Genomic DNA, 144179 nt, shown 5'->3' with positions numbered 1-144179 from the left:
ATGGCAGGTTGGAAATTGGTCTATAATTTGCATATACTTAATGATTTGGTGGTGGAAACATAGAATTCAGCAGAGAGTGGGGATCCAAATGCAGTTTATAATCAGTAAAGTAGTATAATCCAAAGTCATAGTCCATACCAGTCTGTCACGATTACCTGTGAGAGTGCCCATCATTACCACCAGAGGGCTCTCCACCCCGGACTATTGTCATTCCCTGATGAAACTACATTTCCCATAACTCTCTGCCTGGACTTATTATCTCTGATTGCATCCAAAGGTTGAGAATCCAAATGCAGTTTTTAATGGGAAAATCCAAGATCATAATCCGTATAACAGGCAGTGGTCAAAAGCACAGGGTAATCAGTCCAAACAATGACATGGCACAGGAACACAGAGAACAGGGAGATGATGCATTTAAATAGACAGGGTTATGATATGATTAACAAGACTGAAACCAGTAAACTAATATTGAGCATTGTCTATGGAGACAGTGAGGGATGAGGCCGCATCTGCTGGAGCAGAAGGGCACCGCAGCTGATGTATGTTTTACAGCTTACAACCATATATTTAATAAAAGTGATATTATGCAAATGCACCTATTTAGAACTACAAGACACCAAAATAGTACAGGTGGTAAATTAGAGAGTGAGATGGTAAATCATTGTAAGTGTTGAGTGCCTCATGCGGCTCTGCGTAATGTTCAGAGCGACTGAAGCTTATTTTAAACAAGATCCTGGATCATTTCAGCTAGCAGCAGATTTCAGCTCATGCTGCTGCTTTATGAATCTGTCACGTGTGATACAGCTTCAGTTTTATTTTTTAAGTAAATGCAACAGAAGTAAACTCTTGAAACATCCTCTATTTCACCATATTAGAATATAGATATATTTTTAAAAAACGCAAAAAATGCATACACAATAAAACAAATACATACCAACAAAAGTATTACTTACAAATGTTGTTTAATTTGTGTAGTTAAATACAAATACACACAGTTGTCAAAAAATGAAGGCTGGAATACACTGACTTTTGACCCGAGTTACAATTTTATGTTTAACAATTGTGTGCCATTTCCCAGCATGCATTGCAGCATGAAAAAAATTATATGTGGTAACTCTTATTATAAAATTATTATTGCTTTGCATTTAACAGCTTAATGCTGTGGCTACTGTGGTTATCACTGTGGTAATGTTCATTTCATGTAGTTTGCTTTGGAAATCAGACATGGAGATGAAAGAATAAGGATTGCAGCTGTTTGCAGCTAAATGAAAAATAATCTGTAGTTGCCTTGAAAATACATTTTAAGTCCACAAGACTACCTGTTATTTATTAGATGAACAAAATTATTTAAGTTGACTTTAATTGGAGCAGATTAGTTGAGTTAACTTAAGTAGTTCAATGTGATCGTTTGTCTTATTTGTTTTTAAGTTAGGTAAAAAATTAAAAAACTTGACACAATGTAGTCGTTGCTGAAGTCCGAGCCAGACTGCAGGATTGAGCTGAGAGGTCTCACAGAAAATCTCATAGTGTATTATTGACAGATTTTATTAGCTTAATCAGGGAATAATTATACCCAGTTGGAGGAGATCAAACGTGTTTTATATTTTGAGATAATTTTAGAACGCATTGTTTTCATCTGTCGTGTGTCTAGTAACGAGGGATGTGTTTCTGCCTGAGTGTGTTGAGCTCGGAACAATGTACAAAGTCTAGTGTGTGATGTCCAGTTTTTATCCTTTAAGGCAGCAAGTGTATGATTCATAGTGTTTTTAAATATGTATAGTCGTGTTGTGGATTCCAACCTTCCTCAATCCATAGTCAAGTCACATATTTCTAGAGCTTTTGACAGTACAGATTGTTTCAAAGCAGTCACATCAATAATATTGTTGAATATTAAGCAGCTTCACAGTGATAAACAGGGAAATAAAGATCAGATAGAAATTTAAGTATATATTAAGAAAATCTTAAAAAGAGTTCTACATTTTTTATATATGTTAAAAATAAATATATAAATATAAATATATATATATATATATAAATGCTTTCAGTTGTGTTTTTACTATTAATACTTTATAACTCTTTTTCTACTAAAAAACTATATTTCTGAGTTCAAGAACTAGGAATGGTAAGCTTTCAGTTACTATCTTTTCAGGGTCTGAAAAGTAAATCCTGACAGTAGTTTTTTAAAGCCAAAAGAGAGTTGCGCTGGAGTAAGCTGTTAGTAAATCTGGCCCAGAATCTTGGTGTGTATATATATATATATATGTTGACAGAATCTGTTTGCCGCTCAAGAAAAATACCTCATCAGTACTGTCCAGCAAACCTCAACACAATTTGAAGTGCCATAATCACTATATACCCAATAAATATAGTAGTCACAATACACACTAACAGATTCTCTGACCAACTCCAACTTTCAGGATGGGGTGAAGCTGGGAAGAGAGCACACATTTTACATTTTTAAATTCACTGTATAAAATACAAACTCTAAAACAATCTCTTACTTTACTGTTCTTCTGTGTTACCTTTGAGTTCTCCTGTTGAGACGGATTCTGTACAAGATATGAAAAGATTAGTCATACAGTTTAGCTTCAGTATGAATGAGAAAAGATCCAAACTCATGATGTATTATAAATAATATCTCTCCTCATCCACTGATCTTCTCTCACCTGAGACTGAGACTGTGATCAAGATTTCTCCTTTAGAGTCCAGACATCTGTATGTTCCAGTGTCATTGGCTGTAAACTCATTAATGGTCAGATTTCCATCATGATCAGTCAGTCGATCACTGTTGACCCCGTGACCTCTCGTCCACACCTCTGTCCAGCCTTCACTAGAGTTTCTCTCCACTTTATAGGCGTTGATCAACAGAACATCCAACTTCAGATCCTCTCCTTTCTTCACAGAGATCTCATCTGAGGAGGAACAGAAAGACATTCATAATTATAATAATGGTGTCAATCAATGCCATATGCACAATTTACTAAGGAGACCAAATGTAATCATTTTAAAAATAAGCTACTGAAAAGCATACTGTAATCAATTAATCTGGATATTTGATGGGATGTATGACATTTACTATCTTTGCTGGTTTGCATTGCTATCATTATCAGGAAATCCAGAAAGCACACGCTGATGGTGTGATCAGTTTTACCATGGATATGAAGATGATACTCCAGGGTTTGTCGCTTCTCTTCTGCCTGAGGATTATTGTAATAAACTCTCAGAATGTATTTCCCAGAGTCACTGAATCTCAGATCCTTGATGATGATGTCACACAATCCTTTTTTAAATACTCGGCTGTTTTCACTCTCACATTTTTCACTCTCACAGACAAGGATGATTTTTGACTGACTGCTTAAAACAATACGAGTAATCTCTCTGGCCTCAGATTCACATGTCAGTGAGACGCTGCCTCCTTTTCCCCCCGTCACAGATACAGGAGTGGTTCCTGCAAATATAGACAGAATAAAATTCTTTCTACCTAGAATTCCTAACATCGAAATTAATTTTAGAAATCAAGAATTGTTACAATTTACAAAGAAAAATGATACTGACCGCAATGATTGATAAAGCAAAACAGCAACAACAGAAGATTCAAAAACCTGTTGAGAAAACAGAAGAGCTGGTTTATGTCACAGACACAAACACATTCATACAGGGATAAAACGCTTTCCTGAGCGGTAAAATATTACTAAACATTCATTTTCAGTTAGTCTAAATATGTGGATCTTACATGATAAAAATGTCCAAAATGAAACATCAAACTTTAATCTGAATCGAATAACCACACTAATAAAAAACATCATAACCATCATAATTATAATCACAATAATGTACACATTGACCCAGCTTAAAACTTACATGGTAAAAATTCGGTACGAGTCTAGTTTTCATGCCTCAAAACTTTGTAAACATGTTTAGCGATACGAGTAAAAACAAAACCAAAAGCGTCACACAGCTGAGCTCCAACAAGCATCATTCTGCGCCTCCTACTCAGGAAGAGTGTTATGACAGAGCTGCCAACTCTCACGCATTCACCGCGAGACTTTTCACACGCCACACATTTTCCCACGCTCAGAAAAATCACGAAGCAAAGAGGACACGGAGACCGACAGACCAGACAGAGCAGGTTAGTTATGATATAAAAAAAAATCTCAGCTCTCAGATTCTGTCTATTCTATTACGAAATTCAAACAATAAATACCGTTTTAGCGCTTGTAAATGTGACGTGACAGATAGCGGCACGTGAACCGATCATCTCTACTAATAGGCTAGTAAATAAACACGAATGAACACTGTTGAAAGATACAGTACAACTTACCGAAATGTACATTATACATAATATCGACCAATCAATCAAACAAAGGGGTCAATAAAACATCTGGAGAACAATCATGTCACATAACATTTACCTCAGGAAAGCCATTTAATGACCATAATAGGCTATAGTTGGCTAGAAAAAAAAAGAGCTATAGAGAGTATTTTGTTAAATATGTGTACTATATTACATATTTATTATATTTTTACTTATATCATTAAATAAAGTTGTTATTATAATCAAAAAACCGCATTATATTTATAATTATATTAATATGAATTACATTATATTTATAATTATATTAATATTAATTACATTATATTCCAGCTGATATGGCTCTCTGTATGTTTACAGCATTAGGTGAGTTGTTTTTTTCTTGAGAAAAATTAACGCCTATCTTGTGTACCTAATATGTATCCAAATGAGTCAATAATAAATCAAATCACAATAATTTAATTGAACTGAAATAATAAAAAAGTGTAGCTTACCAGAAATTGTACCATGTAAACATTGTAACATGTTGTCACTAAACCTAATCAAATTCAGTTTAGTTACTAAAATGTTAGTGACAATCACAATACACTTATTGTGATGCAATTATTTTTTTGTTTACATCCCCCCAATCCCCCCTAACCACTGAATATGCAATAACTGCTATGCGATTTCATATCTGTTTCTCATGCTGCAGTTCAGAATGATGTTTTCTCCCATCAGAAGATCCTCCAACAGACAAATCTGGAGAGACATTGATAAACACATTATTTTAGGCTACTTTTAATAATTGTAACGGTCACCAGCTGTAGTGCCCTTGAGAGCCACCAGAGGGCACTCCACATCAGACACTCACGTTCACTCTCAGACTACAATTCCCATACTCACTGACCGGACTCATTATCTCTGAACACTCATCACATTCACCTGTACCTCATTATCACTGATTGCATTCACCTGTGTCCCATCACCCTGTTAGTCTCAGTCTATTTATACCTTGTTCATTCATTCACTCACGGCAAAGTCTTGTTAAGTGTTACACTGCATTTCTGAGCGTTTCCCTGGTTTTCTTGTTTCTTGGTTTTTGATATCTTGCCCTGTTCCCTGGATTACTCTCTTGCCTCTGGTCCCTGGATTACTCTCTTGCCTCTGGTCCCTGCCTGTTTTGTTTGTTTTGTTTGTTTCTTTGTTTTGACTACCTGCCTGTGTATGACCCTAGCCTGTACTTTGGATTACGCCTCTGGATTGCCCCAGCCAATAAAGCTGCATTTGGATCTCCTACTTTGTGTCTCTGAGCAGTTCGTAACAGAAGACTTCGCCACACAAAGATCCAGCAGCCATGCCAACCATGGACACAGGTGCACAAATCCTGCGTCTCCGTCAGGGGAATCGTTCGATTGAGAGGTATGTCGAAGAGTTTATTGAACTGGCACATCTTACCTCAATGACCACAGAGTGCCTAATGATATTTTTTCGTGGAGGACTATCTGAACCGCTCAGTTCATTCATGCCCTGGCATGATCCTCATGGGACTTTAGAGCAGTATATCAACCTGGCCCTTTTGTTGAGTGGCTCATCGTTTACTGTGGGCGGGGTAGAGGAAGAGCTCCGTGAACCCACAGTATCTCCTGAGCCAAAGCTTCACGTCACGTCTGCCGAGCCAGAGCTTCACGTCACGTCTGCCGAGCCAGAGCTTCACGTCACGTCTGCCGAGCCCGCACTTCACGCCAGATCTGCCGAAGCCAAGGCATTATGCGTCATGCCCGCCGCCCCTGAGACAGCAAGCGACATGCCCGCCAAGCTAGAGTCTTCACCGCTGGTCCCGTCCAGCACAGAGCCCTCTTCAGCGCTGGTCCCGTCCAGCACAGAGCCTTCACCGCTGGTTCCGTCCAGCACAGAGCCCTCTTCACCGCTGGTCCCGTCCAGCACAGAGCCCTCTTCACCGCTGGTCCCATCCAGCTCAGATCCCTCTTCATCGCTGGTTCCGTCCAGCACAGAGCCCTCTTCACCGCTGGTCCCGTCCAGCTCAGAGCCCTCTTCATCGCTGGTTCCGTCCAGCTCAGAGCCCTCTTCGCCGCTGGTCCTGCCCAGCTCAGAGCCCTCTTCATCGCTGGTTCCGTCCAGCTCAGAGCCCTCTTCGCCGCTGGTCCTGCCCAGCTCAGAGCCCTCTTCGCCGCTGGTCCTGCCCAGCTCAGAGCCCTCTTCGCCGCTGGTCCTGCCCAGCTCAGAGCCCTCTTCGCCGCTGGTTCCGTTCAGTTCAGAGCCCTCTTCATCGCTGGTCCTGTCCAGCTCAAAGTCCTCTTCGCCGCTGGTCCTATCCAGCTCAAAGCCCTCGCTGACGCTGGTCCCGTCAAGCTCAGAGCGCGCTGATCCTGATCCAGAGACTGAGCTTCACGTCACTTCTGCCGATCCAGAGACTGAGCTTCACGTCACTTCTGCCGATCCAGAGACTGAGCTTCACGTCACGTCAGCCGATCCAGAGACTGAGCTTCACGTCACGTCAGCCGATCCAGAGACTGAGCTTCACGTCACGTTCGCCCGTCAAGAGTCTCGTCCCGCCGAGACTGAATCTGATCCGGATACTGAGCCTGAATCTGTTCCTCTTCCTCTTTCTGCGCCTGTGTCTTCGGACAAGATGGCCGACTCTACGCCTGTGTCTTCGGACAAGATGGCCGAATCCTCGCCTGTGTCTTCGGACAAGATGGCCGACTCCACGCCTGTGTCTTCGGACAAGATGGCCGACTCCACGCCTGTGTCTTCGGACAAGATGGCCGACTCCACGCCTGTGTCTTCGGACAAGATGGCCGACTCCACGCCTGTGTCTTCGGACAAGATGGCCGACTCCACGCCTGTGTCTTCGGACAAGATGGCCGACTCCACGCCTGTGTCTTCGGACAAGATGGCCGACTCCACGCCTGTGTCTTCGGACAAGATGGCCGACTCCACGCCTGTGTCTTCGGACAAGATGGCCGACTCCACGCCTGTGTCTTCGGACAAGATGGCCGACTCCACGCCTGTGTCTTCGGACAAGATGGCTGAAACCACGCCTGTGTCTTCGGACAAGATGGCCACCGCCGAGCCAGTGTCTCGGGACAAGATGGTCTCCACCGAGCCAGTGTCTTCGGAAAAGATGGCCGCCGCTGAGCCGGTGTCTGTTCCTGAGCCGGTGTCTGTTCCTGAGCCGGTGTCTGTTCCTGTCCCTGAGCCGGTGTCTGTTCCTGTCCCTGAGCCGGTGTCTGTTCCTGTCCCTGAGCCGGTGTCTGTTCCTGTCCCTGAGCCGGTGTCTGTTCCTGTCCCTGAGCCGGTGTCTGTTCCTGTCCCTGAGTCGGTGTCTGTTCCTGTTCCTGAGCCGGTGTCTGTTCCTGTTCTAGAGCCCGTTCATGTTCCTGAACCGTTGGATCCGCCTGCTCAGCCTGCTCCGCCCCGGCCGCCTGCACAGCCTGCTCCGCCCCGGCCGCCTGCACTGCCTGCTCCGCCCTGGCCGCCTGCACTGCCTGCTCCGCCCTGGCCGCCTGCACAGCCTGCTCCGCCCTGGCCGCCTGCACAGCCTGCTCCGCCCTGGCCGCCTGCACAGCCTGCTCCGCCCTGGCCGCCTGCACAGCCTGCTCCGCCCTGGCCGCCTGCACAGCCTGCTCCGCCCTGGCCGCCTGCACAGCCTGATCCGCCCTGGTCGCCTGCACAGCCTGCTCCGCCCTGGCCTTCCGCCCTGCCGGAGTCTTCAGGTCCTCTTCCGCTGCACGGGCCTGGCCCTCCATCCCGCCCCCGGGTCCGCCTCCGCTCCACCACCCTCCTGGACAAGTTAGGAGCGTCTGGAATCCGCTCCTTAAAGGGGGGGCTATGTAACGGTCACCAGCTGTAGTGCCCTTGAGAGCCACCAGAGGGCACTCCACATCAGACACTCACGTTCACTCTCAGACTACAATTCCCATACTCACTGACCGGACTCATTATCTCTGAACACTCATCACATTCACCTGTACCTCATTATCACTGATTGCATTCACCTGTGTCCCATCACCCTGTTAGTCTCAGTCTATTTATACCTTGTTCATTCATTCACTCACGGCGAAGTCTTGTTAAGTGTTACACTGCATTTCTGAGCGTTTCCCTGGTTTTCTTGTTTCTTGGTTTTTGATATCTTGCCCTGTTCCCTGGATTACTCTCTTGCCTCTGGTCCCTGGATTACTCTCTTGCCTCTGGTCCCTGCCTGTTTTGTTTGTTTTGTTTGTTTCTTTGTTTTGACTACCTGCCTGTGTATGACCCTAGCCTGTACTTTGGATTACGCCTCTGGATTGCCCCAGCCAATAAAGCTGCATTTGGATCTCCTACTTTGTGTCTCTGAGCAGTTCGTAACAATAATATTGTATTTGAGGTTGAAATGTTAATTTCATGAATGCTTGAAATATAATATATTTACCACTGGACGTCAAAAATGTACAAACACAAATAAATGTAAGTGCAAGAGTGGAATACAACTGAAAGAAAACAAAGACCATAAACCTAAAACTATCCCAACAATACTCAACATGACCTCTTCCACTATGTTGTAGGCAGTATTGTAACAAAGCCAATAACAATAAGGGTGATTTACAGGTTCTCTACTGGACCAAATATTTAATATGGGCTCAATAACCAAGGAAACACTCAAGTACCCAAAATTAGTCAGATACAAATGTAACAATTTTATTTTTGTACAATCATAGTATTAAAACCTAGGGGGACAGCAGGTTAATGCAATCATGACAGGTACAATTATTGATAATTAAAAAGAATAAGGCATCAACGAACATGATAATATATTCAGCACAGGGTTTCAAAAAGTTGTTAAATAAATACATTGAATCAGTTCATGTGATCACCAAACATGCATAATTTCATTGCACAGCAAACCTCAAAGCCATATAAATATCCATTAATACATCACTTAAATACCACACATCACAAATATCAGTCAGGACATACCATCGATACCACTCACGCTAAATAAATATACAAGAGACATTATGAGAAATAATAACCTGCTCTCCTACCCCTTTACTCACACACACACGCTCACTTACACAAATAGTGCCGGGACAGTAGTTGCACACATGAAATAAAGCCTCCCCGGCGAACATACATGTCAACAACCCATACAACGGTAAAAATAAGAGTGTACTGCTGGCTACCGAACGTGGGTTACAGCGTTCAGGGAAATCAAAGGCAGACGCCAAACTTAATAGGGAAAAACCATAGACTGTAAAAGAAAAAGAAAAAAACATGGGGAAAACTCCAGCAAAATATCCCTTCCAGTCTCTGTACGTACAATCTGACCATTAATGACCATTAGAGCAGCTAAAGTTGATTTTTATACCTGCAAATTAGTTTTTTCCAAAATATGAATATTCGGTAACACTTTACTTGAAGGGGTGTGCATAAGACTGACATGACACCTTCATAATCATGACATAACACACGTCATGAATATGAAGGAGGTTTTATGCATGTTTATGACAACTGTCATTAAGTGTCATTCACACAATTATGACATTTTTAATGCAAAGATGACATTGTTTGAGATGTCTTTGTCATGACAGCTTGACATAAACCAAAACATCATGACCTGTCATAAATATGTCATAAACATGACATTACAGATTAATCATCAAACTTAAGAAACTACTTAGCTTTATGGGTTAACATTACATTATATTTCTGACCACTTTTTTTTCAGTGGTACAAATTGAATTTGTCATTAAAATCTCATTTAGTGTCAATACTGTCAAATTATATTATAACTAATACTGGAATACTGAAAAAAAAGTGGAAATATATTCATGACACAGTTATAATGGCCTCATGACAGCCAATGTCAAAACCAACCACATGACAGTTTAATGAAATGTTAACCCATAAAGCTAAGTCGTTTATTAAGTTTGATGATTAACAAAACTGTTAAATCATTCAAAATATTCATTCAGGAATGAAACAGCAACGGTTCTGCTGTGGAATGGTTTTGAACTATTTTAATTTGTGAAATAGAGTAAAAACACCTTGTTTGTTGACATTATATAAACTCAACATCACACTTGCATTTGTGCTGATATTTCCTATATATGATGATGTCAGCTTCACATTAATAGATTATACATATTTTCACCTGCGGCTGCAAATATTCAGTGTGTTGACAGAATCCTGGGCTGTGTTTCCCGAAAGCATCGTTAGCAAACTATGTTCGCAAGTTCTGTCATTATCACCGAGTCTGTGTTTCCTGAAACCATCGTTCCAACGAGCATTCACAAACAGCATCGCAGAGTTGTGTTTGGAGCGACAGCTCTCGACTTGACATGTGGACTCAATAAATCCTTATCTTGAGCAAAATAAGCAAGCTGACATTCAGTGCAACCTGTGTCTTTAATTTAGAATATATACAAATGTCATTTACGTCTTTTAGTTTGTCAAGAGATTTAAAGCGTAGTTTTTGAAGAGTGCATGTGTGAACGAGCTCTAGTGTAAGAACGAGTCTATGATTGAATCTGGAAATAAAGCAAAATAACTGAGAAAAATGAGAATTAGTCCTCAGATGCATGTCTGTAATTTACTGCAAAACATCTAGCGTTAATTCGATCTCAAACGGAGTCATTAAAAGAAGTTATTACTCCACCAGGTGTTTGAACGACAGTATGGTTTCGTGAAACAGTCGTGACTCGCTAGTTGATTTCTTCAACGATGCATCGCTACAGTAGTTCAGCAGCGAGTTACAGCGTTGTTCTGGAAACACACCCCAGTGTAGTTCTGGTGGATCTGAAGATGATTTAAAAGTAACCTGTGTTGTCGCTAGATGTTCTGGGCCACGTTTACTGTTTAATTAAGCTCTGCATGGGCCCTCAGGAGAGATTATAATAGGCCCTCAAGAGAGATTATTATAGGCCCTCAGGTGCTCCTCTTCCCCAAAGGACCGACCAGAAACCTTCAATCAGATGCTGGTGTTTCTTGATGACAACAAAGACAATCACACCCACCACCAAAACCAGCACAGGCAGTCCAACACACAAAATCCAAAACGTTGCAGCTGGAAGGAGGAAGGTGGGAAGAGAACGCATTTTTAATGTTTTTTTCTTTATTAAACTCACTGTTTAAAGGAACACTCCACCGTTTTTTGAAATAGGGCTTATTCACCATCTTTCCTACATTTAGATAGGTGGGCAAACGCATTTTTGTCTCAGTGCATGCACTGTTTTAGTTTGACAGTGCCGCCGATAGCTTAGCTTAGCATAATGAATAGAATCCTTTGTTGCCAGCTAGCATGTCATGAGTAAAATTGATTAAAAAAACCCACACACCTAATTACTTCTTGTGGCCTGCGTATTCACAACGAGTACAAATTGCAATGCAGATTAAGACTAGGTGATTTCCTAGGCAGATATTGACTTGGGACTATATTAGGGGGAAGCACAGGCGAAGCACTGCTACTTGGGCGCAGAGATATCACACAACACCTGAAATCCCCCAACTTCCATCAACATACCAGCGTAAATAGTAGCCGGCTATTTTTCCTACAGTAGACATAGTGAATGGCGATGCACATGGGGGATTTTGTGAGAGACGAAGATGGTGACTTCTCAGATAGTCAAGATCCAGAACCATACCTCTATGAACCAGAGTTTTCAGAAGAGGAGCTGCGTGCTTTGGAAATAGAACGACAGGAGGAGGAGGTTGCGATCGCTCAACAGCCTGAGGACGTGAGGATGAGAGCCAACACGAACTGGTGGTGAGTGTGATATCTCTGCGCCCAAGTAGCAGTGCTTAGCCTGTGCTTCCCCCCCCCCCCCCCCCCCAATATAGTCCCAAGTCAATATCTGCCTAAGAAATCACCAAGTCTTCATCTGCATCGCTATTTGTACTCATTGTGAATACGCAGGCCACAAGAAGTAATTCGTTTTTTTTATTTTTTATCACTTTTACTCATGACATGCTAGCTGGCAACAAAGGATTCCATTCATTATGCTAAGCTAACCTAGCGGCGACGCTTCCAAACTAAAACAGTGCATGCACTGAGACAAAAATGTGTTTGCCCACCTATCTAAATGTAGGAAAGAAGGTGAATAAGCCCTATTTCAAAAAACGGTGGCGTGTTCCTTTAAAGATTTAGTAAAGCTCTCAATGTCTCCTGTTTTACTTACTATGTCCATTGTCTTTAGGTTTGTGATCATCTGTCTTCTTTGTTTCTGTACCAGATTCTGTAGAGAATATCAAAGGTTACTCAAACAGTTTAGCATTTGCTGTTTAAATTGTGATGAATAAACCTCAGCTGTACCTCATCAACTGATCTTCTCTCACCTGTGACTGAGACTGTGATCAACGTTTCATTATTAGAGTCCAGAACTCTGTATGTTCCAGTGTCATTGGCTGTAAACTCATTAATGGTCAGATTTCCATCTCGATCAGTCAGTCGATCACTGTTGACCCCGTGACCTCTCGTCCACACCTCTGTCCAGCCTTCACTAGAGTTTCTCTCCACTTTATCAGCATTGATCAACAGAACATCCAACTTCAGATCCTCTCCTTTCTGCACAGAGATCTCATCTGAGGAGGAACAGAAAGACACTTTATTCTCAATCAATGTTATAATGGTGTCAATCAGGCAAGGGCATAAACATTTATTTAAAGTGGAACAAATGCAATCTATGGTATAATATTCTAATATTCCAATGCAAGACATTTGAAAACCCCATATTGAAGATGAATAATCTGAGGTTGTTATTGTTATGAATAATCTGAGACACATTCAGTGTCTCTGATTACAGGAATTCATGGAATACCAACACAATCACTGAAAGAAAGCTGATGGTTTGATCAGTTTTGACTTTACCATGAATTTGAAGATGGTATTCCCTGATTTGTCGCTCCAGCTTTGACTGATCATTATTGTAATAGACTTTTAAAATGTATTTCCCAGCATCACTGTAGATCAGATCCTTGATGATGATGTCACATGATCCTTTTTTAAATACTCTGCTATTTTCAGTCTTACATTCTTCATTCTCACAGACAGGGATGTTTTTTGACTGACTGTTGAAAATAACATGAAAAATGTCTCTGGCCTCAATATCACAGGGCAGGGTGGCGTTTTCTCCTTTTTGTCCTGTCACATGTATAATGATATTTCCTACAGTGGTGGTTTCTGCAAATACAGACAGTATAAATTAATTCAATACAAACTGAAAAAATACATGCGTTTTTGTCTATTCTCAGTAATAAAGGTCATCATGAAATATTTTAGTAGAGTTATTTTAGTCACTTGTTTACGTATTCAAGTGGATTCAACAGTTGTGAACTGATGATGGTGGAGTTTCTGCAATATTTAGCATCAGAAATGCCAGGAAAGATTAAGGTTGTTGATTAAAGCCATGATTTAAAATAAACAATTAAACAATCATCTCACTTTCTTCAGAGTTAGCTTGTTCAACTATTAATGAGGACCTATTATGCAAAATTCACTTTATAAGGTGTTTGAACACTGAGGTGTGTCTGCAGTGTGTGAGAACAAACAGCCTATAGTTGTAAAAATCCACTCACTTGTTTTTTTAATAATCCCCATTAATAAAAAGCAGTCTTGTCTACTGATTTCCCCTTTATTGCAATACAGTACGTAACACAAATGCAATAGCATGTTGTAGCAAGGTTAGTTGATAAGGGAAGGGATAAGGGAATAAGATAAGGGAATCTGCAAACATTTAAACACTTTAATTATAAAATAAACAAACACAAAACGAACGTAAAGCGACAGCCTCCCACGAACGACTGCCGCACACATAAACAAAACACAACGTAAAGTCCAGGCCTTATCCTCTCTCATCCTTCACTGTCGTCGCTCCAGAACACCTGAACTCCTCCGTGAGAAACTCAGAACGTAGGTGACACTCATTAACAAAGCATTCAGCGCTAATTTTATTTCTCCTCTCAACATAAGTTGTTTTCTCGTGAAGACATTAATAATTGATAAATAGTTGTGATCATGAGAAAACTAACTATCATGAGTAACACTATAGCTGCATCCGAAATCGCATACTTCCCTACTATATAGTAGGCGAAAAAACAGTATGTGACGAGAATTATATCCGAATTCACAGTTTTAATAAAAGAGTATAGGCAAAAAGTACCCGGATGATCTACTTCTTCTGGGGAGATTCTGAAGGGTGTATTTGATGGACACTTTATTATCCTATGAGGTCATGGGAGAGGATTTGTGAATGGAGCTGAAGGGACGTTACTGACGCTGGTCACATGATAATGACAACATGGCGGATGCAGTGGGATACATAGATATCATATATAAACGCTAGATGTCTTATGGCACAGTCACTTCTGGCATCACCGTTCGGCCATCTAGTCACAGTGAAGCTGTGAATTAAGGTGAGTGATCAGCACGCACACAAATCCTCTTATCTCACTGAAATCTTGACAGATTTACAAACGGTTTGGTTTCTTACAAACGTTATTAACGTGGCTATAATTCCGAATGCTTGAACATGTATGTTATAATTATTCATATGTATGCAGTGTATGTATGCAGTGTCATAACTACATCTCTGACGTTTATAACAAACCAAACCGTTTGAAAATCGGTAGAAAATTGAGCAAGTTATGGTTATTTAAAAGTACATGCACCATTAAACGAGTGAGCGAGCACACTGTGGCAAGATGGCCTCCACGTGCGGACGTCGACCTCCATTGGCCAGCAGCGCGCACGAGACATCTAGCGTTTATATATGATATCTATGATGAGATACGTCCAGATTATATTCATACTACATAGAACATACTTTTAGTTGTCGTCAAGTAATTACTTATTCAAAATAAGTACGGACTCGTGATGCAGAGCATGTATATTTGTGTAATTTACGGTGGGCTTACCAAACCATGTGTAGCCTATATTGTTCAATTCAATTCACGTTTATTTGTTTAGCACTTTTCACAATACACATCGTTTCAAACCAGCTTTACAGAAATGCATGAGTGATCTGTTATCATAGGAAACTGTCTAAGTTATGTATTTCAGAAATGTACATATACAAAATCACAGTTAGATAAAAATGTATTAATTTAAACAATGTAGTAATGGCAAGGCAATGTAGTATTTAAAGCATATGTGACCCTGGACCACAAAACCAGTCACATTGGTCAATTTTCTGAAATTGAGATTTTGAGAAATTGAAAGCTGAATAAATAATCTTTCCATTGATGTATGGTTTGTTATGATAGGACAATATTTGACCGAGATACAACTATTGAAATTCTGGAATCTGAGGTTGTGAAAAAATCGAAACATTGAGAAAATCTCCTTTAAAGGAGAAGTTCACTTTTAAAAAAACTTTTGCTGATAATTTACTCACCCCAAGATGCCCATGTCTTTCTTTCTTCAGTTGAAAAGAAATTAAGGTTTTTGATGAAAACATTCCAGGATTTCCCCCCATATTATGGAGTCCAATGGGACCCAAACGGTTCAAGGTCCAAATGACAGTTTCAGTGCAGCTTCAAAGGGCTTTAAACGATACCAGACGATGAATAAGGGTCTTATCTAGCGAAACGATCGGTCATTTCAAAAATAAATAAAAAAGTTTAAGTTTTATAAGCACAAATGTTCGCCTTGCTCTGTTCTGTGATGCGCGTTCGTGACGTCACGTAATACGCAATTACGTTGAAAAGGTCACGCTTGAAAAATTTCTGTCCTGAAGAAAATGTTCTTTTTGGCTTTTTAATATTAAAACACCCAGGATACGCACACAAAATTGGCATTTTAAACGATAAACTGACACAAATACATTTGAAAATGTGTATATGGTCCTCCTTCCGCACATTTGTAAACACGTCAAGCGTGACCTTTTCAACGTAATTGCGTATTACGTGACGTCACGAACGCGCATCACAGAACAGAGCAAGGCGAACATTTGTGCTTATAAAACTTAAACTTTTTTATTTATTTTTGAAATGACCGATCGTTTCGCTAGATAAGACCCTTATTCATCGTCTGGTATCGTTTAAAGCCCTTTGAAACTGCACTGAAACTGTCATTTGGACCTTGAACCGTTTGGGTCCCATTGGAGTCCATAATATGGGGGGAAATCCTGGAATGTTTTCATCAAAAACCTTAATTTCTTTTCGACTGAAGAAAGAAAGACATGGACATCTTGGATGACATGGGGGTGAGTAAATTATCAGCAAAAGTTTTTTTAAAAGTGAACTTCTCCTTTAAAGTTGTGCATTTATGTTCGCGATTGTGCAGCATTCACTCACAGAAATACATGTTTTATATATTTACGGTAGGAAACTTACAAAATATCTTCATGGAAGATGATCTTTACTTAATATCCTAATGATTTTTGGCATTAAAGAAAAATTTATAATTTTGGCCCATACAATGTATTGTTGGCTATTGCCACAAATAAACCCGTGCGACTCGTGACTCGTGACTGGTGACGTGATCCAGGGTCACATATATTGTGTTGCTTGTAATGGTAGTTTGCAACATGCATTTGTGGAAGCTCTGATGCTTTTAATGAGAGTGAAATAAAACAGAAACAGAAGTCTGAATCAGAAGCTTTTGCTGTGTCATCGGTGTCCCCTTGTCCTCCTCCACTCCTCAGCTCAACACACACACTTTTGTAGGATTTTTCAGAACTGTATTAAATCTGAGAAAACTGAGAAATCACTGCTGCTGAAACGGGGTTTCATGAACAGCAACTTGACTGAGATGCTGCAAGGGAGGCCATTTCACTTCTTGCTAGTTCAGCACAACTATTTAAAAAGATGAGTGAATCATTGTGCCATCATTACCCTGGTGAAAAAAACATGCTAAGTATACTTGCAGCCAGACAGTATACTTTGTGTTAATGATTAGTTAACTTGAATGTGTGCTATTTTGAAACAACTAATTATATTTTAGTTGTAATTAAATTGTTTTAAAGCATAACTTTAAGTGTATTTAGTGTACTTGTGTATAAATTTGTGTAACATTTTTAAGTGCAAATAAATAAACAGAATTTTCACTTCAAGTATATTTTTCTAAAATATATTTAAAAAATACCTAAAGTAGGCCTACCATTATTTTAAAGTGTGTTAAAAGTTGCATTGTGAAAATAGGTAAAAGCATGATGCTAATATACTTTAATATATTTAAAGATAGTAAGAAAACATTGTTAGTATATTTGCAATGTACTATTGAAAAAGGGAATATAGGCTATTTTAAATACTTTTTTTCACTGGGGCAGGTTTACTTGTGTTGGAAAATCTTGTTTCAGATTTGTTCAGTGAACATTAAAATGTATTCAGATTTGATGGTAATGAACGGGATGCTGTTGTTTTAGTTGATAAATGTAAGCATTATAAACCTTATGCAATTTAGAGTACAAATGGACCAAATAAGAATACAGTATAATGTTGCAAGTGGGGCGTAGTTTAGCGAGGTCCGCAACGGCGAACCGTTTAGGGCCCCGACAAATACCAAGAAGCCTATATAAATCATAAATTACTTATTCGTTTTCTATCATTTATTGTATGGCCTGTCTATAACCATTAAGATTCATCGGCCCATCATGAATAGTGGAACTTTCCTATGGTACTGCACATGTGCGAGCAGTTCAGTGATGGCACTTTCAGTTTAGGTTTTCAATCCAATCATGTGTTTACCTGTGCTCTCGATCGTATTAGAAAAGGAATAAACCACCCCTTTCAATCCAGTCGAAATTTCATTCGGATCGAGCTCAACTGGATCGATGTGTGCCGGTGAGTGTAGCCCGCGAACACGAACAGCACACAGACGCGAATAGCACACAGGTTCTCTTACGAGAGTCTTCTTTTCTCGAGATACTGAAGCCAAAAATTATCCTTAATTTCATATTTTGTCAACGCAGTGCAGCTGCGGGCAGCTGAGCTAGAGCGGCATACTGCACGCTCATTGGCTGCCGCGCGGCAACTGCTTAAGCCTACCAGTGAGCCTGGCGTGACGTCACGCCCAATGAGGGCGCGTGCGCCCTCGCGCGTCACAGCCCGCCAGAATGGGCGGCGTCAGAGCGTATATAAGGAAGGCTCGTAGGCTATATTCTCTGATTTCTGTCTTTTCAGCGAAGCACTCGCATCGCTGAACTCTGAGAGGAAGCCGTCGCCGTTGTCCTGCAAGGAACAGCTAACGAGCCAGCTTAGGACAGCCTGAGGAAGCCGGACGAATCTTCGCCGCCTTCAGCCTGCCGTGCCAGCTCAGCTATCCGGCGATATCCTTTCATTGCAAAAGCTCTTTGTGTGTGTGTTTTGCTTCCGCAGCACTATCTAAAAGAGCAGAGGCGTTGTTGCAAATGCCTCGCACCACGTGCGGCTCATGCCGCTCTACGCTCAGCGACAGAGACCGCCATCTTATCTGCGCTCTCTGCCTGGGCCGGGACCACGCAGCCGTCGTGCTTTCCACGGGCGGCTGCACCTTCTGTGAAGAGCTGCCGATGTCGACCCTGCGGGCTCGACTCGCCCTCTTCACGGAGCCTGCTCCAACCGTCGTCGGGCCGCGAAAGAAGAAACGCCGCTCTCAACGACCACCGGAGCCCGAGACTCGAGCCAGGGCCTCGCCGGAGCCTCTCCCGCGAGCCTCGCTCTCTCCTTCTCCGCCCCCGCTTCCCGACGCGTAGCCGACGGCTCTCGCCCGCGATGCCGTCGCCTCAGGGGATGAAGCGGATGACAACGCACTACTGGACACGTGCTCGTTAATGCCGTCGGACTGCGAGGGATGGTCTGGTTCTGTCCGCTCCGCCTCCTCCACCAGAGCGTCCAGCAGGACTCACGCCAGTGCGGACGCCGAGCTTCTCCGCCTCCTCACTGTGGCAGTCGAGCACCTGGGCCTCGAATGGTCTCCGCCAGCGGTGCTCCCGCCCAACAGGCTCGACGGATACTTCCTGCCCACCAGTCGACAAGCTCCAGCGTCCAGACCAGCGCCTTTTCTACCGGAGCTTCACGAGGAGCTTGCTAAATCGTGGAACGCTCCAGTTTCGGCCAGACTCCGCTCTCCGGCCTCATCAGCTCTCTCCCGCGTGGACGGAGCCACGGAGAAAGGGTATGACCGGATCCCACCGGTCGAACAGGCGGTTGCAGCGCATCTTTGCCCCCCATCCGCGAGATGGCGCTCAAAGACTGCCCTCCCGTCTAAGGCCTGCAGGACTACTTCGGCGTTTGCCAGCCGCGCTTTCTCCGCCGCTGGGCAAGCCGCCTCAGCCCTGCACACAATGGCGGTCCTCCAAGTTCTCCAAGCCGACCTCCTCCGCCAGCTCGACGAGGGAGAACTGGATAAGTCTGCCTTGACCGACCTGCGCAGTGTGACGGACCTCTCCCTTCGCACGACGAAGACAGCGGCCCAAGCTATCGGACGTTCCATGGCTTCGCTGACCGTCTTAGAGAGCCACCTCTGGCTAACGCTAGCCGACATGGGGGAACAAGAGCGGTCCGTTTTTCTCAACGCCCCGCTCTCACCCACCGGTCTCTTCGGCCCTGCGGTGAGTGGCCTCGTGGACCGCTTCTCTGAAGTACAGAAGACGTCACAGGCCATGAACCTCTTTCTGCCCCGCCGCTCGAGCTCCGCTGCAGGCCGCTCTAACACTCAGCCTCCTGCACGCAGCTCCACGCAGCGCCTGTCTCGACCTCCAGCTTCGCAGCAGCGCCAGCGCGGCCGACCCAGGTCCCGCTCCACCAGCCAGCACAGGCCGCCACCCCCGCGGGGTCCCCGGCCTAGAGTTTCGCTGAAACCCGAGCCTGCGAAGTCCTCCTAGCACTCGTCGAGAGGAAAAGACGGTTGAGTCCCGCCGCGGCCGGACCGCCGTCAAAGCTAACTTGTATCCCTCTGCCAGTCCCCTTGATAAAGGCTACTGCAGTAGTGTCCACCGCAGCCAACGAGCCAGTTTCTCAACTCTCTCGCCTGCACACAAACGCCGTTTTTACGGCGACCCAGATAAATCAAATAAAGAGTGTAAAATCTGGTCATTCGGCTCACGCCGTCAGTGTTATGAGTGTAGTAAACATGCCCACGTCCCAGTGTTCATTGCTACACACAAGCACAATCTCCCCTGTGTACCCCACAGAGTGCACTCACATAAAGCGCGCTACGGCCGCTCGAGTGTTAGTTGTAGATCACGTGCCCACGCCCCAGTGCTCACACCTACACAGTGCTCGCTCTGTCTCACACATTCGGGGACCAGAGCACTCCGCCACAGGCTGTGTGTTAATAAAGAGCCCTGTGCCCGCTACACAGCACGCACACTCTCATGTAAACACTCACGAGCCCGCCCCGCTCCCGCGCCGCGAGCCGTCACACACAACGCTCTCTCACAGCGTCACTCAGCCGGCTGCCGCTATCAGCGAGCCCCCGTCTCCCCTCACTGCCACTGCGCGACTCGCGCACATACCGGCTGTGCGGCGGGCGGGACCCGGAGGCGATTCGACCCCTAGCTATGAGTGCGAATGCATGGAAAGCTATTCCGGGAGTGTCGAAGTGGGTACTAAACACAGTGATAAAGGGCTATTCGCTTCAATTCGCTCGCCGCCCCCCCGCGCTTTCGCGCCCGGGTCGAGACTCAAGTGAAGGCGGATGCAGCTCATCTGCTTCACGCAGAAATAGCGAATTTGCTGCACAAAGGGGCGATAGAACGAGTTCACCCTCCGGTTACCGAGGCAGGCTTATACAGCCGTTATTTCCTCGTACCCAAGAAGGGCGGAGCGCTCAGACCTATATTAGATCTGAGATATTTGAACAAAGCGCTCGTGAAACGACCGTTCAAAATGCTCACGACCAGTCAAATCCTTGCGCAGATTCGCCCGGGGGACTGGTTCATCTCTCTCGATCTGAAAGACGCGTATTTTCAGATTCAGATTATACCCCGTCACAGGCCATTCTTGAGATTCGCCTTCGACGGTCAGGTATATCAGTACACCGTCCTGCCGTTCGGCCTGTCCCTGGCACCCCGTACATTTACGAAGTGCATGGATGCGGCTCTCGCACCCCTGAGATCGAAGGGAATGTGAATTCTGAACTATCTGGACGATTGGCTCATTATAGCGCACTCAACAGAGGAACTAGTTTCTCACAAGAAAGCGCTTCTCGGTCATTTGGAAAGCCTGGGTCTTTCCGTGAACTGGGACAAGAGCTCTCTAACCCCCAGCCAGTCTATCACTTTTCTGGGTATAGATCTGGATTCGGCGGCGATGACGGCCAGATTGTCAACGCAGCGTTTCGCACCTCGCCGTTTCCATTCAAGTGGGAAAAGTTTTTCCCCTGAAAACCTTTCAGAGGCTTTTGGGCCATATGGCGTCAGCCGCAGCGGTCCTGCAGCTGGGTTTACTTCGAATGCGCCCGCTTCAATGCTGGCTAAAGTCGGAAGTGCCCCGCAAAGCATGGATTTCGGGCCGTGCACCAGTCAGAGTGACTCAGCGCTGTGTTTCAGCCCTGCAGCCCTGGCTGGCGGCCGAATGGTATCAGCGGGGAGTGACGATGGGGGTCATCGCACACCGCAAAGTGGTCTCGACAGACGCATCCAACATGGGTTGGGGAGCGACTCACGAGGGCAGTCCGATTTGCAGCCCATGGTCGAATACGGAGAAAAGGCTTCACATAAACTGTCTAGAGATGCTGGCGGTCGAGAAAGCGCTGAAGCACTTTCTACCGCTTCTACGGGGACACCATGTGCTAGTTCGCTCGGACAACATGTCAGTGGTGTCTTACGTGAACCGCCAGGGCGGAATCAGATCCAGAACCCTGCGCGCTCTCACAGAGCGCCTCCTATCCTGGGCTCAGGGCCCGCTGCGCTCCCTAAGGGCAGCTCATGTACCCGGTCGTCTGAACGACGGCCCGGACAGACTGTCCAGGGACAACGTTCCCCCAGGGGAATGGTCTCTACACCGCCAGACGGTCCAAACGCTTTGGCGTCGTTTCGGCGAAGCGGAGATCGACCTCTTCGCCGCGAGCGAGAACGCTCAGTGCCAGAGGTTTTTCTCAAAACACGAGGACGCGCTGGCCCAGACCTGGCCCAGCGTTCCGCTGTATGCGTTCCCCCCGATCTCGATGCTGCCTCAAGTGCTAGCGAGGATCAGGAAGGCAGACTGCGCAGTGCTCCTCATAGCGCCGCGCTGGGAAAACCAACCGTGGTTCCCCGAGCTAATGAGACTGGCAGACACAGCCCCATGGCCGATTCCGGTGAGGAGAGATCTTCTCTCTCAAGCCAGAGGATCGATTCGGCATCCCCATCCAGAGCACTGGTCTCTGCATGCGTGGGAAATCAACGGATATTCGTTGATCTGCCAGAAGGGGTAATTAACACGATCACGCAGTCCAGAGCCCCCTCGACGAGGCGGCTCTATGCGTCTAAATGGTCGGTGTTTAGCAAATGGTGTGTGGAAAAGGGTTCTAATGCTCAGTCCTGTGGAGTCCCACAGGTATTAAACTTTCTCCAAGAGATGTTGGACGCGGGCAGGTCCCCCTCCACGCTCAAGGTTTACGTCGCGGCCATAGCAGCGTTCGCCGATTCGGCGCGCGGCCGCTCACTGGGCAGGAACGAACTCATTACCCGCTTTCTGCGCGGGGCTAGGAGGATGAACCCTCCTCGGCCCCCGTCAGTCCCTATTTGGGACCTGTCTCTGGTCCTAGAGTCCCTAAAAGTGCATCCCTTCGAGCCTTTGGACTTGAGTTGAAGTACTTGACGCTTAAAACCGTTTTTCTGCTAGCTCTGGCTTCAGTCAAACGAGTGGGTGATTTGCATGCGCTGTCCGTCAGCGCGTCGTGCCTCGAGTTTGGACCTAACGACTTAGCCATTCTCAAACCGAAGCACGGTTATGTCCCCAAAGTGTTAGGTACTCCCTTTAGGGCTCAAGTCATTACCCTATCGGCCCTGCCGTCATCCGGCAGTGAGGAGGGTGTTAACCGCCTTTGCCCGGTCAGGGCGTTAAGGTATTATGTCATGCGCTCTGCAGCCTTCAGGCTCTCAGAGCAGCTTTTCGTCTCGTTTGGAGGGCGCGCTAAGGGTCGCGCCGCCTCGAAACAGACGCTATCCAGATGGATAGTGGATGCTATTGCAGCAGCATATGCGTCAAAAGACCTGCAATGTCCGTTGGGCATATGGGCTCATTCCACCAGAGGCATGGCCTCATCGTGGGCATGGTCCAGCGGGATTTCCATTCATGACATTTGTATGGCGGCGGGCTGGGCGTCCCCCTCTACATTTGTTAGGTTTTATAACCTGGAAGTTCCCGCCCTGCAGGCTAAACTTCTGTCAGTCTAGTCGTGTTCATGTCCTGCTCATGTGCGCAGGCTGTATTATCGATTAGCTTGTCTGTTGAGCTGCACGCTCAGGGTATCAGAATGCATAGACCGGCCGTGCCGTTCTTGTGTTCCCTAGGTGTGCTTATGAACATGTGTTGGCCCGCACCGCTGGCCACCTGTCATTTCACCTCTATGCTTTTCATAAAGAGTCATATGTGATCGTTAGGCACGCACGGCGTGGACAAGGGGTTCCCGCAGCGTAAGCAAGCTTACGCAATACGAGAGAACCTCTCGTAAGAGAACGATACTTGGTTACTCACGTAACCTCGGTTCTCTCTAGAGAGGGAACGAGTATTGCGTTCCCTGCCGTGCTTAAAGCCTATAGCTCGTGTCGCTTCATTCGACAGAAAACAGAGAATATAGCCTACGAGCCTTCCTTATATACGCTCTGACGCCGCCCATTCTGGCGGGCTGTGACGCGCGAGGGCGCGCGCGCCCTCATTGGGCGTGACGTCACGCCAGGCTCACTGGTAGGCTTAAGCAGTTGCCGCGCGGCAGCCAATGAGCGTGCAGTATGCCGCTCTAGCTCAGCTGCCCGCAGCTGCACTGCGTTGACAAAATATGAAATTAAGGATAATTTTTGGCTTCAGTATCTTGAGAAAAGAAGACTTTTCCCGCAGCGTAAGCAAGCTTACGCAATACTCGTTCCCTCTCTAGAGAGAACCGAGGTTACGTGAGTAACCAGGTTAATTTTATCGTTTTAATGAGTGACGATCCTGCTTTCTGGCCGAAACACCTGTCAGATAATGAGCTTTGACTTGTGATTTTTTTTTTTTTTTTTTTTTGTGAATACATTTTTATTTTATTTTACATTGAGAAAATGCAACAGTTCCAGGTTACAGACATTTTTACGCATTAATATTGAAGTGTAACCACAAATATGGTTAATTAACTGCAAATAGTTTGTTTGTGCATTTTTTTTTTTTTTTTGTGAATTCAGTTGTATTTAATTTTACATTGAGAAAATAAAAGTTTGAGGTTACAGATTATTTTTTTATTTTTTTTTACAGAATAGAAAAAAAGTATATAGAAAAAGAGTGTTTTGAGTTCAAAGTTTGACTGTTGGCTGTTTTGACCCAAATCACTGGGCTAAGTCCACCCCTGGACAAGTGCCAAAATATCTGTTGTTGTTGCAGTAATTGTGGAGAGACCGGCTGGGAAAGAGGAAGTTAGAGAGAGAGGGACGTGACTAGACTGAACTGTGTTTATGGACTGAACTGTGTTAATGGACTGAGGCTAGGTCTACATTAGCCTAATCCAGATACATATGTACATGTGTTACCATTTATAAAAATATTTACAATTTATATAAAATAAATGATACTGACCACTATAATTTATAAAGCAGAACAGCACAGGCAGCAGACTCCACCATCTGAACCTGAAAAAACAGAAGAACTGGTTTTCAGTGAACAGAAACACAACTATAGCTATAGGTCTACTAAATAACACAAAAACACAGGCGGTAATCATATTTTTAAACATGAAAACTTACATGATAAAAGTTCTGCATGAGTCTTTTCCTCAGGCGTCAAAATAGACAATAATAAGCTCCAGACGAAAATAATACACAACTGAAACAGATAATTTCTGAACGGTTCGCCTGACCAATCTGAAAACCCCAATGCTCAGAAATATCACTTCTTTATTTGGTTTCTGTATACTCTATTCTATTGTCATGATGCAGCAGAAACGGGGAGGAAGCAGGATACACATGCAGCACACTTTATTCAATAAACTGAAAACAATACAAAGACTCAGACCAGGAACAGGACCCAGGAGCAGTACAACCAACATCAACAGTAACAACACAAGAACTCACAAAGACTAAACTAAAACACAGGGCTTAAATACAAGGCCAAACAAGCTAAACAAGATAACAAGGGGGCGTGGCTAATCTGAAACACCTGGGGAGACTAATAAACATAAAAAGACACGGGAACACAGACTGACATCACAACATATATACTCCTTATGTAGGCCCATTTCTTTTCAGCACTTCTCTTCTGTGAAGTCATCTCTCTACTGTGTGACAGAAAGTCGTGTGGTTATGATGCAATCGTTAGCCTATTTTTTACAAAAACTGCTTCTACGGGGCCGTAACGTAAGATACAAGGTAATGGAGCCTTTTCTACATTTTTGTGTTTCTTTAGAAATAAATAATGGACAAATGGAGTCTTTAACCCTCTGGGGTCTAAGGTGTTTTTGGGGTCCTTGAGATGTTCTGACATGCCCTGACATTTTTGCTTTTTTCAGTTGCTTATAAACATATTAATGGCAAAGGTGTAAATTCACTCTATAAAGCACAAACAGGGCTACCATCATATGTGAGCACCATGCATGTACATGTTTGTATTTTTGAGAGAATAATGTTTATGCATGGTTATTGAAAAAACTAAAAACTAAAGTTTCTGAAATAAGGCCATAAAACACATTCTAAATATGTGTCAATAAGACTTTTGCTCCTGGATTGGATTGCTCCTGGATTGCTCCTGTCTGCCTCGCTGCCTGCTGTGAGTGTGTTTGTTTGCTTCGGTGCTGTAAGCTCCGTCTTAGCCTTGTATTTCTTTGTTTTGAACCATCATTTACTACCATTTCTAGTTGTTTATACTACTACATTTTACCCAACATCTCTGATTAAACTGACATCGCTAGCTTCTGCTATTAGTACTACTAGCACAAAACGCTAGTAATTCGCTAGCCTGTTAACGTGCCACCCGTGCGCTCGGCTATTTTTATTTATTTATTTTTCTCTCGCGCGTCCGCGCCTTTGAGTTCATAAAAGCTCAGGTGAGTAAGAATCAGTCAACAAACACGGTGAGTAATGTCTTGTCCTGTTATTGTCACCTGCACTTCATGTCACATGTTTAGCATAGACTTCTCTGTTGGCAATATAGGATTTATATGTGATAAATGTAAGGAGACAGTTAGGCTGACAGAGAAGATTTCAGAATTAGAAACACGCATCCAAACTTTAATTGAGGATAGTAAGAGTGCCAGAGCTTCAGATGTTTTGGATGCGCATAGCATAGTGAACTCTTTACATGAGTCGGTTCCGGCTGAAGTAGAGCTTGTGCAGCCGGGCAAATGGGTGACAGTGAGGGATCGCTCTAGTCGCGGATCAAAAAAACACTCTTCCGTTCCGATTACCATAACAAATCGATTTGCCCCGCTCAGTGAAACACCCACTGAGAATGATTGTGCCCTAGTTATTGGCGATTCTATTACACGGAACGTGAAAATAGAGACACCAACCACCATAGTCACATGTTTGCCGGGAGCCAGAGCGCCTGACATCAAAGCAAATTTAAAAGTGCTGGCTAATGCTAATCGTAAATTCTCTAAGATCATTATTCATGTCGGCACTAATGATGTTCGACTCCGCCAGTCGGAGATCACCAAAACTAATATTAAAGAGGTGTGTGAACTTGCAAGTACGATGTCAAGGACTGTAATTTGCTCTGGCCCCCTTCCTGTTCGCAGGAGTGATGAGATAGTTAGTAGATTGTGTTCGCTTAACGGTTGGCTGTCGAAGTGGTGTCCGCTTAATAATATAGAATTCATAGACAATTGGAAAAGTTTTTGGGGCAAACCTGACCTGTTGAAAAGAGATGGTATTCATCCCTCCTGGGATGGTGCTGCCCTTCTCTCTAGTAATATGGCACATAGTCTTATAGCTCAAACATGACAATCTGGGGCTCAGGTCAGGAAGCAGACAGACTGGCTAAACCGACCGTCTGCTAGCAGCCTCGCGTTACCAAGGTCAGATAAATCCCATCACATAGAGCCTCTTTCACCTAGCTATCATCATATAGAGACTGTGTCTGTTCCCCGAATTTGGAAATCCAAAAAACGTTTTAACCCATCTAAGGTTAAAAATTTAATTGATGTTCAACAAATAAAAAACAGCTATAATACAGATGAGCAAATGCTAAAGCTTGGGTTGCTGAATATTCGATCGCTTACTTCAAAAGCACTCATTGTTAATGATATGATTTCAGATAATAACCTAGATGTGCTGTGTTTGACAGAAACCTGGCTAAAACCAAATGATTACATTACTTTAAATGAATCAACCCCGCAAGATTACTGTTATAAACATGAGCCTCGTTTGAAACGCAAAGGGGGTGGTGTTGCTGTAATTTATAGTAATAGTTTCAAAACCACTAAGAAATCAAGTTTTAAATATAATTCTTTTGAAGCATTGGTGCTTAATGTAAAATATAGTGTAAACGATAAATCACGTTTGAGATTTGTGCTGGCTACTGTATACAGGCCACCAGGGCACCATACAGACTTTATCAAAGAATTTGCGGACTTTCTATCAGAATTAATATTGACTGCAGATAAAGTACTAATTGTTGGTGATTTTAATATACACATCGATAATGAAAAAGATGCATTGGGATTGGCATTTAAAGACATTGTAAATTCAATTGGAGTTAGACAACACGTGTCAGGACCTACTCATCGTCGTAATCATACTCTAGATCTAATATTATCCCACGGAATAGATGTTGATGCTGTTGAAATTCTGCAGCAGAGCGATGACATCTCAGATCATTATCTAGTCTCGTGTAATTTGCATTTAGCCAAGGCTGCAAAGACAACTCCGTGTTTCAAATATGTGAGACCTATCACTTCTGCCACTAAAGATTGCTTTATTAATAATCTTCCTGATCAGTTTCATCATCTCAGCATCCCAGATAGCTTAGAAGAACTAGATATTACAACAGAAACGTTTAACTCTCTCTTTTCCAGCACTTTAGACACAGTTGCTCCGTTGCGCTTAAAGAAGATTAAAGAAAATAATCCAACGCCGTGGTACAACGAGCACACTCAGGCCCTTAAGAGAGCAGCCAGAAAAATGGAGCGCAACTGGAAGAAAACAAAGCTAGAGGTATTTCGCATTTCATGGAAGGAGAGCTCAATTGCTTACAGAGAGGCTTTAAAAGCTGCTAGATCTGCTTATTTTTCAAACCTATTAGAAGAAAATAAACATAATCCTAGGTATTTATTTGAAACAGTGGCTAAACTAACGAAAAAGAAAGCTTCAAGCCCAGAAGTTTCCAAGCAACACAGCAGTAATGACTTTATGAACTTCTTCACTTACAAGATTGATAATATCAGGGACAAAATTATAACTATGCAACCGTCTACTACAGTATCGCATCAGGCAGTGCATTGTAGTCTCCCGGAGGAAAAATTTGATTCATTCGTTGCTATAGGAGAGGAAGAATTTACTAAACTCATTAAATCATATAAATCGACAACATGTATGTTAGACCCTATACCAACTAAGCTACTGAAAGAGATGCTTCCAGAGGTCATAGATCCTCTACTTAATATCATTAATTCATCTTTGTCTCTAGGATACGTACCAAAAAACTTTAAGCTGGCTATGATTAAACCGCTTGTTAAAAAACCGCAACTTGATCCTACAGAATTAGTCAATTACAGGCCGATCTCGAATCTACCTTTTCTGTCAAAGATACTAGAAAAGGCGGTATCCTCACAACTATGTTCCTTTCTTGAGAGAAATGATATCTGCGAGGATTTCCAGTCCGGATTTAGACCGTACCATAGTACCGAGACAGCTCTCGTTAGAGTCACAAATGATTTGCTCTTATCATCCGATCGTGGTTGTATCTCTCTATTAGTGTTACTCGATCTTAGTGCTGCATTTGACACCATTGACCACAACATTCTTTTAAATAAACTCGAACATTATGTTGGCATTACGGGAAATGCACTAGCATGGTTTAAATCATACTTATCTGACCGTTATCAGTTTGTAGCAGTAAATGATGAGATGTCTCATCGATCACAAGTTCAGTATGGCGTACCACAAGGCTCAGTACTAGGACCGCTGCTATTCACTCTGTACATGCTACCATTAGGAGATATCATTAGGAAACATGGAATTAGCTTTCACTGTTATGCTGACGATACTCAGCTCTATATTTCTTCAAAACCTAACGAAACTTATCAATTCACAAAATTAACGGAATGCATAGCGGATATAAAAAATTGGATGACTCGTAATTTCCTACTTCTAAATTCTGAAAAAACAGAGTTTCTAATTATTGGACAAAAAACTTCCTCACGTAATAACCTAGAATACTGTCTAACACTCGATGGCTGCTCTGTTAAGTCTTCGTCGTCGGTTAGGAACCTGGGTGTGCTCTTTGATACCAATCTTTCATTTGAAAGTCACGTGTCTAGTATCTGTAAAACCGCATTTTTCCATCTTAAAAATATATCTAAATTACGTCATATGCTCTCATTGACAAATGCGGAACAATTAGTTCATGCGTTCATGACCTCAAGGCTAGATTATTGTAATGCTCTACTGGGTGGTTGCCCTGCACGCTTAATAAACAAACTACAGCTAGTTCAAAACGCAGCAGCTCGAGTTCTTACCAGAACCAGGAAGTATGACCATATTAGCCCAGTTCTGTCAAAACTGCATTGGCTCCCTATTAAACATCGCATAAATTTTAAAATATTGCTGATTACTTACAAAGCACTAAATGGTTTAGCTCCGCAGTACTTGAGCGAGCTCTTAACGCATTATAGTCCGTCACGTCTATTGCGATCTCAAAATTCCGGCCAGTTGATAATACCTAGAATATCAAAATCGACTGCTGGCGGTAGATCCTTTTCCTATTTAGCACCAAAACTCTGGAACAGTCTTCCTACCATTGTCCGGGAAGCAGACACACTCTGTCAGTTCAAAGCCAGATTAAAGACACATCTCTTTGACCTAGCATTTACATAATACATTATAGACTTCTATAATTTAATGTTAGGCTGCATAGATTAGGTCAGCCGGAACCGGGAACACTTCCCATAAATCCTGATGTACTCGTTACATCATAAGAAGAATGGCATCTACGCTAATTTTAGTGTGTGTTTATCCCGAGGTTTTCCTGCAGCCTGCCGGATCCAGGCCGTATCCAGATCTGACGAAGGACCTTCGCCTGGACCGATGACAACGCAGTGCTGAAGTGCCAACTAGTCTCTCCCTATGGAGGATCCCTCTACCACTCTACAGATAAGGCGTTGTCGGGAAAATTAGTTTCGTGTTCCTACCCCAAAGCAACAAAATAAAATAAAATTCTTTATCAAGATTTATAAGGAAAGACAAGTACTTTGTTTAGGCTTGGCTTGTAGGGAATTCCAAACCTGCGTATTTTCAAACGCACATAACTATAGAACCCATTCTAAATGCGCATGTGAACGCCATCAGCGTTTCTCACAGGTTCGCGTTTAAAGTCTGTGTAGAGAGAATGGTGTCGTCTTAGCGGCCCCTAATTTAATAACAAATTATCGTTGCGACGGAAGCAAATCAATCAAAACTAACTTTAGATGGAAAATAACTTAACTCTGCTATAAAGCCAAAACAATATCTGCTACCTTAAATTATCCGCTTATCTCTGTAAAGCTGCTTTGAGACAATCTACGTTGTTAAAAGCGCTATATAAATGAAGATGACTTGACTTGACTTGACTTTTGACTAATGGATGTCATCGCCTAGTGTTTTTTCTTCAAAATTATGTGAAAATCATCCTGCCTAATCATTCACAGAACACAATGCATTGATTTAAATTTTGCAAAACACTTTCTGTCTGGAAAGGCAATATGCGGAGTGGGCGTCAACGATCATGCATATTTAGTGGTTCGCACCTGGAGACAATGGGGCCCACATACTTAATAAACCATTCATTCAGGTGTGTCACAAGAAAGAATGCAAGAGCAACAGTTGGAAGCATCTCATGTTTTTTTTATTTTTCCACAAATTGTGCTTGCAAATTGGCCTATAATATCAAAAGGAAAACATGTCTAGTAATTGTGCAGTTAATTCTCATACTGTATTTTAAGTTTTGGAATATTTATCCTCTCCCCAAATTTGTCACTAATAAAACACAATAAAAAATGATTTTAAAGAAAAGGCTTATATTTACCTTTTATTAGTTTGTTTACATCTACCTTGTATTTTTTTTATTATTAAAAAGGTTACAATTACAACAACAATTCAAGTGTAATCTTTCTTTGTAAAAACTAAAGTATACATTTTATCATACATATTTCAAAGTTAAGGATTCATTACTTGAATATAGCCTAAGCTACATTGGAATAAACACTACAACATATTATTTGATTATTTTTGACAAAACATACTATATTTAACATATGAGCAAAAATTGGCAAACAAAAGCTTATTTGAGGTGGCAGATATTTTACAGTAAAAATGTATAATCTATCCAAAACTAATCAATGAAATGTTGTCTTTCATATGTCTGTAACATAGTAACTTTCGTTTTTATTATAAGAAATATAAATGTTAATTTGCAGTTTAATATGTTGCTTATACAAATACATTTTATTTCAACATATTTCACTCGATTTTTACTCAGTAGCCTATAGCAATACAGTTTGCTAAAAGCGAAACATTCACAGACAGAAACGATTCAAATTTAAACCGTCTTTTGCCAGTTGTGGTAAACAGCGCGCATCTCTGCCGTTCATTCATTCATGCACAGAAACGCGCCGCACTTGAGAATGAAAAAAAAACTTACTACATTATTCCATAGCCTCGGATCTGTTGCTCCTCATACTTCTGAGGTAAATTGTCCATTATAGTATTATTCCTCACAGCGCTGCGAGACTGTAAACAAGTACAATGATCTGATGTGTTTTCTCGAGCTGATGTGGGTGTTCACAGTTTGCGTGGATTGCCTCAGTCATTTGCGTTTGAATAGCGCACGCTCTCCGTGGGCGGAGTCACATTACATCTGAATGAGCTCTAATTAGCTCGACTGGAATCGCTCTCTTTTAATGCAGATTTCACAAGATGAGAATATTCAATATTTCATTTAAAAGAGGAGAATTCAAGCTTCATGCCTGTGTGTCTGTATGTCTGTTTGACTGAGTATTCGCTGAGTTACAGTTCATTTTCGGACGCGTTTCAGAATGGACTACACGGACAGAGAGAAAGCAGAACTCACTTCGTGTTTATTTTTCTTTATTTGGCAAAAAGCACAACACTTTGTTTTTATTGTGAGTGTACACAAAAATAATACACATTTAACAGGATCGATTGATGTATAACACAAGCATATTAGATAAAAAGTCATATTTTATTTTATTTATTTGTTTTCACTGATAAGGAAAAAAACGAGCCTATCGCGCCGGCGCGATAGCCGACCTCAGGGGGTTAAACGCCTCAGATGTAAAGTTATTCGCTGTCAAAGTGACGCCAAAATGAATGGGAGTCAATGGAATGCTAACAGCAGGTGATGGTCCGCTAATCAATGGCGGCGCCCGGGGAAGCTTCAATTTCCGGCTAATAGATTACCCCCTTGTCTACAACATGTCGGTGTTATCATTAGACTACAATGCGAGGGCGGATCTATACAATTATTTATGAGTACTCTGAAGCGCGTTTCTGTATTTGGTGTTTACATTTCGCACACTTTTTTCTGCTGCTTTTTTCACACACTCCTTGCGTCGCGTCTGAATGTGTTGTTGTCTTTGGAGCTCTATCGATTTGATTTATAATTCTTGATTTTTTTCCCTTTAAACTCACTTACAACGAACATTTTCTACTTTTCCTCACTGAGAGGCACTACTGCTCAAACCTCATAGTTACAACGCGGACTGTTGAGCAGACGCGTCTCAAGCCTATTAGTGATCCAACGCCGGATACTCTTATAGGTTACGTCTGTGGATCTAGGCTGAATGCGTCTTCTCCACACTCACTTACAAACAAACATGGCGAATATATCAGATGTAAGTAGTCTACCTCTTGGTGCAGGTGAGGACACATTTGAGCTGCACGCATTGCAGTCTGAGCTGGAAGCTGTTGAGAAACAGATCCACGACCTTTTAGTGAGACAGGCCGAGCTGATAGACCAGCGGTTAGCTCTTGAAACATCACGCGCAGATGCACACAAATCAGTGACTAACGTTACTAACCCGCTGACTCCGACCTCGTCTACTCCGCACGTTACTCAGCATCGGTCCCGAGCGGCAAGGTCGCGATCAGCCATGGTCTCGTTCACTCCGGCTCCAATAATTTAGAAGCAGCACAATGTCTGGTGGACTTTACAGTCGTACTGTTATGTATTACGTGTTTTTTATTACCTCACTGTGACTGTGAAGTTGCTGATTATCAGATATGTGTGAATGTGAGCAGTTATGTCTTATGAGGGCAGATATTGTAATGTTTGCACTGTTTGTGAATTGAAGGAATATGCAATTAAGCAGTAAGCAAAATTAATTTAATATTTACTATAAAGTATACAGTTGTTCCATTTTATTGTCTGTATATTTAAATGTGCAACTTAATAAATAACCTTTCCTGCTTTAAAATTTTTGAGAATCTTTCCTTTCATCACAGATGTTGTTAAAAGCCAAAAAGATGCAGTGCACTGTAAAACCCGATAAGTTACGGTAACTCAAACCATTTGAGGAAACTGATTGCCTTAAACCATTTGTTTTTATTTTATTTTACCATTTAAGTGTAATGTAAACTCATATACATTGAGTTAAATTCACTTATATTTTAGTGTTGATGTTACGTCCAGTGTAATCATATGTCTGGGTTTGTTGTTTCTCACATTTTTTCCCCTTTATTCTTTGAGGAACTTAGTAAATAGAGTATGATAATGCAATAATGTCACACACATTTGACTGTCTGTGTTTTACTTATAGGTTTAGATGTTAGTCTGACCTTCTCTGGATCAGCTGATGGAGAATAAAGAGCCTCTACAGACACAATCACATTCAACAGAATCAACAGACACACACCCACAGTGATCATTACACACACACGTGTGTGCAACTTACAGAATGATAAGAATGCCGTTTTTCTGTTCTGGTTGATAGACCAGTTATTAAACGGGGAAGAGAAAAGAGCAGGAGAGACTTGTAACGGTCCAGCTGGAGTGCCCTTGAGAGCCACCAGAGGGCACTCCACAACAGACTATTGTCATTCCCTCACAAACTATATTTCCCATAACTCCCGGCCTGGACTCATCATCCCTGATTGCATCCACCTGTGTCTCATTACCTTGTTTAACTCGCCCTATTATAGCCTGGTTTTCACATTCATTCACTACGAGCGTCTGGAGGTCATGCGGCGCGAATGATGCGTTTATCGCGGCAGACGCGAATTCGCCTCATTCGAGCATCCAGTTTGCGCGAATTATGCGAATTGAGCATCTGGCAAGTGACGTGCGAATGATTTTATTTGGTGCTTTTTGTGCATTCACGCGTTTGACGCGAATTCGCGTCTGAAGCCCGAGTTGAAAAATCTGAACTTTGGCGTCAGTTCGTGCCGTGTTAACCAATCAGGAGCCTGCTTGCTGATGTCACGTGGTCAAGTAAAAACAAAGTAAATCTTCGGAAGCACCACTGGTGGCGGCCGTCATCCAGGCGCAGCGCCTGGAACAAATGGTGAAACTCGCCAAACTGGGTACGCCTCTGGAGGGTCTGGTGAACCCAAGTACGGTGACGATGACCTCTATGCCGCTGTTCTGCTTTCCAAAGCAAATACAGAGCGGTAATTCTCTCGAGGAACGCTCGATCAACATCAGCTATTTTGCAAACAGACAAGCGCCTAGCACTTGCCCCTCCACAAGAAGTGGTTTTCGCTTGCTTTTTACGTTCGTCAATTTGTGGATTTGTTTGTTTGATTGGCCTGATTTTCTGTGCTCTGACCTTTTGCTTGTCTTTTACTACGGCTGTGGATTACCCTTTCATTAAAGCACTGCATTTGGATCCTCATCCTTCGTGTCTCGGAGCAGTTCGTTACATCACTTGATATACATGTGCCACACTGATTGATCAGTTGTGTATAGAACACTAGTTTAGCGACACGTGAGATTCTTTGTATTTTCTGGTTTGTAGTAAGAGTTTATTTGGGGCGTCTTCGACGCTGAAGATCGTTTCTTTTGTTTTAATTTTGGGTTTTTGGTGAATGTTGATTTTAGTTAGATTAGAAATTGATTTTGTTTATATATAGTAAGATTGGTTTGTTTTGTTTCTTTCTTTGATTTGGCACGGTCTAGTTCTTTTCTCTTTTCCTCGTTCTATTGTGAACCTTTTACTTGGTTAAGATTTGTAAGTAAGTTGTACACTTATGTAAATAAGTATCTTGGGGTATTCCTCTTTTCATCTCGTATCTCACTGTAATAAATGATCACTTTACCTAAATTTTACTGGTTTGTGTGAGATTGTTTTCCACTACACGTTCAGTGTTCTGATGTTGCATACATTATTCTCCCTCGACGTAAGAGGTTTGTAACAGTTGGTTTAGTCAATCTTTAGAGTAAACTCAACTTAAATATTTAAGGTTAATTTTATTAATTAAGTTTGAATTCGGGTAACAAAGCTAACTAAGTCTTAACAACAATATCGTTGCTTAAATGGTTTGAGGAAACCGATTGCCTTAAATGGTTTAAGTTAATCAAACTCAGAGTAATAAAGTTACATAAGACTAAGCAAAACTTATTGGCATCTAGTTTCCTCGAAAGGGAACACATTATAGTGAGACGAAGAGATCGCTCAAACCTCCTCACATCGCATTAATTGCATAATTTCGTGGAAAATAAATAAATGCGCTGAAATGTGACGTAAACATGATATTTTGTCAATTGTTCTTCATTTCATGATATATACGATGACAATCTCCATGCATGCTTCGACTCACAGACCTGTGACACATCAATACAAACATCACCAACTATTCAATTCAATTCAATTCAAATTTATTTGTATAGCGCTTTTCACAATACATATTGTTTCAAAGCAGCTTTACAGAAAGTGCATTTCAGAAATGTACATAGAAAAATAAAGTTAGTTAATCATGTATTAATTCAGGGCATAACATCGCTGGCGTTGAGTCATCTCTTCACAGGCGTTGAGTTGAGCTGAGCACAAGCTGAGCATCTGAACAAGAACAAAGATCGTAGAATATAGTTGTTTTATGCATTCTTGTAATCACAAATAAATGGAGGCGCAACTGTGTTGTCTTTTAATGTGAAATGAGTCATTGTAGGCCGTATATTTCATCAACTGTGTTTGTTTGGTGCAACCCGAAATCTATGCGTTCACCACAGACTTTACACCAGCATCAACTCTTCTTCGTTTGGATCACCCTTGTGGATTATATTTTTTCAACTATTTTTTTCTGAGTGAGTTATTCGCTGTGACGAGACTGTGGTCGCGGCGACTGAACTGACTTTGAACTGATCTTTGAATTGCAGGGGTTACATGTTCCTTATATTCATTACACCCACATTATCTATATTCCCGTATTATCAGTTTGTGTTTCTGTGTGGACATTTTATGGACTAAGTTGATAGTAAAGGACTCTTTGGAGCTGTTTTTGGGTGATTGTGGCGAAGGCCTATTGTTGATTTCTGGTGTGGTTGTATTTGTCATTTAAAACGTACTCGGTTACTAACGTAACCTCGGTTCTCTCTAGAAGAGGGAACGAGTACTGCGTCTTAGCTAAGACGCTGCGGGAAAAGTCTCTTTTCACGAAATACTGAAGCAAAAAATTATCCTTAATTTTGTAATATTGTAAAGCGCATTTGCAGCAGCATACAGCCATAGGCGAGACGGCTCGCTCGCTCATTGGCTGCTCTGCGGCAACTGCATAAGCCTATCGAGTGAGGGCTGATGCAACATCAGACCAATGAGGGCGCTTCGCGCCCTCCTTGCCACTTCCCGCCGAAACGGGCGTGGCCTAGCCCTATAAAGGTAGCTCGAAAAGGCTGACTCACTTGATTTATTTCATCGCCGAAGCGAACCAGAGTGAATCGTACGCACGGCAGAGAACGCAGTACTCGTTCCCTCTTCTAGAGAGAACCGAGGTTACGTTAGTAACCGAGTACGTTCTCTTACGAGAGTTCTCTCGTACTGCGTCTTAGCTAAGACGCTGAGGGAACCCAATGTAAAACGCCGTGCGTGCAGGGATCAAACACCAATAAACCTGGAAGCGAAGCCCAGGATTTACAGTGCACAATCACTAGAGGGACTCACAGAGAGTCCTAGAACAGGAGGGGGAACCCTCCGTCCCCATATATAGCAGCGTCCGCAGACGCAATAATATGACATCACATAGTCAAGGCAAGAGCCTGACTAACGTGGGAATGTGGGTCTTACGCAATACTGCCCATATGACAGTCGGCAGTGTGCTGCGCTTGCGATCTCAGTGCTCCAATCAGACTACTGATTCAGCTACACCGACAACAGCTTAGCCTGTAAGGCGGGAACCTCTAGGTTATAAAACCTGATAAATGTAGATGGCGAGGCCCAACCTGCACCCATACATATATCCTGTAAGGATATCCCACTAGACCAGGCCCACGACGAGGCGACGCCTCTCGTGGAGTGCGCTCTGACACCCAGTGGGCACTGAAGACCCCTGGAAGTGTAAGCTAACGCTATGGCGTCAACTATCCATCTGGATAGGCTTTGTTTCGAAACAGCCATTCCCTTGGAACGTCCACTGAATGAGACAAACAGCTGCTCAGTCTGTCTGAAGACAGCAGAGCGAGACACATAAGCTCTTAAAACCCTAACAGGGCAAAGAGAACTTAAGTCTCCTTCCTCTTCCGACACCGGCAGGGCAGACAGGGAAAAAAACACTTTCACTCTCGAGGAAGTCCCCAGGCTTACACCTGCTTGGTACCAGTCGTTCACTGTCCAAGGTTTTAGAGCTGTAACACAGCTCTGATTGACCTTGAGACGCAGCCGACCGGATATCCACGCTCTGCGCGGTACCCGCGCTTTCAGCCAGAACTGCAAGGGGCACATGCGGAGCAGGCCCAACTGAAGAACTGGTGATGCTGAGGCCATGAGACCTAGCATCTTCTGAAATTCCCTGAGCGGGAAGGTCGCGCCGCAGTGGAGAGAGCTCGCTGCGCGCTGAATGTCCAGCGCACGCTGTGGCGACAGCCGCGCCGTCATAGACTGAACTATACCCAAAAACGGGATCGTTTGACTGGGGTTCAGTGAACTCTTCGTCCAGTTGACTCTGAGACCAAGTTTCTCGAGGTGATCGAGTAAAATGGCCCTGTGCTCCACGAGCTCTGATCGTGATTGAGCCAGAATCAGCCAGTCGTCCAAATAGTTCAGCACTCGCATGCCTCTGAGTCTGAGAGGAGCGAGCGCTGCGTCCATGCACCTCGTAAATGTACGAGGCGCCAGGGACAGGCCGAACGGCAGGACTGTTATACTGGTATGTCTGGCCCTCGAAGGCGAATCTCAAGTATTGCCTGTGACATGACGCTATCTGTATTTGAAAATACGCGTCCTTCAGATCTATTGACATGAACCAGCCTCCTCTGCGAATATGCGCGAGGATTTACCTGGTTGTAAGCATTCTGAAACTGCGTTTCGCTAATGCTTCGTTCAGCTGTCTTAGATCCAGTATGGGTCTGAAACCCCCGTCTTTCTTGCCAGACAGTATCTGCTGTATAGCCCCCCTTCGCTTTGAGCTTGAGATACAGGCTCTATAGCCCCTTTGCTCATCAGTTTTGATATTTCGGCACGAAGTAGGTGTGCTACTTCTGAATTCACCGTAGTTTTGACGCGCGCTGTGAAGCGGGGAGGGCGTCGACAAAACTGTAGCGAGTAGCCTCTCTTTATAATGTCTAGCACCCATTCCGAAAACTCTGTGCGACAGAGGTGCTTCGGTGTGCTGTAACGTAGGCGTTATGCCTGTGACATTCGAGGCGGGGAGCGCGCTGATCACAGTGGGCAGAGCGCTCGTCCTCGACCCCACTACGGTGCTTAACTGAGAGAGGGAGGGCTGAGCGAGTCTTGTGGGACTCATGTTGTCTGTGAGTATGTGTGGGTGTAAGCGGGCACATTTACTGCTTTTGACGCGCTGTCTGCCTGAGCAGAGCGAGCGTGCACAGGTTTCGTTTTACAGAAACCACGTGACACGTGTGACATAGTGTTTGTGGCACTGGGGAATGTGCACATTTACTATGTTGGGTGCGCGATCGACCTGAGTCGAATTTATGGGCACGAGCCCCGTGCTTGTGTGTAGCGATGGGCACTGGGCATCAGCACTACATTTATAGCACCATCGGCCGTGGCCGGGACACCAGAAAATACATCCCTATGGGATATTTCTGGGTAGCCGTAAAACAGCTTTTGTGTGCAGGCAAACAGGCACGGGTTGTAACACGTGGTCGTCGGCTGCAAAATACATATCTGCAGTCGCCTCTCAGGGCACTGGCAGAGCGACTTGTATTTGGCGGCATAAAAAAACTTTTTGCCTCCAGACCTGGGTATCGAACCCGGGTCGCCCGCGTGGCAGCCATATAATCTACCACTGGACCACAGTGATTTTCAGACACACTCGACCTCGCCACGGTGTTTAACCGAGTGAGGGAGGGCTGGGCGAGTCCCGTAGGACATGTAATGTCTGTGAGTGAATGTGGGCTCGGAAGAGCGGACACATTTACTGCATTGAGCGCACTGTCTGCCTGAGCAGAGCGAATGCGGACAGGCTTCTTTTATAGAAAAACCATGAGGCATGCAGAACATAGTGTTTGTGGGCACCAGCAGCGGGCACGTTACTATGTTGTGAGCGCGATCGACCTGAGTCGATTCTATGAGTGCGGGCCCTGTATGAAGGGCTGTGCTTGTGTGTAGGTATGGGGGCATCTTCTCTACACATATAGCACCATCGGCAGTGGCCGGAACACCAGAAATACATCCCAATGGGATTTTTCTAGGTAGCCGTAGAACGGCTTTCGTGTGCAGACAAGCGGGCACGGGTTGTACCACGTGTTCGTCGGCTGCAAAAATTCACATCTGCAGTCGCCTTTCAGGGGACTGATAGAGCGAATTGTACGTGACGGCATAAATTTCTCTGCCGTCAGACCTGGGAATCGAACCCGGGTCGACTGCGTGAAAGGCTATGAATCTACCACTGGACCACAGAGGAAGACACATAGGCTTTCAGTTACCGCGAGTATTAACCACACTAGCGTTTGTTGCAGGCATGCGTGTGTAGCACAACATGCAATACTGATATTTTCAGACGCCTGGAAAGTGTCAGAATGTGAGAAGAGTAGATATCGCCCGGTTTCAGCGGGGCTAAAACACTCCATTCTCTTTTCGCCAGTGACGCACGGGAACCGTAGAAACGGTGTTCGGTTGCAGGCAAGCGGGTACTACGCGCTTGCTGACTGCAAAAATGCACCTCTGCAGTCGCCCCCGGGGGACTGACAGAGCGGAGCATTGGCGGCATAAATATATGCCGCAAGACCGGGAAACGAACTCCGGTCTCCATGCGAAAAACCTATCATTCCACCACTGAGCCACAGGGGGATACAGGCTTTTGGTATGCGTTGAGCGTCAACATGTATTCTTCGGCGTTTGCTGGCAGGCGTGCGCTTGCTGCAAATGACATTTCCAGTCACCGACAGGGAACTGGGAAATGTAAGAGAAAAGAGGCCAGTAACTACGAACACACTTTTCTCCTTTCGCCGGTGAATGACGCGCAGAGGCAGGGTAGTTTTTCTTGTAACGTAAAGAAAAACTAACCCCGACCGTCCGCTTCCAGGAGGAGCAGCCTTGGAGAAGGATGCCAGGTGAGTCCTCAGAGTCACCATAGGCAATCGGCTCAGAGTGAGGGCGGTCGCCGTCAGCGAGCGCGAGAGCTGCGAGATCCTCTAGGAAAGGGGGGCATCTTGAAAAAGACGCCCGGCTCTTTTAGTGTAAAAGGTACATACAATACACATTATACACAGAATATATAAGGATATAGGCGCCGGAATGCGCAGCAGGTACGGCAGTGGAAGGCGGCGCTGGCCAGCGGCTTCAAGTGGCTCGTCCCGCTGAAGTGCTTCTCAGACGACGCGTTGCTTCTCTCGTGATCCAACGATGCGTGAGCTTCGCTGAAGAGATGAAAAATCAAGTGAGTCAGCCTTTTCGAGCTACCTTTATAGGGCTAGGCCACGCCCGTTTTGGCGGGAAGTGGCAAGGAGGGCGCGAAGCGCCCTCATTAGTCTGATGTTGCATCAGCCCTCGCTCGATAGGCTTATGCAGTTGCCGCAGAGCAGCCAATGAGCGAGCAAGCCATCTCGTCTATGGTGTATGCTGCTGCAAATGCGCTTTACAATATTACAAAATTAAGGATAATTTTTTGCTTCAGTATTTCATGAAAAGAGACTTTTCCCGCAGCGTCTTAGCTAAGACGCAGTACGAGAGAACTCTCGTAAGAGAACATTTTTTGGTATGCATTTGTTTTGAACTGTTGTTTGGCAAATAGATTTGGATGTGATTCCCCCTTATTTTTTGTGTTTCATTTTGTCTTTAATTTGAAGTGTTACAACAGAAAGCTGGAAATGTCCATCAATGGTGGGGAAAGAGTAAATAGAGTCATGAACAAAATATTACAATAATAGATTACCACAAATTAAAGAGGTAAAAGTAATGTGAGTTGCTATAAGTAATAGAATAGAACAGAGATAATAGAATTGAGACAAGCATTAATATAGTTAATTTGACAGATAAACCTCACATAGAAAGATCTAGTTAGTTCTTTCTATCTCTCCATCCAGACATTAATGCTGTACCTCAGATCAGTTGATTTCACTGGTTTGTCCAGAACAGTCACTCTTCATGGACACACAGCTGGACTCTGAGTTTCATCTCTGACTGCTGAATCGACTTATAATAGAATACAGTTAATCATTCATATAGAAGATTTAATGTGGAGTTGGCAATAGATTAAAGACAGCATATGGAATGTATATCCTGCAATTCTAAATGAAAATGAAAACATGATTAACCATTTTATTACTGAAAGGTGTCCATAGATTATGAATGAAAATGAAAATGATTTTAATTTAACATTTAAAAGTGGCGATGCATCATTGCTTTAAAATAAAAAAGAAATAAAAGACAATAGATGATTTAATTGTGAATGTTACTATAATCAAAGATATTTGAATATGTTTGGTGGGCTGAATTACTCAAATTAAGTCATTAAATAAATATTATGTATGGAGATGTTTGTAGTAGAAGGTTTGCAGTATAAATGTCACTTCTGTAGAAACAAAAGTCGTCACCTTTATTTATAGAGCAGTTTTTACAATACAGATGTTTTCAAAGCAGCTTTACAGTGAAAATAATGCAACAAAGTGTGTTCCTGCTGTACAGCAGATCTAGAAGAAAATACTGTCATAGTACAGCTTAAGTAAGTTCAGTGCTGATTCATTTCTGTTGTAAAAAAGTTATTACTTTAGTTAATTTATCTATACAGCCGCTCTGGGGAAAACCGTGATGTCATCGTCCAGCTCAGTTCAGTTCTCATATAATGGTGTTAATGCAGATCAATAATATTGTTGAATATTGAGTGTCTCCAACTAAGCAAGCCAGAGGTGACAGTGCAGGAACTCAAACTCCATCAGTGACAGAATAAAGAAGAAAACCTTGGCAGAAACCAGACTCAGTCGCTCAGTTCTCCTCTGACCAACGGATGAACAGTGATTATGATTATGATTCAGGCATTACAGGTCAGAGGTCAGATTGGATCTGAACATTCAGAATATGTATCCAGTTTCATCTGGTTGAAGGTTTCCTTGTTTGAATTTGGATGTAGGATTGGATCATTCTGTTAAGTTACACACACACGTGTGTGTGTGATGATCACTGTGGGTTTGTGTCTGTTGATTCTGTTGAATGTGATTGTGTCTGTAGAGGCTCTTTATTCTCCATCAGCTCATCCAGAGAAGGTCAGACTAACATCTAGAACCTGTAAGTAAAACACAGACAGTCAAACGTGACATTATTGAATTATCCACTCTAGAAAAACTAAAAGAAACTACTTAGATGATTAAGTGAGAGATTATAATATAATACTGTGATACACGATTGTTAAAGCTGTTTTTAAACATTCAGATTTTGATTTTGCTTCCAAGTCACCATGAATGATGACCCTTGACCCTTATCTATAATCCTGTATGGCTGTCCTCTTTCTGTGTCATTGGGTCAGTTTTATTTATGATAAAGAAACTAGTGATAAATATTTACCATTATCTTTTATTGCAATTGACATTCTCTCAAAATATATCATTTAGGGATAAAAAGACAATGATAAAAGCAAATATTGAATTGTTTGGGAAAAAAAAGAAACTTGAAGATATTTATTTGTTGCTATATACTATTATTAAAAAATAAATGAATTAAAATCTTATTAAACATGTTTATAGTGAGTAATTCACCATCACAATGAAAGTAAACCAAGAAACTAAATTAACTTTCAATTAAAATATGAACAGTTTTAATCATTACTACAAACCAAAGTGTCTCCAGTTTATAATGTGGATCCTCCTTCAGATCAGAGAGCGGCTTCACATCTGAGTCTCTTAGATTATTCCCTGACAGACTCAGTTCTCTCAGGTGTGAGGGGTTTGATCTCAGAGCTGAAGTCAGAGCAGCACAACCTTCATCTGTAACACCACAATACCTCAACCTGTAGAGAACAATGACACTCTTCAGTCTCTCAGTTCAGGATCTACAGCTCAGATAAGCAGAACTTCACAATCATAAAGAGAGTGTTAATTTTTTTTTTTTATGCAAGTACCCAAAAATCATCAACATATCTGTACATGAACATGGTTGTCACATCTTTACATCATCCAGTCATGTTTAATCTATCATTAATATTGTAAAATAATGTAAGACAAATTGGAAAGAATCTAAGGAAAATAAAATTAACCTTCCCATTAATAATGTCACAGTAGATTTTTTTTTTTTTTTTTTTTGTATGGCAATCATTATTTACCATTAAAACAGAGGACTATGTTGAGACATGTTATACAATCTTACCACAGTTTCTCCAGTTTACAGTGAGGATCCTGCAGTAGATCAGAAAGCTGCTCGACTCCTGAATCTCCTACTTTATTCCCTGACAGACTCAGTTCTCTCAGGTGTGAGGGGTTTGATCTCAGAGCTGAAGTCAGAGCAGCACAACCTTCATCTGTAACACCACAATCACTCAACCTGTAGAGAACAATGACACTCTTCAGTCTCTCAGTTCAGGAAACACTGATATAAATGATATGATATATTAATTTCTACTCAACAGATTTGTATATGAAAGCAGTTGTCACCTCTTCACATCATCCAATCATGCTTATAACTATTGTTGTGGAAAATATGCAATTGTCCTGTTACAAGTATGTCTTTTTGTAATCTAGTCAACCAGTAAATAATAAAACTATATTTAATTGAAACTAAGAAGCTCGCCTGCTAAAAGTCTTTGATTTTTGATGAAGAAGTCTTCTGACCTATAGATTGTGAGTATGAAAATTCAGATGCTTATGATTTAGGACAGATTTGACGTACTTTACCTAACCTGAGAATAATCAACATAAGGATAAAAGTGTCTAGAAATACGGACCATAAAAACTATTAAAAGTAAAATGACCTCAGAAGTTTTGGAAAGAATCCACTGAAGATTAAACATCCTTTTCAGTTACTTGATAATAAACTTTTTTTGTATCAGTGTTTCCCATCGGTTGAGAATTTACTTGTGGTGGGCAGGGCGAAGTGCGCTTATTGAGCGGGTTCAGAATAAACTAGTCAAACAAAGGTTTATGAAATCTATTTCTTACAGAAAATACTCAATATCCTTAACAAATAATTTAGAAATAATGTAGAAATTCATATTATGCATAAATGCATAAAATTGTACTACAAGCTTGAACAAATATTTTCATAATGAATACTATTAACAAAGTTGACAGTTTCTGTCTGAGCAATTCATTTTTCTCTGCTTTGAAAACAACTTTCTAAGGCCTGCCTGTACGGATCGGCTTCAGGGTCAGGTCCGTTTACTAATGCTTAAGCGTGCAGCAAGGTGCTCTCCTTGAAGTTTATTTCACATGTCAGATTTGATCTGAAATAGAACAAACTTACATAGCCATTTTGGAAGATAGCACAAGAGAAAATTAACTAACAATTTTCAAATTGTGCTTTCTTGCATAATGGTTTAAAATCACTTACCCTGTTCATTGCTGAGAAGTCTCACTCACAATTTAATATTGTTTAAGGCCATTTCGCGATTTCAGTCTATCTATTGTTTAGTTTGTTGTTTAAATGGATATCATATATAGACCAGTGGTTCTCAACTTTTTAGAGCGTTTTTTTTATTTTATTACAGAATCAATATTAACTCAAAATAAATTGCTTTATTTTTGCCCTTGCTTATATATGAGGTTGACAGAAGTTAGCCACTTTCGTTTCAACAGAGGATGAAATGTGTCATTAGGCTTGTTCGCCTTCATATAGCTCTGCGCAGACCGATCGGCGGCTGACTTGAAGCAGGTTAGAAATCTTGTCCGACTTGAGACAGCGCCGACGCCTTGTGACTGTGACGTATGCCATCAAAGTACCACGAGAGCGACTCGAGAGTAGCCGGAGTTTTCCTCATAGTATCATTATGACCGCCGCTAGCGTAGCTAGCGAAAGCGGTCATATAGGGATTGTCAAAGTTTTTTTTTTTTTTTTTTCTGTCATCTACTGAATTTTTTCGTCAACGATACCAGGGACACCGAAACACCGGGTAACATGAAATTTGGTGGGCATGTAGCCCCACTAGACTTTTACGGAAAAATTTCATTTGTTCCCCGGGGGCCACTCCCCCCCCGCGCTGGGTCCCCCCAAACCCAAAAAATGCAGTTTTTCCTAAATAACTACCTGAACCGTGGCACCGAGGATGAAGACATTTTTATGGTATGTTGGTCTTAAGGGCCCACATCAACCTAGCCCATAATCGATTGTCAAAGTTTTTTTGTTTTTTTTTCCCGTCATCTACTGAATTTTTTCGTCAACAATACCAGGGACACCGAAATACCGGGGAACATGAAATTTGGTGGGCATGTAGCCCCACTAGACTTTTACGGATGATACTGTCACTAAGGTTGCCAACTGTCCCGAATTAGGCGGGACGTCCCGTATTTTGGGCCTAATTTATTTGTCCCGTGCGTGACCTCCCGTGTCCCGTTTTTTGACAAGCTGATAAACCACTGACTGATACAACAGCAACAGCAGCAGTGCTGACCACGACACTTGAGAATGATCACCGACACCTGTCATCATCCAATCACAGCTTTTTTTAATCACTGTTTTGAGACAAATCATTGTTTGATTTGCGAACATCCTCTGCCGTCTGGTCGCTTCCGCTTCAAGCCGGACTCGTCTCGCGCTAACGGTAATTTCCTTTCACTGTCCACGTTTTGATTTCGGCTAATCAATTTTGGCGAATGCAAACAACGTGATTATTGTTCATGAGTCTAACATCCAGCTACGCAAGAAAACATGTAATCTACCTGAGGGAATAATATGCTCAAAAAACATTTCTGATTATTATTAATGTTTTAAAGCTTTTAGAAAGTACATAGAAAGCTTTTGTAACATTATCTTAACTGTCACTTTTGATGAATGTAATGCATCCTTGCTGAATAAAAGTAGGCAATTACTTTCTTTATTTTTTTTCCCAAAAAATAATCTTACTAACCCCAAACTTTTGAACTGTAAGCCTAGTGTATAATGTTAAAAAAGCTTTCTATTTTAGATAAATGCTGTTATTTTGAACTATGGTTTGTTTGTAATGTGACTTTTTTCATGTATGACATTTAAAATTATTTTTAGAATTAAATACATAAATAGGTTAAGCAATACAAATGTGTTTATGTCTGATAACCTTTTAAACACAAACTTAACTGCAGACCCTGAAATGATGTACACTGTGTGATACAGTACAAATATTTTGAGTGTCCCTCATTTTCCTATAAATAACCATGATTGTCCCGCATTTTCCTTTTCTGAAGTTGGCAACCCTAACTGTCACACACACACATGCAGGAATACAAACAAACGCAAGCATGCACACACACTGACATCCACACGCACAGACACACACCCATACACACACATACAAATCCACATGCACAGACACACACGCACACAGACACACACATACACAAACACACACACACACACACACATACACACACACACACACACACACACACAGACAGACATTGCTCCACGTCATTTATTTTTGTGGAAAGCCAGTGCAGGCCTGAGCGGCGGTCATATTTTGTACCGCCATGCGGTACATCTAGTTATTTCTGTGATACAATAGTTCAAATTATCATAGAAGTACTGGGATAAAAGTTTAAAGTTCAAATATAAACACTGATGTCTATGATAGCGATCAAAATAGAGTAAATCAACTTTTGATTTGGCGCTTAAAATAATGCATTTATCGATTACATTGTTTCGCCACAAGTTGGTGACAAGTGACTGTTAAAAAATTTATTTGTTATTGAATCATTTATTAAAGAGAATGTAGTACTGTATGTTTCTAAAATAAGAAAATAATTGTTTTTGTAAATATGACTCATCTTATACATCATGTACAGTCTGTATAAGTGTATGATTTAACTTTTCCCCATGGTCTAGTGTTAAAAAAAGAGGGAAAATGCAATATCTAATCACAATACTTGTAGAATCGCAATACATATTGTATCGGCACCCAAGTATCGTTATAATATCGAATCGGGAGATAGGTGTACCGTCCCAGCCCTAATATTTTTCCAGTGCATTTTCTACCTTTACAGATACCTTTAGAAAATAAATAATGCTATAAATAAATACAAATTTCAGTAGAAAATATGCAATGATGGAAACTACAAAGTGATGCTTTTAAATTTTAAATTAAAACCGTATGAGTGAGTCATCGAGTCATTCATTCATACAGTAACAAAGCAAGAGACGTAATTATGAATGAATCATTGAATCATTGATTCAAAGACGCAGATTCGTTCACCAACACTGCTGTTGCAAAAAATACTGACAATGCTGTGTTTAAAATTAACATCACTTAATATCACTTAATTGTTTATTGAACTGTTGTATAAAATCATTGTCACATTTGCAATCGTGTGGATATTCGTAAAGTGATCAACATTACAGGAACTTAAAGAGTTTGAATCTTAAATCGATCTGCCAAGGCAACATAATCTGAACCTATCATACCATACACGCTGCTTGTGTGAATGCAAAAAAACTTTTGACCACAAAAGATGAGGTTATTTGATCGGATGTCATGTATTTACGGCATTTTACCTGCTAGAAATACATGCTCAGTTTAAAAAGTTATTTTAAGGTGGGGTAGAATTAAATGAACGGCTTAGTATTCGGAATACTCAGAATTCCTTTTTACTTTAGAATATTGTCTTTGAACTTCCGTTTATGCTGTCGCTCTTTCAACGGCATCGCTCTCAAGGAGTAATTAACTGGTGAAGTGGATTTACTTATTTTAACATATGATGACTTAGGTCAAATATCTATCATGCTGCTTATTGGTAGGTGTCTAAAATTAACATAGGTAAGGCTTTATGTTGATATAATGAGCCCATTTCATGTATAGGCCACGACCTAGATTCGCCTATCATGCACCCCAACCCCCTCCCCTGACAAAATAATGCTTTTCTGAAAGGTCTGGATGTGTAGAATATGAATATGAATGTTAACATTGACATTTTTGGGATACACTACCTGTTTTAGCCCTGTGAATAGGGAAACCCTAAAAAACGATTTTAAGCGATTTTAACACGTTGAGATTGGCCTAGTCAATCAGAACAGATTTTAGGTGACCCAATACTCTTACTACACTAAATTGATAATTACTTTAAATAGTTGTTTTTAATTATTTTTTATTTAATAGAGTTAAGGCCTTGTATGGATATAATCGATCAAGGACCTTTTCCATAGTATCAGTTATGTTAACGTGCTAACATTCCAACATGTCAAAGCTGACTACGAAATTATTCACAGCTCCTCCTCACCCTCCCCATCTTTATTTAATATAATTGACCCCTCTTATTACACTACATTGATAGTTACTTTTTATAGTTGTTTTTAATTTTTTATTTTATTTAATATAGTTAAGGCCTTGTATGGATATAATCGATCAATAAACTTTTCCATAGCAGCAGTTAATATATTTTTTTAATTGTCATTAAGGGTGCTTTCACACTTGGTTCGATTGCCTGTTCCGAACCCGAGTTCGATTGCTCCCCCCTCCCCCTGCCTCCGATGGACTGTGTTCACATTATATTATTTGTATCCGAACCGCAGTACGCTTGCGTCATCAAGTTGCAGCTGGCACGTACTCGTGTTGCTTGGTAACCGCTATGAAAAGGCGTCAAAATGGATAGAATTGCTCGTTTCACAACTGTTCTTCTTTTTTCTTTTTTTTTTTAACCTTTGGTTTTGTTTTCAAAGAAAAGATACAGAAACACACTTGCGTCTGTCTGCCGCAAAAGTATTAAAACAGTTCCAAAGACAGCGGGATGTCTGCCCGCCCGCAGAAGACAATTTTTGTCGAGGCAAGCAGAAATCATCTCTCTGCTTGCAGTGCGTCAATCCCGCTTTTCGTCAAGGTAATAGACCCTTTTACAGTTGTTAAACACTCACGCACGCAGGCACGCACCACATTATGTGTCATCAATAGCGGTTCACTTCCGCGATTTGGTACGATTGCGTTCATATCAGCAGCGAACCGTACCCGAGTTCATATGAACCGTACCCCAGACCACCTTTTATATATATAACCTTTATTTAAACAGGAAAAGTCCCATTGAGACACAGTCTCTTTTACAAGGGAGTCCTGTATAGCACGTTCAATCATAGGTTACAAGACATTAAATTACAATATAAAATACAAAGCAAATTTACACAAAATTTACAAAATATTTGCATGTAAAGATGCAATAAGTTTAAAATATATAAACAAACGAAATATTGGCTAGAAGTCAATATCCACCCATCAATAATTAAAGCAATTGCACATGTCCGTCCGCATATCAAATATTCTTTTTTTAAAAGCAGCTAAAGAAATTAGCGCACCAACCTTAAATCTAGACTGGAGTTCATTCCAAGATGAAGGACCATAGTATGACAGACCCCTCTTTCCTGCTTCTGTCCTCATTCTTGGTACATTAAAAAGTAGTACATCACTAGATCTTAATCGATATGTACTTTGGGTACGAACAAATTTTAAACAAATGTAAGACGGCAAGATACCTAAAATCGCTTTATAAATAAAAATGTACCAATGTCGCATCCTGCGCGATTTAAGTGACGGCCAATTTACCATATTGTATAAGATGCAATGATGTGTCTGATAGCCAGCATTTGTAATGAACCTGAGAGCCGCATGATAAAGATGGTCTAGTATTGACAGAGTAGATGGACAAGCAAATTGATAGACGATATCCCCATAATCTATTTGAGACAGGAATAGTCCTGCAACCAGTCTTTTCCTTATAGTCCTAAAAAAGCAAGATTTTAATCTATATAAGAATGCCAGAGTGAATTTTAGTTTCATAGCGAGAGCTTCAATGTGTTTTTTAAAGGTAAAACCTTTATCAAGCCAGATACCCAAATACTTGTAAGTATCAACAAGTTCAATAGCTTCATCCTGGAGTGTCTTAATAGCAAGAACTGGGACTTTAGTACCTACGGGGGCAAAAATCATTGCCTTCGTCTTTTTTGCATTTAAAAGTAGCTTCAAATCAAACAAGGCGGATTGTAATGAGGCAAAATCTGACTGCAAATTCGCACAGGCAGTCTCAGGTGTAGAGGCACAAGAATACATAATTGTGTCATCGGCATACAAATGATACTGTGAGTATTTAAATTCACTACAAACATTATTTATATAGATAATAAAAAGCAGAGGACCTAAAACTGATCCTTGTGGGACACCCTTTTTTAAGACGACAGGGTCAGATGTTACATTCCCATGTCTTACAATTTGCATCCGTTCAGAGAGATAGCTGTGAAACCAATTTACAGCTCTATGACCCACACCAATATTCAACAAGGTTTTGATTAGCATGAAGTGGTCCACTGTGTCAAATGCTTTTGTAAGGTCAATGAACACAGCCATACAGAATTACTTTTTATCAATTGCCGCTTTTATATCATCGATAACTTTTAAGCAGGCAGAAATTGTGCTGTGGCCAGATCTAAAACCAGATTGCATGTTGTTAAGAATATTTTGTTAAACCAAAAAAGTTTTTAATTGATCAGACACTAAAATCTCCAAAACCTTAGCTAAAACCGAAAGATTTGAGATAGGTCTATAATTATTTGCATCACATGGATCCCCAGATTTTAGTAATGGTGTGACGTAAGCCTGCTTCCACGAAATAGGCACTGTATCTGTGCAAATGGACAGGTTAAAGATATAAGTGAGTGGTTTCACTATAATTTCTGCTGCCATTTTTAACAAACCAGGATCAAGTCCATCTGGCCCAGCTGCCTTCTTGGAATCAATGTTCTGCAAAACATGTAAAACTTTTGATTCCAAGAATGGTGTAAACTCAAGGATCGAAGAAGAAACAATATCAGCAACCACTTCCCCTGTTAGTGACTGGAATATAGGTTCCGCCCGAAATAGATTATTCATAGATTCCTGCATGCTAGTTTCGCCATGGGGAATTTCACCTGTTTCTGCCTGGGAACTATGTTGAACAATAGAGGTTTCACCCAATGTTTTCTCAAAGATATGACCTGCCTTTTCAAAGTGCTCATTAAAAGCATTTAGCATATCCCTCTGCTCTGTTATCACATCACTTCCTAATTTCAACTGGTGGGGGAAGCCATTAACTTTCTTATTTTGTAATGCTCTAATAGTTTTCCAGAATTTAGAATGGTCATGCAAACTAATTGACGTTTGTGCCAAATAATATTCAGCTTTAGATTTTCTAATAAGCTCTGTACACTGATTTCTAAGAGTTCTAAAAAGACACCAATCGTTTGCACTCTGTGTTTTTCTAGCTATTGACCATTGATTATTTCTGGCATGGATTAGGTCAGCTATATCTTTAGAAAACCAAGGGTTGTCTCTGTTTTTTATCCTAATCTTCCTAATAGGGGCATGTTTATTTGCAAGCTTTAAGAAATGTTGTTGAAAAAAAGCAACAGCATCCTCAATAGTAGGAATCAATTCTATTTGAAGCCATTTCACTCTGGATAAATCTTGAAGGAAAGCTTGCTCCGAGAAATGCCTGAAACAACGTCTGAGAACAGTCCGACCTTCGGATTTGGGTAATTTTGTACTCCTAACACATGCAATAGCACAATGATCACTCATATCGTTTGGAAAAACACCAACAGCAACATATTTATGTGCTGCATTTGTTAAAATAACATCAATAGCCCTATTCGGACGGGACTAGTTTTCCAAACGACGTTCGAGTTACAATTCTTATCAACCTACGTCTGTGATTTCATGTACGGATTCGGACGGGACTAACATCTCCGTGTTTATTACCGAGGTAGGAGTGTCTGTTTTACATGTGGGCATTGCAGAAGATCACGTGTTCAGAATGCGTGGATTGCGTATGGTCATTTGAAATTAAGTACTTTTAAAATTAAGCACTTTGAAATATAAAGTAAAACGTCCTAACGTATTTAGTGTTTTGTAAACCTTTTATAAAAATTGTAGTATAAAAAAAAAACTAAACATAGATTTATCATCATGATTTTATAGAACTGGGTTCTTATAATAAACCCACCGGAATAAAAAGTTTTAACTTGTATAATTACACGTTATGTAATTAAGTGCAGAAATGAAAGTAATCTTACCTGAAACTGATATTACAGTAGCCAGTCTTAACAGTTTACGTTATTTGGCTCTTCTTGTTGATTTCATTTTTTATTTTATTTTTTCTTCACAGTGTAGGCTACCAAACACATTTACATCCATTATCGGTGCGCAAAAAGCAGAAACTTGAATACCGGCGCGATAGCGAGAGATTGTATGGCAGTTCACGTTGACCAAAACACATAAGAAAAAGCGTTTTGGAAAAAAAATGTCCGGTAATCACAGACATTCGCATTCGGACGGGATTAGATTTCTATGAGGACCGCCGAGTTTGACGAAAAACAGTAGGTAATTTGCTCTGGAATTTTTACAGAGGTCGTGTGAGAAAAAGACAGACATGGCAGATTCGGACAGGATTAAAATCTCAAAGTACGTCTGTGAAACAGATATTTCTCTAACGTCCCCCTGTGAAACTAGTCCCGTCCGAATAGGGCTAAAGAGTGTATCTTTACCTAGCTGTGAAGGATTTATCCTGGTAGCACAATTTATAAGTTGTTTTAGATTTAAAGAATCACAGACCCGCTTTATGTTCTCAGACTTCTCAGTCATCCAATCCCAGTTCAAATCACCTAACAAGATTAATTCAGATGAATGAAAATTTGATATCACCTCTGACAGACTAGTGATACTATCATTAATGGCAGTGGGGGGCCTATAACAACCGATGACAATAAGTGGAATATTCCCAATTTTTATTTCCACAGCTATAAGTTCAAATTGCTTAGGAATTGATTTAGAAAGCCGAACAGAGCACTGAAATTTGTCCGAAATATAAACTGCAACACCTCCAGCCCTACCTTTACGATCAGATCTAAAAATTCTATAACCATCAATAAATAAAACATTATCAGAGACAGAAGGTTTTAACCAAGTTTCGGACACTACTACAACATCAGGTTTAGAGATCATGAACCAAGTTTTAAATATATCTAATTTGGGAACAAGACTTCTAACATTTATATGAAGAAAGCCAAGCCCATGTCTATTACTAAATTCTAAGGGGGTTGAAAGCTGATGTAGACTTTCAGGAAGCAAATCTGGACCTGGATTGGTGCTCACATTTCCAGAAACCAGAAGGAGTAATAGGATTAAAATTTTAGAGAAAGATTTCGAAGCACTAGATACCTTGCTATGATGTACAGCGGGCCAAAAAGTGCCCCTACAGGCAAACGCGTCCAGAAGCAATAATTCAAAAGCAACAGTACATTTTATACCATCTAAAATGAGCACATTATAAAGTGAAGCAGTGGTCAGATCAGCATTTAACTGCCCATTTGACACAGTAAAGAAATCATTGCGACTAAAAACACATACATCTTCAACTTGTGGCCTACTCAGAAAAGTATAAAAAAGAGCAAACAACAAGGTGTACTTTAACAACATCGTAACAAGTTTTTTGCTTTTCTCCTATTTCTCTAAATCTTTCCCTTAAAGTAAACTTTAATATATCAGTTTGTATGCTTATAAGACAAATAAAGCAGTCACCTTGGCAGATGCTTACTCCGAAACATCAAAACACAGGAGAAAACTATGCACCTTAACCAGCAAACCTTCACCAACAGGCAGTCAAATGTAGCTTAGCAACAGCAGCGCCTGACAAGCGATCCCCCGAGCCGGCTTACCTCAACAACAAGGGGAGATAACGTTCGGCCAGACAAACATTCCCTCAGCCCGGTAACACCACTCAGGCCTGTTCAGCGATCCTCCAACCCGGCTTACCTCAGCAACGGCAGGAGATAACGCAACTCACGCCGATTCAGCGATCTCTCGGCCAGCGTAGACCAGCAGCAGCAGGAGGTATAACGACACCCACGTCGATTCAGCGATCCCTCGGCCCAGCTTAGCTCAGCAACGGCAGGAGGTAACGCCACTCACGCCGATTCGGCGATCTCTCGGCCAGCGTAGACCAGCAGCAGCAGAAGGTATAGCGACACCCACGCCGATTCAGCGATCCCTCGGCCCAGCTTAGCTCAGCAACGGCAGGAGGTAACGCCACTCACGCGGATTCAGTGATCCCTCGGCCCAGCTTAGCTCAGCAACGGCAGGAGGTAACGCCTCCTTTTTAAGCGGACTCGAGTACGGTTCGCGGGTGCGCACCCGAGTTCGGAAAACAGCGTTCACATCATCCAAACGAACCGAACTCTGACGTCATTCGAACCCGGGTGCGCACCAAAAGTGCTAGTGTGAAAGCGCCCTAAAATAAGATATTTTTTTTAATTTTCATTTAATTAAATTAGCATGCCAAAATGGCATATACGAATTGGTGTGTCATACATACGCCATTTCATGAGATCAGTCTGCACTGAATTGCTCGGTGTTTGATATTTTAGTTTACAATTTAATATAATGTAATGTTTATATAATGTAATGTTTATATAATGTTGCCTTTGGCTTGCTCAGTTGGGGATATTTTGGGGATATTTAATTTTATTCTATCAATCAATAAATTCCACTAGAAACAAACCTTGTTGTATTATTTTATTTTAATTTAATACTGTGAAGCTGCATTGATACAATCTGTATTGTGACCAGTAGCTTATACATACACACACAAACACACATATCTCACACACACACAGATAATCTAGTCGGTTATGTAGTTGGTTTCTTCAACATAGTTGAACTGCTCAGTTCTGTCTGAGTTAAGTCAGTGGGCCAAGTGACTGCAGGTCCTTCAACCAGTCATAGGGGATGTCATGGGACAAAACCAAAGTCCAGATGCATTGTGCATGTCCCTGGTCTTGTATATGGACCACTCGTGCAATTATGGGCAAACGCAGATTCTGATGCAAGATTAGCCAGAATGAAAGAAATACGTGACAAGAGATTAGCTGAACCACTGGAATCTGCTCACAGAATGACTGTAACCTGTGAACTTATACCAGACACCATTACAGAAGGTGATGGATATCACAGAGAATGCTACCAAAGATTCACCATGAATCTCAAAAGACTCGACCAGAAGCCTGAACTATTAGCAGCAAGTTCAAGGCAAAGTCAGAGGGCCTCACCTGGTGACAAGGTGCTCTTCACACCTGACTGTATATCACGTTCCTTCTCCTTTTCCCTATTCTTTGTTATTTGTTCATCGGAACGTCGTCTCTTTGGTCGTGTGTCTGCCATATCAATTCTCAAGAATATCCAATTTTAACGTTAGTCGTTGTTCATCTCTCCTCTAGCTAACTTCCCTCTTCGTGCTTCTCTCTCCTCCACCCCCCACACCCCCCTTCATGAGCACGCACACTAATCTACTAACTCTCCTGACCGCTTTGACGGACAAAAATGGTGGATGGCGGATTATGATTGGTCAGATCACCTGTCAATCAAACTCCCTGCGAATTCCACACTGAAGAGAAAATTACTGAAATTTCAAAGCATCTTTGTATGAGTAACCATTAATCTTTGTTTGTTGTTTATTTTTCATGGACTCTCAGGATTCATTCAAATAAAAACAAGATAACTCTCCTGAATTAGGTCCTGAATTAAACAGCGTTCAGCATGCAGTTGATGATGTCCAGTTTGTCACTTCATTTCACGATCATTTCACAATCAGTTCACGCTCGACGCTGCGTGCATCTCTCTCTCTCTCTCTCTCTCTCTCCCTCTCTCTCTCTCAAAACAAAACATTTTACTCAGTTTACACGGGTCATTCAAATGAATTGGATTTTGAATTGTATCTTCCTGGGCCGCCCAGGTAAACCTTATGTGTGGGAAACCCTGTATATCATTATTGTATATCATTCATTATTCACCACAGGAGAGAAACAGACAACGCTGAGACTTAAATAATTAAATGAGTATTAAATCAGGTTTAATTCAAATTCAGATTACTTATTTATTCTTACGGAGCCTGGTTGATTTAGCTTACTCCTATGTTAATTAATGCAGTAATAATCAAACATGTACTAACAGTTAAAGGGATACTTCAGGATTTAGCATTAAGCTTTGTATTAGTAGAAAACCTGTAGTATTTTTGAATTACCGTGCTTTCCACCCTCATGTCCCCCTGAGACGAGAGATTTATGTATTTTTTTGTCTGGAAAAAATCCTCCGATGACGCAAAAATCATCATTTTGCGTCATCGGAGGATTTTCTGGCCAGAGGCTAAAGACTACATTAAGTAGGAGGGGCTGTACCGCATGTTTTCAACCCATATAGAGGGTGGGATCTCACTCACAGAATGTACACATAGTGTCAGCCGTCTTTCTTTGGAAGCTAAGCTAACAGGCTCTTGTTCTGTGGAGAAAGCTGAGTAGTAGGGGTTACCATCCTCCTTTTCCCGGACTTGTCCGGCGGAACAAGTTTCAAATTTTTACGGAACAAGTTTGTTTCAATCGAACTGAATTCATTCCGATTGGTGAATCTGAATGTAGTGTTTACATGAATTCTAAACAAGTGATCGGTTGATGTGCGTTTTAACATTGCTAAGAAAATTCCCGCTCCTCCGTGAGAGATACGAGACCGGCGCGTCTCAGTAATGACGCCACCGGCCTCGCGCCGTTCTCCCGCGGCCGTCAGCCTCGTCCTGCTCGCCACAGTAAACATAATGAATGGCGACTGTGGAACGCAAAAGCCGAATCCCGGACATTTTGGGCGATCTCGAAATCCCGGGCAAACTTGTCACGGAGACTCACTAGTAGCCTAACCTTGTTGTTTTCAACTGCGCTCTCTAACCGGTAGGCGTGGCTTGGGAGTGGCCTCCTAGGGCAGCGAAGCAAGTGCATTCTGGGAGTTGTTGTCTTTCACCCACATAAGCCAAAAATACATTTTCTGGCTTTTCTCAGTCTAGAAAGCTCCAAATTCAAAAATGTCTTCACATTTCTTCTACATAAATGGCCTATTTTAAATACACATTCATCTTTCCAGAGGTGAAGTATTCCTTTAAGGCTTCTGCTATTCATGTGTGAATCCTTATGACTCTCTATCACTCTCTATAGCTCTACATTGGTTTATGATTAGTTAATATCTTAGCTAATCATGAGTTCAAGTTGAAAAACCCATTTATTCAGGTATTAGTATATGATTATTTATGTACTATTATTGTAAAGGGTTACTAAAGACATATATGAATTTCTCATTTTACAGTATTGCTTTGGTATGAAAGTGCATTCCTAAAATCATAAATATGATCATGTTTTATCAGTGTAATGATTGTTGTCAGAGTGACTTACTGAACTGATCTGGATTCTTTAACCACAGGCATCAGCTTCTGAAGAACTTCATCTGCTGTATTTTGTGCTCCAATAAACTGATTTAGATTAAAAACATCCATATTCTGCTCTGATGTCAGCAACACATAAACCAGAGCTGACCACTGTGAAGAGGAGAGTTTGGTGTCTCCTATTCCTCCAGATGTCAGATAATCTTGGATCTCCTGCATCAGAGAATCATCACCCAGTTCATTCAGACAGTGGAACAGATTGATGGATCTCTCTGGAGAGCGATTCTTCCTGATCTTCTGTTTGATGATCTGAACTGTTTCCTCTTTGTTGTAGGAGCAGCTTCCAGTCTGTGTCAGTAGTTCTCGTAAGAGAGTCTGATTGGACTCCAATGAGAGACCCAGAAGGAAACGCAGGAAAAGGTCCAGATGTCCAGTCTTACTCTGTAAAGCCTCATCCACAGCTCTCTGATGCAGCTCAGATAATGAGTGATATTTCTTCTGGTTTAAGATTTTAGAAAATAAACCTTGTTTGGTTTTGTCAAACACATTTCTCTTCTCGTTTGTAAAGTAAATGTGTGCATATAGAGCTGCTAGATGTTCCTGGATGCTCAGATGAACAAAGCAGAAGACTTTCCCCTGATACAAGCCCAACTCCTCTCTGAAGATCTGAGTGCACAATCCTGAGTAAACTGATGCTTCTGTCACATCAATGCCACACTCTCTCAGGTCTTCCTCATAGAAGATCAGGTTGCCTTTCACAAGCTGCTGGAAAGCCAGTTTACCCAGTTTGAGGATCATGTCTTCATCTTTCACTCTCTTCTCATAGTCCTTCTCATGTTTGATGTTGGTCTGAATGATCAGGAAGTGTGTGTACATCTGAGTGAGAGTCTTGGGAATCTCTCTTCTCTCTGCTTCACTCAACATCTCCTCTAGAACAGTGGCTGAGATCCAGCAGAACACTGGGATGTGGCACATGATGTGGAGGCTCCTTGAGGACTTCAGGTGTGTGATGATTCTTTTAGCCCATCTCTTTTTACTGATTCTCTTCCTGAAGTATTCCTCCTTCTGTGGCTCATTGAAGCCTCGTACCTCTGTCACTCGATGGACACACTCAGAGGGGACGAGATCCGCTGCTGCTGGTCTGGAGGTGATCCAGATGAGAGCAGAGGGAAGCAGATTCCCCTCAATGAGGTTCATCAGCAGCTCGTCCACTGAGGCTGATTCAGATATATTACACAGTTTCACTCCGCTCTTAAAGTTCAGAGACAGACGACACTCATCCAGACCATCAAAGATGAACAACACTTTATATTCACCACTGGATATTTCCATTTCTTTTGTCTCACGGAAGAAGCCATGAAGAAGATCTGAAAGACTGAGTGTTTTGTCCTTCATCAAGTTGATCTCTCTGAAAGGAAGTGGAAATATGAGCTGGACGTCTTGATTCTCTTTCCCTTCAGCCCAGTCCACAATGAACTTCTGCACAGAGACTGTTTTCCCAATGCCAGCGACTCCCTTTGTCAGCACAGTTCTGATGGGTTTGTCTTGTCCAGGTAAAGGTCTAAAGATGTCATTGCATTTGATCGGTGTGTCCTCTGTTGCTGCTCTCCTGGATTGTTTCTCAATCTGTCTCACCTCATGCTCATTATTGATCTCTCCACTTTCACTCTCTGTGATGTAGAGCTCTGTGTAGATCTCATTCAGGAGTGTTGGGTTTCCCTGCTTTGCTGTTCCTTCATACAGACACTGAAACTTCTTCAGCAGGTCTGATTTAAATCTGCTTTGGACCAGAGAAATATTGACAGATTGCAATTTAAAGAGATAAGTTTTAGTAAAATAACAACACTCTCTAATTAAATAATTAGACAATATCACACAAGCAACAGTGCTGTTGGTCTATATATCAGTAAAACTGTTATTTGGCCATTTGCACAAGTCTCTAGGAATTGGATATTGATATTAATTGAATTATTTGATTCTGTTCTCAGTTAAATCTGGACATATTTGAGATACATGTACATTTTGTAGGGAAAAACGTACTCGGTTACTAACGTAACCTCGGTTCTCTCTAGAAGAGGGAACGAGTACTGCGTTCGTAGAACGCTGCGGGAAAAGGTCTCTTTTCACGAAACACTGAAGCAAAATTATCCTTAATTTTCATAAATGTAAAACGCATTGCAGCAGTGCACAGCTATGGCGAGACGGCTCGCTCGCTCATAGGCTGTTCTGCGGCAACTGCATTAGCCTATCGAGCGAGGGCTGATGCAATGTCAGACCAATGAGAGCGCTTCGCGCGCTCCTCGCCACATCCCGCCGAAACGGGTGTGGCAGTCCCCTATAAAAGGAGCTCGAGTAGGCTGATTCAACTGGTTTTCATCGCCGAAGCGAACCAGAGCGAACCGCGCGCACGGCAGGGAACGCAGTACTCGTTCCCTCTTCTAGAGAGAACCGAGGTTACGTTAGTAACCGAGTACGTTCTCTTACGAGAGTTCTCTCGTACTGCGTTCGTAGAACGCTGCGGGAACCACTTGTAAGACGCCGTGCGTGCTGGGATAAGACACCGATCACTGGAAGCCAGTCCAGATATACAGTGCATAATCACCAGGTAGACCCAGAGAGTCTGGAGATAAAAAAGGGGGGGGGGACATCCGCCCTTAAAGGTTGCGTCCTCAGACGCGATATAACGTCACATAGGCAGGGGAAGGCCTGGCTAATGTGGGAAATGTGGGTCTTACACAATTCTGCCCAGAAATTTTTCGGGGCGCTGTGCGCCTGCGAAATCAGTGTCCGGGCTAGACAGCTGACTCGACTATACCGAAAGCAGCTTTGCCTGCAAGGCGGGAACCTCTAGGTTGTAAAACCTTATGAATGTAGACGGTGAGGCCCAGCCTGCCGCCATACATATTTCCTGTAAGGAAATCCCGCTAGACCAGGCCCACGATGAGGCGACGCCCCTCGTGGAGTGTGTCTCACGCCCAATGGGCACTGAAGGCCCTTGGTGGTGTAAGCCAGCGCTATGGCGTCAACTACCCATCTGGATAGACTCTGTTTCGAAACAGCTGCTCCCTTGGAACGACCGCTGAACGAGACAAAGAGCTGCTCAGTCTGTCTGAAGACAGCAGAGCGGGACACATAAGCTCTTAAAGCCCTAACGGGGCAAAGACAGCTCGAGTCCCCTTCCTCACTCGGTAGGGCGGACAGGGAGATAACCTGAGCCCTAAACGGTGTGTTGAGGGATTTTGGCACGTAACCGTGTCTAGGTTTGAGTATGACCTTGGAGTCATTAGGCCCAAACTCTAAGCACGCTGGGCTCACAGAGAGCGCGTGCAGATCGCCTATGCGCTTCACTGAAGCTAGGGCCAGCAGAAACACTGTTTTGAACGACAGATGTTTGAGGCTGACAGTTTGAATAGGCTCAAAAGGGGGACCTTTCATGGCCGCCAAGACCGTAGAAAGGTCCCACATCGGGACTGAAGGAGGTCTGGGGGGATTCAGCCTCCTAGCTCCTCTGAGGAAGCGGATGACTAAATCGTTCCTTCCTAGTGACTGGCTTAGCGTTGCTGTCGAGAACGCTGCAATAGCCGCCACATAGACTTTGAGCGTGGAGGGGGACCTGCCCTTATCCAACAGCTCTTGTAGGAAGGAGAGAACCTCCGTCACCTCACAATCGAGGGGTGACAGGCCCCGAGCAGCACACCAGCTGGAGAAAACCGACCACTTCGAGGCATAAAGCCGCCTGGTCGACGATCCTCTAGCCTGAGTGATGGTATTCAGCACTCCCTCCGTGAGGTTAACGGATACCCGTTGAGCGCCCACGCGTGAAGGGACCACAACTCCGGATGTGGGTGCCAAATCGCGCCCTTGGCCTGCGAGAGGAGATCTCTCCTCGAAGGTATCGGCCACGGGGCGGAGTCTGCTAACTGCATCAGGGCTGGAAACCAGGCATGGCTGGGCCAGAACGGTGCTACAAGCAGTACTGGGCATTTCACTTCCCTGACTCGCTCCAATACCTGAGGCAGGAGGGAGACTGGGGGAAACGCGTATAGCGGGCAGTGCGGCCACATGTGAGACAGCGCGCTGTCGTTCTTCGAAAAGAACACGGGGCAATGAGCGTTTTCTGGGGACGCGAATAGGTCCACCTCCGCCCTGCCGAATCTCTGCCACAACAGCTGGACTGTTTGTGGGTGTAGAGACCATTCGCCCGTGGGAACGTTGTTCCTGGACAGTCTGTCTGGACCCAGGTTGTGGACCCCAGGCACATGCACTGCTCTCAGCGAGCGCAAGTTGCGCTGAGCCCATGTCAGGAGGAGCTTGGCCAGCCTGTACAGAGTATTGGATCTGAGACCGCCCTGGCGATTTATGTAGGACACCACGGCCGTGTTGTCCGAGCGGACTACGACGTGCTGGTCCTTGATTTGGGGACAAAAGCGCGTCAGCGCGTTGTGAACTGCTAGCATTTCTAAGCAGTTGATGTGATGGAGCTTCTCTCGTTCTGACCACTGGCCAAAGAACGGTCTGCCCTCGAGCAGCGCTCCCCATCCCGAGGTGGATGCGTCCGTAGACACCACTTTCACCCTCGAGGGAGTCCCCAGGCTTACACCCGAACGGTACCAATCGCTCGCCGCCCAAGGTCTCAGGGCTGCCACGCAGTCCTGATCGACTCTGAGGCGTAATCGGCCAAGTGCCCACGCTCTGCGAGGCACTCGCGCTTTTAGCCAGAACTGCAGAGGGCGCATGCGAAGCAAGCCCAACTGGAGAACCGATGCTGCTGAGGCCATAAGACCCAGCAACCTCTGAAACTTTTTGAGCGTGGTAGTCGCACCGCAGCGAAAGGCTTTCGCTGTGTGCTGAATGTGCAGCGCGCGCTGTGTTGACAGCCGCGCCGTCATGGACTGCGAGTCCAGAACGACACCCAGAAACGAGATAGTTTGACTGGGGTTCAGGGAGCTCTTTGTCCAATTGATCATAATACCAAGATTCTCGAGGTGATCGAGTAACATGGTTCTGTGCTCCACGAGCTGTGATCGCGATTGAGCTATGATCAGCCAGTCGTCCAAATAGTTCAGCACTCGCATGCCTCTGAGTTTGAGGGGGGCGAGCGCTGCGTCCATGCATTTCGTAAACGTACGAGGTGCCAGGGACAAGCCGAAAGGCAGGACTGTGTACTGGTATGCCCGACCCTCGAAGGCGAATCTCAAGAATCGCCTGTGACGTGACGCTATCTGTATCTGGAAATACGCGTCTTTCAGATCTATCGACATAAACCAGTCTTCTCGGCGAATATGCGCGAGGATTTTTCTGGTCGTGAGCATTTTGAAACTGCGTTTCACTAAAGCTCTGTTTAGTTGTCTTAGATCCAGAATGGGTCTGATACCTCCGTCCTTTTTCGGGACTAGAAAGTATCTGCTGTATAGCCCCCTTTCGCTTTGAGCTGGGGGTACAAGCTGTACCGCCCCTTTGCTCAACAGTTTTGATATTTCGGCGCGAAGCAGGTGTGCTGCTTCTGAATTCACCGTGGTTTCGACGCGCGCTGTGAAGCGGGGAGGGCGTCGGCAAAACTGTAGCGAGAAGCCTCTCTTTATAATGTCTAGCACCCAGTCTGAAACCCCTGGAAGCGCGGCCCACGCATCTGCATGGCCGGCCAGGGGCTGAATGCGAAGCTCGCTCTGTCCGCAGTGCGGCAGTGGTGCTTCGGGGTGCGATAACATAGGCGTTACGCCTGTGACATATGAGGCGGGGAGCGCGCTTAATACAGCGGGCATAGCGCTCATCCTCGACCGCGTTACAGTGCTTAACTGAGCGAGGGAGGTCTGAGAAGGTCGCATGGGACTCATGTAGCCTGCAGGTGGACGTGGGCGGGGACCGGGCACGTTCACTGCTTTGGTCGCGCTGTCTGTGTGAGCAGCGCGGGCGCGCACAGATCCCGCTTTTACGGGGAGACTGTGATCTGCCAGACATAGTGTTTGTGGGCACTGGGAAGTGGGCACTTTGACTATGTTTAGAGCGCGATCGACCTGAGTCGATCTTATGAGCGCGGGCCCCGTGTGCGGGGCTGTGCTTTTGTGTAGGGATGGGCACAAAGGAGTGGGCATCAGCACTACGTTTATAGCACCATCGGCCGTGGCCGGGACACCAGAAAATACACTCTTTTCGGGATTTATCTGGGTAGCCGTAAAAACGGCTTTTGTGTGCAGGCAAGCGGGCAGCTGTGCGGGCTTGTGTACTGCAGAAAACACTGAAGCAGTCGCAAATCTTGGGACTGAGACAGCGGTGCGCTTTGGTGAGGGCCCGGCCGCAACGGGGCTTACACACCTGCGCTTTCCTAGGCGTGCTAGGACTTCTTTGGGGCTTCCGGCTTCAAAGTGATCCTCGGCCGCGGCCCGCGTCGTGTGGGGCGGCGGCTGGTAGAGCGAGAGCGGGGCTGAGAGCTGCGCTGCTGTCGCTGTGAAGAGGATGCAGAAGGCGGGGGCTGAGGCTGAGAGCTCCGTGAGGCCGGTTTATCACGGGCCGCTGTAGAGCTGGAGCGCTTCGGCAAGAAGTGCTTAAAAGCCTGAGACGCTTTCTGGGCTTCGGAAAATCTCTCCACGAACTCGGAGAGAGAAGATCCGAAGAGGCCAGCGGGGGAAAGCGGGGCGTCGAGGAACGCGCTGCGCTCTGAGTCACCCATTTCCGTGAGCGTCAGCCAGAGATGCCTTTCTGCTACGGTAGCGGAAGCCATACACCGTCCCACGGCCTGTGCTGCAGCCTTTGTAGCGCGGAGGGAGAGATCCGACGCGCTTCTCAGGTCCGCGATGCAGACATCCTCAGGTCCTATCTCGTCCAGTCGACGGAGGAGATCGCCCTGAAAGATCTGTAGCGTGGCCATGGTGTGTAGAGCCGATGCAGCCTGCCCAGCGGCGGAGAAGATCCGCGCGAGCAGCGTCGACGTACAGATGGTGGTCAACCAGAATGAGACTTTTACCGCCGCCGTTCCCGCGGCGGCAAAATTGGGATGTGTATTTGCTGCCTTTTACCGCTGAGTGGCGCTGTAATCACAGACTTTTAAAAGTGTCAGTTTATTCTCTTTATGACGTAATCTGCCGCGGCAGTAATTTGAGCTGAGGTCACAGATAAATTCAAGATAAATATTGTGGTTAAACGAATTCAAATTCATTAAATTTAAACAAAGTAGACACACGTTAACATTGTGTGCCCAGTTTTTCTATAATTTAGAAAGGCTATGTCAATAGGTTACTTGTCATTTTCTTCGTGTTATTTTAATGTGTTTGTAGATTTATTAACTGAAACATAACAGTGAAATAAATTAAAATAATTTACCGTGAAATTAAAACATTTTCAGGACTTGCAGCTCCTAACCGATGTAGTCGGTTTAAGCATTCTTTGTTATATTCAGAACTAAATATAGCCTTACATGTTCCAAACTTTTAAAACAGAGAAAATAGTAGACGTTGGCGATTCAGACGGTAGCTCTGTGGTCAAAGCATTAACAAGAGCCTCTCGGGGCTTCAAACGATCTGAGATCGAATCTCAGTGTAGCCGACAGTGTTGTTGATGCTTAAATATGTAGGCTATCTGTTTATTAAAGTCAATCATCTTGTTTAATTATCAATTGTACATTACAACATAAATTTGCTACATTCCCGCTGCAAAGACGACACATCTGATGAAGGAAGACTGTCAGCCGATTGCACCAGAAAATGAAGATGATGAAGCTCGTCTTTAATCTGCTAAATTATTTTTTTGTGTGTGTGAATCATTCACGAGATTGAGATGACTGAAAGTGATACCCGGCCATATCAACGGAAGACATTTTTCAAAACAGATCGAACAAATCAGAAAAATACTTTCAATACAGTATTGCTTTCAATTAAAAAATAAACAATGAAAATGTAAAAGAAAAATAAAATTAATTAAGTTTGAAAACCCATCGCACATTTTAAGATATGAATAAAGTGTCGGGACAGTTTATTTATTTAAACAGGGTTGCATCGATAGAGTTTATTCCCTTTGTGATGCAAAATAAGAAACACAGAATCTTAGGCCTATTCTTGCAACATTTTAAATTTCTATTGTCAAAGAAATTGCAGCTAAATTAAAAAATTAAAACGGTACAAAACGGAAAAAGTTCAAAGCAACATAAATTAAGAACAGGCGTTTTTCTTTGCCTCTCTCGCGATGGATATTTTTTTAGTAAGTTTGGTCTCCCTCACTGCGCGGCGGGTCTTTCTCGAAATTAAGCATTTCAGCGTAAAAAAACACCATACAGCTGATAATACTGTATATGTCGCTCTGTGTCATCCACACAAATCACGAAAGAAAAAACTGTAACAAATAGCTTTTGTTCCTTCAAAGATACAACATGCCTTGCTGAATTCACCTTACAATAAAACGAGGTGGGTCGCCAATAAAAGAGCTCTGTATCTGCTAAATTTAAATTGTTTGTGGAAAACCTATACAATCAATAAAACTACAATATATAATTTAATAAGATATAGGGCCTACTGTACATAGGCTATGGACTTTTGGAGATTTTGAGATTAATCCTTAAAAGAATTTTGCCTTTGCCTGCTCATCAGGCTGGCTCCGACACTCTCCATATGAAAGACGGAACATTAACACCTCTGTCCTGCACCCCCACGATAAAGCAAAGTATTGCCTTCTCCAAACCCCCCACAGGCTAGCTGAGTTTGCAAAACAAAACAAAGAGTTTGCCACTCGTCGTGCCAAACAAATTATAAACTTCAATATTTAATTCAAAACAATCTCAAAACGCTTTGTGACATTTTGAAAAGCCATGGATGCATTACTGCCACTGGAACCATGAACGCAACAGAATACTGGTTCTGATTTTATTGTTTGTCGTTTAAACGTCATATAGGGCCTATATGAATTATTATAGGCTACAGAAGTAAAGTCATTGTATAATATTTGTTCCTTAGTGTAAAATGGAAATGCATGGCGATTTTATTTTGTAAATAGGCAAAAAAAAATGTTTTAGAAGACAAATCTCTCTGCATCAACAATAGACTATAAAATGCATTAATAGGCTAATATAAAAAAACCAGTAGTCCAAGTTAGTTCTGGATTCGAACCCGTGTCATCTAAATGATCGTAACGTACGTTCAACCACTCGGCCACTATTCACTCGTTGCGATACGGCCTAACGTTCCAGTGTGTGTTCGCTCACACGAGCGAGAAACGCTCTTCATTCAAATGAACGCGCCGCCGCATTTGTTGAACACTAATTCAACATGCCAGAATAAAACCTGGCTTTAGAACAATGCATAGTGCCACTCGTCGTGGTGTGCCAAAAAATTACAATAATTTAGTTTAATTTATTTCAGTGTTAATGTTTGAGTTAAAAAATCCTCTACAAATTAAATTAACACAAAGTCGGCTATAAGAGTCCTTTATAGGCTACGTAAAAAAGCAAAGGGTCTTACAGTCTTAACATTTAGGCTACTTTGCTTAAATTCGATACATTTATTTTCAGTAGGGCCTAATACATTTGTAGGGATGTAATTTCAGTATGCTTTACCAACGCTATGTATTCAATTAAAGTTCCAAGAGGTCTGGTCTCTATATTTCCTTCCCAGCTGACACTTATATGCAAGTGCACAGCAAAAATCACAACTTGTGCTTGCTGCGAACGCAAGTTATTTAAGGTGTCTCAACTGTACACAGTCTACAGTGTGAATTCGTTACAAGGTTTCATTTAATTACATTAACGTGCAGCAATTTGTACAAATAGAGTCTATAGGCCTACTATACTGTTGTAGACATTAAATAATCTCATTTAGTATCATATTTGTTAAAATATTATAATGTTATTTTTTTCCATCTATGTTGAATATGAAAAGTGAACAGCATGAGTAAGATAAGATGCATTATATCGAGAGATGGATATGGAGTGGGTCAGACATGATTTTGACCACTTCATTAAGTTTTGTTTAGTAGAAACCTTTTTTTAAAAGTGAATTTCGTTTTCTATAAATTGTATCTTAATTTTAATCATTTTTTCATCACCCAATTGTCTGGATTCAATAAGTAAGAGAAGCAAACAGACACTAATCATAGAGGCGCCCGTGAGGTCACTTGCATTGCACGTCAGCTGGAGCGCATCTCATCCTCCTAATTTAACGAAACTCAGCGTATGCCTCACACAGACATGATAAATACATCAAATACACAAAGCTTGAAATGTCTTCAAACGAAATAATTCAAAACGAAAAAGAAAAAAGGCTACTCTGATTATGTCTTTGTGCATTTCTCTCTAGGTGCGTTCACTACAAATATGGCGATCGTCAACTTCATCTTTGCAGTCGACACTGTCAGAAAACACTAGTTCATTGATAAAAATCATATGAAGACAAGGCATATATTAAGTTATTTTAGCTGTTATGAGAAAAATAAATCTAACAAAACCTAAAATCTAAATCTAATAAATAAAAATAAAAAATATTAACGCCAATTCAACATAAAACCTGATTTTTGAACAATGCGTAACGCCACTCGGCCTGGTGTGCCAAAACACTACATTTTAAACTTCAATGTTTAATTCAAAACAATCTCAAAACGCGTTGTGAATTTTTTTTAAAGCCTAGCCTATATACATTAAGGGCATTGAAACCAGGATCTTAACTAAAACGTGTTCCGCGTAATCTCTCAAAAATTATGCCACACTACTCCATGTAATTTTTTTTTTTTTTAAGGACTGCTTTTGAAATCACTATAAATTACTGTGCAATTGTATCGCTCACGAGAGCTCTTCGTTTATCTAATTCCTCAATAGAATAGTAAAAATATTCAGCGTCATTGCTCCTAACATCGTCTCTATTTTTAACTTTTGATTCTATTTTTTCAGCTGTAAAATTGATCTTTGGTTCTATTCTGTTGTAGCCTAATAGGCCTATTTATATATATGAAAAATATGCCTATTATTTAACCCACTTACATTTTAAAATACGGCAATTGCTGCTGTTTTGCACAATGTCCCTTTGCGCCACCTGGCGGTCATTTCGGGAACGACTTTGAAATGCGGCTGGTTTATTTTCGCCGCGGTAATTTCGCCGCGGCGGCTGGCGCGGCGGTAATAGGCATTCTGGTTGACCACCATCTGTAGTTCGACAGGCTTTAGATGGCAACACCGGTTTAGTCCGCCGTCCAGCAGAGGGCGGACAAAGGTGGGTCGCTATCGCCTGTTCCACCGGCGGAAGAGAGAGGTAGCCTCGGTCCTGAGCACCATCCACGGAAGCGAAAGCTGGCGAAACCGAGGATCGTGTCCGTGCGGAAAACGGAGCGTTCCAGGCCTTAGCCACTTCTTCGTGAAGCTCAGGAAGAAAGGGTGCGGGCTTAGACTCCGGAGAAGTACGCTCGCCAGGGAGGAAGCTACCATCCAGCCGGGTGCGAGAGGGGAGCTTCGGTGCAGACCACTCGAGGCCGAGGCTCGCCGCGGCCAGCGCGAGTACCCGCATGAGCTCCCTCTCGATGCTAGCTCTAGCCGAGGGCTTACAAGCAGGAGGCGTGAGATCCGCAGAGCTCGCCCAATCCTCACTGCCCGATGCTAGCAGAGAGCAGGAATCTTTCTCCACCGACTCAGCTTCAGAAGCGGCTCCCTCAGATGAAGCGGCGGCAGACTGCGGTCGCTGTGTACTGGGAAGTGCTTCGGGGGAAGCTGGCGAAGCAGGCGGGCGAACCGGCGAGCTTTGTCGGGAAGAGACTGGTTCAGGGGCCCGTTGCGAGCGGCGCTTTTTACGGCGCGGCATCGCGGCAGGGCGTGCAGGCTCGGAGAAGTGCGCGAGGCGAGTCCTCAGAGTCACCATCGGCAGAAGCTCGCAGTGAGGGCAGCCGCCGTCAGCGAGAGCGAGCGCTGCGTGAGCCTCACCCAGGCAGGAGATGCAGATGACATGGCGGTCTCCCTCGGAGAGTGGGGCTCGGCACGAACCACAGGATGGCATCTTGAAAAAGACGCGGCTCTTTTAGAGGGTGAGTGTTCGGAGAACACAATACACACACACACAAACAGAGCAGAAAAGGATATGTAGCGCCGGAAAGCGCAGCAGGTACGGCTTGTAGAAGGCGGCGAAGGCCAGCAGCTTCAAGGGCTCGTCCCGCTGAGATGCTTGTTCTCGACGGCGTTAGCTTCTTCGTGATCCAGCGATGCGTGCGCTTCGCTGAAGAGATGAAAATCAGTTGAATCAGCCTACTCGAGCTCCTTTTATAGGGGACTGCCACACCCGTTTCGGCGGGATGTGGCGAGGAGCGCGCGAAGCGCTCTCATTGGTCTGACATTGCATCAGCCCTCGCTCGATAGGCTAATGCAGTTGCCGCAGAACAGCCTATGAGCGAGCGAGCCGTCTCGCCATAGCTGTGCACTGCTGCAATGCGTTTTACATTTATGAAAATTAAGGATAATTTTGCTTCAGTGTTTCGTGAAAAGAGACCTTTTCCCGCAGCGTTCTACGAACGCAGTACGAGAGAACTCTCGTAAGAGAACCTCTCAACTAATGCAGTAAACTATACAGTTGACCTGCTTCACTTGGATCATTACTATAATATTAAAGGTAAAAATTAGCAACAATGTCCATATTATTGAATTCCAAATGAATTCACAAAATAAATCAACATTTAATTTAATCTGAAAATCTGTAGGCCGGTTTAATAAACTCACATAACCTGCAGCTCCTGATCTTCCTGAAAGAGTTGATAGACTGTGAAAGTCTTTGAAATACTGATGGTAACAATTAACTCTTTTTAATAGAAATAGAAATGTGACCTGATTCATAATTTTCACACTTTGACGCAAACACATTTTAGTTTGAGTTTCTAATTTTTAATTATTTGCAATTATTTTATTATATTACTGTATTTTTAATTAAGAATATAACTGAAACAGATTTAAACATACATTAAATAATGCATACATCCCTAATAGGTTAAGAACATAACTCTCTAGTGTTCTTTCTAGCTTACTATTGAACTACTGTATGACCACTGTATAACTTTTCTGAGTTAAATGTAATGTTACTTGGTTCACAAGCTGTTTTATCTCTCCATGGTTGAAACATATTTCAGTGAGTTGTACTGTATATTTCAACATATATTCTTGTGTTCATGGTTCATTCATGTTTATTTCATGCTATAACTAGCAATAAATATATGATTTGTTCTTGCTGCTGTTTAAACGAAGGGTTGATAAAGCGTCTGATAAAGAATCTGTCATGCCACATTAAAGAGCGGCAAAACATATTTGTATTTTATGATTAAATTAAACGAATTTGAAAGTGTACACCCTGTTTACAAAATGTAAGAAAAGTAACATAGTGCGATAAGTGAACTTTTAGAAAAGTTTTATTTACTAATCAACTGAAAAAAGAATAGTGTTGAGAATTCCTATGGATCACATGACATAGCTAGTCAGGGGAGGAGCTAAGTCTCCTCAGGTGCACTTAATCACTAGTGTTTGGTGTGTTGGTGTGTGCCAGATGCAATGGAAGCAGACTGTCCGTTCTTTCTCTCCTAATGAGAACCTTTTGTAGAGTTGATGTGTTCCTGACAATAAACCACATACAACTCTATATCAGATTCCTATCCTACGTTATGGCCTGATTCACGATCTGTTACAATAAATGGGTATGGACTGAGTACTGGACCCCTGTGTTTTAATGGACACACCATCCTGGTAGCACATTTCCTGAACCAAACATTCAAAACTTTACATGGTCCTTCGAGCCGGAGAGGCTGCTAGGATGGATCAAGATGATTTTAAGAGACCTAAACGGATCTCAAACCCCCCTAGATGGCATCAAGATTATTTATTGACTCAGTCAAGAACACCAGCTTGCACCCAGGGACAAACCACTTCTGATCATGTGCTTCGGGAAGTATCACCAAGAGCTGCCATATCTGAAACTCAGGCTGAGGTGAGGGATCTTGCCGAAGATGTACAGCAAATAAAAGAAATGTTGTCAGAACTGAGCCAGAGAATGAGATCAAGAAGTCGAAACTCTTCCTTTTCGATCAGTTCAAAACAGAGTTCTAGGACAACATCTCCTGTTGTTAAACATAATCAAGAGGATGACAATTCTAGAGCATCTCTTGTTCATGAATTGGGTGAATGCCTAAGACAACATAAGGCAAACCGATATGATATTGATCCACCTACATCACCTCCTCAACTCAGTAGACAAAGTACTCTCCCTCCTCCACCAAGATCTATGCTGCCTACACCATTGCCACAAGAAGGATCATTAGAGCCTTGCTCTCTACGGCTGCCTGAGGCACAAACGTTAACGGAACCTGTTGTTACACGGCATGTTCACTCTCAGTCCCAGTCCTCTGAGAATCTTCCTGGAATGAGTAGAAATCCAACTCAGTTTGGCAATGTTCCGCCTTGGTCCTTAATCCAACAGCGATCGTATCCAGTCTATCCAGCCAATGGGCAAGGCAATAGATTTTCCCCATGGATGTTTTCAAATTATCTAGTACCCTTTCCTCCTCCTGCATTATATCCCCCTTATGGTTCTTTTGTTTATCCAAGTCATCAGTTTTCTGCTGTGGTAGATGGGAATTGGGAAGAGGAATCCGTCCCTGTCCTAGCTGAGGAGTCCGTCCCTGTCCCAGCTGAAGAGTCCGTCCCTGTCCCAGCTGAAGAGTCCGTCCCTGTCCCAGCTGAAGTGTCCGTCCCTGTCCCCGCTGAGGAGTCCGTCCCTGTCCCAGCTGAAGAGTCCGTCCCTGTTCCCGCTGAGGAGTCCGTCCCTGTCCCAGCTGAAGAGTCCGTCCCTGTTCCCGCTGAAGAGTCCGTCCCTGTCCCAGCTGAAGAGTCCGTCCCTGTCCCAGCTGAGGAGTCCGTCCCTGTCCCAGCTGAGGAGTCCGTCCTTGTCCCAGCTGAAGAGTCCGTCCCTGTCCCAGCTGAAGAGTCCGTCCCTGTCCCAGCTGAGGAGTCCGTCCCTGTCCCAGCTGAGGAGTCCGTCCCTGTTCCCGCTGAGGAGTCCGTCCCTGTCCCAGCTGAGGAGTCCGTCCCTGTCCCCGCTGAGGAGTCCGTCCCTGTCCCCGCTGAGGAGTCCGTCCCTGTCCCAGCTGAAGAGTCCGTCCCTGTTCCCGCTGAGGAGTCCGTCCCTGTCCCCGCTGAGGAGTCCGTCCCTGTCCCCGCTGAGGAGTCCGTCTCTGTCCCAGCTGAAGAGGATGGGAAGTTGACTGAAAGCTTGTACTTAAAACCTCTTGGATATGTGACATCTAATATATCGGACCCTGATCCCATAACTCCGAATATACTGTTGATGGGGCGGCAAGATGCTTCACTGGCTCAAGTAATGTATGCTGATTCTGAAATACTTTCACATAGAAAGTGGAGGCATAGTCAAGTTCTGTCTGATAGATTCTGGTCAAGTTTCCCAATCTTCCTTCCCTTCAAAGTTGTCAGAAGTGGATGCAGGAGGGAAATTCGATTTCATGTGATGCTGTAGTTTTGGTCGTTGACCTGCAGCTTCCACTGGGACTATGGCCTATAGGAACTGTCACATAGATCTTGCCAAGTCCTGATGGCAGGATAAGGGTTGTGGAGGTTCTCATTGAAGGGAAACGCTATATACGCCTAGTCAGTCGTCTGGTGGTCCTTACTAAGTTTTCAGATGAATTGAATTAATAATTGTACAGAATTCTCTAGGGTCAAATGTTTACACATTTGGGGGCGGCTGTTGAGAATTCCTATGGATCACATGACATAGCTAGTCAGGGGAGGAGCTAAGTCTCCTCAGGTGCACTTAATCACTAGTGTTTGGTGTGTTGGTGTGTGCCAGATGCAATGGAAGCAGACTGTCCGTTCTTTCTCTCCTAATGAGAACCTTTTGTAGAGTTGATGTGTTCCTGACAATAAACCACATACAACTCTATATCAGATTCCTATCCTACGTTATGGCCTGATTCACGATCTGTTACAATAAATGGGTATGGACTGAGTACTGGACCCCTGTGTTTTAATGGACACACCATCCTGGTAGCACACTTCCTGAACCAAACATTCAAAACTTTACAAATAGATTAAAAGATCAATCTTGGTAAATGATCTTCAGATTGTTCAAATGAAGAATGTAATGCATAAGAAAATCTATATTTATAACCACCCCTAAAAATCATGCTGATATTCAGACCAACAGCAAGACTGCATGAGTGTTCCCTATCGTTCGGTCACTATGACGTACGTCGTGGTGAACGACGAATAGGAATCTCGCTAGAGAGGCCAATCTACTTCGAGTGAAACTAAACGAGCCAATGCATATTGGCGTGCAATCATTTGCATCAGCTGTGCAGCCTCGCAGCGCGGGTATTTAACGAGCAGCTGGTGCGATTGCACTTCAGCTTTTTGCTTCGGAGCCGAGCGTTTCGATGCTGTTTAATCTACTGAGTGATCAAACAACGAGCAAGCTCTTCAAGATGATCTCTCGTGTCTGGTGCGGGCGATACAGCGCAGCATTGGGGTCGACTTTCTTTTTCTCTCTCTTTTGTTTTTGTGTTACTGACTGAGCAAAACAAAAAAGCTGTTTTCACAGCTGGTAACGGTGCGCCAAGAGCGCTGAATAGTCGTTCTTATGGCTGGTAAGACCGCCGTGAAGAGAGACAGCGCACGTCAGGTTGCATATTCCTGTCTGTGTCCGTTCCGTTCCTGCGACCGTTCCCCTGCATGCTTCAGTACCAAGGAGAGTATTTCCCTGAAAGAGCTTACATGGGTGTGAGTTGCGTCTTTCTAAAGATGACATTCCACCCGTGTGTTTCTGTTTGCGGTCGTTTCCTGTCCTCACTGATGGCCACGATCACTGTCTCGCTTGCCTGGGAAACATGTGAGACTGTGTTCGTGGGTGGTTCATGTTCTCGCACGGGAACATGACCACGTCGGCTCGCCGGTCAACTCTTCTTTCTCCGGAAAGTTTGAGACCCCTCTGTTGTTAGCCAGCCGCTGCTTGTGTGTAAAAGCACAACTTCAGGTCTGCTCGACACTCTGGGGGACCGTGGAGATCGGCGAGAGCTTCCGTGGGGAAAACCCGACGGATCTCTCGCTCCTCAGCGTGTCGTGTGCCGTCGAGCTGCCAGTCTGCAGCGCGGGTCGTCACGGCAACCCAGCGCTCGCTCGGCGCTCTAGGTGCGCAGTCTCCTTGTCTATTCTCTGTTGTAGCGCCCTCCCTGGTGGCCACCAGGAGAGGTCTACTTCAGTAGAATGGCTTGGGTGATCTGAGAGCTGAGGGCTTCTCCTTCGGGGAACCAACCCCCTAGGGCCCCTCCCTCTCTAGCGCATTACAAGTTGTGCAGCTTCTGGATGGGATTGCTGGTCCTTCAAAATTGGAAGAACCTAGCGTTTCATTCAGGGCTCCAGCTGAGGGCAGATGTCGATTGCTCCATCGGAGAGAGGGCCTGTTTTGTTCTGGAAATGAGGGTATGCTGAGTTCCCACTGTAATAGTGTGTGCTTATGCTGAATCAGATTCAGAACTGACAGCCATGCTTTCCCGGGTCTTTCTCGGATGTGCATTGGAAACTTAGCAGTATGGAGCTATATTGGTGCCAAAATATGGAACGCCAAAAGTGACAAATTCTGTTTAAGTTTTCACCTCTCTCGCTACCCTCGATGGTGGGGTGGCTGTGCCTCTGGCGAGCCACCTCTGCCCTGCATGCGAGGCCAAGGCACTCTTATTGCACGAAGGTAGTTCTGAGCCGGAGTTGAGCTGCACTTGTCGACTGACCGTGTTCAAGTCACAGCGCAGGCCCTCGGCCAGACGATGTCCACCTTGGTGGTCCAGAAGTGCCCCTGGCTGTCCTTGCAGAGGTGCGAGACGTCGTCAAAGTATGCTTTCTCGATGCTCCCATCTCACAAGGTGGCCTTTTCGGCGACACTGTTGAGAATTGGCCCAGCAGTTCTCCGCAGTCAGCAGCAGACTGAAGCGCTTCCCCGACGTACCACCAGAGTGCCTCGTGGGCTGCCCCTCAGTTTACTCGTCGCCAAGGGTGTCATCCCCTGCAAAAAAAAAACAAAAAAACTCTGACTCAGCCTGCTCTACTGTGTCTGCTGCAGGAGGATGACACCGCCCGTCTCAGCCACTGTTTAAGTGGTCGGTGAAAACAATCACCCCTGAGATGGGTGACCCGGAGATGGGTGGAGCTGCTCTCTTCCGGTGGAGGGCCGGGGAACGAATCTTTTGAGTGTTCCACCACTGGAGTCACAGTGGTACCTAAATTCTCAAAAGAAAAGCAGTTCTTCTATCCCTGGGTCTGAAGAAGGCCAGGAGAGCAGTGGGAGGAGAGAATCCTCACCACTCTCATCCGCCTCTTCTATCGCCAGCAGGGAACAGTGTGCGGTTTGAGAATGCAACCAAGCCGCCTCCTGCACCTCCTGCCTCGTGGAACCAGGTAAGTGTTGCACAGCACACTCAGACTCCGCTACGGGCTGCCTCCCAGAGAGAGCCTTCCGAGCCGAGCCCCTGTGTTCCACCTCGCTGCCCCACTCCGGGTACGCCTACGGTCCCTTTGGTCCCGCTTGTACGGTCTCTGCGAGCCTGGCTAGCGCTCCACAGTCCGTCTCACTGGCTCATTCGGACCATCAGGCTCGGCTATGCGATTCAGTTCGCCCGGCGTCCCCCCAAGTTTCGGGCCATCCACTCCACTACAGTGAGAGCAGCCGATGCCCATGTCTTGTGCGCGGAGATCGCAGTCCTACTGGCGAAGGACGCGATAGAGCCGGTCCCTCCAGCCGATATGAGGTCAGGGAACTACAGTCCCTACTTCATTGTACCCAAGAAAGGTGGTGGGTTACGACCGATCTTGGACCTGTGAGTTTTGAATCGGAGCCTTCACAAACTACCTTTCAAAATGCTCACGCAGAAACGCATTTTCGAATGCATCCGTCCCCGAGATTGGTTGCAGCGATCGACCTGATGGACACGTACTTTCATGTCTCGATTCTTCCTTGACACAGGCCGTTTCTGCGCTTTGCGTTCGAGGGTCGAGCATATCAGTACAAGGTCCTGCCCTTCGGCCTGTCCCTGTCTACCCGTGTCTTCACGAAAGTCACAGAGGGGGCCCTTGTTCCCATGAGAGAACAGGGTGTTCGCTCCCTCAACTATCTCGACGACTGGCTCATATTGGCACACTCTCGAGATCAGTTATGCGAACACAGGGACCCCGTGCTCAGGCACCTCAGCCAGCTGGGCCTTCAGGTCAACTGGGAAAAGAGCAAACTCGCCCCCGTGCAGAGGATCTCTTTTCTCGGGTTGGAATTGGATTCGGTCGTTCAGACAGCGCGCCTCACAGAGCAGCGCGCTCAGTCGGTGTTGAACTGCTTGAATACGTTCAAAGGCAGGACTGCGGTCCCACTGAAATTCTTTCAGAGGCTCCTGGGGCATATGGCAGCAGCAGCAGCGGTAACTCCGCTCGGCCTGCTCCATATGAGACTGCTTCAGCACTGGCTTCACGGCCAAGTCCCGAGATGGGCGTGGCATCACGGCACTCACCGGGTGGCAATCACACCGGAGTGCCGCCAGACCTTCAGTCCGTGGTCAGACCCTTCATTCCTCCGGGCAGGAGTCCCCTTGGAACAGGTGTCCAGGCGTGCTGTGGTTTTCACAGATGCCTCTGCCACCGGCTGGGGTGCCACGTACAACGGGCATGTAGTGTCAGCGGTGTGGACGGGCCCCCAACTGCACTGGCACATCAACTGCCTCGAGTTGCTAGCAGTACATCTCGCTCTGAGCCGCCTAAAAAGATCGCTACAGGGCAGAGACGTGCTGGTCCGTACAGACAACACTGCGACCGTTGCGTACATCAACCGTCAAGGTGGTCTACGCTCCCGTCGCATGTCGCAACTCGCCCGCCATCTCCTCCTTGGAGTCAGAAGCATCTGAGGTCGCTTCGAGCCATGTATTCCCCGGTGTGCTCAACCGTGTGGCCGACGAGCTATCACGAGCTGTGCTCCTGGGAGAATGGTGACTCCACCCCCAGGCGGTTCAGCTGATCTGGAGAGAGTTCGGAGAGGCTCAGGTAGACCTGTTGCCTCCTCAGAAACCTCCCACTGCCGGTTGTTTTACTCCCTGACCGAGGGAACACTCGGCACGGATGCACTGGCACACAGCTGGCCCCGGGGCCTCCGCAAATATGCATTTCCCCCAGTGAGCCTACTTGCACAGACCCTGTGCAAAGTCAGGGAGGACGAGGAGCAGGTCCTTCTGGTGGCTCCCTATTGGCCCACCCGGACTTGGTTCCCAGAACTCATACTCCTTGTGACAGTCCCTCCCTGGCCCATTCCTCTGAGGAAGGATCTTCTGACTCAGAGACGGGGCACCCTTTGGGGGCACCCGCGTCCGGACCTCTGGAAACTCCATGTCTGGTCCCTGGACGGGACGCGGAGGTTCTAGGTGACTTGCCCCCAGAGGTACTTAACACCGTCACTTCTGCACTAGCGCCGTCTACGAGACGTGCGTACGCCTTGAAGTGGAGGCTGTTCGTCGAGTGGTGTTCCTCCCGCAGAGAGGACCCCCGAAGATGTTCGATAGGGGCAGTGCTTTCCTTCTTGCAGCAAGGGTTGGAGTGAAGGCTGTCTCCCTCCACCCTTAAAGTACATGCTGCTGCTATTTCAGCATATCATGAGCACATAGATGGCAAAACAGTTGGAAAGCACGACCTGGTCGTCAGGTTCCTTAGGGGGGCGAGACGATTAAATCCTCCTCGTCCCCCCTCCATACCCTCTTGGGACCTTTCCCTGGTGCTCCGAGCACTTCAGGATGCTCCCTTTGAGCCTTTGCAGTCAGCAGATTTAAAGCTTCTCTCCTTGAAGACTTTGCTGCTGATTGCACTGGCCTCGATCAAGAGGGTAGGGGACCTGCAAGCATTTTCGGTCGACGAATCGTGCCTAGAGTTCGAGCCGGGTGACAACCATGTTGTACTGAGACCCCGGCCTGGCTATGTGCCCAAGGTTCCTACCACTCCCTTTAGAGATCAGGTAGTGAACCTGCAAGCGCTGCCCCTGGAGGAGGCAGACTCAGCCCTGGCTTTGCTCTGTTCCGTTCGCGCTCTGCGTATGTACGTGGACAGAACCCAAAGCGTCAGGACCTCAGACCAGCTCTTTGTCTGTTACGGAGGCCAGCAGAAGGGAAAGGCTGTCTCCAAGCAGAGGATGGCCCACTGGATAGTGGATGCCATCGCCTTGGCTTACGAAGCTCAAGGCGTGCTCTGGTTGCATGCACACTCCACGAGAGGCGTTGCATCCTCTTGGGCGCTGGCACGTGGCTCCTCGCTAACAGATATCTGTAGAGCTGCGGGCTGGGCGACACCTAACGCGTTCGCTAGATACTATAGCCTACATGTAGAGCCCGTGTCCTCCCGTGTTCTCACCCTAAACGGGTAGAAGCACTGAGAGTACCGGCTCTGTCGGCTTGCTGCACCCTACTGTGCAACCTTATTGCTCCAGAGTCAAAACCTGTCGAGTCCTCCAAACACCCTCGGCCTGGATGTGGTGGAGCGTCCGGTGTCGGGCCTTTACCCGCTGAATCCTTGAGAACCGGGTCTAGGCTGGGTCCCATATGTGTGACCCTACAGGGATCCCATATGTGTATATCTTCCACGGCTGCTCCTAAATGGAAGCCCGTGTCTTTCCCTTGGGCTAAGTCACCCATTAAATCATATGCAGTACAACCCTTGGGTTAGTCCATATGTGTATTCCCACATAACTCTTCTTAAGAATGTGGCTCCCGCAGCGTTCCCCTCCCTCAGTTCGGGCACACTTTCCCAGTGTTATCCAATATCTCACTGTATGGGTTATCACGGAACAACGGTGATGGATACTCTCGGTGTAAGCCCTCTCCTATTGTCCTTCCAGGCAAGAAGGTGTAGAGGCTTGCTCAGGGCGCTGGATGGGGTGCAGCAGCTGTGGCACTTTGGTAGGGATTCCTATTCGTCGTTCACCACGACGTACGTCGTAGTGACCGAACGATAGGGAACGTCTCGGTTACATATGGTAACCCTCGTTCCCTGAGGGAGGGAACGGAGACGTACGTCCCGTCGCCACATCTGCTGCGACGTTATAACACTGGTAACAATACTTCGATAAACAAGAAGTTAACTTGCGTTAAAAGTGTTGCTAGTTACTATTTACCTTATCTGTTATTTATAATGGATAGTCTGGGTACAGTGAGTTACTATCAGGATGAGTCTGTCTAGACAGAAATGTTGTACCTCATTTGAGTTGATGTTTGTCTTCTCTTAAATGTCATGTTGTCCATAGACCGGTCACTCTTCATGGACACACAGCTGGACTCTGGTGCCTGTGATCTCTGCTGGTGGAATCCACTTCAACAGAATACAGACAAGAATATATATATAGTTCATTTTACATGGATAGATTGGTTCTATATGAGGTTTATCTACATTTATCCATCCATCTGTCTATTCAGGTCTTGCAGTCTCTACTAATGAGCTGATGAGCTGAAACAGGTGTTTTATATGAGGGAGACATAAGAAAATGTGTCGTGATTGTGTTAGGGGCTCCAGAGAAGATCTGGAAAGAACTGATCTAGTCTCTCTAGACAAAAATGTTGTACCTCAGATCTGTTGATGTGTGTTTTCCCTTAAATGTTATTGGCTCCCCCATAGACCGGTCACTCTTCATGGATACACAGCTGGACTCCGGTGGGTTTGATTTCTGTCTGCAACTTTGGCTTCAATAGAACAGATGATTAAAAAAATAACAGAGATGACAGACTGGACAAGAATTCATATGGCTAATTTTACATGTAGATAAACTTTATATAGACTATCTATCTATCTATCTATCTACAGTATCTATCAAATGTTGTACCTCAGATCAGTTGATGTGAGTTTTCCTTTAAATGTTATTGGCTCCCCCATAGACCGGTCACTCCTCATGGACACACAGCTGGACTCCGGTGAGATTGAATTCTGTCTGCAACTTTGGCTTTAATAGAAAACAGAGTTATTTTTGGCAAAAAAAAAAGGATCATTTCGCCTGTTTATTGACATAGATGTGTGCTCTTTTAATAGGAAAGTGTATAAAGACCCTGTGTGAGACGAGACCCTCAGGGCACCAACTATATCTAGAGGCGGAAAGTAACTAATTACAAAAACAGTTACTTAACCAAGCTTAGCGCTTTTCAAAGTTTTCTGTCTGTCCGTCAAACATCAGGACTGAAGCTCTGGATCAGCTGTGAGAGGAGACCTGATCCTGTGCTCGACTCCTGCTATTGCAGCGCTTTATAATAGTGTGAGTTTTGATAATAAGTGGATATTGCCAAATTATGCCATACACATAATCTTTCACCCTTAAATGACTTAAATAGAACAGAGATAGCAGAATCGAGACAAGAATCAACTTGACTGATTTAACATGAAAATAAATCCCACATGAGAAGGTTGTCTATTAAGACAGTGTGTTGAAGAGTGATGAGACTGTCCAAGGATAATGTCATATATCATCTAGCTGTCTACTGTATCTGTGTGTCTTTGGACAGTGTTTAAAGACCCTGAGTGGATCCAACTACTGTATATCCCGGCAGCAGAATATGATAGAAACAACAGATCACTATACCAACCCTGGCAAACACACACAACACCCTGTTATGTGCAGAAAATGAGTCTTCTATAACATTAAGATCATATGAAGATTGAAGTACCTGAATCCTGGAGAAGAATCTCCATGTCTGGATGTGTGTGTGTCGTCCATGATTCATTCAGTCTTCATGGAGCTGCTCGAGTAAGAGATCAGAAACACTCATTCACACACACTCAAATACAATACATTTCATTTGACATTTTCTTCAATGTGTTTATGGAGACAAAACAAGTCAGATTTCTGATTTCTAATCAATAATTATCAACATTTAATGTGATTTTATCAATCATGTAAATTAATGTTCAGAACTGGCATCATCAGAAACAGCAGATTATCTTCTTCAGTCAGATCTGTAGCGTTTGCACCAGTATTTCATCTGTGTGTGTTTAAAACAGAAATATCTCGGCTGAACAGACTGGGAAGTTTGTAACACTAGAATTGTAAACACTCTGATGTTTCTCTCTCCTGTGACTAAAGGAGGTTTAACAACAGCACTCTTTATACTTCACAATGTCAAGCTCACATTTATTTACTCAGAAATGATAGAAAATATAACAAAATATGAGACATAAACATTTCCAACGGTAAAGTAAAAATGTACAACCTCCCTCATCTACCGTACTTATAATTTTTTAGTAATACAAATGTAAACTACACATCATTTGTCAGTTGCCTTATTTTTTAGTTGTGGCTTGTAGAAAGTTGTGATGATTCCCCAATCGGTACTGATAATTAATGTAATTTTTTACATTTTTACCTTTATGTCCAACCCCACCCAAAACATCAATAAGATTAAGAAATTCATGTTTCTTGAAGTTCTTCATGTTTAAGTTTTGAAATACTTTAAGAAAGTATGTCCTGGTTTGTGAAGTTAATGAGGAAGTAAAGCAGTTCACCTGACTAATGTTCACTCACCTGGATTACACTGTTGGGTTACTGGTTCCCGACATGTTCATGGTTTCTCATCAACTGTTTCCCCACAACGTCAATTCCTTTAGAGGAAACTAGAAATATTACTATTAAACACTCTGATGCTTGTTTTTTCTGAGGTAAAGAATCGTATCCCGTCCTGGTGTAAAATGGCACACAGTAAAACTCTTAAAATACTTTCACTTCTGGAGGCAAAAGTTGCTGAACCAGTTTGGAGAGAGAGAGAGAGAGAGAGAGAGAGAGAGAGAGAGAGAGAGAGAGAGAGAGACTTTTTTTACTTTTAACCACCCTTTATCACAAAATATTCAAGGTTTAACTAAAACTTACATAGATTTAAAAAAGTATATTTAAAACACAAACATACAATAATAAATTGCACAAAAAGACAAGCAAGACAATAGCACAATTAAATATAAATTTGCCATCGAAATCAGATTCACATATGCACTGGTTTACTCCCCAAATGTGATTGAAAGTCTCCAGGTCTTTAACCAAGTTATAGTATGCATATTCCACCTTTAATCTAGTATTAATTAATCCTTTTAGAATTAACATTGCATCAGTTGTCCCAACATTATTTATTTTGCGTTTACGTGAAATCCAAATTCCCATTTTTGCTTGCCCAAAAGCAAGCAAAACATGGATCTGCTTTCTGTTTCTGCTATACTTTGGTCCAAAGATAAATAGCATAGGTGAAAACACTTCTCCCAAAACTGTACACCATTCTTCTAATTGAGAAAATAAAGGCACAAGCCTCCCACACTGAAAAAATAAATGAAAAACAGTTTCAGTCATCCCACAAAAAGGACATCCCTCCTGAACCTGGAGATCGAGGTGTGCTCTGTATCTGTTTGTAGCTATTAACCCATGCACAACTCTTCACTGAAGGTCTCCAGACCTTTTTTCAATGGGAGGCCTGTACAAGGCACTCCAGCAACCCTTCGGGGAAGAGCCTGATCCAAATAGCTCTTGCCATTTTTACTCTTTAACTCCTCCTAAAGAGTGAGAGTGTGAGACTTTTACACATGTGACGTACAGTGCTTGAAGTCCAGTACAGGTGTCTTGAAGGTCAACAAAGACCCCTCCTTTTCTTCAAAAAGAGAGAGAGAGAGTAATCATTTGAGGGCTTGATGAGATATCATGAATATTAATTATGCACATATAAGACTATTTTGGATCCAGAGATAATATTATTTACTCATTTCAAGTAAAATGTTAATATTATGATCAGTAATACTGTCGTCCAGCATCTGATCTCTAAAGAGCTTCATGGGTAAAGATGGCGCTAGATTACTGTTAAACAGCCTTCAGATCTGAGATCAGAACTGTGCGAAATACACACATGCTTTCATTTAGATTTGGCACAGCAGGTTTTAGCTCATATCGGTCTCAGATGGTGATGGATTCATCATCTAGTGTCAAAGCTGCTCAGATCCTGGAGAAAATATTAGCGGAGCCCTTTTCTGCTCTTCTTTACTGGAAAGATCTGATGATGAAAAATACACACATTTGTGTATAAGTCTTTTTTAATCGCTGGATATAGTTTTCATGCTAGCTCAAGAAAATAGTTAATCTAACAATGTAATATTAATCACATGAGATTGTAAGTAATGTGAGAATATGTGTGTAAAGTGTGTAATATCTGCTCTTTTCTCATGTGAAACTGTGAGGTGTTCTGAACACGACATCTAAATAATAATCAATAAATCTTAAGTATATCAAACGACGAGAATACTTTTTGTGCGCAAAAACAAACAAAAATAACGACTTTATTCCACTATTCATTTCCTTCTCTCTGGGCCTCGTAGTGTTTTTGCGCTGCGCGTCTGTGTTATATGTCATCACGCATCACACACATGACTGGCGTCGGCCAATAGTGAGCCTATGTGGTGACGTGTAACACAGACGCGCTGCGCAAAAACACTACGTTAACCAACTAGAGGACCAGAGAGAATGAAATGAATAGTGGAATAAAGTCGTTATTTTTGTTTGTTTTTGCGCACAAAAAGTATTCTCACCGCTTGATAAACTTAAGATTGAGCCACTGGAGTCATTTGGACTATATTAACGATCTCTTTAATGACTTTTCTGGGCCTGCAAGTTTCAATCACATAGAAAATTATGGAGGAGTGATCAGCTCTCAGATTTCATCAAAAATATATTAATTTGTGTTCCGAAGATGAACGAAGGTCTTACGGGGTTGGAACAACATGAGGGTGAGTAATTACTGACAGAATTTTTGGGTGAACTAACCCTTTAATGAATGTAATGCAAGGTTGCATGAATATATCCACACAAAACAAATGACCCTCAATATATCTAATATAAAAAATAGAGTTCTAATTCAAGTGTTTTCATGCAAAGAATAACATTGTCATTACACTAATTGTTGTTTGCTTTTTAAATATATTATCCAAAGCTGGCAAACAAGAGGACATTCAAAATTCACAGTTTTGAATTCGTTTTGAAATCCTTTTTTCAAATCAGAAAATTCAACTGAAAATAAATACTGGTTTAGAAAATATTAAGCACAATTTAAGCAACAATTAAGCAAAATTTTGTGCAATGCCACATGCTCTAATATAGATGTTATTACATTTTTGTATTTTGCATGGATTAGTTCCCAAACCTGTCCTGAAGGCGCCCCAACACTGCACGTTTTCTTTGTCTCCCTAATCAAACACACCTGATTCAACTCATCAGCTCATTATCACATGGGTTAGCCTAATGAGCTGGGCTGCGTTCTCCGAAACTACCTTAACGCTACGTCGTTCTTAAGTTGTACCTTAAGAAGTACCTTATCGTTAATACGTGGTTTCCGAAACCTTCTTAGTTAAGTATACCTTCTGTAAGTCATACGTTCGTAAGGTTGGTCTGGAGCGCTCTTAGCTATACCTTATCGCTGCTGACGGTTCATATCGCTAGTGGCCACCACTACGCAAAAAGCTTTTTTACATCGCAGTTTAATTACACTTAGACAATTTTATATGAACATTTAATATAAAATCTGATTTAGTATTAAAATTACATTTTTACTTTACTTTAAAATTTTACACATAAAATACTTAAGTTGTTATAGCCTACACCCAGTGTATGGAAGTGTTTTCATTAATAAAGTTTCCATACACTAATGGTTGTTAGCTTTTTTAATTACTATCCTAAGGCACATCAGCTGGCGAACCATTTGACAGAAAAGGCTTAGGAGTCTATATAACGAAAGATGAGTTTACACAAACTTTATAGCTATGGCAGCGAGACAGCGAGTACTTGTTTTAAATCAAAGACGGCGTCCGCGGAGCCAGTTAGTGTATGTCAACTACATGGCTGGTGGATAATCAGCATACGTTGTGGAGAACATTAACACACTTATGGCCGTGAGGGTTTGGGATTGCACACTTGCTAAATTATAAACACATACTCATATTTATTTCTGCATGTACATATTTCATTGAGCCCCGATAAATGCAGTTTGTACTATTTCTAAAACGCTTCTTTATAAAGAACATTGTTTTCTCAATACTTTACCTATACCGCTGTGAAGGAAAGAGCGCACAATCGATCATCGAGGCATCGATATCAACCTATTCAGCGCCTCCACCATGGACAGAGCCTGCTAAGGTCGAACTTAAGAAGGTTTACCTTAAGCAACATCCTAAGGTATAGTTCGGAGAACACACATAGGAAAGGTATGCCTGTAGTTAAGGTGTACCTTTTGAGTCTTCGTAGCGCGCTAAGAGACAACGTTATCGGAGAACGCAGCCCTGATGAGTTGAATCAGGTGTGTTTGATTAGGGAGACAAAGAAAATGTGCAGTGTTGGGGTGCCTTCAGGACAGGTTTGTTCCAATAAATAAAAAAATCATTAAAAAAAATCATCAGACATTATTTATTAGTAATTTAACATTATTTACTTTACTTTTTACATTACTTTATTTTCAACACAAAAATGAAGTGTTCTGCTCTGCCTCAGCTGTATTCTGCGGTTTTTGTGCTGGCTGCTGAATAGTCTGATAAACTCCTCCATGTCCAGGGACTTGGCTCTCCGTGACTCTGAGCTCTCCCAGGCCGCTCATCAGACATGTACATACCGTAAACACAGACGACCGTAATCCCAGCCACCAGAACCAGCAGAGCTCCACACACACACACAATAACCCAGATCTCTACAGCTGAAGGAGGAAGGAGGGAAGAGAACAGTTTTTCTTCTTACATTTTTTTATTTTTATTGTATTAAAGGAGAACTCCGGTCAATTTTAACAAGTCCATAGTAGTTGATTGTCGAGTTCACGCGCGTGATCATAGGTCACTAAGCAACAGTGGAGGACTCGACAATCGATTACTTTGGACTTCGACCGAAAACAGGATGTAAATACAGGTATGAGCGCTGGCCAAATTAACTTCATTTTTATTCATATCTTTCACATCTACTGCAGTCAGATTCACCGTGTTCACTCTGAAGGAATCACTCACATTGGCTGTGCACTTGTAATGACACATCAAGGATGTTAAGAGGCTAAAAGCAGGTTTAAATATTGCCCCATTGAAGTCAACAGGGTGCAAATGTTAAAAAGAGGATAACACGGTGTAGGCAACACCGATTTTTGTCGTTGTTCTCTGTATTGACAGCACTCCAAATTTACAAAAAAATGAGCTCAATGTTAAAATTGACCGGAGTTCTCCTTTAAACTCACTGCTTAAAGATTGTGTAAATCTCTCAATGCCTCCTGTTTTACTTACTATGTTGTTCATCAGTTTTGTCATCATCTGTATCCAGTGTTTCCGTTGAGTCAGTACCAGATTCTGTAGAGGAGAATCAGCATCAATTTTCTGTTCAAATCCTGATTTAAAAAAATCAGCTCAAATATCTCTCCTCATCCACTGATCTTCTCTCACCTGTGACTGAGACTGAGATCAAGGTTTCTCCTTCATAATCCAGAACTCTGTATGTTCCAGTGTCAGTGACTGTAAACTCATTAATGATCAGAGTCTCGTCACTGACGGTCAGTGGATCAGGCTGCGATCTTTCCTCCACACCTCTGTCCAGCCTGAGCTTCTTCTGTTCTGATACTCCACTTTACCAGCGATGGTCAACAGAACATCCAACTCCAGATCCTCTCCTTCCTGCACAGAGATCTCATCTGAGGAGGAACACAGACATTACTGATTATTATAATGTGTCAATCAGTCAAGGCCATAATAACAAATTTAGAATTAAAGGAACCAAATGTAATAATTTAAATAAATCCTACAATGGAATCATCTAATCTGGATATTGGATAATTGTTCATTTGTTACATTTAATGTTTTTGCTGATCACAGGCCAAACACAATAGTTATTTTATTAAACTGTTAACATTTTCAGGAAATCATGAAAGCACACGCTGATGGTTTGATCAGTTTTGACTTTACCATGAATATGAAGATGATATTCCCTGATCTGTTGCTCCGGCTCTGTCTGATTATTACTGTAATAGACTATTAAAGTGTATTTCCCAGCGTCCCTGAATCTCAGATCCTCGATGATGATGTCACATGATCCTTCTTTAAACACTCGTTTATCTACAGTCTTACATTCTTCATTCTCACAAGCAAAGATGTTTCCTGACCGTTTGTTAAATACAACAAGAGAAATGTCTCTGTCCTCAGATTCACACGACAGGGAGAAGTTTCCTCCTGTTTTCCCCGTCACAGATATATGATTGTTTCCTTCAGCTGGGGATTCTGCAAACACAGATAGAATAAAATTAATTCAATACAAAGAATCAATACTGAAAAACACATAACTCTTTCTCTATATTCTCCGCAATCAGTTGTATAGAGAAGTAGTCATGGTGTGTGATGATGTAATATAGCCTACTGAATTTATGAACAAAAATGATACTGACCACTATATATGATAAAGCAAAACAGCAGCAGATTCAACCCTCTGAACCTGAAGAGAAACAGAAGAGCTGGTTTATGTCACAGATTCAGGCTAATGAATCACAAACACATTTATATACAGGGATAAAACGCTTCCCTGAGCGGTAAAATATTACTAAACATTGACTGATTTAGTCTGAACATTTAACAAATGTCGATCTTACATGATAAAAATGACAAATAAGAAACATCAAACTATAATCTGAATCTTTATGTAATAGATCTCAAAGAAACAACAGGCTTTAGAAATTTGGTGATAATCTAATAATGGTATTAATAACCCCAATAATAAAAACCATCATCATAATTGTTCTGTCTGCATCAATATGCTATAATAATAACATATACTACATAAACATACACGGGTGGAACCGGAGACATGACTGCGCTGTTTTGACGGCTTTAGCAACAGCAACACCGCGGGGCTGCCCTCTAGCGGCGTGTCTTGAGATCACGGGTGTGGCCAATCAGTGCCAGAGTTTAATTGCCAAAAATAAAAAAAATCTCGCTAATTTTATTTAAATATAGCAAAAATAGCTCCTTGTCGCGAAACATTAAAAAAAAGCGAAAATTTATGACAAAATCCCATTGGCAACACCGCGCGACACACAGGCTGCAGTAACGCGCCGTGACCACCAGATGGACATGTCATGATTTCTATTCTTTGCTGAAGTAAATCAGGAACTGATTTAATTTAGCTTAATTCTCGCAATAACTAGGCATATCATCATAATGCAGTCAATCAGGAAACATGTGAAACCATATTTTGTTGTTCTAAACGCATGAAGGACATCATTGAACATAGTTATGAAAGAGTTTTAGCATTGGTAATGATCAGGTTTCCTGCCAGAAAATGCACAAACATGTATTTTTATTATTATTTCTTAGTTTTAATGCTGTTTATTTGATCAGAACTCTCAACAATACATTTAACTTTGAAGACATTTTATTTAATCAAGGTTTATGTGCTATTATGACATTTAAATTGTATCCTAAACTCAGCTTATATTATGCACTGCAGTTCAGAATGATGTTTTCTCCAATCTGAACTCTTAACCGATCAGAAGATCCTCGTACTGACAAATCTGGAGAGACATTGATAAAAACCCATCCTTTTTAACTTGATAGCTATTTGAGATTGATATGTTAAATTCATGAATGTTTGAAATAGAATTGATATACCTGTATATGTGATTTGCATAATCCAAAAAGAAAACACACAGAAGAAGAAAACGACTTTCTCCATTGTGTCTGTCGTTCGTACAGGTGTCCATCAAACTAGGGTTTTAGTCCCCATAGATCTGAACACACTTAATTAAGGTATATTAACCGGTCACGACCATTACAATAGAAATTAAATGACAAACTTAACTTCTTCTAATGGTAACTTTGCATAATCATGATGTGGTTTCCCACATGCACTTAGTTAGAATAATACAATAATTAGAGGTTGATGCTAACCCTAAATAGATTGATCTAACACTCCCATAAAACCCATTATTATCCTCTACAGCCTCGCACTGTTGAACAAGTCCTGTTCCTTAATAAAAATCTTTCATTTCTTAAATTACCCACAAAATAAAATGTTCACAAGCACTTCACCATTCCACAATAATTTTCTTTTATTTTGATTATATATGCCTACATGAGCCTTGCCTATGAACTCATAGGATTAGGACTGAGGCTGAAGTTTATGTGAATAAGGCTGCATTTGTAGATCAAAGCAGATTAAATTCATAAATTCATCCATACAGTTGTTTGTTCATACATTGTGTAAGAACTACATCGACACTAACACATGAATTATGAGGATTAATTTGATTGCTTTGTGGTTTACAGAAGACAAAGTGATTTATTACATGAAGAAAAATGGATGCGTCTCCTGGGACAGAAAAGCAGCTTTTCCACCTTTTGGCCACAAGATGTCATTATAGTGTGAAACGTGTTGACGAGCTTCGCGTAATGAACCATTGTGCGATACAGTCGAGCGGGAAAGCCCATTTCACCATCACTACCAAGAGCTTCTCCGACTGTCTGTCTCTATATAAGCTCTCAGGGCCCGAACCTGTGAACAGCAGAAAGTGAAATTATATTTTTTATATATATTTTGGTATTAAATTTGTACCCAGAAGTGACTAAACCCTGACAAAATCTCCAAAAACCTCCCTTTAGGGACGTCCTCATTTGTAAACCTGGTATTAAAAAAGTTATTAAAGGTTTTTTTGTGTGTATGAAAGCTTTGAAAAGCTTTGTTTCTCCCATCACTACAGGACACTGCTAAATAAAACTAACATGTATTTCATACAACTGCAAAAACTGTGTGTGTGTGTGTGTGTGTGTGTGTGTGTGTGTGTGTGTGTGTGTGTGTGTGTGTGTGTGTGTGTGTGTGTGTGAAAGCTGAAAATAATCATGTGGCTCTCCTTACTGCTTGCGTAATATGTATATAGCCTACACAATATAACAATATTTATTAGTGCAACGGAGAGCTGTGTGTGTGTACACGTGAGAGGTAGGGTATAACCAAAGTGTGTGTTGCTTCACAAATCCAGTCCAGGCAGAGATCAAGTCACTGGTTTCTTTTTAATAATCAACTCAAAACTCCAAAAGTTTTAACCAAAACACTCTTCCAGCTTCTCTGAATGCTCTCTAACAGTCTCTCTGTTCTCAGATCATTATCAGCTTTTCTCCTTCACTCAACAGCTGTGTCCCAACCACTGAGGAACCTGGGAACTGTAGTCCAGGACCAGGTGGCCATCTTGGTTTGTAGTCTCCATGCTGCCTCTGTGACAGACCCTCTCACGATGCCCCATAGCCTATTATTTTATAAATTAGGATGTTTTTGATGTAAAAGTCTTGATAACATTATAATTGGACCTCAGAGAACATTATATATATATAATTCTTTTTTTTTTTTTTTTTAGTGGTTCATGACTCCTATAAGGGAGCATCTTCATTCTCTTCTGCTTTATTCAGTTATTTAAAACATGGTTTTAATTCTTACTAATGTTTTTATTTTATTAGCTTTAGTTCATTTGCATAGCTTATTTGTTTGTTTGCCCTTTTGAGTTGGCTAGTCAGATTGTGCCACCCTCACCGCATATTTTGTGGTTTTCTGTGCATCATCATAATGAAGTCAGTCAGGAAATCATTATTGTTCTTTGCACGACACTGATGTGAAACCATTTCTCTTCTCTAGATTGTCATGGCAGATCTGACATGACTGAATATATACAGTTGTGTTTGAACAGGTTTAGCTTTGGTAATGATCAGGTTTTCTGCCAGAAAATGCACACAAAAACATATAATTATTATTTATCTGTTTATTTGATCAGATCTCTCAGTAATACATTTATCATTGAAGACATCTGTTGACATTTTTATTTAATCATGAATTATGTGCCATAAAATAGTTGCATTTATATTTTCTCTTGAAAACAGATTTAAAGCTCAGATAAATATATAATGTCTAAAGATATACAACATAATGATATTCAAGTATACAGGTGCTGGTCATATAATTAGAATATCATGAAAAAGTTGATTTATTTCAGTAATTCCATTCAAAAAGTGAAACTTGTATATTATATTCATTCATTACACACAGACAGATATATTTCAAATGTTTATTTCTTTTAATTTTGATGATTATAACTTACAACTAATGAAAATCCCAAATTCAGTATCTCAGAAAATTAGAATATTACTTCAGCTATGATTACTTCACCAATATAAAAAAAGGATTTTTAGAAATGCTGGCCAACTGAAAAGTATGAACATGAAAAGTATGAGCATGTACAGCACTCAATACTTAGTTGGGGCTCCTTTTGCCAGAATTACTGCAGCAATGCGGAGTCGATCAGTCTGTGGCACTGCTCAGGTGTTATGAGAGCCCAGGTTGCTCTAAAAGTGGCCTTCAGCTCTTCTGCATTGTTGGGTCTGGCGTATCGCATCATCCTCTTCACAATACCCCATAGATTGTCTATAGGGTTAAGGTCAGGCAAGTTTGCTGGCCAATTAAGAACAGGGATACCATGGTCCTTAAACCAGGTACTGGTAGCTTTGGCACTGTGTGCAGGTGCCAAGTCCTGTTGGAAAATGAAATCTGCATCTCCATAAAGTTGGTCAGCAGCAGGAAGCATGAAGTGCTCTGAAATGTCCTCCTGGTAGACGGCAGCGTTGAGTGGACAGCACAGTGGACCAACACCAGCCGATGACATGGCTCCCCAAACCAACACAGACTGTGGAAACTTCACACTGGACTTCAAGCATCTTGGATTGTGTGCCTCTCCATTCTTCCTCCAGACTCTGGGACCTTGGTTTCCAAATGAGATGCAAAATTTGCTCTCATCAGAAAAGAGGACTTTGGTCCACTGTGCTTTATTAAATCCAGAGTCAACGCAGCCGTCTACCAGGACATTTCCAGAGCACTTCATGCTTCCTTCATTCTCCAGCAGGATTTGCACCTGCCCACACTGCCAATATAACCAAAACCTGGTTCAATGACCATGGTATCACTGTGTAATTATTTTGATTTCGTGGGTTTCATAAGCTGTAAGCCATAATCATCAAAATTATAACAAATAAAGGCTTGAAATATCTCACTTTGCATGTAATGAATCTATATAATATATTAGTTTCACCTGTTAAGTTGAATTCTTGAAATAAATCAACTTTTTGATGATATTCTAATTTTATATATGTTTGCTGTTCTTTTTGAGCTCAGTCTTTACATGTAAAAACTGCAGTTATGTAAATCATACCACTTGAACTCTAATCTTTGAATATTGTTTATATATGCTGAACTAATAAGCATTGCATTAAAGAAGTGATTTGATATTTAACTGAATATTATTGTCAAGCGCAAATAACCACACAAACCTGAATAATCACCACACCAGTAATGACTGGTTTGCTGTTTATAAAACTGGCTAGGTTTACCACATCATCTTTTGCCATTTCTCTGAAGTGGAAGTGAAATCAGGCCAACAGGAAAAGACATCTGAGGCACAATTTGCAATTTTAATATGTGACAGTTAAACTGGCAACGTGAAGCTCAGGGACAGGCCTATATTGAGTTAGATTGTAAAATAAAGCAGAAATAGATGTCATTCAGCTGATCTTTGGTCTCTCTGTTCTCAGATCATTATCAGCTTTTCTCCTTCACTCAACAGCTGTGTCCCAACCACTGAGGAACCTGGGAACTGTAGTCCAGGACCAGGTGGCCATCTTGGTTTGTAGTCTCCATGCTGCCTCTGTGACAGACCCTCTCACGATGCCCCATAGCCTATTATTTTATAAATTAGGATGTTTTTGATGTAAAAGTCTTGATAACATTATAATTGGACCTCAGAGAACATTATATATATATAATTCTTTTTTTTTTTTTTTTTAGTGGTTCATGACTCCTATAAGGGAGCATCTTCATTCTCTTCTGCTTTATTCAGTTATTTAAAACATGGTTTTAATTCTTACTAATGTTTTTATTTTATTAGCTTTAGTTCATTTGCATAGCTTATTTGTTTGTTTGCCCTTTTGAGTTGGCTAGTCAGATTGTGCCACCCTCACCGCATATTTTGTGGTTTTCTGTGCATCATCATAATGAAGTCAGTCAGGAAATCATTATTGTTCTTTGCACGACACTGATGTGAAACCATTTCTCTTCTCTAGATTGTCATGGCAGATCTGACATGACTGAATATATACAGTTGTGTTTGAACAGGTTTAGCTTTGGTAATGATCAGGTTTTCTGCCAGAAAATGCACACAAAAACATATAATTATTATTTATCTGTTTATTTGATCAGATCTCTCAGTAATACATTTATCATTGAAGACATCTGTTGACATTTTTATTTAATCATGAATTATGTGCCATAAAATAGTTGCATTTATATTTTCTCTTGAAAACAGATTTAAAGCTCAGATAAATATATAATGTCTAAAGATATACAACATAATGATATTCAAGTATACAGGTGCTGGTCATATAATTAGAATATCATGAAAAAGTTGATTTATTTCAGTAATTCCATTCAAAAAGTGAAACTTGTATATTATATTCATTCATTACACACAGACAGATATATTTCAAATGTTTATTTCTTTTAATTTTGATGATTATAACTTACAACTAATGAAAATCCCAAATTCAGTATCTCAGAAAATTAGAATATTACTTCAGCTATGATTACTTCACCAATATAAAAAAAGGATTTTTAGAAATGCTGGCCAACTGAAAAGTATGAACATGAAAAGTATGAGCATGTACAGCACTCAATACTTAGTTGGGGCTCCTTTTGCCAGAATTACTGCAGCAATGCGGAGTCGATCAGTCTGTGGCACTGCTCAGGTGTTATGAGAGCCCAGGTTGCTCTAAAAGTGGCCTTCAGCTCTTCTGCATTGTTGGGTCTGGCGTATCGCATCATCCTCTTCACAATACCCCATAGATTGTCTATAGGGTTAAGGTCAGGCAAGTTTGCTGGCCAATTAAGAACAGGGATACCATGGTCCTTAAACCAGGTACTGGTAGCTTTGGCACTGTGTGCAGGTGCCAAGTCCTGTTGGAAAATGAAATCTGCATCTCCATAAAGTTGGTCAGCAGCAGGAAGCATGAAGTGCTCTGAAATGTCCTCCTGGTAGACGGCAGCGTTGAGTGGACAGCACAGTGGACCAACACCAGCCGATGACATGGCTCCCCAAACCAACACAGACTGTGGAAACTTCACACTGGACTTCAAGCATCTTGGATTGTGTGCCTCTCCATTCTTCCTCCAGACTCTGGGACCTTGGTTTCCAAATGAGATGCAAAATTTGCTCTCATCAGAAAAGAGGACTTTGGTCCACTGTGCTTTATTAAATCCAGAGTCAACGCAGCCGTCTACCAGGACATTTCCAGAGCACTTCATGCTTCCTTCATTCTCCAGCAGGATTTGCACCTGCCCACACTGCCAATATAACCAAAACCTGGTTCAATGACCATGGTATCACTGTGTAATTATTTTGATTTCGTGGGTTTCATAAGCTGTAAGCCATAATCATCAAAATTATAACAAATAAAGGCTTGAAATATCTCACTTTGCATGTAATGAATCTATATAATATATTAGTTTCACCTGTTAAGTTGAATTCTTGAAATAAATCAACTTTTTGATGATATTCTAATTTTATATATGTTTGCTGTTCTTTTTGAGCTCAGTCTTTACATGTAAAAACTGCAGTTATGTAAATCATACCACTTGAACTCTAATCTTTGAATATTGTTTATATATGCTGAACTAATAAGCATTGCATTAAAGAAGTGATTTGATATTTAACTGAATATTATTGTCAAGCGCAAATAACCACACAAACCTGAATAATCACCACACCAGTAATGACTGGTTTGCTGTTTATAAAACTGGCTAGGTTTACCACATCATCTTTTGCCATTTCTCTGAAGTGGAAGTGAAATCAGGCCAACAGGAAAAGACATCTGAGGCACAATTTGCAATTTTAATATGTGACAGTTAAACTGGCAACGTGAAGCTCAGGGACAGGCCTATATTGAGTTAGATTGTAAAATAAAGCAGAAATAGATGTCATTCAGCTGATCTTTGGTCCATCAGAACTCCATGTTTCGCTGCTTTCAAGCCTTTCTGCCAACCGCGATGGTAAATGATTCCTCCTGCGATGACTGAAGTCAGAAGAAACACAAACACAGCCAGACCAACACCACCGAACATCAACACACGCTTCGTCGGGGTCACCTCGTCTACAGAGACAGAAGAGTTACTCATATTCATACAAACAGACAGTATTAACTCATAACTTAGATTTAGTGCTGGATCTCCAGTCACTATGAAAAATGAACATCCAAGATAACGATCAACATGTTACCTGTGATGTCAACAACGTCTTTTGGCTCTTCTGTTGCAAAAAGACCTGTAAATATGATCAGTTTATCAAACAAACACACGAAAAAACTTTTTTTAGTTGTTAGTTGTATGGTAGAGTGGGTTAAGAAGAGCTTCTGTCCCATAGTGTCGGCTCAGATCCGGCCAACATCCGGTACGTGTGGAATCCAGATCTGGGACGACACTATGATGCTGTCTGGGGTAGTTTTTAACTTTAAGTTGTCCTTTGTGTAACTTAATATAAGTGGTGCATAATGACATATCAGGGCCTTTAGCATTTTTCAGATCAAGAAAAAATAATAATATTAAATAATAATTTATTCAAATTAAAAAATATCATTTAGTCAATCTAAATACAATAATTTATACCAACAAAATGTTCCCTATTCAGAGAACATGGGTTACGCAAGTAACCACAGAAGTTTTCTTTCAAAGGTTCACTCGACGCTGCGTAGCGATGACGCAATGGGAACGATATACCACACACACCAAGCTTTTTTTCTGAGCCAGACCAAACTGATCTAGGACTGAAGCGACCGGAGCGGTCCACATATGCCTTTAAAGCCCGAACGGGGCAAAGCAATTGAAGATTCTCCTCCTCAGCAGAGGAAAAAGGAGGGGGACTAAAAAGGGGAGCATGAACACTTAAGAGAAGAATGACTTGGACAAAACTTTGGGGACATAACCAGGTCTGGGTCACAGAAACACCTTCACAAGACCTGGGGCTGCGGTTTAGTTGGCTGCCTCAGGTCAACAAGTCTGCAGGTGGGAATAGGGGTTATGCGCAACATTCTTCCGGGTTCCTCAAAATGGGCTTAACTACTTCCGGTCGTCAGCTACTGAGGTAAACACAGCGTAGTAATGGCGACCTTCTATAGCCAGTGTTTACAGGAGCTGCCCCTAATGTCAATTTCCGATGGACACGGTATTGTCAAACGGACGTCCAGAGCCCTGAGTACTCTGCTAGACAAGGGATTTAAGTTTTACGCCTCCTCATTTATTCATAATTTTGGTAGGCATCACCATGGTAGGCTATGTAGTATATGTAGCTTTTGCTAATGACACCTGATATAGCTGTAGGTAACTATATTAGTTTAGACTTGTATGCTATCAGTAGTTTAGCCTTTTATTTTTGCTCACAGAAGATTAAAACAATCAAATGAAGACTACATTTTAGCGATGGGCTTATAGTACCAACAGTATAATTACTACGGTGTCCTGTGTGTTTATGCTGGTCAAACCTTCAATTATGTATTATTGACCCGCGGCGCCCCTTCCCGTTCCCGTCCGAAGTCTCGGTGTGGCCGGGTGTGCTCGGTCTCTCTCCCCCGCCGTTCGGCGGTCCCCTCAGAGGGGCCAGGTCCCCGTACTTGCCGTCGCCGAGGTGGGCTCTCCAGGGACCAGGGGAATCAGGGGAGGCCCTCAGCGGGTGTTGACGCGATGTTATTTCTGCCCAGTGCTCTGAATGTCAAAGTGAATAAATTCAATGAAGTGCGAGTAAACGGCAGGAGTAACGTTAACTATCAGCAGATAGTGTGCAGATCAGCACACAACAAAAACTGCTGTTCGGATGTTCCCTTTTCTGATATTTCAACATTCGTGACATTTTAATTAAAACAAATACACTGAAGTTTGATCAGAAATAAGAATTTTATTAAAATAAGCGAAAATTAACAGTTACCTCAGAGATCACCTACCGCTGTAGATGTGTACGGAAGTGAAAAGCGGAAAAGCTTAGATCTGTTTTCCGGTTCGAACGCTGAGCGCTCCGCATAACCCCTATTGGACGATCACAAGCTCCCCAGACCATGCGAGGTGGGGGATGTCTCGGCTCGTCACTCCTTCTAGAGCCCTTTTTTATGTGTGTGAAGCAGTCCGAGTGGGAGGTTCATGAGCCCTCCAGGGCATAAACTGCTTAAGGACAACTGATTGCGTCTTAGCAGTTCGGAATTTGTCAGCCACTCCTCTCCTCACTAAATTGCACTAGTTGCCAGTTGCCGCTCGCATCAAATTCAAGTCACTGACGTTTGCCTACAGAACAACCACTGGCTCTGCTCCCTTTTACCTGAAGTCACTACTTCAGACTTATGTGCCATCCAGAAACTTGCGCTCTGCAAGTGAACGTCGTCTTGTGGTGCATCATCTCAAAGAGGCACAAAATCTCTTTCTCTGACCTTCACCATGACTGTTCCCTGCTGGAAGAATGATCTATAACTCAACCTGGGGTGCGTTTCCCGTACAACTATATAGCTCGCTGCTTCACTACCATAGTACGATGCATCATTGGAGAAATCAACCAGCTAGTCACGACTGTTTCCCGAAACCGTCTGTCGCAAAGTATCGTTCAACCACGTTGGTTTATGACGTCTCGCACGTGGTGGACTAATAACTTATTTTAATTAATCTGTTTGAGATCGAATTAACGCTAGATTTTGTCATATAAGTTACAGACATGGCATCTGAAGACCATTTCTAATTTTTCTCAGTTATTTTGGTTTATTACCAGACTCAATATTTGGCTCGTTCTTACATAGTGCACGTTCGCACATGCGCAGTCTTCAAAGACGGTGCTTTAAATCTCTTGACAAACTAAAAGACGTAAATTACATTTGTATTCTAAATTAATAACCCGGGTTGTACTGAATGTCATCTTGCTTATTTTGCTAAAGATAAGGATTTATTCAGTCTACATCTCATGTAAACTATAAACTCTGCTTCTAACCACAGCTCGAGAGCTGTCGTTCCAACCACACAAGTTTGCGATGCTGTTTGCGAACGTTCGTTGGAACGATGGTTTCGGGAAACACCAAATCGTTGAACTATGCTGATAACGACGGAATTTGCGACCATAGTTGGCTAACGATGCTTTCGGGAAACGCACTCCTGAGCGGCTGAGTCCATAACCACTTTCAAGAAACGGCTGAAGACGCATCTTTTTCAACAGCACTTTAGTAATACTAACACTTTATCTTCTATTCTTTATCTATCATCTTTATAAAAAAAAATATAAATAATAATAATAAATTGTACTGCGTTAGATTAAACTGGAAGGGTCATAGCACTTGCATATTGTTGTCCTATCTGTCCAGACCTGAATCCAGTTGAGAATTTGTGGAGAGAACTGAAGACCAGAGAGATGGCATGGAAGCCTTCCAACATCAAGGACCTTGATATCTATGCAAAAGAGGAGTGGTCCAAAATGTGCAAACAAACTTGTCACGGATTATAAAAACTGGCAGCTTTGATGAGAAATAGAGGCTTTACTATGGGCTGAAATATGTGCCACCAGAAACTGAATTTGAATCAATTATATTTGAATTTGAATTGCTAAACTTGAATAATTGCATTGAAAAACTGAATTTGAATCACATAATTTGAAATTGTATTGTTTAATTTGAATAATTGCATTGAAAAACTGAATTTGAATTGTATAATTTGAAATTGAATTTATTTGTTTGGAACTGTTTGGAGTCCAATACAATTTGATCCTCACTGAAAATTCAACTCTCTATATATCCTCACATTCCGTTCTCACAATTCAGATTCAGATCACCAAATTCAATTTCAAGTTACTGTGACAGACATCCGGGTAGTTGGAGGATGAAGGAAGAGAACTATATGAAACCATCTACAGAATGATAAATGAACAAGCTGCTTTTGTTGTATTTGGATTGTACAATGGTATTGCATAGGAAATACTAATGTTTTTGTATTCTGTTTATATTTGTTTGTCAACATTATAATGATGTAAGACAATAATTATTTTTATTTTTTATTAAAATATGAGATGTTTTAAAAAGGTAGGCATTATAAGCAAGAGCTTCAGTCTATACCTGTTTCAGACTGTGCTGTTGTTTGTTAGCTCAACTGTGTCTGAAACTAAACTAAACTAAACATTTGTTAGGCTACTGTAGGCCTATTTGTTAGTCTTAGTTAATAATTATACAACTTTTAATTGTTTGTTCATGTTATGTCACAGTCAGTGCATTAACTAATGTTAACAAATACAACTTTTGATTTTAATAATGTTTTAGGAAAGGCTGAAATTAATATTAATTTAGATTAATAAATTGTGTAGAAGTGTAGTTCATTATTAGTTCATGTTAATAAATTTAACTAATGAAACCTTATTGTAAAGTGTTACTGATTTCATGATAGCTAACACTTTATTGAATACATAGGCCTACAATTTATAACATCAACATAACTAAACATGAATTATTCCTCATAATTACCAACTTGATTCTCTGTTTTGTTTGGTAAAGTAAATAATAATTAGTTATATTATCATCATTTCCGAGAGAGGCTCTCTGACCTACTGCTGCTCTCCATCGAGTGAGATATTCCAAATAATTGTGAGGAAGTCATTAAAATATATGAAACACAACAGACAGACGGATACTGCTTTAAATACAGGTGATTTATTTTAAAAATAAATGTTTTTTTAAAAAAGTGCCCTTTTTGGTCCTTCCGCCCCTGCCCCTGAGGAGGTCTGTGCACGCCACTGACTTTATGTATATATAATGTTACGTCCTTTTAGTGTCTGTCACGGTTCGCAGGTTCACTGGTTCACCCTGTCTCTCTGTGAGTGTGTGTTGCCGATGAAGAGCTGATCAGCTCTGCTATTTAATGCCTGTGCTTTTTGTTGTCAGATTGTTTGGTGGGTTTGTGCAGTGTCAGTCCTGTTTCTGGATTATTCCTGTTGAATTAGTTTTAGATTACCTGTTTTGCCCATTGCAGGCTGTGCGCTACCAAGAAGGACTTTGCCATCTACACTCACGACATCTGACCCTTGCTATCTTTCCTGTGGATTTTTCTGATAAACTGTTATTTTCTGCATTCGCTATTGAATCCTCCTTATTTCACGTGAGTGTCAGCGATAGTCGGTTTATCGCCCCATATTTTGTGATTTTCTTGCTTCATCATTATGCAGTGAGTCAGGAATAAATTATTTTGCATTACCAGACACTGATGTGAAACCATTATTTCTCTGAAAGTGTGAGAACACATCTGACGTCACTGAATTTAAACATGTTTACAGAGGTTTGTTAATAATCTATGGTAATGATCATGTACATGAAAACATAATTTCAGTTTTTCTGCTGTTTATTTGATCAGAATGCCCAACAACACATTTAACATTGAAGACATCGGTTGACATGTGACATATAAAAGAGATTGAATTTTTCTCTTGAAAACAGCTTATATGTACATATTAATGCTCCTCTAGAAAAATAAAAATATTAAAAGTATTAAATATTAAGTCTAAAGATATGATCAGACACAATGTTCATTTTTATCACAAGTCTTGCTGGTCTAATGATATTAAAGCATATGTTTGCTTGTATTAGCTGCAAACAGAAGCTGTTTGTTACAGAGACATTGGCTCGTTCTCTACAGTACATGTAAAAACTGCAGTTGCTCTAACTCTTGTTTAATGAATCAGTAAAGCAGTGGCAAAAGCAGGGATTTGATCATTAACTGAATATTGACTGAACCACCCAAACCTGAATAATCACCACAGCCATTAAAGACTGTTTAGGTTTCACTGGTGCTGAAAAAACAACATTTGCCCAAACATCTCGGTTTCTCTGAAGTGAAATCAGGCCAACAGGAAAAGCATGTGAGTCACAGTTGTCTATTTTAATTTGTGGTAACCTACAACTATGCTGATTTCACTGGCAGTGCAAAGCTCAAACTGTAAAATTAAGCACATTTGTGGATCATTTAGCTGATTTGTGGCTCATCATAGATGCACGTTTCGCTGCTTTCCATCCTTTCTGGTGTCCACGATGGTAAATGATTCCTCCTGCGATGACTGTAGTCAGAAAAAACACAAACACAGCGAGTCCAACACCACCGAACATCAACACACGCTCCGTCACCGTCACCTCGTCTACAGAGACAGAAGAAAACCATAATCAAACAACAGCATTTCACAGAATGATAAAACAGAAAGTCCAGACACTAAGGAACAATCACATTAGCAATATTTCAGCGATATTCTGTGGGCAAAAAAGGTCCAGTGTTTCTTGTCAATAGCATGGTGATGTATGAAGTGGCTCACACAGAAGTCACTTTCAGACCGAGCAACTTTCTGTTGATCAGTGCGGTGGATTCAAGTCACCAACTTGAAAATCTGCAAGGGAAATTTTTCTCCCTCACTTGAAACTCCCGTCAGACTGGAATAACTGGTTTTCTTCCAGGAAATAACACAGAGCAATGGTAAATTTGACCAAACTTTAAAATGTGTAAAGATGCTTGACGAATCAATACTTATTTTTCAGAGTTGTGAGAAAATGAGACAAGTCACCTTCATTTATACAGCGCTTTTAACAATATAGATTGTTTCAAAGCAGCTTTACAGAGATAACAGGAAATTACAGTAACAGAGATTGTTTTGGCTTTACAGCAGCTCTAGAATAAAGTTAATGTCCAGCTAAAGTTAGTTTTGATTGATTCACTTCCATTGCAAAGATCATTAGTTATTAGTTTTAGTTTGGATAGTTCAGCCCAAAATGAAAATAAGCACATGATTTACTCACCCTGAAGTCCTAGGTGTATATGACATTCTTCTTTCAGACGAATACAATCAGAGTTATGTTAAAAAATGTTGTTTTTTTATACATTTTTATAATATTTAAAAAAAATATTTAAAAAATGTAAATTTTTTTATATAACTCTGATTGTATTTGTCTGAATGTCATATAGACCTAGGACTTCAGGGTGAGTAAATACTGGGCTGATTATCATTTTGGGTGAACTATCCCTTTACCTTAGGGGCAACTTACACAACTAACTGAAAACAGAAAACTTTTAGTCCGTTCTGGCTGCTCATTTGCATGACAACAGTGTTTGTTGGCTCGAGAACAGAAACTTTGAAACAGGTTCCAGTGTGCAAGTTTTGAAAAATTTTGAAAACGTTATCATCTCCGTTTGAACTTCAAAATCGTGAATCTGTGGAAACACTGGCGGCGTGCACATGCATATTACGTGTTTAGTCTATAGGTATGCGAATTTGAATATATATGTGCGCAGCGAGTTGCACGTTATCGACAAATTACTTGTCAGGCCTGCATGCATAACACAGAATTTTTTTGTCGTTTACGAACTGGAATAATTTTTATAACGTTTTATCTGTAGATAGATAAAGGTGACACTTCAGGATTGCGTTGTCATCGCGTCCAGGCGCAGGTCCTTCATCAAATCTGGATACGGCCTCCTTCCCGGACAATGGTAGGAAGACTGTTCCAAAGTTTTGGTGCTAAATAGGAGAAGGATCTACCGCCAGCAGTCGATTTTGATATTCTAGGTATTATTAACTGGCCAGAATTTTGAGATCGCAATAGACGTGAAGGACTATAATGCGTTAAGAGCTCGCTCAAGTACTGCGGAGTTAAACCATTTAGTGCTTTGTAAGTAATCAGCAATATTTTAAAATTGATGCGATGTTTAATAGGGAGCCAGTGCAGTGTTGACAGAACCGGGCTAATGTGGTCATACTTCCTGGTTCTGGTAAGAACTCGAGCTGCTGCGTTTTTAACCAGCTGTAGTTTGTTTATTAAGCGTGCAGGGCAACCACCCAGTAGAGCATTACAATAATCTAGCCTTGAGGTCTTGAACGCACAAGAATAACAGCCGCTCTTACCTGTGATCTCAACTTCACACTTTGGCGGTTCTGTGACAGAATTATCTTTGTCCTCTCTGTCTGTCAGCTTGTCTGAAAATATATGAATGTATGATCACTTTATCAAAAACAAAGAGAAGGTCATCAAAATGAATTTCAATATTATTATAGTTCCAATGTTATTATAACAGCACACCTCTCCTTATCTAGGCAGATTTTCACACTCAACTTTAATGGTTAGTGCTAGCGGTTTGATCAGACTAGCAGCATTAACACTATAGTGCTGATTGAAATAAACTGAGCAATGGTAAAATAATTTAAAGAACATCTCAGCATTAGGAAGATTTGAGTGAAATTGAAAAGTCGCCAACACTAACCTTTCATCTCCAGTCTGATGGGTTTCTCGAAGTGCATCTCTGAAGTCACAGATTTTGTTCCACAGAAATAAAGTCCTGAGTCTGACTCTGTTACTCCAGTGATAACTAGCGTGACTGTAGTGATCTCTACATCTGCATCAACTTTCAGACGTCTTCTGTTGAGATTGAACGGAACTAGGAGTTTTCTTCCTGCAGCATCACTGATCTCTGCAATCATCAGTAATGTTAGTCGTCCTGAATCAGGATTCTGGTTATACCAGGCGATTTCATATCTGTCGGTCATGTTGCAGTTCAGACTGATGTCTTCGTTCAGCTCGACTCTTAACAGAGTCACTTCATCTTCAGAAACATCTGAGGGAAAAAACATCAACTGAGCCTTTCACATTATTTAGATTAAATCATCTGTTATATTTGAGGTTTAAATGATGTGAAAGCTTAAAGCAGAATAAAGGTTACCTCTGGAAGTGATCTGCATAATCCTGCTCAAACAAACACACAAGAAAATGATTTTCTCCATTGTGTCTCTCGTTCGTAATGGTGCCGATCAATCTACAGGTTTGAGCACAATGCAGATTCAGTAAAACCACAAAGTGTTTCACTTCCTTTCCAGACCATAAAGCTTTGAATAACAACTTCCATGTAACTTTAAGTGCTGTATCACAGCTTTATCAGTCTTTAACCTGCAATGACATAATATATTTAATGCAAAATATGTACATTTTTGCATATTGTGGCGAGGGTGGCGTGGTAAGCGGAGTCTGCCTCTGCAGTGGGTGAATGTAATAAGTGAGCGGTGATAAGAAGGTCAAGTGCATGATAACTAACACCTATCTCTGATTCTAGTGATTGGTGGAGGGACTGGATATTAGCACCCGCAGATCTGGGACAGGGAGAGAGAGAGACTTATGCTGCGCTGATTGTGATTGGACCGTTTATGTTGTGATTGTACAAGGCAGTGTGTCGACAAGAGTTTATTTTCTATTTTTGATTTTTGGGAGGTAATAAAGAGGTCCGAAATAATGACGAAATTCTTCGTCATTTCTAACTGTGAACATTTTACACGCAGGGCCGTAGTTTGTGTGTGTGAGGTAATATACCATGGTTAATGGAAACAGAAATCAGGCCATTAATTAATTACATACATTGCACGTTTAATGCTTTTATCGCTTTCATAAGCACTATGTTCCCGTACGAACCAAAAGGACCAATTATCTGCGTATTATGACTTAAAAGTCCCGTTCTTCGTGATCCCATGTTTCAAACTTTAGTTAGTGTGTAATGTTGTTGTTAGAGCATAAATAATATCTGTAAAATTATAAAGCTCAAAGTTCAATGCCAAGCGAGATATTTTATTAAACAGAAGTCGACTACATCGAACGGCCCGTTTGGACTACATCCCTCTACTTCCTTCTTTAATGACGTCACTAGAACAGTTTTTTGACTAACCTCCGCCCACAGGAATGCTCCCTCAACTCTACCGAAATTCGTTTATGTACTTGCGCACTTCTTATAACTTACTGTGTTTACTCAGCTCTTATGGTGATTTTCTGAAGTAAAACTGACGCTTCATCTTTTGTGTGATGTACAATAAACTTTATTAAACTCATCAGTACATGCTTGATCATCATTCAGACAGCAGACTTGTAGGCTATTAATAAATAATGGATACATACAAGATGACAAATGACAGATGACAAATACGTTATGATAACCGTAATTAAACTACTAAACTATACCTGTTTAATCTCTATACAGCACTCTGACTCTGTAGGCATTATTGTCCGACTCGAAATGAACACAGTTACTGAGAGTTTCTGATATTATCATCATTCCGTGAGATGAAATAGTCCTGAGAGACTGAGCGCGAGCTCATGAAGCTCCGCCCCCTGGGTCGTCCAGCAGCAGCTTATTTGCATTTAAAGGGCACACACTAAAACAGCACGTTTTTCTGAGCCCCAAAAAATGACAATTTAAACATGCTGTAAAATTATCTGTTGTGTATTTTGAGCTGAAACTTCACATACACACTCTGGAGACATCAAAGACTTATTTTACATCTTGTGAAAAGGGGCATAATACCGGACCTTTAAGTCCGGTTGTGCATGTGTGCAATGTTGACATCATTAACCCCCTGAGGTCGGCTATCGCGCCGGCGCGATAGGCTCGTTTTTTTCCGTATGAGTACAAAAAAATATATATATATATAAATTTTTATCTTATATGCTTGTGTTATACATCAATCTATCCTGTTAAGTGTGTATTATTTTTGTGTACACTCACAATAAAAACAAAGTGTTGTGCTTTTCGCCAAATAAAGAAAAATAAACATGATGCGAGTTCTGCCTCTTCTCTGTCAGTGTAGTCCATTCTGAAACGCGTCCGAAAATGAACCATAACTCAGCGAATACTCAGTCAAACAGGCATACAGACACACAGGCATGAAGCTTGAATTCTCTCCTTTTAAATGAAGTAATATATATAAAAAACAAATATTCTCAGCATGTGAAATCTGTATTAAAAGAGAGCGATTCCAGTCGAGCTAATTAGATCTCATTCACATGTAATGTGACCCCGCCCCAGAGCGCGCGCGCTATTCAAACGCAAATGTCTGAGGCAATCCTGCAAACTGTGAACGTCCCCATATCAGCTCGAGAAAACACATCAGATCATTGTACTTGTTTACACAGTCTCGCAGCGCTGTGAGGAATAATACTATAATGGTAAATTTACCTTAGATGTACGAGGAGCAACAGATCCGAGGCTATGGAATAATGTAGTAAGTTTTTTTTTTCATTCTCAAGTGCGACGCGTATCTGTGCATGAATGAATGAATGAACGGCAGAGATGCCGCTGTTTACCACAACTGGCAAAAGATGGTTTAAATTTGAATCGTTTCTGTCTGTGAATGTTTCGCTTTTAGCAAACTGTATTGCTATAGGCTACTGAGTAAAAATCGAGTGAAATATGTTGAAATAAAATGCATTTGTATAAGCAACGTATTAAACTGCAAATTAACATTTATATTTCCTATTATAAAAACGAAAGTTACTATGTTACAGACATATGAAAGACAACATTTCATTGATTAGTTTTGAATAGATTATACATTTTCACTGTAAAATATCTGCCACCTCAAATAAGCTTTTGGTTGACAATTTTTGCTCATATGTTAAATATAGTATGTTTTGTCAAAAATAAAGTAATCAAATAATATGTTATAGTGTTTATTCCAATGTAGCCTAGGCTATATTCAAGTAATGAATCCTTAACTTTGAAATATGTATGATAAATGTATACTTTAGTTTTTACAAATAAATATTACACTTGAATTGTTGTTGTAATTGTAACCTTTTTAATAAAAAAAAAATACAAGGTAGATGTAAACAAACTAATAAAAGGTAAATATAAGCCTTTTCTTTAAAATAATATTTTATTTTGTTTTATTAGTGACAAATTTGGGGAGAGGATAAATATTCCAAAACTGAAAATACAGTATGAGAATTAACTGCACAATTACTAGACATGTTTTCCTTTTCATATTATAGGCCAATACTAGATGCTTCCAACTGTTGCTCTTGCATTCTTTCTTGTGACACACCTGAATGAATGCCTCATTAGGTATGCGGCCCCATTGTCTCCAGGTGCAAACCACTAAATATGCATGATCGTTGACGCCCACTCCGCATATTGACTTTCCAGACAGAAAGTGTTTTGTAAAATTTAAATCAATGTATTGTGTTATGTGAATGATTAGGCAGGATAATTTTCACATACTTTTGAAGAAAAAACACATGGCAACGACATCCATTAGTCAAAAGTCTTATTGACACATATTTACTATGTGTTTTGTGGCCTTATTTCAGAAACTTTAGTTTTTAGTTTTATAAAAAACCATGCATAAACATTATTCTCTCAAAAATACAAACATGTACATGCAAGTTGTTCACATATTATGGTAGCCCTGTTTGTGCTAAATAGAGTGAATTTACACCTTTGCCATTAATATGTTTATAAGCAACTGAAAAAAGCACAAATGTCAGGGCATGTCAGAACATCTCAAGGACCCCAAAAACCCCTCAGACCCCAGAGGGTTAACAACAGCAGAACTATTGTTTATATTGTTATACAATTTTTGTTTTTGTTATTTGAATTACTATGATAAATTGATTGTTACATATCCCTGCAAACATTTACGCCAGAAAATTTATTCTAAATGTTAATTAGATTGTTCATTATTTGTTTAGCGATATATGTTATATCTGTTATATATGTTTGCACTTTCAATATATCTGTCACGTGTCATGGTGTTTTCAGTTGGCTCACACGATTTATGTTTCTCAGTTTCAGAATTTCTCAAATTGACCCCATAGAGAGACTAATAAGCTCAACGAAAACCAGGAGTCAAAGTTGAAGTTCATTCGGTTGACAGAGTCCTCCTCACTTCCAAAGCCCATATGATGATTCAGCCTCAAACTAATTTAAAAGACAGAAACACTTATTCTTATAGTCATATGCATAATCAGTTGGTAATTTCTTCTTCAGGTTCTGATAGGTTACCAATAGGCCTACAGATAACTTTAGCAACATCTAAACATGGTATTCTGTTATTTACGCAAATAAGGTCATTTAAAGACAATGGATATGTCCAAAATCTCTCGCTATTCCCTTGATCACTATTCCCTACGTCAGACACAGCTATCATCTTTGACACTCTATGTCATATATATTTAAGTAACTTTGGTAAGGGTCACAGGTGATTCATAGCTTCTAAAGCAGTGGTTCTCAACTCCAGTCCTCGGGACCCGCTGCTCTGCACATTTTGTTTGTCTCCCTTGAACCAGATCATCAGCTCATTAGGAGAGACTCCATGAACTGAACTGAGTGTGTCAGATAAAGGCGGGCGTACACGGTGCAAGTTCGGACCAGGATCGGACAGGGAGGTCATGAGATATTGCACACGTTGCGAGTCAGTTTAATTGATAATCGCGTCAAAGCAGCTGGTACACGGCACGACTGTCCTGCACGAATTTTATCCCGAGCCGGCAGCAATCACAAGAGCTTTCGCGCTAAACACAGAGACCGTCAATGTTGCATGTAGGCAAAGCTTCAGATAGAAAAAATGACAGAAATGTGTGTGCAAATGATTTGTTGTAAAGCAGAGAACAGTAGCCATTCCTTTCAACATAAAAACTAGAGAGAGAGAGAGAGAGAGAGAGAGAGAGAGAGAGGTGTGTTGTGTGTGTGTGACAGTGTATGCGCACGCTGTATGGTTGCTGCCACTGAGGTATAGCCCCACGTGGTTGTGTATGATTAGCAATAGGGGACAGCTGGTGAAAATCGGGCCGACTCCCCGAATTTTTTAAACATGTTTAAAAATGATCGGGAGGTCGGGGAGGTGCTCATAACGTGCTCGGCTCGGCTCGTAATTCCTCTCACACGCTGCGAGCCGCGACCATGCGAGCATCACCGATTCCACTCCATTTCTCCCGAGTGAAAAAAATCATCTGCAAGCTCGTAAAAACAGCAAAAATCGCACCGTGTACGCCCGCCTTAAGAGAGACATACAAAATGTGCAGAGCAACGGGTCCCGAGGACTGGAGTTGAGAACCACTGTTCTAAAGGACTGTCATAGTTTAATTTAGTATGAAATTATAGAGCTATAAATCCTTATTACACATGCTAAGTATGCATATGTGTTAGTCGATACATGTAATGCATTGTTGACCTTCATGATCTTAGACACAGTTACTCGTCTCATACAACTATCATGAGAAGAGCAGAATATAGTTCAAAGTGACAATTGTCACGATAATAAACAGAGGATTCAAGTGCAAGTAAAATATACATATTTTTGGAGAACGGGTCAGATGCAGGGAGAGTGATGAAGGGAAGTAGTCTGTATGATGGCACTTGGCAGCACAGGGACACTGAGGACAAACCCGGTCTCTCCGGTGATGATTAAGATGAAGGTGAAGACAATAATGAGGATAGCAGTCCGGGGAATACGGAAATGGATCAGAAACCGGAGATCAGGAAGTAGACTGAGTGAATGACAGGAATGCAAGAAACGGAACACACACGGACACAGGAACTGGAGACAAGCAGGAACTAGTGATGTGACATTTGAACCGAGGCGTCGGAGCGTGTGTCGAGAAAAAATGGGCGTGCCAGATGAAGCTGCGATTCAAGGCTTGTGTTGTTAATGTGAAAATCACGTGACTAATGACAAACGAGGCCTCGGTTTGTGTGGATACGTCATCGGTTCGGTCTGAGTGTCGCTTCTGGTTCAAGGGGGTTCGAAACTCGCGCCACCTTGTGGGTGTTGCAGGAGCAGTAGAAGCAGTTGTAGTAGTGTCAGAGAGTTAGAGAACTCCCATTGTCATTGTCGTTATTGTGTCATATATGTGTTAGGGCTGTATATTATTACATTATATCAAGTTAGAATAGTTATAGTATATTGTTGTTCTGGCCTTCCTCTCTGCCCCAAGATCACACTGGCTCTTTAAGTCTGCCAGCAGGAAGCAGGAAGGAGGAGACAGGAAGTAAAGAGAGCAGACAGCTCAGAGAAATCAAGGCAGCAGGAAGACTGCAGTTATCCATGCGCTGGCATCTGTTCCAATCCTCTTTTGTTAGCCCTTTTTAAGGCATTCCCTGTAAGTAAGACATTTATGTCAGCATTAATCTTTACAAATGTTGAACCCTTTTATGTTAATATGATTTTATTTTATACATTTGAACAATGTGGACTACATTCATGCCAGTTCATTCAGCTAACACCTTTGGCTTAGCTTACATTTACTTAAATGTGTTATATCTAGTTTATACTCGTTTTAATTATATTTTGGAGCAATGTGAAAGTCTTTGTACTTGACAGTTTCAATGTTTATTCAGTTTTTCGACCACTTACCTGGAATTCATACATTTTTGTGTAACTGTATTTGGAACATTTATGTTATCTTTTACTCATACATGTGTAAATCTGTATTTCAGTTTCACACCATTCTATAAAGGCTCTAAATGACAACCGGGTGTCCTGGCGTCTTGTATGGAGGTGTTTAACTTGTTGGATAGCAGAGTGATGGTTCTGCAAGGCCAATATAATTGTTATTATTATTTATAGTAGGCCTAGCTATATTATAGTCTTGTTATATTAATAGATAAGATTATTTGGATTGCTCTGGATTTTTGGATCTGGACTGGACTGCTTTTTGATTTGGATTGCCCTTTTGGATTTGTTTGCTTTTTGTGACCTCTTCCTTTTTCCTGGTAATGGAGCCAGCAAGAAAGAGGAAATCCTCCCCTGTCTGGGCTCAACAGAAGCATCAGGGTCCTCATTTATACCTCTGTGGCTGGAGAGGTTTTGTCTAAGAAGAGGAATCGTAAACCCCAACACACTTGAAAGAATTCCCCAGTCCCATAAGCACAACACTGCACTAAAACTAGAAACAGTTCACTGCACAAAACACCCCAGAAACAATTCTTAACTTTTCCCTCCCCAGACTATTCTGTTGCAGTTTACTTTATTACACTCCCTCCACCATTAGCACTGCACTCAACACACTGTCACTTTGTCACGATCCACACTCAGGGAAACACAGGAAGATCCAATAATGCAAAATGGAATTTTAATAGGGAAATCCGTAATCAGAAACTAGTCCAGGCAAGGGTCAAAAATACAAAAAGCAGTCCAAAAACATAAAACAATAAACAGGAACAACAAGTGGAACAGACCTCACAAGTGGCGTGATGAAAAACAAGGAATCCGTAACAAACACAAAACAGGCAGGGTATTTATACACAGGGAAACGACAATGATAATGGGAAACAGGCTGAGTGCAATAATCAGTGATGAGGGACAGCTGAGTGCAATGAACAGACAAGGATCATGGGGAATGTAGTGCAAGAGTGTGCTGGACACCGTGAGGAAGGAGGACATCTAGTGGTGACCCAAGGAACATAAACCAGACACTGTGACATGACCCCCCTTCTACGGAGCGGCTACCAGACGCTCCAAGACATAGAAACAAACAAAACAAGAGTCCAGGCGGGAGGTGGAACGGTGGAGGATCAGGGGGAGGGATGGGGGGCCAGGTCCATGGAGGGGAACAGAAACAGGGAGTGACAGCTCATCTGGCGGCCAGGGCGGAGCAGAGAGTCCATCGGGCGGCCAGGACGGAGCAGAGGGTCCATCGGGCGGCCAGGGCGGAGACTCTCCCTCGGGCGGCCAGGGCGGAGACTCTCCCTCGGGCGGCCAGGGCGGAGACTCTCCCTCGGGCGGCCAGGGCGGAGACTCTCCCTCGGGCGGCCAGGGCGGAGACTCTCCCTCGGGCGGCCAGGGCGGAGACTCTCCCTCGGGCGGCCAGGGCGGAGACTCTCCCTCGGGCGGCCAGGGCGGAGACTCTCCCTCGGGCGGCCAGGGCGGAGACTCTCCCTCGGGCGGCCAGGGCGGAGACTCTCCCTCAGGCGGGCAGGGCGGAGACTCTCCCTCGGGCGGCCAGGGCGGAGACTCTCCCTCGGGCGGCCAGGGCGGAGAAGACCCCTCGGGCGGCCAGGGCGGAGAAGACCCCTCGGGCGGCCAGGGCGGAAACAATAAACAGGAACAACAAGTGGAACAGACCTCACAAGTGGCGTGATGAAAAACAAGGAATCCGTAACAAACACAAAACAGGCAGGGTATTTATACACAGGGAAACGACAATGATAATGGGAAACAGGCTGAGTGCAATAATCAGTGATGAGGGACAGCTGAGTGCAATGAACAGACAAGGATCATGGGGAATGTAGTGCAAGAGTGTGCTGGACACCGTGAGGAAGGAGGACATCTAGTGGTGACCCAAGGAACATAAACCAGACACTGTGACACACTTTTGCTGTTCATACTGTCACTATCCAAACAGTTTATGAATAATTAATGAATTGTGTGTGTGACAGTTGTCTCTGAACAAGTAAATTCAGACAGAGAAAGATACATATTTTATTTTATACCCAGGCAATGGACAAATGTCTGCTCAGGTCATTGGTTCAGAATTAATTAATTTGTCTGCTATTTCTTTTCACAATAGCTAGGTGTCACTAGTGAGCAATGCTGAATGAAGCTTCGAGTAATGAACCTTTGGGTAATGAACCTTTGGGTGAAGCAATGGGCTGCGAAGTCTCAGTGGTTCAGGACATAGATATCATATAATAAAGGCTAGATGTTTCGTCCGCGCTGCTGGCCAATGGAGGTCGACGTCCGCACACGGCGGCCATCTAACCACAGGGTGCTCGCTTACTCGTAACATGGTGCATGTACTTTTAGATAACCATAATTTGCTCAATTTTCTAACGATTTTCAAATGATGTTTTTTTATAAACGTCAGAGATGTAGTTACAAAAAAATATATACAATTTGAGACCAGAAACGCATCACATAACCGTAAAAGTAAAAATAAAATAAAAAACTAACTACGCGCTTGTTTGTAAGAAGGTTGTGAATTATTAACTAAGTATATAATACTATGAACTAATCTTTTCTCTTTCCGGTACTGACAGCATAGCCTCTATGGGACTGACAGGAAGAACGAAAGACTCGGACCCGTCCGAACCCGAACTCGAGACTCAAAAGATGAACTAATCTTTTCTCTTTCCGGACCTGTGTCACACGGCCCAGCCCCAGATTAGAGTCAGACACGAGTCGACAACTAACGTCTCGAGAAGTTTGAACCCGAAGACACGAGGAGAACAAACGTGATAAATATGAAGTAGCAAAAGAAAGATCTTCTCGGATCAGGAGGTGAGGTGAACTAACAGAGTCAGACTGCAATAGCCTGAACTTAAGACCCAGCAACTAATCAATTAATTAAACATTTCAGTTTCTTATAATTTGACTTTGGCTGCATTACCCTATAGTTTTTTTTTTTTTTACAAATGTAATCAACATTTTCATAAGTACTAGATGTGTTGGGCTATTTAACATGTCATTTTAATTATATTCTGCTGAAATGAACGAAATGAATGAAATTACTCGAAAAAGATTAGTTCATTTTGCTGAACGAGACTCAAAGATCCGAGTCAGTAAAATGATCCGAACTTCCCACTACTAATATCAACTGCCCCTCATACAGAGAGCTAACAACCAATCAACATTCAGTATGCAAATCATCACACGTGGATCGATAACATTACAGCCGACTCCCTGATTAGTGCCCTGACTTCTGAACTAAAGGGAGCTGACTGACATGCACACATAGTCTTGATAGTCTGTAAATAGCAAACCAATTTATAATGCAAGTAATTTTCCAGCAAAAGTGTTGCATTGTAACTGTATAATTGACAGCCTTTTCTGCATTTTAATTTTGTAAAGAAAAAAATGTAGATAAAGGAATTTAAGAAACATTTAAATATCTAAATATTTAATACAGAAATACAACAGACATACAACACTTTTCACATTATTGTTTCACATCAATGGAATGCAATTTTGACATGCCAAAAAAAATCATATAAAGTGGCAGTGTAATTTTATAAAGGTCAAACTGAGTATGCAGGGAAAGACATGCACTATAAATAGAAAATTTGGGTTACACTTTATTTTACGGTGTCCGTGTTAAAGTGTACAGTGTAGTAACAAGTACTATATGTAGTGTACTTACTATAGGCTTAGGGTTTGGTTTAGTTATATGTAATTATGCATAATACATAGTTATTACTACAGTAACTACATGCAACTTGTGTAACAGAGGCACTGTAAAATAAAGTATTACCAAAATGTCATATAAAAACATGTAGTTTTTAGCAAAATGGTCTAGCAATAACAATTGTCCCTTTTGGTCATAAAGATCTTCTGGTCTGAGAAAGTCCATTGTCTTGCAGTGTTGTGTTGATTTGAGGTCCACAATGATTGTTTCAGGTGTTGTAATGCTGTATGTGTATCATGATAAGAAAATACAAGAAAAGAAGTATATAAAGTAACAGTGCAGTTTGTGCAGGGACAAATGAGTAAGAGAATGCAGGGAAAGACATACAAGTAGGACATTCACCCCCAGTTTCACAAGGTTCCTCAGACTACAAGGCATGTTTGAGCTGTTTTAACTAAAAAAGTAACTTGCTTATCTTAAAATATATCAGTGTCATTGTTTAGTCTCAAGATTCCCACCAGTAGTGCTTTTCTCGAAGGCATGTTTATAAAAGTTACTTAAATGTCCTAATTCAACTGAGGCTTAATCCAGGCTTAATCTAAACCCTGTCTGTGAAACCAACCCTTGATATAAAAACAGTTTATAGCAGCCTGGCTTAGCAAGAATAATGGTCTAATACACTTTTGCAGGGTGCTGTGATGCTTTATGCACATCAAGACATGTCCCTCGCTGGCATGAATGGTGGAACTACACCTGATGTTTTGCACTGGAGTTGCTGCCGTGTCTACTCCCAATACATCTTGATCCCTTAAAGTAGAGGAAGATGCAAAGGCAAACCGGCAGCAGAATCAGGAGTTTGCTGGAGCGATTCCTATCTGCATCGCCTGGATTAAAAGAAAAGCAGGTTGAAAGAACATCTTTGTATGAGTTTCAACACCAAGTTCCTGCTCATTTATGACAGCTCAAAAGTCACTTTTTTAAATTAATTTAAAAAAAATGATGGGGTGTTTAAGAATCAAGTTTACTTAGGTTTTACTTACTTGTGTCTGAACGGGTGTCTGAAATGTCCTCTGAAAAACAGTCTGTGGAAAATTTGATTAGGTGAGCAAATCAATCACTTTTCCAGAATGAATATACAGTAGACGTGCATTTTTTTAATGAAATCTAAATGTGACCCTGGACCACAAAACTAGTCACATGGGTCAATTTTTGAGAAATTGAGATTTATGCATCATATGAAAGCTGAATAAATAAGCTTTCCATCGATGTATAGTTTATTAGAATAGGACAATATTTGGCCGAGAAACAACTATTGAAAATCTGGAATCTGAGGATGCAAAAAAATCGAAACATTGAGAAAATCTCCTTTAAAGTTGTGCATTTATGTTGGCGATTGTGTTGCATTCACTCACAAAAATACATGTTTTATATATTTATGGTAGGAAACGTACAAAATATCTTCATGGAACATGATCTTTATGTAACCGGATGAATGAGGTGATGGACATTAGTGAGCACCTATCAGCAGGTAATCCACCCTATTTAAGAGCTGGTTGGCTGTAGCCCGGGATGCGTCACGTTCGACTCCGCCTCCTTCCAGTGTTTACAGTGGCTGTAGGTATGTGTGTTAGCATATAGCAACTTCTGTTTTTAGTTTGTTTGTATGTAGGGGACTAATTATTAGTGTTGTGTTTAGCTTGTCTGTCTTCTCCGGTTTTCCTTCGGTTTGTCGCAGTGGTTGCATATGCTGGCTGCTCGCCTTTCAGGTATGTGTGAACTGTTGATGGAAAGCGTATTGTTTGTCTTTATTTGGGGGTTTAGGATCGGCTGATTGTGTTGAGTTATGTGCAGTGTCCCTGTAGTCTATCTGAACAGCGGATTGCATGATTTGAGTACCCGTGCCTGTGAAAGGACAAGCACATTGTGCGAATGCATCGTCTACTTCCGGTAAGTGTTATTGCGCATGTAGTTACGAGCTGAAAGTTTAGCCATTGAGGCATAAATCTTAGTGTTTCTTTGTATTTGGCTTAGGATTTTCCCTCTCGTCCGGCGATCTTGTTCTTCCTGCTGGTGCTATAAAAAGCTATTACAGCCCCGTCGATTCCTTGCTGCCAGATTAAGAGCGCATCGTATTTTCCTGCTCCACTGTCGCTACCGTGTGCAATACAAACTTTTTGCCATCTGTGAGAAGATCGTCACCCCACTGATGAGGGGGACCGTTGCTGTCTGGTTTTATTTATTATTTGTTGATTTAATGTTTCTTTTATTGAACTTTTGAGGTTAACACTTGGTGTCAAAAATGGAACACCAAACTATCTGCTTGTGAGCTCATTGCGTGAATTGAGTTATTTATTTATGGTCTGTGTTTACACCTTTGTATGTTATTCGTGATTGTCTATTAATGGTGATATTATCTGCTCATGACCGTACCCTAAACATCATCCAACTGGGCTTTAGTGCAGTTGGTATGTTGAAGTTTGGTTATTAATTATTTTTTGTGATTTTCGTTTCAGGTGCTGAGGTTCCACGGGTGGAGGATCTCTTGTGGTGGTGGTGTTTTCTTCGAATGTTTGCCGTGACACTTTTGAAGTCTTTGCTGTGTGTGTGAGTGTGCTTTTGGTAAATTAAGTTTAGTGATCCCTCCTCCCGTGGTTTGCCTCAGCCCTGTTAGTCTGTGTCTTTTTTTCTATGGTGTCTGTGTAACCAGTGTATTGAAAGAGTGTGTGTTTATTCAAATGTGTTTTTGTTTACTTGAATGTGTTTGTAACTCAAAACCTTGTCAGTATAGCTCCAGGTTGCCTTTTTAACGTGACTACCCTGCTGCTTTAAATTAAATTTTGTATAAATAAATTTTTTTGTATATTTTCATATCCACGTCTCTGCCTACCTTTTATTAGAGAATCGAACCTGAGTGACCTAGTAATAGTAACTTGAGTGTTGTCCATATTTCCCGGGGCGAAATTCCCCGGGTGGCGTAGTCGAAATTCTTTCTACCTGTAATACCGCTCTTGTGCCACATTTACTTAATATCCTAATGATTTTTGGCATAAAAGAAACATTTCTAATTTTGACCCATACAGTGTATTGTTGGATATTGCCAAAAATAAAGCTGTGCAACTCGAGACTGGCGACGTGATCCAGGGTCACACATGAAATTTAAATGAATATATATATATATATATATTTATTAATTATTCATCCACCTTTGTTGCAAAGGAAAAAAAAGAAAAATATTACTGCATTGGGACAGAATGAGGATGAGTACATTTGATTTTTGCGTGAACTAATTCTTTAAAACATTACAAAGTTAGATGATTTATGACCTTACCAGGCTTTAAACCTTTTTTCTCATAGATTGAATGAGATACTTGCTCATTATCAGGAGGATATATGTATAATGTGAACAGTTTGTCTTTGTCGCTGTTTGAACATTTCCAAACCACAGAACAGTGGTTTCCTTTAGATAAACTGGAGACCGTACGGTTTTCATTAATAACTTTTTTTGATTGATATTGTACCACAACATGAACCTTCTGATGATCCTTCAGCTTATCAGCATCACAAGATAAAGCACACTCAATACACGGCTTCTGTTGAAGAGCATAACCTAAGGATATAAACAATGGAAAATTAATATGTTTTCTTTAAATAAATAAAAAAGGTGACATTAAAAACATTGCAGAAATACAATACTCACTTGCAAAAGCAACAGTAATCAACAGCAGTAAGATCAACCATTTCAGCCTGAACCATTTCAGCCTGAGGAGAATACAGAGGGGCTGATTATGTGATAGCTGCTATATCTGTACATGATCATATTTCGGATCTTTACTTAAAGCTACAACTTTCCGAAGAGGTATAACACTTGGTCTGAGTGAAGGTGAATGACCATTAACTCCAGACATAACACTTAGTTCCTGAATGCTTGACCCTGCACCTACCTCTTGACTGCTTTGTCAGGAGCGGTTCACAGCCGAGAACAGCACCCAACACACAGCGGACTTTTCCCTCCACAGACGCACGTGAACTTGCGCTCCCGGGAGTGGTTCAGCGAAAAGAGGAGGCGTGTTCCGGCGCAAACGTTCCCTGGTGCTATTTTGCAGTTTCAGAAAACGATTCCTCCACTGACCAGGAAAAACTGGCGCATTCAGATGCTATTTTAAGGGCGCATGCTTGGCCATAATCAATGTAGCGTGTTCACAACGCACACACACTTTGATTCTCTCATCTACACACAGACGCAGCAGCTTTCATTTTTGCAAACCATACATTATTACAAGGAAAAATATTAAAACATGAGGAAAATCATTGTTGTGTCCATGAAGATGTGACAAAATAGGCATACATCTAGCTTACACATTTACCCAAATGATCATACGCCTGTTTAACCGAAGCTAATCTGTGTGTGTTTCTCCATCCCCAATGTCACTTCTCTGTGTTTTACGGCCCTGACGAGAACGTCGGTCTCCTCGGCTGTGAACCGCTCCTGGCGTTGTTTTTTTTTACATTTTGTTTCTAAATATAGACAAAGGTTTTGCCTAAATAAGAGACAAACATACAACTTAGCTGAGGGCTATATTTAAATAATAGGCCTACTTACATTTTAAAAGTAGATGTTGGCACAAATGATTAAGAAAGTTGTTATAGTACACAACTATGATGTTTCTGACATAAAACACGTGAATTTGGTTTAATTAATTAATTATATATATATATATATATATATATATATATATATATATATATATAATATTATTTTTTATATAACATTTATTTGATAAAAACAATAAAAAAGAAATATTATGACAATTTAAAATGACTGTTTTCTATTTTAATATATTTTAAACTGTAATTTATTGATCAAAGCTGAATGTTCAGCATCATTACTCCAGTCTTCAGTGTCACATGATCCTTCAGAAATCACTCTAATATGATGATTTGATGCTCAAGAAACATTTATGATTATTATCAATGTTGAAAACAGTTTTTTACATTTTTATTTCATGATGCTATGATGAATAGAAAGTTGAAAAGAACAGCATTTATCTGAAATCTAAAGCTTTTGTAACATTAAACACTACCCTTCAAAAGTTTGGGGTCAGTAAGAATTTTAATTTTATTTTTGGGGGAAAGAAATAAAATAAATCAATACTTTTATTCATCAAGGATGAGTAAAACTGATCAAAAGTTACAGTAAAGACATTTATAATGTTAGAAAATATTCTATTTTAAATAAATGCTGTTCTTTTGAACTTTCTATTCATCAAAGAATTTTGAAAAAAAATTGTACACAACTGTTTTCAACATTGAAAATAATAATAATGAATGTTTCTTGAGCATCAAATCATCATATTAGAGTGATTTCTGAAGGATCATGTGACACTGAAGACTGGAGTAATGATGCTGAAAATTCTGCTTTGATCATAGGAATAAACTACACTTTACTGTATATTCACATAGAGAACAGTCATTTTAAATTGTCATAATATTTCACAATATAAGTAACTGTTTTATTATTATTATTATTATTGTTTTTTTTTATCAAATAAATGCAGCCTTGGTGAGCAGAAGAGACTTCTTTTAAAAACATTAAAAAATCTTACTGACCCCAAACTTTTGAATATCAATATAGTGTAGGCTATATCAATCTTTAGTTATCGTCATCAGGACAATCGCACGAATGGACACAGCAGCATAAAGACGTTGACTCATTTCCTTGTCTTCACTGCATGTTTAGTTTTCCAAAAACATACAAAATAATTTGTTGTATAATAACACAAAAACATACTGGATGGATTTTTATTTAAGACATAACTTACCTGATATGATTCGGGAGGAGTCGATAAGTCATGTTCGGAGTGTCAAAGCTTTGTAAATTACTAAATGTTTAACGAGTGGTCACAAAAGTTAGGCTAATACTTAAAATCGAAAGTATTTACACCGACTTACACAGGTGTTCATCGCAGTCAAAGGAGGAGTCTGATTTGGTAATTATTTTCCTTAAGGTAGCCCTGTGTCCTCTAGTGGTTATTTAGTGGACGTGTCTTATGGGTTGTATATTATAGCGAATGTAATTTGGACCTAATGGGTCACGGGTGCAAGTTGTGGAGCAAGAATATAACCCTATAGGCTACCCATAACTCTATCCCTCCACCCCATTAAACGTCCAGAGAGGATGAGCTGGACGTCATTTGACTCTGCAGTGAGTAAGAACCACTTGTCTTGGAGAAATCTTATCTCAGTCAGATCAGCCGAGCTACACGAGCCCAGACCAGCGCTGTATGAGACGCCTCACTCGCTGGATCGTACGTCAACGGCGCCGCCATATTGGTCCGGGCAACTTGCCGTGACTCTCCTTTGTAGACTGAAGAACAGATTCCTTACTATTTTGAGGTTTTACAAAACGTCGGGCAGTCCAAACCAGACATCGGGTAATTAACAAGCACCAATGCTACATTTATCTAAATTACATAAGCATTTTTTAACAAACAAGTATTCATTAGCCTACTTACATTTTTCTGCATTAAATTATTACATTGTTTAAATGAATACATTTTTCGCTAACTGTGATTTTGTATTTGTACATTTCCGAAATACATAACTTAGTCAGTCTCCTCTGATAACAGATCACTGTAAACTGTAATGTGGACTCATGCATTTTCTGTAAAGCTGCTTTGAAACGATGTGTATTGTGAAAGCGCTATACAAAAAAATGTGAATCAAATTGAATTACCTTTTACATGTAAGTCTGAATATTTGTTGCGTTTTTATTTGGTCATTATAACATTTTTAATTTGACAACTAGTTGGCTATCAAAGTCAGACTATTAATAGAGAGCGAAAACTAAGACTTTATAAGAAATAATATAAATTTTACATGATTCATATGAAGTCTGAGCTTATATTATAGTTTATTAACTATTCTAAATCCCTGCAATGCAGTGAGCCAGAGGACTGACAGGACAGCCGGTTACCAGCCATGAAACTGTACGTGCATTATTTCATTAAAAAACAGGCAGTGATATCTAATCGCAACCATGATTATGAGTATTATTATTATTTAATAATCAACTATTACAAGAACAAGAATTAAAAATTTTAGACAAATCAAAGAATCATCACAATATTTTTTAACAGTAAACCCATTTATAATGCAAATCATTTAATCAAAAATGTTGCATTGTCTCTGTATAATTTACAGCTACTTATGCATTATTAGTAAAGAAAAAGCAAGAAATAATAAACAACATATTTCGTAAATAAAACATTTAAATATATAAACATTTCATATATAAATATATCATATATATAAATATCTCATATAGCATTCTTCACATTAATCATCAATAGCATTTTCACAGATTTTCAACACAGAGATGTGTTTTTATGAATACAAAACAAGAAAAATGCATATAAAGTGCAACTTGGTAAGGGTTCAGTTCAATATACAAGAAAAAAAAAAAAGAAAGAATTTAATATAGAAATGTAGTTTAGCAGAATGGTCTAGCAAGAATAATGCACTTTTGGTCATAAAAGTCTACAGTTTTTTGAATGTTGTGCTGATTTGAGGTCCAAAATGCTCGTTTCTTATGTAATGCTGTGTGTGTATCATAAGACAAGAAAAGTAAAGCAGCATATAAAGCGGCAGTGTGATTTCTGTAGGGACAAAAGGGTAAGAGAATGCAGAGAAAGACATAAAAGAGGAAATTTGATATAAAAATGTAGTTTATAGCAGACATGTCCTTCAGTGTCGTGGACGGTAGAGTTACTACTGAAAACAGCGTTTCTTTGGCACTAGTAGCTGTTGCTTTCTAAAGCTGCGTCCCAATTCAGGTTGTGAATCCCGTTTTGTTTTTAGGCTGTTGAATATAAAAGGTCCAGTGCAAACACTTCACTGCTGCTCGTCAAGGGAAAGATGTCACAGATGCTGGAAGACGAGCAGTCATCCGTAGGATACACTGTCCTGTTTAACAACACTCAGTCCGACCTTCGAAGGCACGGCCTCTGAACTGGGACACCGCTGATATGTGCCATTATCTCAGTCCCTCAAAGGTGGAAGAAGATCCAAAGGCAACATGTCAGCAAGATCAGGAGTTTGCTGGAGCAATTTGTATCAGCATCATCTGGATAAAGAAAACATAATTTGCATGAATTCCTGCACCAAATTCTTCCTCATTCAACATTAACATTGATTACATTTAGATGTGCACCAGTAATGTGATTATTTAATTATATGACGAGAGCAAACCTCTTCTCTTCCTTTTAAATGCGGTTTTTATTCACTAAGATTTGTGGTTATTTTTACCACCTTTATTCACATACCATAATGCAAAGCACAAATGATGAGCTCATATACAGTAGGTGTGTTACTTTTTGATTTGTTCACTGGTTCTTCGGTATCCGGCCTCAGTACTTTATTCATGTTTTCGATGATCAATATACTGCATTATATTCATGTCACGCAACGCAACGTTTTCAAATTGAATTTTTTCAGCAATTGAAACCGGCATACACCACATGTTTTACTATGATTTTACTACAGAAAAATTTAAGTAACAATATTGATCGAATCTCATTATAAATCACATTAGGATGCATGTAAATCAGGGGTGTAGCGATGCCCTCATGTCACGATGTGATACATAACATATCACCATACTAAACTAGCGATGCGATATTACTGCGATACTCCAAGACATGGTAAAAGATTAACAAAAAATGTTCTGTTGATTAAAATGCTAAATTTAGTTTTACATTGTGTGTGTAAATGAACAGGCTTGAACTTGTGCTGAAACCCCAGTACAGGACAATAGAGACGCCAGAATAACAATATTCATGATTCTGAAGATGAAAATACTGAATTATTTTAGATGAATATGCTTGAACTGTCACTGACTAGATATACTTAAAATAATGTAACATCAGACATTTGGCATTATCAGGACACACACATATTCCCCCAGTGCATTATTATACATTATATTCAACATTATATATAGTAGTTTAATGTAGTTCTGACACTAAAACTTTTCACACAGTAATTTTTTATTTTGGGTGAACTATACACAATACATATTGTTGCATTTTTGTATTGCGATATATTGTGACACGATATATTGTTGCACCCCTAATCTCTAAATGTAGTCATTGTTGTGATTCGAAAAATAAAGAAATAACTTGAGTTTTAAATGCAAGCAGAAAACTTTTTTATTTTAATTATAACAAAATTAAAGGGTGTTTAGTTCATGTTTACTCACTGCTCTTGCCAGATATGGACTCTGGATCACAGTCTGTGGAAAACATTGAGGCAAGAATTCAGTATGTAAATAGAATTACATTTTTAATATAACTTAAAGGAATAGTTCACTCAAATGAAACATCAATCATCATGTTTCACGGAAGAAAGAAAACATTAAAACACGATGAGGATGAGTAAACACTGAAATTATTCAGTTTTGGGTGAACTAGTTCTTTAAAACTTTGGTTGGATCAGTTATGATCTTACCAGGCTGAACAATATTGTTGAAGAGCAGGTTAGTGTTCATCCCATTATCAGTATATATTTGTAGTGAGTACTTTGCGTCCCTCTGGAAACAACCTGGCACTGAACAGCGTCCTCCATCACACAAGCTGGTGAATGTTTTATCCAGAACTAGGTCTGAACGGTGTTTTACACGAACAAGAACGCTCTTGTGTTGCGTTATCTGCTTCATTGCTCCATCACAAGACAGAGAACACTGGATACACGTCTGTGGCTGAGGAGCACAGCCTGAGGATATAAACAATGAAATATTGATATATGTTTTCTTAAAATAAATAGTGATATTAAAAACACTGCAGAAATGAAATACTCACTTGGACAATAAACGATGCATGTCAGTAAAACCAGTGCTTTGGCCCTGAGGAGAAGAGAAAAGGGCTGATTATGTGCTAGATCTGTACACTGAAGATGCCTAAATTTTAGCATGTGTAACTAATACTGTACATATCATCATCCTCCCCCCAGTTGATTTTTTGTTTTTTAAAGATTTACTTTTTGGCGTTTTTGCCTTTTATTGGATAGGACAGTAGCTAGACAGGAAGTGAAGTGGGAGAGAGAAGGCGTACAGGATCAGGAAAGGTCCCGGGACTCGAACTCGGGTCAACCGAAGCGCGACGGCGCTACATGTCGACGCACTTGCCCACAAGGCTATCGGCGCCGACCTCCCCCAGTTGATTGATTATATTAACCCTAAAACCGAATTCTGGACAAATGTGAGCAAAATAATTTTGATTTATTTTTAAAAAATACTTCCCTTGATCTGAGCGGTACAAGACTTGGCTAATTTTCCTAAGTTTGCCTCCTGAACACACACAATTTTTTTTGACTCAATTCTACAATGTTAAGTGGGTGAAAAAAAACCCCTCCTTAATCTTGTATTTGGGTCAAAAATGGACACCCATAGAAATGAATGGGAAAAACTGTAATATAGAGCATTCTTCTTGTTTTTTTGTAAAAATAAATCAATAGATCCATATCTAACAATGCATATCTAACATACACAAAAATGAAGGGCTGATCCTGTACAACATTCTCATCATGGCAAAAACTCGCACTCAAAAAAAATCATAATTTACATAGAAAATATGGTACTTTTTGAAGTAAATAAATTCAAAAATACCCCAAAATAAAAAAACACACCATAAATGGATAGACAAAATTTTATTGAAATAAAAAATAGGATCACATCTGAGTCCTCTGTGCCCACATTTGTCCACAATTACAGAATTAAGGGCTATAAAGTGAATACGGTTTGAGGGCTACGAATTTTTTGTATTACAAGTTCTTAAAGGGAAAGTTCACCCCAAAATTAAAGTTAGCCCATGAGTAAATCATGTGTTGTTTAAATATGGCATATTTATTTAAATATCACAAATGAGGCATTGTATTATTAAATATGCAGAACAAAAATCTAAAAAAAAAATTTTTTTCACTCCATAAATCAGAAAATACTGTCCACAGAAAAAGAAAAATACATTTTTACAGTTTACAAGTCAATGTGAATGATATTTGTGAGTAAGTATATGTAAGTGCTGCTGAAGTGGAGAAAAATCTCTTTAAAAATATGTATTGTGATTGAAATCTACAGTCACAAATAGAAAAAGTGCAATAAAATAAACACTTAAATTTGTATTTTGGATGTTTTCTACCCACTAGTCTGAAAGAATGTTAAAATGTCATGTTATGGAAGAAAAATCAACCAAAATCTTACAAATTAACCAACAAAACAAAAAACCCATTAAAAAACAGTGTTTTGCCTGTAGTGTCTTGCTTTGAAACGTATGACTATAAACATATTTATTTAAAGGTGCTCTAAGTCATGTCACGCGTTTTTTAGGCCAAAACATTTTTTGTCACATACCGCAAACATCTCCTCACTATCCGCTAGCTGCCTGTCCCCTGAACACACTGTAAAAAAACGCGGTCTCTGTAGACACCACAGGCTCCACAAACTGCAACAAAAACAAACTGAGCAACAAACAGAGCGACCCGCAGCACGAAACACAACAAACTGTTCCAGCCAATAACCGACAAGAATGATGTGGGGGTGGGGTTCGGGGGTTAGTGCGCGGATGAGGAGGAGGGAGGGTCTAGCTAGCCTCCGTTTTGTTTGACAATAATTCGAATGTCAACAAGAAGAAACATCTCCCGGGATCGCTTAGACAACCTTTAATATTGTCCCTTTTTTCCCCACAAAGCAAAAAAAAGCTAAAGCACAAAATTATGCTTTTTAGTTTTTTGTCCTACTAATCACATGAATTTTACCAAGCGTTACTTAACCTCAGTTATGTAAAACACTAATCACCCAAAAACAAAAAAAAGACACAACCTTTTATTTTTTTGTATGCAAATGAGCACAAATTTAAATATATAATGTCTCATTTGCCTTGAATTTCTGTAACTAGTGCAAAATGCCCAGAAGTAAACAGTGTAGCTGACTTAAAGGTCCCGTTCTACGTGATCCCATGTTTCAAACTTTAGTTAGTGTGTAATGTTGTTGTTAGAGTATAAATATATCTGTAAAATTATAAAGCTCAAAGTTCAATGCCAAGCGAGATATTTTATTTAACAGAAGTTGACTACAACGAACGGCTCGATTGGACTACATCCCTCTACTTCCTTCATTAATGATGTCACTAGAACCGTGTTTAGACTAACCTCCGCCCACAGGAATACAGGCGTATTGTTGGCGAAATGTCAACAGACGTGGTTGATGTTTATCTATAATCGGATACCGCAAAAGTTTAATTCGAAGTTGTTAGTTTGCTCTGTTCATTTCACCACGGACTGTTTTTCTAACCTGGGATAATATCAAGCAGGCTTCTCTCAGCGTTTCATACTGACGAAGGGGGCAATTTCAACTATATTCCGGCAAGCGGTAAGTAGTGATTTAATATGGAAGTAGCGATCAACTTAACATCGTTTCTCTTAGTAGGATGAAAATAATCTTACTTAAACTGTGATTAATATACAGAAAGCGATCAAAGAACAATCCCTTTCCAATCGTCCAAGCTGTCAATCAATCACACAGCGCGAGTTTATCTGGACACTTGCCAAAACTCGTTATGAAATCAATGACGCTGTTACACTGCACAACGAAGCTCTTACTGTATTTATATGCCTCATGTTTGCATTGGTGAAATCATTAGTGAGTGCAGAAACTGCGTTGCAATGATAAGATCTTTTTTCACGCGATCAACAGGCTGTCATCTGCTCAACGCTCACTGCAAACTTTTATGTGATTGAAATAGATCTAAATACTTAAAAAACTTCTCACGATTCGTTAATCCCGATAGCTGTAATAGTAAAAACGTATAATAGCTGTAATAGTAAAAGTTTTCCAGATAGTTCCACATGTAATGCCAGATATTTCATATGCAAGCATGTCAGCCAATCACAGCAGAGGGCGTTTACGCTGAAGTCTCACAGCAGACACGCCCCTTCAAACAGAGTGTTCAAACCAGGGAATGAAATCTGGCTAGGAAATATGCCTTTTATTTCTAAATTATAATAATTTTTTATCTAAAAAACATACTAACATTATAAAGGCACCCCTGGAAACATTATAAAATAATAAAAATAATCCATGGAATGGGACCTTTAATGTTTAGCTGACAGAGTGTTTATGTCAGAATGTTTATTTTTAAACCACAACCTTCTAAGTGCTTCTTTTGCCAAGATATTTAACGATATCTTTTGCATTTCTAATCCAAACAACGTCAAACTTGGCGATTGAATATTAAAGATTGTTACCATTTATGAAAAAAAATGATACTCACCACTGTATGCGACAAAGCAAAACAGCAGCAGAAGATTCAGAAACCTGATGAGAAACCAGAAGAACTGGTTTATGTGTGTCAGAAGCACAGACACACGTCACAAACACATTTATACAGGGATAAAACACTTTCCTGAGCAGTAAAATATTACTAAACACTCACACTTCATTCTGTCTGAATATTTAACACATGTGGATCTTACATGTTCAAAATATCTAATGAATAACATCAAACTATAACCTGAATCTTTTGTTTTATAAAAGATTCCTGTGTAGGCTAATACTGAAAATGATCAGTCAAACTCAATACACAAACAGGCTTTACAAATTCTGTAACAAGTTGATAATTATATTAATAACTCAAACCCATCATCATAATCACAGTAACTGGTCATTTCCTCGTCACCAGCAGGTTTAGTTTTCCTAAAACAGAAACACAAATAGGCCTATGTACTATAATAACACAGTTATTTTTAGAAACATGAAAACTTACATGATTAGAGATCTGCATGAGTCTTATATTCAGGTGTCAAAAAGCCACCGCGCGTTTAAAAAGATGATTTAGTGAAGTAAAAACAAAAGCAAAAGTATCCAAAATGAGCTCAAGTTTCCAGTATAGCAGTATCTGCTCCTCCTACTCAGGTGAGGTCTGACAGCTCTTTATTGTCCTCTACTGGGTTAGGGTTATTCCTGTGTCCTCTACTGGGTTAGGGTTATTCCTGTGTCCTCTACTGGGTTAGGGTTATTCCTGTGTCCTCTACTGGGTTAGGGTTATTCCTGTGTCCTCTACTGGGTTAGGGTTATTCCTGTGTCCTCTACTGGGTTAGGGTTATTCCTGTGTCCTCTACTGGGTTAGGGTTATTCCTGTATTGTCCTCTACTGGGTTAGGGTTATTCCTGTGTCCTCTACTGGGTTAGGGTTATTCCTGTGTCCTCTACTGGGTTAGGGTTATCCCTGTGTCCTCTACTGGGTTAGGGTTATCCCTGTGTCCTCTACTGGGTTAGGGTTATCCCTGTGTCCTCTACTGGGTTAGGGTTACTGGGCTGAGGCAGTTTTACGCCCCTGCTGTTCCTGATGTGTCCAGTTGGGGGAGTCTGTACAGCGGCAAGAATTGAGGCATGTTAAATAATCTGCTAAGTTATTGTTGTTTATCATGATGCAACATTTATTATTTATAAACGATTATCTAGATAGAGCTAGGGTAGGTAGATATAAATTCATTTCTATATATCAATGGATGGGTCTATAATTTATTTCGAGAGGCGGTCAGGTTGATGTTCTGTCTGGCTCAAGCTTAGCTAACACGTGTAGGTTTATCTTCCCCTAGTCTTCTCTACTCACTTTCACAATTCATTTTCTTTTTAATCTTCTCTTGTTGCCTGTCTTGATGGCTTCTTCTGGTGAGACTCTGTTTACTCCTGGCATTAAAACATTCTCCACATGGTTTCTGGAGCAACATTACAGTAGATATTGGAAATATGTGAACTTGCTTGTTTTACAGTCTATGGTGTGAACACACAAAAGACACATTTATAATAGGCATATATGTATATGTGTCAATCTCTCTCTCTAAGTAAAGAGTTGAACTGCACACTCACTCAAATATTTTGATTATTTCCAATGTCATACATGATAAAACCCACATTAAAAACGCTTCCCATATGGTTTGAATGTAGATTCTAGATTGAGTTATTTCTTATAAATGAGATGATCTAGTTATCTAATTTATATCTTAATATACATTTACTGATCTGGACTAAAATGTAGGCTATGTGTACTTAATGTGGGCTTTATCATGCTCTATCTTTACCAAGTTCTCCTTAACTTGCATCCCATAAAGGTGTGTGTTTACTTTAGCTACTTAAGGAAATGAAAATCTCTCATGCCAGTATGTGCTCCTGAATTCAGCAAATGTGTAGAACTGAGCCGGACGATTTAGCGACTATATTTATAAATTAACTAAATTAATAACATTTTTACAACAGATATGAAATCAAAACTGAACTTACTTAAGCTGGACTGTGACACTATTTTCTTCTAGATCTGCTGTAGATCTGCTGATCTCGCTGCCTGTCCCCTGAACACACTGTAAAGAAACGCAGTCTCTGTAGACACCACAGGCTCCACAAACGGCAACAAAAACAAACTGGCCCAGCCTGGACCACGAAACATAACAAACTGTTCCAGCCAATAACCGACAAGAAGGATTTGGGGGGTGGGGCTTGGGGGGTTAGTGTGCGGATGAGGAGGAGGGAGGGTCGAGCTAGCCTCTGTTTTGTTTGACAATACTTTAAACCTCAACAGGAAGTGACGTCGCCCAACATCACTTAGAGCAGCTTTAATGAGGACTGATAATAAGACATGAAACTCCATCAAGCGTTGTTCTTCTTCTGTTTAGATCCTCATACGGCTCCGCATGATGTAAACTATTCAAACAACCTCTTCATATGTCATTGTATATTTTGCAAAAACAAAACAAATTTTATTCTGAACACAGCAAAATATTAAAATATATATTTTTATACAAAAATACATGCCAACAAAACTTTCTTACAAGAGTGGTTTAATTTTGTTTTTTCACAACACATTCTTGCAGATTCACAAAGAACAGTGCAGACGATCTATTAAACACACAAAAGCAACATATACATATTTATTTACATAGAAAACTATACAAAATATACATATGTACATCATGCACACACACTGTTTCACATTCCCAGTCATCAGTTCTCAACTCATTCCCAGTCATCAGTTGATGAATTAAACAGAAACAATAATTCCTAGATCATGTATGAGATATTTAAGGCTGCTTTACATTAATAGTAAGAGCAGATTCAGTATCACACAGACTCCTGAGGTATGGACTGCAGCACACATGTTCATACGCACTGAAAATTAAATATATATTGCAGAAATATGTTGACTGATTCCTCTGAAGGAAATGGTTTAGTTTTGAAGCAGAAAAAAGCATATATTGCTGGACTCGAGAACAACTAGAACATTTGATCAATGACTGAGTCCAACACGAGTCCTGAGACGATAGAGAAGCATCTAGAGCCTGAACTGGAGAACTACAGCACTAGATTCATCATGATCCACAGATCCTCAGCACACTTTAGCATTAGCCAGATTAAATAAATACACGATTGATAGCAGATGATTTGTCTGATTTCTTCTAGCGGTTGTATTTACTATGTTTACTATGGTAATGGTTAGCACACAGTCTTTTGGCTCGTGTATGAATATTTCTGCCTTATACGGAGACCAGAATCCACATCGGATCACAGACAGAAGTTCTTCAAGCACTCGCTGCTGTCTCTGAGAGAGAGTTTAGAGGTATAAACGCTGTTAAAGTGTTTAATGCTGATGTTTCTGGTACATGGACTCATCCGCCGCTGTCGTCTCCAGACTCAGAGAAACTCCTCTGGTCATGACCACTCCTCAAGCCCGTCAAGCCGCTTTGGACTAAGATAACTTAATCGATGGTCCAGAAACCCAGTCCGCTGGCCCAGACAAGGCCCGATCAGGATCCGGAAGTGACAGTGGAAACACGGCTATTGAAATCAACACTTCTGGATCCCTGAACTCAGTGCTTTCATCTTTCAAGTGATCTCTGTGGAGACGTCTGTGTATCACGACACCAGTCAGAGCCAGCAGAACCAGCAGAACCACAGTCAGTCCAACCAGCAACATCCAGTGATCTACAGGTGAAGGAGAATGAGAGGTTATTTTTAATTCCCTGTTTAACCCCTTAAAAGGTGCTGTAAGCGATGTCGGGAGTCATAACTTCTTGTTGACATTCAAATGGTTGTCAAACAAAACGGAGGCTAGCTAGACCCTCCCTCCTCCTCATCCCGTCTCCTCCCTCCTCCCCTCCCTTCCGGCATAAAGGAAAGTCAAAGTAGGCACTAGTACAAACAAAATTAAGTTTTACTGATACTTCATTCAATGTGTAATGTCGCCAAGTTAGATAAAGGGTTTTATATATTGCAGAAAAAGAGAAACATCATCTTAAAATCGTTTCACCACCTGAGGTTAACTTCATAACTATAGCTCCCATACAAGGACGCAATAATAACAAGATAACGTTAGCTTCGCGTTTCCCAGTGAGCATAAACAACGGCGGCGTCGTAAACAAATTTAGTCAAAGTTGTCAACAGCCTATAAATGAACATTCTAATTCATAACAAACAGTGGATGAAAACATTCATTCACACAAATTGTCGCCCTACTGTGAATTTGCTTGATCATTTACAATAGAGATCGATCGCTAGTTGCTAGAAACATATGTTGTATGTTTTCACCAAAGTTAACGCTGACTGCATAGTTCTAGCTAATTACATCCTTGTGTTGGTTTGGCGAACATGAACGTCAGTTTAGAAAGAAATATGGATTTACACACCGGTTCAGCAAAAACAGAACTGAGTGTCTGACTGGAAGCCCTTCTGCCGGCGGAGTTCTCGCCACCTTTCGAAGTTTTTTCCGATGTAAATTCGGTATTTTGCGTGTCCCTTATCCTCGTCCCTCTTCTTTGCAATTTGTTCATCGGAAAGTCATCTCTTTGGTCGTGTTTCGGCCATAATTCAAACTTCCCTCGTCATGCTTCTCTCTCCTCCACACCCCCTTCATGTGCACGCGCTCTAACCCCCCAAACCCCACCCTCCAACACTTCTTGTCGGTGATTGGCTGGAGCACTGTTTGTTGTGTTTCATGGTGCGGGTGAGTCTAGTTTGTTTTTCTTGCTGTTTGTGGAGCCTGTGGTGTCTACAGAGACCGCGTTTTTTTTACAGTGTGTCCAGGGAACAGGCAGCTAGCGGATAGTGAGGAGATGTTTGCTGTATGTGACAAAAAATGTTTTGGCCTAAAAAACGTGTGACATGACTTAGAGCACCTTTAAAGGTCATTTCAGGACTTTATTGGGGCAAAATTAACAGGGTTACATGCACATACGCACTTTGTGCGCTCTGTTTTGAAGCATTTTTATATTATCATGGTTTTGCGCACTGAAAGATTATTAAAAGCCTATATTTTTTTATACCTAGCCTGCTCAATACATTTAAAATAAGCATCATTTAATTGTATATTATTTTTGTGTAGTGTAGGCTATATAAATATATATACTTCTGAATTCTTGACATTAATATATAAATATAAAATTGTGAAATGTATGATTGCCTGATTGAATTTTATAAGAGTACTAATAGTAATTTGTTTTTATTAACATGTTTAGATTTTATAAAATTACTGTGCAGATTTTTTCAAGAATTACTTTTTGCTGCTGATTTATACACTCATTAAGTTTAATAAGAATACATAAAACATTTATGTAATATTAAAAGGTGTTAACTGTAATCTTACACTGCAAAATAACTTAAAAAGGATTAAATCCATCCCAATTATGTAAGTATCTGGATATTTGCCGCGGGGCAAGGGCTTCGATAACCTCTCTCTTTTTTGACCATACATGTGTTTGCATCCCTTTAGATTGCTAGCCAGTGCTCAGTGTTACTCACCATACAAATTTGGGTCTTGCATGTAAAGACATTTACATTTTACATTTATGCATTTGGCAGACACTTTTATCCAAAGCGACTTACATTGCATTCAAGGTACACATTTTACATTTTGTCAGTTCTTGCTTTCCCTGGGAATCGAACCCATGACCTTGGCGTTGCTAGCGCCAACGATCTACTATCTAGCGCCAACGCTCTACTCTACAAATCACACCACACAATGAAATATTTTAATAATACGGTCACAGAACAAAGTATCTTTTTATCTCATTTGCTCCCAGGGGACGTAGTTTTAGCGGACAGAGGTTTCCTGGTTAAAGAGTCCATTCAGAGATGCCAAGCTCAATTAAAGATTCCAGCATTTACTCATGGAAAGAAGCAGTTAGATCCTGTTGACTTGGAGAACACCAGATGTCTAGCCTCTCTTAGGATACATATTGAAAGAGTAATAGGAGTTCTCTGTCAAAAGTACAGTCTTGCAAAGCACTGTCCCCATAAGTTTCACGGACATAGACAGAGAAAATGATGTGACCTACCTTGACAAGATTGTGAGCATATGTTGTGCACTTACAAATGTGTCTGAATCTGTGGTGCCCTTCCAGTGATGAGGATGTACAGTAAATTGAGCTGATGTGACTGGCTACAGATGTGCTCAACCAGGAAATAAACCTTTTTGACTCTCACTTCTTGCTTCCTTGTTATTACTTCGATTTTGATCACTCGCTATTCTGATGCGATAACATTCTGTTTACAGATCAAGCTGCACATCCACCCATTCTAACTGAGTTCCACCCAAGCAGATATTTGTTCTGGTGTGTTTGATATGAATGACCTACCCATGTTTCATATCCTTGTTTGCTACAGATACTTAATACTAATGATGGGGAAGAGAACAACATTGGTTTAACAACTGTTAATTCATAAACAAGAGAGTACAGTATCAGCTACTACTATTTACTCATTTCACAGTCTCCTCACTAAGGTTTTTTTCTTTTTTGGGCATTGATTACTTTTCGTCAGCTAGGACATACCCACTGTTTTGGAACCCTTTTCATGTGAAGGCAGGTTTGGTGAAACTTTTTAACTGAACAAAAACCTGATGCACAGATCAACATGTTCCCTGCTTCTGGCTCACGGCAGTAGCACCACTGTTGTTGACTATGATCAGCAAATGCTGCTGGTTTTGGTGCAGAAAAATACTTGGCTAGCAGCTCTGGAATGATACATTTTTTAAAGAAGTCACAAGCACATTCCAATTCTTTGTCAAAGAATGCCACATCAGGTGTGACACATTCAACAAAAGGTGAAGTACTTCCTCTTTCAGTCCACACAATGATATCACAATAGGGTTTGTCAGTAACAAATAGCTGCATCTGCACTTGATAATAGTATGCATGGTCCCGCTTCAGTCTAATTTTTCCTTGCGCATCTTTTTCAAGGCAAAAGTGTGCAACAGAATTTACTGCCTCATTAACAGAAAGGTCCTTTACAGAAAATGGGCACTTCATTTCTATGACACCTGAAGCTGCAGGAAACATATCCATCAGGTGAGGCCCCAATAAATGGGTGCAGGGGTGAAATCCTGAATCCAGCTGTTCCTACCATGACATCCGTGTGTGAGAGGCTGATGATGACGCAGTGAATAGTGATGATTCTCTCTGAACAATCAGCAGTCTGCCGTGTTTTCACGTCACATTTTACAACTTTTTTATATTGTTGAGAGTTGTTAAAAATGATGTCCTTGCCCTGCTGATACTCCACTTTCTTTAAAGATTCCTCACTTGGGGTGGCCCACTTGCACTTCTTAGATGTTACAGCTGTCTCTTCTTTTCTTCCATTGTTATGCTGCCATATGCTGAACAACACAGCTGACACATGGGAGCAGCTCTCACTAAGTCCAGCTGTGCAATTGCAGTGGGCTCCCAAGACAACCCCATCATTCCTCACCATCATCCATGGCTTTAACTGAGGGTCATTAAGCCTTTGGGAATGATTAACCTATACATGAAATTAAAAATGTCAGCTAACTTGGTTGAGTACATCAAATATACAAACTACGGTAGCTACAGATACTGTAGCCAGACGCACCGCGGTAGCTAGCCAAGCTAACATAAACAAACAATCCGGACCTCTAGATGTTGGGTCTGGCAACTCACCATAGACACGGCTCAATCCGAAGGGCGGGATAAACAGCTGTCTTTCAAATTCCCTCTGCACGCAATAGGACAACGCTTCAACCAACCAGAGCGTTTTCCCAACAGAGGAGCTAACGTTAGTTGATAGATTCAACTTTTGCCATATCTGGCCGGCAAAACTACGAACACATCTTCCTTTTTTTAAGAATGACTTAAGTGCCGTTCTTTGCTCTTTTCTCAAAGAAAAGCTTAACTCCAAGTCCTCCAGAGTCGCGGCCAAAGCCGATTCGACAGACTGCTCGCCAGCAGCCGTCATTCAGTGTTTTCAAGTGGCAGGAACCGTCGCAACTCTGTCGTCATTATGTTAAGCCCGCCCCGCCTACTCTATACACGACGTGATTGGCCTGACCCAATTTAGGTTTTTGCAGCTCGAAAGTCAATGGAGAGTTGCTAGACTGCCCTGGCTGCAAAATACATTTTGCTGCCGCTAGGGTGCGTCTAGATTTTTAGGCTACGAAATCTATGCATTCACCACAGACTTTACACCAGCATCAACACTTCTTTGTTTGGATCACCCTTTTGGATTATATTTTTTCCCCCTTTTTTTTCCAACTATTTTTGTCTGAGTGAGTTATTCGCTACGACGAGACTGTGGTCACAACTGAACTGACTTTGAACTGATTTTTTTTTGTGCACAGACTGTGCACTGATTGATCATCGCTGGATTACAGGTTCCTTATCTTCATTACACCCACATTATCTATATTCCCATATTATCAGTTTGTGTTTCTGTGTGGACATTTTATGGACTAAGTTGATAGTGAAGGACTCTTTATATCTGTTTTTTTTTTGGTGATTGTGGCGTAGGCCTATTGTTGATTTCTGGTGTGGTTGTATTTTTCATAAAAAAAATTGGTATGCATTTGTTCTGAACTGTTGTTTGGCAAATATACCTTGGATGTGGTTCCCCCTTATTTTTTGTGTTTCATTTTGTCTTTAATTTGAAGTGTTACAACGGAAAGCTGGAGATTTCCATCAATGTCGGGGGAAAGAGTTAATAGAGAGTCATGAACAAAATATTACAATAATAGATTACCACAAATTAAAGAGGTAAAAGTAATGTGAGTTGGTATAAGTAATAGAATAGAACAGAGATAATAGAATTGAGACAAGCATTAATATAGTTAATTTGACAGATAAACCTCACATAGAAAGATCTAGTTAGTTCTTTCTATCTTTCCATCCAGACATTAATGCTGTACCTCAGATCAGTTGATTTCACTGGTTTGTCCAGAACGGTCACTCTTCATGGACACACAGCTGGACTCTGAGTTTCATCTCTGACGGCTGAATCGACTTATAATAGAATACAGTTAATCATTCATACACAATATTTAATGTGAAGTTGGCAATAGATTAAATACAGCATATGAGAATGTATATTCTGCAACTGAACATGAAAACATGATTAACCATTTTATTACTGAAAGGTGTCCATAGATTATGAGTTCAAATAAAAAAAATAGATTTTCATGTAACATTTAAAAGTGGTGATGTATCATTGCTTAAAAAGCAATAGATGATTTAATTGTGAATGTTACTATAATTAAAGGCATTTGAATATGTTTGGTGGGCCGAATTACTCAAATTAAGTCATTAAATAAATATTATATATGGAGATGTTTGTAGTAGAGCGTTTGCAGTGTAAATGTCACTTCTGTAGAAACAAAAGTCAAGTCACCTTTATTTATACAGCGCTTTTTACAATACAGATGTTTTCAAAGCAGCTTTACAGTGATAACAGGAAAATAATGCAACAAAGTTTGTTCCTGCTGTACAACAGATCTAGAAGAAAATTGTGTCATAGTCCAGCTTAAGTAAGTTCGGTGTTGATTCATTTCTGTTGTAAAAAGGTTATTACTTTATTATTACTATATACTTTCATTTATCTATACAGCCGCTCTGGAGAAAACAATGATGTCATCGTCCAGCTCAGTTCATTTCTCATATAATGGTGTCAATGCAGATCAATAATATTGTTGAATATTAAGTGTCTTAAGTATTAAGCAAGCCAGAGGCAACAGTGGCAGGAACTCAAACTCCATCAGTGACAGAATGGAGAAGAAAACCTTGGCAGAAACCAGACTCAGTCACTCAGTTCTCCTCTGACCAACGGATGAACAGTGTATGATTATGATTCAGGCATTACAGGTCAGAGGTCAGATTGGATCTGAACATTTAGAATATTTATCCAGTTCATCTGGTTGAAGGTTTCCTTGTTTGACTTTGGATGAAGGATTGGATCATTCTGTAAAGTTACACACACACATGTGTGTGTGATGATCACTGTGGGTTTGTGTCTGTTGATTCTGTTGAATGTGATTGTGTCTGTAGAGGCTCTTTATTCTCCATCAGCTGATCCAGAGAAGGTCAGACTAACATCTAACACCTGTAAGTAAAACACAGACAGTCAAATGTGTGCGACATTATTGCATTATCAACTTTAGAACAACTAAAAGAAACTACTTAGATGATTAAGTGAGAGATTATAATGTAATACTGAGATACACGATTGTTAAAGCTTATCTATAATCCTTGTTTTATGGTGTTCAATTTAATTCTCTCAATGGTTCTTAAATATTCACACCTTCTACCTTATTTTAATTATTCTCAGGTTAAGGTAAAGTAAGTCAAATTCGTTCTAAATAATAAGTATTCAAATGTCCATACTCACAATTCAGCCGAAAGACTTCTCCGTGGTTTAGTTCAGCTCAACTCTTTTATAAAGTAGAGACTTATGGCAAGTTGGTTCTTTTTGTATCAATTATTAGTATTTTATTTTTTCTATAACAGTTGTTCTACATACAATATCAAAAGTCAATATAAAGTTCAAAAGTTGTCAGTTTACAAGCTTCGTCAGCAGGTGGCAGGCTTGGATCATCAAACAAGGGAGAGGCCGTCTTCCTTCACAGCGTCTGCCTCTCATATGTCTCACTGTACTTTTTATAATTCATTTCATCACACCCCTTCATTACATATTCAATTACATATGGACAATTTATCCAATCCCAGATCTGGAACAATTGTCAACTCCTTCAGTCTTTTTACAATCTCCATAAAAGACGCCTTCCTTTGCCTTGCTTTCCACATACGAGCTCGGGCCCTCAGCTGTCTTCTCCTTTTGGTCTAGAATACAACAACCAGGTAATACTTTTTCATTTTACTGAATATACTTTCTAATACATGTTATTTTTCTATCTAACCCATTTCTTTCTTTAATACATGCTTACAACACAGGATATACTTCAGTCATTTCAGTATTGTATTATTTCAATAAACATCTTTTTCTCCTAAATGGTTTACAGTGTCTTTTCTTCAATCAATCAGATTAACAAATAAAACAATTTCAAATTAAACATGTCTCAGTGTCTTTTACTATAAACCAATTAAACAATTTTCAATTAAACATGTCTCAGTGTCTTTTACTATAAACCAATAATAATGGTTTCCTTTACATAAAGATTTCCCTTATAAGAAATCTATTACAGCGTTTTCCTTTACATAAAGATTTCCCTTATAAGAAATCTATTACAGTGTTTTCCTTTACATAAAGATTTCCCTTATAAGAAATCTATTACAGTGTTTTCCTTTACATAAAGACATTATTATAACCAATATAAGCCTGTTTATATAAGTCATAACAGAATAAATTGCATGTTCACACAACACCCTGTATGACTGTCCTCTTTCTGTGCCACTGGGTCAGTTTTATTTATGATAAGAATCTAGTGATAAATATTTACCATTATCTTTTATTGCAATTAACATTGACAATGATAAAAGCAAAATATTGAATTGTTTGAAATAAAAAGAAACTTGAAGATATTTGATTGTTGCTATAAACTATAATGAAAAAATTAATGAATTAAACTCTTATTAAACATGTTTTTAGTGAGTAATTCACCATCACAAGGAAAGTAAACTAAGAAGAAACTAAATTAACTTTCAATTAAAATATGAACAGTTTTAATCATCACTACTCACAGAAACTTCTCCAGTTTATAATGTGGATCTTTCCTCAGATCAGAAAGCTGCTTGACTCCAGAATCTCCTACTTTATTCCATGACAGATCCAGTTCTCTCAGGTGTGAGGGGTTTGATCTCAGAGCTGAAGTCAGAGCAGCACAACCTTTTTTTCTAACACCACAATCCCTCAACCTGTAGAGAACAATGACACTCTTCAGTCTCTCAGTTCAGGATCTACAGCTCAGATAAGCAGAACTTCACAATCAGAGACTTAATCCATGGCAGCATTAGCAGGTCCAGTCTAAGGTTCAGACCCGCTTCTACAAACTGCTTGAGCGGGTTAGTTTCCATTTGATAAAAATTGCAAGAATATTCGATAACACTTTATTTAACAGTGTCCTTGTTACATATGTTACATGAACTTACCATAGTAATAACAGTAAATTATGCATAATTACACGTAACTAACCCTTAACCAAATCCTAATCCTACCCTTACCCTATAGTAAGTGCATGTAATTGCTTAATATTACTCAGTACTTAAATATATTGTATAATTACATTGTAACAATGACACCATAAAATAAAGTGTAACCGAATATTATTTTTTTATGCAAATACCCAAAAATCATCAACATATCTGTATATGAACACGGATGTCACATCTTTATATTATCCAGTCATGTTTAATCTATCATTAATATTGTAAAATGATGTCAGACACATTGGAAAAAATCTAATGAAAATAAAATCAACATTTCCATTAGTAATTTCACAGTAGATTTTTTTCGTATGGCAATCACTATTTACCAATAAAATAGAGGACTATGTTGGGACATTTGATGCAATCTTACCACAGTATCTCCAGTTTACAGTGAGGATCCTTCAGTAGATCAGAAAGCTGCTTGACTCCAGAATTTCCTACTTTATTCCCTGTCAGACTCAGTTCTCTCAGGTGTGAGGGGTTTGATCTCAGAGCTGAAGTCAGAGCAGCACAACCTTCATCTGTAACACCACAATCCCACAACCTGTAGAGAACAATGACACTCTTCAGTCTCTCAGTTCAGGAAACACTGATATAAATAATAAGATACATATGAATTTCTCCTCAACAGATTTGTATATGAAAGCAGTTGTCACCTCTTCACATCATCCAATCATGTTTATAACTATTGTTGTGGAAAATATGCAATTGTCCTGTTACAAGTATGCCTTTTTGTAAACTAGTTATCTGTAAATAATAAACCTATATTTAATTGAATCTAAGAAGCTCGCCTGCCAAAAGTCTTTGATTTCTAAAAAACTGAACTGAACAGATCATGAAGAAGTCTTCTGACCTATAGATTGTGAGTATGAAAATTCAGATGCTTATGATTTAGGACAGATTTGACGTACTTTACCTAACCTGAGAATATTCAAAATAAGTTTAAAGGTGTTGAGAAATACGTACCATAAAACACTATCAAAAACAATCAAAAGTAAAATGATCTCAGAAGCTTTGGAAATAATCTACTGAAGATGAAACATCATTTTCAGTTACTTGATGGTAAACATTTATTGTATATATTATTTTTGTATATCATTCATTATTCACCACAGGAGAAAAACAGACAACATTAAGACTTTTATGCAATCTTACCAAAGTATCTCCAGTTTACAGTGAGGATCCTTCAGTAGTTTAGAAAGCTGCTTGACTCCTGAATCTCCTACTTTATTCAATGACAGATCCAGTTCTCTCAGGTGTGAGGGGTTTGATCTCAGAGCTGATCTCAGATCAGCACAACCTTCATCTGTAACACCACAATTCCTCAACCTGTAGAGAACAATGACACTCTTCAGTCTCTCAGTTCAGGATCTACAGCTCAGATAAGCAGAACTTCACAATCAGACACTTAATCCACGGCACCATTAACAGGTCCAGTCTAAGGTTCAGACCCACTTCTACAAACTGCTTAAGCGGGTTAGTCTCCATTTGATAAAAATTGCAAGAATATTTGATAACACTTTATTTAACAGTGTCCTTGTTACATATGTTACATGAACTTACCATAGTAATAACAGTAAATTATGCATACTTACATGCAACTAACCCTCAACCAAATCCTAATCCTACCCTAACCCTATAGTAAGTACATGTAGTTGCTTAATATTACTCAGTACTTAAATATATAATTACACTGTAACAATGACACCTTAAAATAAAGTGTAACCGAATATAATTTTTTTATGCAAATACCCCAAAATCATCAACATATCTGTATATGAACACGGCTGTCACATCTTTACATCATCCAGTCATGTTTAATTTATCATTAATATTGTAAAATGATGTCAGACACATTGGAAAAAATCTAATGAAAATAAAATCAACATTTCCATTAGTAATTTCACAGTAGATTTTTTTTTGTATGGCAATCATTATTTACCATTAAAATATACGACTATGTTGGGACATTTTATACAATCTTACCACAGTATCTCCAGTTTACAGTGAGGATCCTGCAGTAGATCAGAAAGCTGATCGACTCCAGAATATCCTACTTTATTAAATGACAGATCCAGTTTTCTCAGGTGTGAGGGGTTTGATCTCAGAGCTGAAGTCAGAGCAGCACAACCATCATCTGTAACACCACAATACATCAACCTGTAGAGAACAATGACACTCTTCAGTCTCTCAGTTCAGGAAACACTGATATAAATGATAAGATATATATGAATTTCTCCTTTCTCCTCAACAGATTTGTATATGAAAGCAGTTGTCACCTCTTCACATCATCCAATCATGCTTATAACTATTGTTGTGGAAAATATGCAATTGTCCTGTTACAAGTATGCCTTTTTGTAAACTAGTTAACTGTAAATAATAAAACTATATTTAATTGAATCTAAGAAGCTCACCTGCCAAAAGTCTTTGATTTCTAAAAAACTGAACTGAACAGATCATGAAGAAGTCTTATGACTTATAGATTGTGAGAATGAAAATTCAGATACTTATGATTTAGGATAGATTTGACGTACTTTACCTAACCTGAGAATAATCAAAATAAGTTTAAAGGTGTCTAGAAATACGCACCATAAAACACTATCAAAAGTAAAATGGAAATAATTTTGGAAATAATCTAATAAAGATTATACATCCTTTTCAGTTACTTGATGGTAAACTTTTTTGGTATATTTCTTTTTGTATATCATTCATTATTCACCACAGGAGAGAAACAGACGACGTTGAGAGTATTAAATCATGTTTGATTCAAATTCAGAGTAGTTATTTATTCTTATGGAGCCTGGTTGATTTAGTTTAGGTCTAGTCGTAGTTAAGGATAGCTCTACATTGGTTCATGATTAGTTCATATCTTCGTGAGTTCATGAGTTCATGTTGAATTAACTATTGATTCAGGTATTAGGATATGATTATTCATGTACTGTTATTGTAAAGGGTTACTTAAGATATATTTGAATTTCTCCTATTACAGTATTGCTTTGGTACGAAAACATGCTAAAATCATAAATGTGATCAAGTTTTATCAGTGTAATGATTGTTGTCACTTATGATTGAGTGACTTACTGAACTGATCTGGATTCTTTAACCACAGGCAGCAGCTTCTGAAGAACTTCATCTGCTGTATTTTGTGCTCCAATAAACTGTTTTAGATCAAAAACATCCATCTTCTGCGCGGATGTCAGCAACACATAAA

The 144179-nt window shown here is 41.0% G+C and overlaps 7 protein-coding genes and 3 long non-coding RNA genes across 15 annotated transcripts in view; 2 read left to right on the top strand and 8 right to left on the bottom strand.

Moving 5' to 3' along the window:
* Positions 1 to 967: 967 nt before the first annotated feature.
* LOC311093984 (uncharacterized protein) lies at positions 968 to 3984 on the bottom strand. Of its 2 annotated transcripts, none has more exons than XM_084131708.1 (6): positions 3862 to 3984; positions 3556 to 3602; positions 3152 to 3448; positions 2667 to 2912; positions 2502 to 2549; positions 968 to 2429 (listed from the first exon to the last, which is right to left on the bottom strand). In XM_084131708.1, coding segments are annotated over exons 1-5 (639 nt in total). In that variant the 5' UTR covers positions 3864 to 3984; the 3' UTR covers positions 968 to 2429; position 2502. The 2 variants fall into 2 exon arrangements, with proteins under 2 accessions (XP_083987834.1, XP_083987833.1); XM_084131707.1 differs by having other exon boundaries at positions 2523 to 2549.
* A 6322-nt stretch (positions 3985 to 10306) lies between these two features.
* Positions 10307 to 25256, bottom strand: LOC311093976 (uncharacterized protein). The gene is made up of 6 exons (XM_084131692.1): positions 25129 to 25256; positions 24962 to 25014; positions 13161 to 13472; positions 12629 to 12874; positions 12472 to 12528; positions 10307 to 11360 (listed from the first exon to the last, which is right to left on the bottom strand). Coding segments are annotated over exons 1-6 (819 nt in total). The 5' UTR covers positions 25131 to 25256; the 3' UTR covers positions 10307 to 11211.
* A 17466-nt stretch (positions 25257 to 42722) lies between these two features.
* LOC311093944 (protein NLRC3-like) lies at positions 42723 to 83245 on the bottom strand. Of its 2 annotated transcripts, none has more exons than XM_084131634.1 (9): positions 83044 to 83245; positions 82190 to 82261; positions 81358 to 81474; positions 81101 to 81217; positions 80736 to 80849; positions 58536 to 60305; positions 44505 to 44678; positions 43975 to 44148; positions 42723 to 43428 (listed from the first exon to the last, which is right to left on the bottom strand). In XM_084131634.1, exons 2-9 carry the CDS (start codon positions 82237 to 82239, stop codon positions 43422 to 43424), a joined length of 2523 nt encoding a protein of 840 aa, XP_083987760.1. In that variant the 5' UTR covers positions 82240 to 82261; positions 83044 to 83245; the 3' UTR covers positions 42723 to 43421. The 2 variants fall into 2 exon arrangements, with proteins under 2 accessions (XP_083987760.1, XP_083987761.1); XM_084131635.1 differs by having other exon boundaries at positions 58536 to 60302.
* A 4825-nt stretch (positions 83246 to 88070) lies between these two features.
* LOC311094049 lies at positions 88071 to 88990 on the bottom strand. The gene is made up of 3 exons (XR_014608551.1): positions 88943 to 88990; positions 88467 to 88778; positions 88071 to 88195 (listed from the first exon to the last, which is right to left on the bottom strand). It is a non-coding gene; the product is annotated as an uncharacterized lncRNA (long non-coding RNA).
* Positions 88991 to 96486: 7496 nt separating this feature from the next.
* LOC311093994 (uncharacterized protein) lies at positions 96487 to 105442 on the bottom strand. 2 transcript variants are annotated; one of them, XM_084131722.1, is made up of 5 exons: positions 105331 to 105418; positions 104875 to 105225; positions 104519 to 104590; positions 102594 to 102766; positions 96487 to 96554 (listed from the first exon to the last, which is right to left on the bottom strand). In XM_084131722.1, exons 1-4 carry the CDS (start codon positions 105389 to 105391, stop codon positions 102594 to 102596), a joined length of 657 nt encoding a protein of 218 aa, XP_083987848.1. In that variant the 5' UTR covers positions 105392 to 105418; the 3' UTR covers positions 96487 to 96554. The 2 variants fall into 2 exon arrangements, with proteins under 2 accessions (XP_083987848.1, XP_083987849.1); XM_084131723.1 differs by lacking the exon at positions 96487 to 96554 and having other exon boundaries at positions 101962 to 102766; positions 105331 to 105442.
* Positions 105443 to 114955: 9513 nt separating this feature from the next.
* Positions 114956 to 121741, bottom strand: LOC311094004 (uncharacterized protein). Of its 3 annotated transcripts, none has more exons than XM_084131742.1 (6): positions 121310 to 121741; positions 119188 to 119234; positions 118819 to 119097; positions 116531 to 116572; positions 116318 to 116374; positions 114956 to 116243 (listed from the first exon to the last, which is right to left on the bottom strand). In XM_084131742.1, the coding sequence occupies exons 1-6, from the start codon at positions 121339 to 121341 to the stop codon at positions 116203 to 116205; spliced, it is 498 nt and encodes a 165-aa protein (XP_083987868.1). In that variant the 5' UTR covers positions 121342 to 121741; the 3' UTR covers positions 114956 to 116202. The 3 variants fall into 3 exon arrangements, with proteins under 3 accessions (XP_083987868.1, XP_083987869.1, XP_083987867.1); XM_084131741.1 differs by having other exon boundaries at positions 115252 to 115773; positions 116244 to 116374; positions 119188 to 119249; positions 121310 to 121528; XM_084131743.1 differs by having other exon boundaries at positions 114962 to 116374; positions 119009 to 119097; positions 119188 to 119249; positions 121310 to 121528.
* On the top strand, positions 116977 to 118360 carry LOC311094016. Its single transcript, XR_014608510.1, has 2 exons — positions 116977 to 117108; positions 117187 to 118360. It is a non-coding gene; the product is annotated as an uncharacterized lncRNA (long non-coding RNA).
* A 1180-nt stretch (positions 121742 to 122921) lies between the features above and the next one.
* The window catches only part of LOC311094043, a 182924-nt gene continuing 161666 nt past the window's right edge, over positions 122922 to 144179 (top strand). The window contains exon 1 of the long non-coding RNA XR_014608545.1: positions 122922 to 123058. This is a non-coding gene — a long non-coding RNA (uncharacterized lncRNA). The remainder of the gene's footprint in view (positions 123059 to 144179) is intronic.
* LOC311094006 (uncharacterized protein) lies at positions 123058 to 125574 on the bottom strand. Its single transcript, XM_084131749.1, has 4 exons — positions 125345 to 125574; positions 124995 to 125258; positions 124747 to 124779; positions 123058 to 123612 (listed from the first exon to the last, which is right to left on the bottom strand). The coding sequence occupies exons 1-4, from the start codon at positions 125454 to 125456 to the stop codon at positions 123536 to 123538; spliced, it is 486 nt and encodes a 161-aa protein (XP_083987875.1). The 5' UTR covers positions 125457 to 125574; the 3' UTR covers positions 123058 to 123535.
* Positions 138218 to 144179, bottom strand: part of LOC311093929 (uncharacterized protein) — a 331568-nt gene continuing 325606 nt past the window's right edge. The window contains 4 exon segments of the mRNA XM_084131603.1: positions 138218 to 138908; positions 139194 to 139645; positions 140504 to 140677; positions 141339 to 141512. Coding sequence (XP_083987729.1) covers positions 139624 to 139645; positions 140504 to 140677; positions 141339 to 141512 — 370 coding nt within the window. The 3' untranslated portion in view covers positions 138218 to 138908; positions 139194 to 139623.

Source organism: Abramis brama (assembly GCF_963993115.1).
Source record: "Abramis brama genome assembly, chromosome: 12".
In the NCBI taxonomy this organism is placed as follows: domain Eukaryota; kingdom Metazoa; phylum Chordata; class Actinopteri; order Cypriniformes; family Leuciscidae; genus Abramis; species Abramis brama.
The sequence above is the reverse complement of the archived record's forward strand: the minus strand, read 5'-3'. Positions and strand labels throughout refer to the sequence as shown.

Bases quoted from the DNA above. Each gene is read 5' to 3' on its own strand.
- LOC311093944 (XM_084131634.1), bottom strand. From the start codon at position 82,239: ATGGACGACACACACACATCCAGACATGGAGATTCTTCTCCAGGATTC. The intron at 81,218-81,357 runs GTACAACATTTG...GTTCTATTGAAG, and splicing joins CTCACATCAACTGATCTGAG to CCAAAGTTGCAGACAGAAAT. The intron at 80,850-81,100 runs GTACAACATTTT...ATTCTGTTGAAG, and splicing joins CACACATCAACAGATCTGAG to TGGATTCCACCAGCAGAGAT.
- LOC311093994 (XM_084131723.1), bottom strand. From the start codon at position 105,391: ATGGAGAAAATCATTTTCTTGTGTGTTTGTTTGAGCAGGATTATGCAG. The intron at 105,226-105,330 runs GTAACCTTTATT...TTTTTCCCTCAG, and splicing joins TATGCAGATCACTTCCAGAG to ATGTTTCTGAAGATGAAGTG. The intron at 104,591-104,874 runs GTTAGTGTTGGC...ATATATTTTCAG, and splicing joins CATCAGACTGGAGATGAAAG to ACAAGCTGACAGACAGAGAG.
- LOC311093984 (XM_084131707.1), bottom strand. The intron at 2,913-3,151 runs GTAAAACTGATC...GTTCCTCCTCAG, and splicing joins GTATCATCTTCATATCCATG to ATGAGATCTCTGTGAAGAAA. The intron at 2,550-2,666 runs GTGAGAGAAGAT...TATCTTGTACAG, and splicing joins GATCACAGTCTCAGTCTCAG to AATCCGTCTCAACAGGAGAA.
- LOC311094004 (XM_084131741.1), bottom strand. From the start codon at position 121,341: ATGACTTATCGACTCCTCCCGAATCATATCAG. The intron at 119,250-121,309 runs GTAAGTTATGTC...TATTCTCCTCAG, and splicing joins CTCCTCCCGAATCATATCAG to GCTGAAATGGTTCAGGCTGA. The intron at 116,375-116,530 runs GTAAGTAAAACC...CTTTTAATCCAG, and splicing joins AGACACCCGTTCAGACACAA to GCGATGCAGATAGGAATCGC.
- LOC311094006 (XM_084131749.1), bottom strand. From the start codon at position 125,456: ATGCTAAAATTTAGGCATCTTCAGTGTACAGATCTAGCACATAATCAG. The intron at 125,259-125,344 runs GTGAGTATTTCA...TTATATCCTCAG, and splicing joins ATGCATCGTTTATTGTCCAA to GCTGTGCTCCTCAGCCACAG. The intron at 123,613-124,746 runs GTGAGTAAACAT...TTCTTTATCCAG, and splicing joins GTCCATATCTGGCAAGAGCA to ATGATGCTGATACAAATTGC.
- LOC311093976 (XM_084131692.1), bottom strand. The intron at 13,473-24,961 runs GTCAGTATCATT...CTGTATTTGCAG, and splicing joins CTGCTTTATAAATTATAGTG to AAACCACCACTGTAGGAAAT. The intron at 12,529-12,628 runs GTGAGAGAAGAT...TATTCTCTACAG, and splicing joins GATCACAGTCTCAGTCACAG to AATCTGGTACAGAAACAAAG.